Source organism: Equus przewalskii, chromosome 5 (genome assembly GCF_037783145.1).
Source record: "Equus przewalskii isolate Varuska chromosome 5, EquPr2, whole genome shotgun sequence".
NCBI lineage: Eukaryota > Metazoa > Chordata > Mammalia > Perissodactyla > Equidae > Equus > Equus przewalskii.
Genome location: NC_091835.1, coordinates 70,644,591 through 70,770,726, shown reverse-complemented (window position 1 = coordinate 70,770,726; position 126,136 = coordinate 70,644,591). Strand labels below are relative to the sequence as shown.

General features: G+C 52.0%; 7 protein-coding genes and 1 long non-coding RNA gene across 20 annotated transcripts; 7 read left to right on the top strand and 1 right to left on the bottom strand.

The window, feature by feature from the left end:
- The first annotated feature begins 5,934 nt into the window (after positions 1-5,934).
- Positions 5,935-15,185, top strand: LOC103544621 (keratin, type II cytoskeletal 2 epidermal-like). Of its 5 annotated transcripts, XM_070621401.1 has the most exons (11): positions 7,024-7,068; positions 8,597-8,711; positions 8,805-9,472; positions 10,471-10,685; positions 11,016-11,076; positions 11,882-11,977; positions 12,605-12,769; positions 12,892-13,017; positions 13,502-13,722; positions 14,242-14,276; positions 14,363-15,185. In XM_070621401.1, the coding sequence occupies exons 3-11, from the start codon at positions 8,855-8,857 to the stop codon at positions 14,698-14,700; spliced, it is 1,875 nt and encodes a 624-aa protein (XP_070477502.1). In that variant the 5' UTR covers positions 7,024-7,068; positions 8,597-8,711; positions 8,805-8,854; the 3' UTR covers positions 14,701-15,185. The 5 variants fall into 5 exon arrangements, with proteins under 5 accessions (XP_070477501.1, XP_070477504.1, XP_070477500.1 ...); XM_070621400.1 differs by lacking the exons at positions 7,024-7,068; positions 8,597-8,711 and adding an exon at positions 5,935-6,050; XM_070621403.1 differs by lacking the exons at positions 7,024-7,068; positions 8,597-8,711 and adding an exon at positions 6,007-6,184.
- A 6,189-nt stretch (positions 15,186-21,374) lies between these two features.
- On the top strand, positions 21,375-36,565 carry LOC103558874 (keratin, type II cytoskeletal 2 epidermal-like). Of its 5 annotated transcripts, none has more exons than XM_070621409.1 (11): positions 27,491-27,760; positions 28,048-28,206; positions 28,492-29,804; positions 30,804-31,018; positions 31,367-31,427; positions 32,244-32,339; positions 32,968-33,132; positions 33,458-33,583; positions 34,258-34,478; positions 35,599-35,633; positions 35,733-36,565. In XM_070621409.1, the coding sequence occupies exons 3-11, from the start codon at positions 29,187-29,189 to the stop codon at positions 36,125-36,127; spliced, it is 1,932 nt and encodes a 643-aa protein (XP_070477510.1). In that variant the 5' UTR covers positions 27,491-27,760; positions 28,048-28,206; positions 28,492-29,186; the 3' UTR covers positions 36,128-36,565. The 5 variants fall into 5 exon arrangements, with proteins under 5 accessions (XP_070477508.1, XP_070477506.1, XP_070477505.1 ...); XM_070621406.1 differs by having other exon boundaries at positions 27,513-27,760; positions 27,859-28,206; XM_070621407.1 differs by lacking the exon at positions 27,491-27,760 and adding an exon at positions 21,375-21,465 and having other exon boundaries at positions 28,150-29,804.
- Positions 36,566-38,231: 1,666 nt separating this feature from the next.
- Positions 38,232-52,311, top strand: LOC103558892 (keratin, type II cytoskeletal 2 epidermal-like). The gene is made up of 12 exons (XM_070621413.1): positions 38,232-38,264; positions 38,529-38,603; positions 44,230-44,314; positions 44,513-45,151; positions 47,185-47,399; positions 47,632-47,692; positions 48,072-48,167; positions 48,338-48,502; positions 49,357-49,482; positions 49,683-49,903; positions 50,553-50,587; positions 51,055-52,311. Exons 4-12 carry the CDS (start codon positions 44,660-44,662, stop codon positions 51,345-51,347), a joined length of 1,704 nt encoding a protein of 567 aa, XP_070477514.1. The 5' UTR covers positions 38,232-38,264; positions 38,529-38,603; positions 44,230-44,314; positions 44,513-44,659; the 3' UTR covers positions 51,348-52,311.
- An 8,380-nt stretch (positions 52,312-60,691) lies between these two features.
- Positions 60,692-72,423, top strand: LOC103558876 (keratin, type II cytoskeletal 73). The gene is made up of 9 exons (XM_008532107.2): positions 60,692-61,300; positions 62,767-62,981; positions 63,685-63,745; positions 64,406-64,501; positions 65,245-65,409; positions 68,045-68,170; positions 68,547-68,767; positions 69,771-69,805; positions 70,603-72,423. The coding sequence occupies exons 1-9, from the start codon at positions 60,854-60,856 to the stop codon at positions 70,857-70,859; spliced, it is 1,623 nt and encodes a 540-aa protein (XP_008530329.2). The 5' UTR covers positions 60,692-60,853; the 3' UTR covers positions 70,860-72,423.
- Positions 72,424-76,762: 4,339 nt separating this feature from the next.
- On the top strand, positions 76,763-89,705 carry KRT72 (keratin 72). Its single transcript, XM_008532108.2, has 9 exons — positions 76,763-77,578; positions 79,131-79,345; positions 82,958-83,018; positions 83,319-83,414; positions 84,160-84,324; positions 84,957-85,082; positions 87,453-87,673; positions 88,327-88,361; positions 89,127-89,705. Exons 1-9 carry the CDS (start codon positions 77,117-77,119, stop codon positions 89,315-89,317), a joined length of 1,572 nt encoding a protein of 523 aa, XP_008530330.2. The 5' UTR covers positions 76,763-77,116; the 3' UTR covers positions 89,318-89,705.
- Positions 89,706-98,705: 9,000 nt separating this feature from the next.
- LOC103558891 (keratin, type II cytoskeletal 74-like) lies at positions 98,706-103,247 on the top strand. Its single transcript, XM_008532120.2, is given in 6 exon segments — positions 98,706-99,176; positions 99,794-100,008; positions 100,459-100,519; positions 101,022-101,117; positions 101,590-101,748; positions 102,953-103,247. Coding segments are annotated over 6 exon segments (1,179 nt in total). The 3' UTR covers positions 103,130-103,247.
- Positions 103,248-111,655: 8,408 nt separating this feature from the next.
- LOC139083600 (uncharacterized) lies at positions 111,656-123,322 on the bottom strand. 5 transcript variants are annotated; one of them, XR_011540455.1, is made up of 6 exons: positions 123,170-123,256; positions 122,716-122,893; positions 120,763-120,945; positions 114,460-120,516; positions 113,389-113,855; positions 111,656-112,005 (listed from the first exon to the last, which is right to left on the bottom strand). It is a non-coding gene; the product is annotated as an uncharacterized lncRNA (long non-coding RNA). The 5 variants fall into 5 exon arrangements; XR_011540456.1 differs by having other exon boundaries at positions 114,460-119,754; XR_011540459.1 differs by having other exon boundaries at positions 114,460-116,383; positions 123,057-123,198.
- On the top strand, positions 114,194-123,536 carry LOC103558879 (keratin, type II cytoskeletal 71). The gene is made up of 9 exons (XM_070621414.1): positions 114,194-114,889; positions 117,243-117,457; positions 118,161-118,221; positions 118,734-118,829; positions 119,190-119,354; positions 119,542-119,667; positions 121,083-121,303; positions 121,888-121,922; positions 122,733-123,536. Exons 1-9 carry the CDS (start codon positions 114,443-114,445, stop codon positions 122,942-122,944), a joined length of 1,578 nt encoding a protein of 525 aa, XP_070477515.1. The 5' UTR covers positions 114,194-114,442; the 3' UTR covers positions 122,945-123,536.
- The last annotated feature ends 2,600 nt before the right edge of the window (positions 123,537-126,136 follow it).

The following is a 126,136-nucleotide window of genomic DNA, read 5'->3' as shown; positions in this document are numbered from 1 at the left end:
AGGGGAAGGGGCGGAGGGAGAATTGCAGAGAACACCTGGTAGGAAAGCCAGAAATATGTGGGGGAAATGTGCTCAAATGGAGAAAAAGCAAAGGCCGTGAGACCAGTCATAATTCTTTTGGGGCTGTCCAGCCAAGATACTGAGCTCACTGAGATCTAATGATGACCTCTCAAAATCTTAGAGTCCAAAAGTTCATCCTTGGGTAGATCCAGTGTGGATGTGATGCTTGGTGCTTATCTGAGTAATAACATTCAAAAGGAGGGAAATCCACAAGTACAAGTGTACAATAAAAATTCTCCTGTCCTCCCCCACCAAGTTCCCTCTCTCTGTGCCAACCATGGTTTCTGGAGTATCCTTTTGAACGTATCTATGCACATGCGAGACTCCTTTCTCAGATGTCCTGCCACCGTGACCTTCTCCCTCTCCCTCCAGCTCACCTGACTGTCTCCACTGCTCTACGACAGCCTATGATCAATTTCAGCATCTTGGCCCTTCCCTTAAGACATCTGCACAGACCTCCTCTCCCCGGGTCTAGATCCATGTGTCTTGCTCCTAGTGTCTTAACGCTAAGACAGAATCGTTCCCACCGCCCATTGGCTGACTGAGCCCTGTGGCTCCCCTGGTGCCATTTCTTCCTTGAATGACATAATGTTGCAGCCGTCAGTTCAGGGGCCAGTCTTCCTTCCATAACCGGCCAATATCTATATAATTGTGTCTCTTGCGCAGCCACCTCTCTAACAGAGTTCAGAGATTCATCTAACTCTAGGGAAGAATGGACCACCCACTGTCTCCTCTCCCCACACACGAACTGCCTCCTTTCCCACAGTTCCAGGCCTAAGACAACCATCTAGTGCCCCCGGGAAAACAGTGGACTCCAGCAACTCTTCCTGCACCCATGGCCTGTCGGATCCTAGTTCATTTGGCTCAAGCCTGCCGTCCCCACTCTGTCCCTTGGGGGAGGCTCTTCACCAGACTCGGGGGCTGTTGACTAGCCCTTGGGAGAAAGAATTCCAAAAGATGGTCTTGAACCAGAGCCTATGGTTTTGATGCAATTAGGGAACCATGACCTCCCAGGACAGTCTCCACTGGAGTAGGGCCCTTCTGTGGGTTCCTTGGAGGGACAATGAGGGAGTCTCATACAGCGGCCCTGTTCCATCAACAATGTGGTGTGGAAATTGTAACAGGGTCTTTATGGACATTGATAAGAGTTTATTTTGAAAGAGAATATTCTTCCTTTAGATCAGTTGTCCTAAAGGTATCAGTCTCATTGCCCTCTGTTTTATAACAAAAATTAAAGTCACAGGAAGAGAAAAACTGAGATGATATCTCTTGCAATCACATAATTAAAACAAATCAACACAAAGCCGTCACTTCAATTACTAGGAGACACAAAAGGGAGAAAACCGGGAGTGATATCACACACATTTCACTTGTACATTCTCAGGCGGGGCTGTATTATTAAATCTGACACATCAGATGTTTGCCCTGCCAGGCAGAATGACCATGTGTTCATCAGCTCCAGATGCAGGCTGATGCGGGTATGCTGTGTTTGCAGCCTAAATACCATGAGCATGTCTGCCACGGACAACACAACTTTCCAAAAAGGCGAACTCGACCTTCTCCCGATTTACACAGTAGCTGTATTCCTCCACTACTCAGTATGTCTGAAAAGGGAGCAGAACCACTTCGTGTGTATGTGATATGGAGTTGGGTTCTGGGCTGAAGCATTATATATGCTGTTGTGTTCAGATGCTGTTTGGGCCGGAAGTATAATCTGGATCATGCTCACTAAACGTCAGTGACAGCCCCCTTTTCACAATGAGAAACAAAAAAGTGTCTCCACAGAGTTCCAGAAGATCCACAGGGCAGAACTGTTGCTTTAGGACGTTTTCTGGCTGGGGACCTTTTAAGAAGAGCTTCCAGGGGAGAAGATGTGGCACATCTTTCAACTGCACCTTTTTCTTCACCTATGTGTGTGTCTATGGCTTGTATTGAGGGGGAGGGGTTGTGGAAAGGCCATTTCTCCATCTCAGAGTCTATTATATGGACCCCTGAATAGTGTAACTGTTTCCATTAGTTTCTGTTTTATTTGCCATTAAAGGAAATTATTCTCTTAAAAAATAGAGAAAGAGGAGAATCCAGAACAGAATCTCAAGACCGTTCTGCCTAAGGACCAGATGAAGAAGCAGAATCCAGGAAAGAGTGTAAAGGAGTATCAGGAGTGTAAAGTCATTGAGGATGGGGCAAGGGAGAGAGCACGGGGTCATGGAAACCAAGAGGGAAGCACATCTCAAGAAGCATCTGGGAAGAGAAGTCAAATGTGAGTGGAAGGTTCCTGGAGGAGCGACAAGTTGAGAAGATTCTAGTAATACAGTTAGGACTTGGCGGAGGGGGGTGGGGCGGGGGCGCGGTAGAAGGGATGAAGTGGGCACTGCAGGCCCCTTTCCTTGGGGCGGGGGCATTGGTAATAGGCTGACTACAGTTGGAGGCCAGAGGAGTGCTCTATAGAGTTACTTTCTGGAGCCGCAGTTGGCTGGAGTCTTGTACCAGATGAAGGGAAAGGTAGAGATGTGTCAGGAGACATTTGGGTGGTGTCAGCAATGTTTGGCTTTTGATTGGAAGGATGGATACCCAAGCTGCCCTGGGATGCTGTGTGTCACTGTGTTTGCCCCTCCCATATCTGCTGGAGGGAACCTGAAACTCCCTGCCAATCCATTATCAGAAAAATGGCTCTGTCTTAGTCAACTTGTGACCTTCCCAGGTTCATGTAGGGTTATTCCCACCCCTCCCTGGTGCCCATGCCCAGTTTCCAATCTGTCAATAGGTCCTGTGAGTTCTGTCTAGACAGTATAGAGTGTCCTCTGCTGGCACAAAGGCTCCTTGACACACAAGGGCGGGACCGGTATTGATCACTGCAAGGCAGCGGCTCCCATGGGCCATGTCTACAAACTTTTGGAAAGGTTCGTGGGAATTGTAAAAGAAAGAGACTTTACTTGGTTCTGTTCCATTGGTGGTAAAGACATAAGGAAGCAGGTAAATCCTTCTTGGGACAGGGCAAGTCTGGTCGTGGGAGAAACGTCTCCCCCCCAGGGCTGAGCTCCGAACTGAGCATTGGGAAAGTTCAAGCCACCCACTGAGAAGCCAGTGTGAGCTCAGGGGCAAGAACTGGGCCACAGCAGGACTTGAAAGGAGGACAAAGATGTCTGAGGGTGGGCGTGATGCTCACTTGCTGTGACGATGGACCACACCGTTGTTGTGCGGGACAGGGTCAGGCTTGTTGTTGCTTAGATGGGACAGGCGTCACTCTGAAGAAGAACTCTCACCCTGGTCCTGTTGTGTGATGGCAGTAGGGGCTGACTCGTGAGATGTGAGCTCATCTCCGTGGGTGATACAGGAGGAGACAGGCCTTTCCCGAGGCAGAGGAGCTTCAGAAGGGTCAAGCCCTGGCTGGAACCACTTCCAACCCTGAGACCCCTTTCTCCTCTCCCCATATTCTTCCCAAATCCTCCAGATTCTTCTTCCTCTCTTTTCACTCCCCACGTCTCAGGTTCAACGTCTAGAACATTTCGACCACTTATTGAAAAGGGCATGAAAGTTTGGTTTCGGTTAGAGCTGATCTGATAAGGGATTTGGAGAACATTTTTATTTTTTCAGTAAAGAAAATGCTGGATTCTGTCCTTGAGCATGGGCTGTTCATGGCAGGGTGTTCATGAGATGAGGACTGAGGTGAGGCCGTCTTGCCCCTCATCTAACTTGGGTGTTTAATTAACCTCAGTTATTTGCAAGAGAAGAAGCGGACAGCAAGTCCCTGGCTTAGCTTTCTGGATCCAAAAACCTCCACCTTCCTACTCTCCTCACTCCTCCTTTGTACACAACGGCGGTAGTCCATGAGTCCCCTTTGTCATCAGCCTTAAGTTTCTCCTGTTGTCAGCACAGTTGACTTCCTTTTGTCCTACACCTGCTGGAGCTGGAAGAACATTCTGGGCAAGTGGAGAACATAGTGCCCTGCCTCTGTGTCCCTGAAGGAAGCATGAGAGGGTCCTGCAGGTGAAACCATCCCTCATCCACATTCGCGGGTGGACATCTGAGTGTCTTTACCGCCTGTGCTAAGTGCTGGGTGTGCTTGGGGTTGAAGGGTCCCCTCTGGGCTCTGGGAGGGCCCTGGAGTTGGCGTCCCTCTGCTCAGTAATCCTCCCTCCTGGCTGGCAATGCAAAACCAGGTTTCCATGGCGAGGACATCAGGCTTAGAGGCAAGACCGTGGAGCAGGGGCCCTGTGCCACCTCACTGGGGCATGTCACATGCCACGTGCCACCACAGAGGACCAGGGGAAGAAAGGCAGTCTATCCCATGGCAGGACAATCAGCAGCTTGTGGTTACTGAGGTTCAATGGAGTGACGGCTGCATTATCTTGCCCTTGACCCAACCTCTTAAGGTGTGAATAGGAAGGAGCCTTAACCAGCTGGCGGAGCGTCGCAGTGAAAGATTTGGCAGCCTGGAAAGGACACAGCTGCTGTTTCCTTCCTGCTTTCCATCATTGTGGTTGACTGAGGGTCCATTGTGCTATTTATTAAGCCCCTGCTGTTGGTCCACCTGAGGTCTTTGCTGGCTCTGAAATGCCATATGTCAGGGGTGCTGGGGCTCCGTGGCCGAGATGCTTGGCTGGCTTCTTGCTGTGTCACCGTTTTGTCAGGCGAGCTTGTCAAGTCACTGAACTCAGTTTCTTCATCTTAAAAATGAAGATGTCTGTTGGGCCGGTCTCCGGCACGTTTCTGAGCTGTTAGTTAATGCAGGTACTAGAACAGGGTGGAGGGCCCCTCAGAGGGGCTGACACTCTCGTTAAGTCTCCGTGTTGGGAACAGGGCTTAGGCGGGAGACGGTGGAGTGGGCACAGTGTGGCTCACAGAAGGATGTGGAGCCTGAAGACGTTGGCGCATGTCCTAGGTCTGCCATGTTACTCGCCTGGGTGTGTCAGGCAGGTCCCAGCACTGTCTTGGAGGCTGAGTTTGCTCATGTGTGAAATGGGCATAATTCTTACCCTACTTATTTCAGAAGGAGCTGGTTCATAGGAAATGACATTGGCGAGGGCGACCTGAAGCATACTCGAGGGGCGCCCTCATTACCATGGTGCCTTCTTCTTGAGAAAGTACTTGAGTTGGGGTGGGGCCAACAAGCAGAGGCCTAGCTGGGGTGCCTGGGAAACTCTGCTTTCTTGGGGACCAAGGTGGAGTCCTGTGCCTCATCCTTCCCTCTGGTTTCATGCTTGTGTGTCTTGAAGCATTGAAGGGTCCTCCTTTCGCTCTTCCCAGTTTATCACACAGCTTTCCTCACGAAAGTCCTGCTGAACAGAGACGTGGACACGGCGTCCAATGCCTGGTGGGCTGTGAAGTGAGCCTGCGCTCATCCCAATGTGACTCGTGTCATGAAGTTAACGCATCGAATGAGTGGCGGTACTAGCTCTCGTCCGCAGTCAGTGCTGGACTGGCAATGATTTCAGTGCATTTTTAGGATCTAAAGGCTTTGAAAGAAGAGTTTGGAACCCATGATTTTTTTATTTGAAACCGAGAAAAGCAGTCCAGAGAGTTCTTTCCTTTTTTTTTTTTTTGTGATAAAATTCCCTGGAGAGAGCAGGTCGTCCATCATCAAGCTCTGTGGCCATTCATTCCAAAACGTGATGTCCGAGGGCGCTCGGCTCTGAGGCATCTTGAAGAGCTTTGCCGATAGACTGAGAAGCAGGAGTTTCTTGAAATAAGAGTCTATTTATTCAGTGTTTTACAATTCTATTTGTTTTCATGCTTTCCTCTCTTTCTCATTTTTATTTAAGGGGCTGGAGTTTCTCCACCGGCCTCCTCCTAACATTGTTTCTAGCCAACTCAACACAGGAAGCCTTGAAAGAAACAGAAGAGGTCCCATGGGAGGGGAGCAGCTTTAAGCGGTGGGGAGGGTGAGGTGGGGCTGAGGGTGGGGGAGACGCGTGGACGGGAAGCATCTGCTGGATCTCCGTGGGCGCGCGGCGGCAGGAATGGCAGGTGTCTGGGTAGAGGCACTGGAGGTGAGCGGTAGCTCTGAAGGGCTGCAGTGCCATGCAGAACTAGCCGGAAGGCTCCCCACAGGAGGGGCTGGGGAAGAAGAGGGCAGCATCCAATCCGGGGACACCGGCAGGAGTCTCTGGACTTCGAGGAAGGCGTGAGTGGTCTGACTACAATAACCCCATTTTTCTGAAGTCGCTAACGGGGTAGAATGGAATGTTGGGGGCCGTCTTGTCCTTCCATGTTGAGGTGGCTATTGGGTAAAGGGCGAGAGTGAGGATTTTGAAGCCGGAGTGGGAGTAGAACTTGGCCTGGAAAAATAGTTTGGCTGGAATGGGGGTTGGGGCTGGGAATGGCAAGAACCTTTCATGGAAGACCCTTTTTCGGCTCTCTCTGTGCGAATGAAGACATGTTGCAGGTGAGAACACACAGGTGCACATGTCAGAGCAATACCATTAGCTGGACAGCACGTCAGCAAGCCAGGCGCACGCCCCAGTGAGTTGTAGGTACGTTGTAGCCATGATGGGAAGAACTGAGCTCATTGAGCTGTGGATGGATCCGTGGAGAACAAAGCTGGGATCCGTGACTTCCCAACGTCTGGGTCTGGTCTGCCAGGGCCCAGTTAGAAAATTAGAACTAAGTGTGGGCATTTGGCCACAGTGGTGGGGAAGGAAGTAACATTTGTGGGCACCTACTGTGTGCCAGGCTCTATGCTGGAGGCTTCCTTGGTTGATTGCTGGATTGCTTCCTTAGTTTCTCCATCATGGGATGAGCCCGTGCTGCGTCCTGGGCAGCGTCCCTGCCCTCGTTCCTCCTCTGTTCCTGGGGTGTGCATGGTTTCCAAGCAGTGGGAAGACCCTGCTATCCTGACACAGCTGGCGTGTGTGTCCAGGGAGTCTCTGCATTCGCAATGGAGTTCTGCACCATGGGGCACTGGGCAATTCATGCTGTGGGTGGCTTGGCTGCCCGCCAGCCTGGCTTCGCAGGTAACACTGAGAAGGTCACTGGGGCATCTTAAAATCAACAGCCATGGAGTTCATGGTAAGAAAAGGGATTGACTGAGAAAAAAGCTACCAAGGCCCTGTTGGGTAAGAAATGAGAGGAGGTCCGGGGTTGAGGGAGAGCTGGGCCAGGGGCTGGCACTGCAGCCTGAGTGAGCAGTTTTCGAACAATGGCTTACAGAGGGAAGCCTCAGAGGAGCTATTGAGCAAGGGCCTGCTGCTGGGAGCCTGCGAGGCTCCTGTCCCACCCTCCCTCGGAGCCGCTGAGCTGGAGCTCTTGGAGCAGCAGAGACCTGCCCTATGGGATGCACAGGCTTCGCAGGTGGTGCGCGGGGCGGGCGGCATGGCCTGGCCAGGTTGCTGCTGTCTCCAGGCTGCTGTTGCCCACCTCTCTGTTTTTTGATCTACTTTCTCAAGCTTATTAGACTCTGTCTGAGTGTTGGCCCGTGGAGCCGCCTGAACTCAGCAGCAGGGCCCGGAACAGGAGTTTGTTGTTGGTTTTGTTTTGTTTTTGAAATGTAAACACGTGGTTTGCATTCCAGGGCAGTGTGCACCAGAGGGCTGAGGGCTTGGCCAGTAGCTCAGTTCAGCCGATGCTTTCAGTTTTGGGGACAAAGAGACTAACCTGGCTGGCCTGTGGAGGGAAGTGCTGATGGTGGGTGGGACAGAGACCTGAGAGGACTTCCTGGCGGGATCTTCAGGGAACAGGCGGATGGAAGGCTGTGAAGACTCAGCATTGCTAACATCACCTTTCATGTCAGAGGAAACATGCAGTTCCAAACACCAAACCCTGGCAATGCTTGTTGGATCTTGGGCTTATTCCCTGAGTGACTGCCCTGTGCCTTGGGGAGTGAGGTTTGGGGTAAAGATAAACATGACCCTGGCTGTGCTGTGTAGAAGACCAGGGCCACGCTCATTGTACCACAAGGAGGGCTGGGATGAGACCGGAAGAGAGGGGGACACCCAGCTAGGAGACTGTGGGGGAGGGGAAATGAGTTCCTACCAGCAGAGCCTGGTGTCAACGTTCACATCTTTGTCCCACTGGCTAGTCAGTCAGGCCCTGTCTGATCGACACTGGGGCTTGCTTCTCTGCTCTGGCCAAGGGATGTGCTTTTGAAAACCTTTGAGGAAAAGCATTGAGGGGCCGGGGCTTGCCAGCAGCCTGCTGAAAGAAGGATATTATCCTACAGGATCCCTTCTCAGAGACAGCAAAGCTTAAAACCCATTAGTGCAACAGGCCAATATCCTGTGGGACAGGATAAATGTCCCCATTTTATAGATGAAGAAACACAGGACCACAGTGGAAGTCCGCCATGAAGTCCTTTCCAGAATCAAGAATCTTGACTCACATTTGACTCCTTGAACAAATGCCGACCAGTCTCTAAACCTGTCATCTCTTTCATCAGCTGATCTGGGCTGGCGTGCCTGCACAGGCCCGAGTGGCAGCTGGCCTCCCCTGGGCTGGTCCACAGCGGGGAGCAGCATCCTGCAGAAGGTCCCTTTTCAGATTGAGAAACCCACATCCCGATCTCTTTTGATGATTTTACAAAAATCCAATTACATTTCAGATGCCCGGATAAGCAGGAGGAGTTTGCAATCTAAGCAAGTTCTGGGATAAAGCTGATTAGTCGACTTTTTCAATGATTGTTAGCTTGGTAATCACTCACCAGGAGTAGCTTCCAGGTAGACCGAACCCATGCCTAAGTGGGCCCACACCCATGAGCACCAACACCTAGCAGGTGAGTATAAAAGGGGACCCTGACATTCTCCCAACAGCCTTGACTCTCCTCACGAACCTTCCACTGTCCTCGCTGGGCAAAGGCATCATGAGCTGTCGGATTTCAAGCAGATCTCGAGGAAGAGGAGGAGGAGGAGGTGGAGGATTCCGGGGCTTCAGCAGCAGCTCAGCTGTGGGCTCTGGTGGGAGCCGGAGATCCACCAGCAGCTTCTCCTGCTTGAGCCGCCATGGCGGTGGCGGAAGGGGTGTCGGTGGTGGCGGCTTTGGCAGCCGGAGTCTTGTTGGCCTTGGCGGAACCAGGAGCATCTCCATTAGTGTGGCTGGAGGAGGCGGAAGCTTTGGCTCTGGTGGTGGATTTGGTGGCAGAGGAGGTGGCTTCGGAGGTGGCAGTGGCTTCGGAGGTGGCATTGGCTTTGGAGGTGGCAGTGGCTTCGGAGGTGGCATCGGCTTTGGAGGTGGCGGTTTTGGAGGCGGCGGCTTTGGTGGAGGCCGCTTTGGAGGTGGCAGCGGCTTTGGCGGTTTTGGGGGTCCCGGTGGCTTCGGGCCTGGTGGATTCCCTGGTGGTGGCATCCACGAAGTGTCCATCAACCAGAGCCTCCTGCAGCCTCTCAACGTGGGCGTGGACCCAGAGATCCAGAAGGTGAAGGCCCAGGAGCGGGAGCAGATCAAAACTCTCAACAACAAGTTTGCCTCCTTCATTGACAAGGTGAGTCACGAGAAGCGGGCTCCGTCGGATGCTCACGGTGCCCTACTTCCAGCACTAAGTGAAAGGCAAACAACAGGGATTCGTTTCTTTTACGAGTCGGTGTGTTCCCAGTAGCCTGAACTATGGGCAATATCCAAGCAGGACAGGTGCTTGCTTTGTGGGCTGCCTCTTGCCCGACAGTCTGCAGTTAGGAATTATTTGTGCCTTTGGCTTTATTGTTTCAGGGTAATCAATAACATTTATGCAAAATTCTGAAAGTCTTAGAAACACTGATAGAGACAAGGGATGGAGTGCCGGGTCCAGGCCGCTTGATGGCGGGTCTTGGAAGGGGTTGGGAAGACATCTTCCGAGATAGTCCTTCCTTCCCTGGGAGTCATTACTCTATGAAATTCGGAGAAGCTGAGTCTGAAATATGCTCTTGGGGACGGATGAAGTCCCTCCCTTCAAGAGAAGCATTCTCAGTTTTGTGACCCATAAAGTCCCTGTTGGTGTCGCTCTGGGGTGTTAGAGGATTTTCTCCTATTTCAAGTGTGAGGAGCCTGTATAAGGAACTCACGAGGCTCTTATGAAGCAGACTGAGGCTCCCTGCCCTCCAGGGCACTCACACTTGGTGCTTTTAGGAGCAGAGCCAATGGATGGCTGCGTTTGGTTTTCCCCAAAATTCCTGGGAGGTTTGCTGGGAATTCAACTCAAATGAGGGAGGGAAATGGCCTGGAGTCCAGGGAGCAGCTGCAAACGGAAAAGTGGGCAGTGAAGTAGGAAAAAGGGTTCTCTCCATGGATAGCGCCAGCTGTCACACAGGAATCTGGAGAAGCTCCCACGTGTGGAGGCAGGAAGCTCCGAAGCTCTGCCCGGCATGAGCTGGCATCCCCCTGGTGAGGACGAAGCTGGGCAGACTTCTCCACCTCCAGGAGCAGGACCAGAGCTGACTCTGCGAGTGTGGCCAGCTGGTGGGAAGGGCGGCGCAGCACTCATGTGTGTCCCCTCTGTCACGGCAGGTGCGGTTCCTGGAGCAGCAGAACCAGGTGCTGCAGACCAAGTGGGAGCTGCTGCAGCAGGTCCATGTGGGCACCCGCACCTCCAACCTGGAGCCCATCTTCCAGGCGTTCATCGCCCAGCTGAAGAGACAGGTGGACACGCTCTGTGCAGAAAGAACGTCCCAGGACTCAGAGCTGAACAGCATGCAGGATCTCGTGGAGGATTTTAAGAAGAAGTAGGTGGCAGAGCAAACGCTGAGTGGGCTACATATTGATCTGAGCTACCAGACCTTTCCCTGGAAAGGTCCTCATCTTCCAAGTGCCTTTGTGCTCATAGAATCTGTGTCTCCATCCGTTCTTTGTGGGAAAGACATTTAGGGCTTCAGAGATCGTGTGTGTCGCCTGTTTGAGAGTTAATTTACAGAAAAGCATCCTCATTTGGAATATCATAGTTCCAATTTGCACAGGTGAATGGGGTATTTCAGGTGAATCCAGTTGGGAAAGTAGAAGATAGAAATAAGCAAACTGGGACTAACCTAAATGCTTTGTCCTCTGGGTCCCAACAGGTATGAGGATGAAATCAACAGGCGCACGGCTGCTGAGAATGATTTTGTGACGCTTAAAAAGGTGAGCAAGAGAAGGTGAGGGCTGGGGTGGGAGTGAGGGGGCTTCAGAAGCCCGGTGTGTCTGGACCCATGGGTGGAGAACAGCTCTGAGGGTGAACCGCAGTGTCCAGGAAAGCGGCGAGGCGCGGCCACGGCTGGTTCTCAGGGAAACAATGGCATCTCTGGAGCTCAAGCTTCTGGGGATGTTTTGTGAATTTGCTGGAACGTTTCCCACCAATAACTTACTTAAAGTCTGTATTGGACGCTGAAAGATGCAACACAGAAAGCACCTTATTCTTCTTCGAAAGAGCTGGGGAAGGACTGGGACTTTCCTTGGAATGCCTGCTTAAAGAGCCCGTCAGTCGTGCTGACAAAGGTTTGAGCTAGAAGGCAAAAGTGGGTTTTCAGCCCGAATCCTGCAGAAGCTTTGGTGTAAAACCCAGAGAAATTCAGGAGAGTTGGGGCGGACAGGCAGGGTGGGAGAGTGGAGGACTGTTAAACCCCCAGAGGCCATTGTGCCCCATAGTGGGAACACACAGTGTCTCAAGCAGGAGGGAGAGATTGTTGACAAAGCTTGGTCCCATCACAGGTCTTAGGGCAGTGAGCAGTGAACGTGGGCCTGGAGCCCCAAGCAGAGGTGCATTGTGGACTCTATGCCAAATGTGGTCCTGAGGGCAGGTGGGTCACCTGAGACACCTGGGCTGTTGGAGAGCAGCTGACAGGGACTGGGATGAGAGAGAGGCAGAGAGAGGGCAGGGCCCGGACACGGAATGGGCAAGGCGGCCTTGGGGCTGAGTTTCACCAGAGGCCCCTGACCTTTCCCGCAGGACGTGGACAATGCCTACAAGATCAAGGTGGATCTGCAGGCCAAGGTGGACGTGCTGACCCAGGAGCTTGAGTTCCTGCGAATCCTCTATGATGCGGTAAGGAGGCTGCTCCTGGTCGGACCCTTGCCTCCCACCCTTCCCATCAAAGGCAGGTCCTTCCCGATTGGTGAAAAAGAGGTAGGAGTGGGGTTTAAGGCTGTCTGGCTCCAACTTGTCATCCTTTCAGACCCCCAGGGGCCTTGGAAGAGAGGAACTTCTCCCCTGATGCTCATGAAACACCAAGACCACTTTCCCTCACTCTGTCCCCCAAGTGTCCAGCTCCTCTTGGGAAGAGACCCTGCCTGCTCCTGTCCCTATGTCCAATATACTTCCGGGTCAGAATGTAATATACCTCACCCTCCCCGCCCAGGTGCATGCACTTGACCTCTGAAACAGGAAGTAAAATTTAAGACTTCTTCCTGGGGAGCCCTTACCAAAACTGCATAAATGGGGAAGGCTGTTAACTAGGAGGCTCAGAAATAGACTTCTCTCTCCTGTATTTCTCAGGCCAACCTTGGTGGAGGCCTAGGAATGGTGATTATGCTGCTTGAAATCTCACCCAGTGGGATTATGATGCTCTGTCTGAGAGTCTGTGCATCTCCCTGACCCCGGGGAGGGGAATGCCTCCTCGCTGCCTTTGGCTGTGGGCAGGGGCGCCATGGCCAGCCCTCCCGTGTGTTGCAGGAGCTGTCCCAGATGCAACAGAGTATCAGCGACACATCCGTGGTCCTGTCCATGGACAACAGTCGGCACCTGGACCTGAACAGCATCATTGCCGAGGTCCGCGCCCAGTACGAGGAGATCGCCCAGAAGAGCAAGGCGGAGGCTGAGGCCCTGTACCAGAGCAAGGTGATGGGCTGAATGCCTGGCCAGCTTTCCCGAAGTGTCTTGTCTTTCTATCCTGTGTCTTCTCCTATTTGTGTGTGTGAGCCGTGGTGCGCACTGTCACATCTAATTGACTTGATCTTTAGTATGAAGAGCTCCAGATCACTGCTGGCAGCCATGGGGACAGTTTGAAAAGTACAAAGATGGAGATTTCTGAGCTGAATCGGGTGATCCAGAGACTTAGATCTGAAATTGACAGCGTCAAGAAGCAGGTACTTGCTTCCTCCTCCTGTTGTTCAGCTCTATGGAATGGGGGTGGGGCATCCTCAGGTAATTGCAGGACACTTTCTCAGTTTTGCATCTTGAGATCCATCCCAAGATTGTATTGTTGTGCCTAGTTCCTTTGGTGACTATGGTTATTCCCAGAATTCGGTCATTAGGCTGGGTTCTCTTTAGGGAAGCCTGGGAGAAAATGATCTAGTAGAGAAATAGATGTGATGGGCATGAGTGGTCCAGCCCATGATGCAAAGGGAGACTTCGGAGGCGGAGAGTGAGAGGACAGGCAGCCAGGAGGTTTCAGGGCAGGCGTTTAGAAAAGTGTCAAGTCTGTAAGGGGTGGAGGAGCCTCAACTAGGGCCAAGAGAGGCTGCTGCGTCACCTTTAGGGGCTTCTAAGGAAGTCAACACAATTGAGGTGAGAAGGCCAAGGTGAAGTTGGGTCACTGAGTGTGTAATGTGCTGGCGCCTCTCCTCTCAGATCGCTGCGCTGCAGCAGTCCATCAGCGAAGCTGAGCAGCGTGGGGAGAACGCCCTCAAAGACGCCCAGAACAAGCTGAACGAGCTGGAGGCCGCCCTGCAGAGGGCCAAGGAGGACCTGGCCCGGCTGCTGCGTGACTACCAGGAGCTGATGAGCACCAAGCTGGCCCTGGATGTGGAGATTGCCACCTACAGGACCCTCCTGGAAGGAGAGGAGGGCAGGTGCGGAAGGGACCCCGGGGAGTTTGGCCACTTCTTCAGGGCATCCTCCCTTGTGAGCTGACTGCGACTGAGGAAGCAGCCATGTGCCTGCGGCTGGTCCTGAGGATCGGGAGGGGAAGGTCCATGGCGCAGGAGGAAAGACTTGGTTTCACAGTGGGAGCCGGGGTCCCCACTTTTGTTTTCTGAGGACTGTAGCGTCTGTGTGAAGCTCTTTGAGATGGAGTGATTTCTCCCTCATCTGGGCTGGCTCAGCTGTCATCCAGGCCAATGTGAAGGCCTCTAGAGGTGGCCTGCATTAGCAGCAAGAGTCTTGTCTTGTTTATATGGAGATTCCCTGTTTGTAGTCACACTGAGAACAATGACAGAGGTCGGGACACCCTAGGAGACAGGGTTAGGATTCAGAGGAAGTGGATTAGTGGAGCCCCAGATGGGGACAGGCCTGGACATGTCTGAGAGGGCCTGGGGAGTGGTTTGAGAAGCTGGAGAGTCAGGAGAGCTCTGCATTCCTTTCTCTTACAGGATGTCTGGAGAGTGCGCCCCGAACGTGAGCGTGTGTAAGTACAAGCCGATCTCAGGGGCCTGTGCGGGTGTGCTGGGTGGGCGGGGAGCTCAGTGCAGATCACTGAGTGTTCCCTTGCAGCTGTGAGCACCAGCCACACGAGCATCAGTGGAGGAGGAGTCCGAGGAGGCGGCGGTTTCAGCTCTGGCGGCGGAGGGAGCTACATGTCCGGAGGGGGCAGTTACAGCTCTGGAGGTGGTGGTGGTGGCTTCGGCTCCGGAGGCAGCAGTAGGGGCCACAGAGGCGGCTCTGGAGGCGGCAGCGGCAGCTATGGCGTCAGGATTTCTGGTGGCGGCGGCTCTGGAGGCAGCTTCAGCTCGTCAGGAGGCCGGGGAGTCAGCTCTGGGGGCAGCAAGTCCTCTGGTGGCAGTTCCAGCGTGAAATTTGTTTCCAGCAGCTACTCCCAAGGGAGCAGATAAAGAGGTGCTGTCTTTCCTGTTAGCTCTCCCTCCCATCACTACCTTAATGCTTGGCGAGGTCGAGGTCAACTGCCGCAGCCTTAGTGGAGAGCTGAGCTATGGTCAGTTCCACTGGTTCCTCCCAGCTCCCCCGCTCTCTCCTTTCTCCTCTGCTTCCCAAAGAAGGTTTCAGATCAGAGGCAATCCCAGTCCCCGGCTATGACCCTGCCTTGTGCTTTGCCTGCGAGACAGCTCAGCCATCCCACGACACACATTCCATTTCAAAGCATCTCCTTCAGTCAGCCAGAGCCGGGCTGGTGAGACCCACAGCTTCTTGCTGCGTGGAGACACGCTCTGGACAGCTCGTTGGGGTCCCATGTCTTGCAGCAAGCTCTGTGCTGCTTTGGTTTTGTATAGAAGGTGTAAGCAAGTTGATTGTCTCTTGTGAAGAGGTCTTAACTCCCCTTTTCCTCGTGTTGCTGCAATAAACTGCATTTGAAATTCTCCACGAGTCTCAATCTCCTTTGTTCATGGTGCTGTCCACCCTGGACGAGCGCTTTGTGGGCAGGACAGAAGGCCCTAGAGCCCCATGGCGTATGGGGAAGTTGGGACGATGGGACATGTTGGGAGGCTGGTCAGGCAACATCTGAGCTTAAACATTTAACATTTAATGAGCAGAAGCTCTTTCCCAGAGGGTGGAGGTGTCAAGGAGAAATGGAGAGTTTGGGGTACTCGTGGGAGAACGCTCTGGTGGAAAGGCCACTGAGCAAGCAGGTTGGAAGAGAGAGTCTGACACTGAGAGGAGGGGACAGTATTGCATGCTGAAGTCTGCCCATGTGGAACAGCCTATGAAGAGAGGGATGTGGGTCAGGCAGTACCGGCAGCTGCCACAGCCAGAATACAGACTTTGGCCTGGGGAGTTCAAGAACCAAGAGTGCTACTGGAGAGCTGGCTATCCATTTCCCCTCTCCTTCAGGCCACTCCCCAAAACGCTGCTTAATCTAAGAAGTTCATTTGCCCACATGTGGCCTGTACTCGTGGAGAAGTACAATGGGACAGCATAGTGATCAGAAGCATTGGACTCAGATACGCCTGGGCTTGGACCTTACCACCATCATTTACCAGCTCTGTGACAATGTGTCAGTTAAGGACCTCTCTGCACCTCGGTTTTATTTTCTCTCAATAATGGGGATAACAATGCCTTCCTCGTAGGAATTATGGCAAGGACTGAATGAGAGGATGAATGAACATCGCTTAGCAAGTAGTAAGCACTCAGTGAGGGCCAATTTTAGTGATAATGGTGGCGATGATGATGAGGACCTGGCTATTATGACTTTGCTTGTTGGCCTGCAGACAGCAGATGCTTGCTTTAAGGACCAAATGAACATCAGATTCCCAGTGGTTTTATGGCCGTGAAAAACTCAGTTCACTTCTCTGAAGTTCTAGATTTCTTAGCTTTCACTGAGAGAAGTCTTCGTAGCTGCAGTGGCAATCAGATCTCAGGGAAATAAAGAGGGTGTAAATCAACAGGGGTATCGCGTCCATACAAAATGGGGAGCTCTCTCTCTCTCTCTCCAGTCACTCTCACCAGAGCTGCCTCCTTATGAACCGATGCGAAAGTCTGGACAGCATTATGGTGGACAGAAAGAAGACAGAACGTTGGTTCAGAGAACTGTCTGGTATGCAAGATGTAAGCAAAAATAAAAAAAAAATGCACAGTTTCCTGGATGTGTGGACCATTGGACAAGTCACTTGACCATTTGGAGCGTCTGGTGTAGGTGAAACGAGGGTGAGAATATTTGCCTCTAGACAGCAGGACAATAAAATATATATGATGTGAAAATGCCTTGTGAACTGTGAATGTGTCATACACAAGTAGTTAAATGAGGTTAAAAGGGAGTGACAAAGAAGTAGAGGAAGGTGGCCGGCTGTCAGGGTCGCCCACGAGGGAAGTACCTCACACGGTCACTGTGGCACCCTGACAACTCTGAACTGACATAAAATTGATTTTGTTAAGGCATCCAAGTTACATCTGCTCTTGAGGACTGCTATGTGTGCACCACGCACTCAAGCCACGGATGTGTGACCCAGAAGGTCCATGTATTAGTTTGTGGGGGAACCTACATTTTCAGTGACTGAAATACCAGAGCCCCCATCCTGTTGTCAAGATACCTGGGAAACTGACTTAGTCCTAGAAGGCGGCGTGGTGCTCGTGGATTTAGAACAATGGGAGTGGGGTGGCCTTGAGGGTGATGCTGTACTCTCCTCTGAGGGAGAGCAGACGTCTGGGGCCACCATATGGCAGCAGGGACACCACTGAATGAATGAACTGGTGAGAATATTCTAGTACTCTGGTACACACTTTCTAAATTCTCTCTTGGGTTAAAATTTCCTGTAGTCACATTTTAGTATTGGTAATACCCTTGCTCGTCTTGCTTGGGCTGGGTTTTCTTGGTTTGGCCAGACACGAAACGGAGACCACGACAATTTATAGTGAAACTTACCAAACTTGTGATGTCACAGGACTGAATGGAAACATTGTGTAAGTCAGTATATAATGAAGAATTAAATTGAGTAAGATCAAGTACTCAATGTTTTAGTACTAGAAAGACATCAAAGGAAAAATCTGGAGTACATTCAGTTCAACAAACAGCTCCTACAGACACACTATGTGTCAGGGACAAGGATGAACATTGGGGACATTATGATGAATAAGACACGGTTCTTGATGTCAAAGAGTTTGAAGACTTGGTGATGGTGAGTATGCAAACGTGTCGTTACATGCACATGACCCGTGCAATGATAGAAACACATACAAGGGATAGACATGGTGCACACAGAAGTGAGGGCCATTAAAAGTGTTGTCTGGCAGGGTTTCAGTAAATAAATAGGAGTTTGTCAGGCAGATGAGGACATTTAAGGCAGTTAAGGACACTCCAGGCAGAAGGAATAACCTGGGTAAAGACATGGAAGAGTAAAATTACATGAAGTAATTGATCGTCTGCAGCAGCATCAAGTTAGTGACAAGAAATGAGAGTGAAGAGTCAGTCAGATTGAGTCAAGAAGAACCTCGTGGGCATTCAACGGAGTCTGGCCTCAAGTTTGTGGGTCAGAAGTTCTCAGCTGTGGTTTTGGGACCTATTGGCTTGTTACAACCTACTCGGTACTGGGGCAGTGGGAGAGAAAGGGGCTGCCTCACTGCCAGGGGAAGAAGAATGGAGCATGAGACAGAGTCTGTTCTGTGCTTTATCCTCTAAGCTATCCGGTCTGCCCGTGCGAGATCTTCTCAAGGAAATGCCATTTTTTCAGGTATTTTATGGCTGAAACAGTTGTGATAGTTGAGGAGGAGCCAGTAAAGGGCTTTAAATCAGAGAGTGACGTGGTCAGATCCGTGTTTTCGAGGCAGCACTAGGCCAGATTGGAGGGCCCGTCCTGGAGGCAGGAAGACATCTCAGGGGATCATTGCACAGGTGCGGGCCAAAGGCCATCATGTCTCTCCCATCAGTTCAAGTCTTTAGAGGTGGCCGATTGGCCAGAAACGAGGATGAGGCTCTGCGTTCCCGAGCCAGTTAGGAGTCAACTCATCAGACTTGGTGATGGATTGGATGCGGGTCGTGAGGGGCCGGTGCTGAGGCAAAGGGAACAGTTGAGGGTGTTTCCATGTTCCTGGCCTGGGTAATAACAAAGAACACAGCAAGAGGGCTAGTGGGGAGAAAGAACGAGTTAGTTCTTCTGAGGTGCCTCTACTCCACGCATCTAAAACTGGAGCCAGAGGAGTAAACTGCAGAGCCATCAGCGTCTGAAAGTTAGAGTAAACCATCAGCTCACCCAAGGGGAAGAAGGGGCAGAGGGAGAACTGCAGAGAACTCCTGGCAGGAAAGCCAGAAATATGTGGGGGAAATGTGCTCAAATGGAGAAAAAGTAAAGGCCACGAGACCAGTCATAATTCTTCAGGGCTGTCCAGCCAAGATACTGAGCTCACCGAGATCTAGTGATGACCTCTCAAATCTTAGACTCCAATAGCTCGTCCTTGGGTGTGTCCAGTGTGGGTGTGATGCTTGGTGCTTATCTAAGTAATAATGTTCATAAGGAGGGAAATCCACAAGTACAAGTGTACAATGAAGGTTCTCCTGTCCTCCCCCACCGAGGTCCCTTTGTTTGCAGCAGCCATACTTTCTCGAGTGTCCTTCTGAACGTTATCTAAGCACACGCAAGCAAAAATCTACGTATATCTTTATTCTCCTTTCTTAGATGTCCTGCCACTCTGGCCTTCCTCCTGCCCCCTCCAGCTGACTTGATTGTCTCCACTGCTGTGCCACAGTCTATGGTCCAATTGCAGCATTTTGGCCCTTCCCTGAAGACGTCTGCACAGACCTCCTCTCCTGGGGTCTAGATCCATGTGTCTTGCTCCTAGCGTCTCAGCACAAAGACAGAATCCTTCTCCCTGCCCGTTGGCTGACTGAGCCCTGTGGCTCCCCTGGGGCCATTTCTTCCTTGAATGACATAATGTTGCAGCCGTCAGTTCAGGGACCAGTCTTCCTTCCATAACCGGCCAATATCTATATAATTGTGTCTCTTGCGCAGCCACCTCTCTAACAGAGTTCAGAGATTCATCTAACTCTAGGGAAGAACGGACCAGCCACCGTCTCCTCTCCCCACACACAAACTGCCTCCTTTCCCACAGTTCCAGGCCTAAGACAACCATCTAGTGCCCCTGAGAAAACAGCGGACTCCAGCAACTCTTCCTGCACCCATGGCCTGTCGGATCCTAGTTCATTTGGCTCAAGCCTGCCGTCCCCACTCTGTCCCTTGGGGGAGGCTCTTCACTAGACTCGGGGGCTGTTGACTAGCCCTTGGGAGAAAGAATTCCAAAAGATGATCTTGAACCAGAGCCAATGGTTTGATGGAATTTGGGAACCATGACCCCCAGGACAGTCTTCACTGGAGGTGGGTCCTTCTATGGGTCCCTTGGAGGGACTATGAGGAAGTCTCACACAGCGGCCCTGTTCCATCAACAATGTGGTGTGGAAATTGTAACAGGGACCTTATGGACATTGATAAGAGTTTATTTTGAAAGAGAATATTCTTCCTTTAGGTCAGTTCTTCTAAAGGGATCAGTCTCATTGGCCTCTGTTTTATAACCAAAATTAAGTAGCATCCTTTTACCGTCAAGAATAGAAAAACAGAGATGGTGTGCCTTGCAGTCACACATAATTAAAACCAATCAGCACACAGCCTTCACTGCAATTAGCAGGAGACACAAGAGGGAGAAAACTGGGAGTGATACCACACACCTTTCACTTGTACATTCTCAGGCAGGGCTGTATTAGAAAATCTTCTGACACATCAGATGTTTGCCCTGCTGTGCAGAACGACCACGTGTTCATAGGCTCCAGATGCAGGCTGATGCGGGTATGCTGTGTTGGCAGCCTACATACCATGAGCATGTCTGCCACGGACAAGAAAACTTTCCCAAAAGGCGAAGACTCGACCTTCTCCCGATTTACACAGTAGCAGTATTCCTCCACTACTCAGTATATCTGAAAAGGCAGCAGAACCACTTCGTGTGTATGTGATATGGTTTGGGTTCTGGGCTGAAGGGTTATATATGCTGTTGTGTTCACACGCTGTTCGGGCCTGAAGTACAATCTGGATCATGCTCACTAAATGTCAGTAACAGCCCCCCCATATCACAATGAGAAACAAAAAAGTGTCTCCACAGAGTTCCAGGAGATCCACAGGGCAGAACTGCTGCTTTAGGACGTTTTGTGACTGGGGACCTTTTTAGAGCTTCCAGGGGAGAAGACGAGGCACATCTTTCCAACTGTACCTTTTTCTTTGAGTGTGTGTGTGTGTGTGTGTGTGTGTATTGAGGGGAGGGGTTGTGGAAAGGACATTACTCCATCTCAGAGTCTATTATATGGACCCCTGAATAGTGCAACTGTTTCCATTGGTTGTTATTGCATTTGCCGTTAAAGGAACTTACTCTCTTTAGAAAAAGAGGAAGAAGAGAATCAAGAAGCAATCCCAAGAACAGTCTGCCTAAAGACCAGACAAAGAAGTAGAAACCAGGAGGGGTGTAAAGGAGCGTAAAGAGTGTAAGTTCATTGAGGGTGGGAGAAGGGAGAGAGCTTGGTGTTGTGGAAACCAAGAGGGAAGCACATCTCAAGCAGCATCCAGGAAGAGAAGTCAAATGTGACTGGAAGGTTCCTGGAGGAGCGACAAGCTGAGAAGTGTCTGGAAATGTGGTTAGGACTTGGGCAGGTGGAAGGGATGAAGTGGGCACTGCAGGCCCCTTTCCTTGTGAAGAAGGCGTGGCTAATAGGCTAATAGTTTGGTGGTCAGAGGAGTGCTCTGTGGAGCTGTTCCCTGGAGCCACAGTTGGCTGGAGTCTTGTACCAGATGAGAGGGAACATAGAGATGTTTCAGGAGACAATTGGGTGGTGTCAGCAATGTCTGGTTTTTGATTGGAAGGATGGATACCCAAGCTGCCCTGGGATGCTGTGTGTCACTGTGTTTGCCCCTCCCATAGCTGCTGGAGGGAACATGACACTCCCTGCCAATCCATTATCAGAAAAATGGCTCTTAGTCAACTGGTGACCTTCCCAGGTTCGTGTAGGGTTATTCCCACCCCTCCCTGGTGCCCACGCCCATTTTCCAATCTGTCAATAGGTCCTGTGAGTTCTGTTTAGACAGGATAGAGTGTCCTCTGCTGGCACAAAGGCTCCTTGACACACAACGCCGGGACCTGTATTGATCACCACAAGGCAGCGGCTCCCTTGGGCGGTAAGAGTGAAGATGATGTTCTTTGTATACACAACTTCAGAAAGCTTCTTGGGACCAATAAAGAAAAAGGCTTTTTCACGGTTCTGTTCTGTTGGTCGTAAAGACATAAGAAAGCAGCTAAATCCTTCTTGGGACAGGGCAAGTCTGGTCATGGGAGAGACATCTCCCCCCTCCCAGGGCTGAGCTCAGAACGGAGCATTGGGAAAGTTCAAGCCACCCACTGAGAAGCCAGTGTGAGCTCAGGGGCAAGAACTGGGCCACAGCAGGACTTGAAAGGAGGTCAAAGATGTCTGAGGGTGGGCGTGACAGTCACTTGCACTGAAGATGGACCACACCGTTGTTGTGAGGGAGAGGGTCAAGCTTGTTGTTGCTTAGATGGGACAGGGGTCACTGTGAAGAAGACCTTTCACCCTGGTCCTGTTGTGTGATGGCAGTAGGGGCTGCCTCGTGAGATGTGAGCTCATGTCCATTGGAGATACAGGAGGAGACCAGCCTTTCCCGAGGCAGAGGAGCTTCAGAAGCCCTGGGTGGAACCACTTCCAACCCTGAGACCCCCTTTCTCCTCTTCCCATTATCTTCCCAAATCCTCCATTTCTTCTTCCTCTATTTTCCCTCCGTGGGTTCAATGGAGGGAAACGGGGTTCCTTGTGGGTTCATTTCAGGTTCAATGATTAGAACATTTCAACCACTTATTGACAAGAGCATGAAAGTTTGGTCTTGATTAGAGCTGAGCTGATAGGCGATTTGGAGAACATTGTTGTTTCAATAAAGAAAATGCTGGAATTCTGTCCTTGAGCATGGGTTGTTCATGGCAGGGTGTTCATGAGATGAGGACTGAGGTGAGGCCATCTTGCCCCACCTGTAGCTCAGGTGTTTAATTAACCTCAGGTATTTGCAAGAGGAGAAGCGGAGGGCAGGTCCCTGGCTTAGCTTTCCAGATCCAACAACCTCCACATTCCTACTCTCCTCACTCCTCCTCTGTACACAACAGGGGTACTCCTTTAGTCCCGGTTGTTGTTAGCCTTAAGTTTCTCCTGTTGACAGCACAGTTGACTTCCTTTTGTCCTACACCTGGTGGAGCTGGAAGAACATTCTGCGCAAGGGGAGAACATAGTGCCCTGCCTCTGTGTCCCTGAAGGAAGCGTGAGAGGGTCCTGCAGGTGAAACCATCCCTCATCCACATTCGTGGGTGGACATCTGAGTGTCTTCACCGCCTGTGCTAAGTGCTGGGTGTGCTTGTGGTTAGAGGGTCCCCTCTGGGCTCCGGAAGTGCCCTGGAGTTGGCGGCCTTCTGCTCAGTAATCCTCCCTCCTGGCTGGTAACGCAAAACCAGGTTTCCATGGCGAGGACATCAGGCTTAGAGGCAAGACCGTGGAGCAGGGGCCCTGTGCCACCTCATTGGCACTTGTGACCTGCCACGTGCCACCACAGAGGACCAGGGGAAGAAACGCAGTCTATCCCACGGCAGGACAATCAGCAGCTTGTGGTTACTGAGGTTCAGTGGAGCGATGGCTGCATTATCTTGCCCGTGACCCAACCTCATAAGGTGTGAATAGTAAGGAGCCTTAACCACCTCGGGGAGTGTTGCAATAAAAGATTTGGCTGCCTGGAAAGGACACAGCTGCTGTTTCCTTCGTGTTTTCCATCATCGTGGGTGACTGAGGGCTGATTGTGGTGTTTATTAAACCCCTGCTGTTGGTCTGCCTGAGGTCTTTTCTTGCTCTGAATGTCGTGTGTCAGGGGTGCTGTGGCTCAGTGGCTGAGACGCTGGGCCGGCTTCTTGCTGTGTCCCCCTTTTGTCATGTGATTTTGTCAAGTCACTGAACTCAGTTTCTTTTCTTAAAAATGAAGGTGTCCGTCGGGGCTGTCTCGGCACGTTTCTGAGCTGTTCGTTAATGCAGATACTAGAACGGGGTGGAGGGCCTCTCAGAGGGGCTGACACTCTCGTTAAGTCTCTGTGTTGGGAGCAGGGCTTAGGCAGGAGACGGTGGAGTGGGCACAGTGGGGCTCACAGAAGGATACGGAGCCTGAAGACGTTGGCACGTGTCCTAGGTCTGCCACGTTACTCGCCTGGGTACGTCAGGCAGGTCCCAGCACTGTCTTGGAGGCTCAGTTTGCTCATGTGTGAAATGGGCATAATTCTTGCCCTACTTATTTCAGAAGGAGGTGGTCAAAATGAAATGATATCGGCGAGGGCAACCAAAGCATACATGGGGGGAGCCCTCATTACCATGGTGGCTCTTTTTTGAGAAAGTACTTGAGTTGGGGTGGGGCCAACAAGCAGAGGCCTAGCTGGGGTGTCTGGGAAACTCTGCTTTCTTGGGGACCAAGGTGGAGTCCTGTGCCTCATCCTTCCCTCTGGTTTCACGCTTGTGGGACTGGAAGCATTGAAGGGTCCTCCTTTCGCTCTTCCCAGTTTATCACACAACATCCCTTATGAACGTCCTGCTGAACAGGGACGCGGACACGGCGTCCAAGGCCTGGGGGGCTGTGAAGCGCGCCTGTGGCTCATCCCAATGTGACTCGTGTCATGAAGTTAATGCATCCGAATGAGTGGCGGTACTAGCTCTCGTCCGCAGTCAGTGCTGGACTAGCAATGATTTCAGTGTATTTTTCGGATCTAAAGTCTTTTAAAGAAGTGTTTTGAATGCATGATTCTTGATGTGAAAAAGCAGTCCAGAGAGTTCTTTTCTTTTTTTTCCTAATAAAAAACCCTGGAGCAAGCAGCTCATTGATAATCAAGCTCTGTGGCCATCCCTTCCAAAACGGGGTGTTCCAGGGCACACGGCTCTGAAGGCATCTTGAAGAGCATTGCCGATAGACTGAGGAGCAGGAGTCTCTTGAAATAAGAGTGTGTTTATTTGGTCTTTACAATTCTATTTGTTTTCACCCTTTCCTCTCTTTCTCATTTTATTTTCGGGGGTGGGAGTTTCTCCACCAGCCCTGTCCTGTCTTTGTTTCTAGCCAACTCAACACAGGAAGCCTTGAAAGAAACAGAAGAGGTCCCATGGGAGGGGAGCAGCTTTAAGCGGTGGGGAGGGTGAGGTGGGGCTGAGGGTGGGGGAGACGCGTGGACGGGAAGCATCTGCTGGATCTCCGTGGGCGCGCGGCGGCAGGAATGGCAGGTGTCCGGGTAGAGGCACTGGAGGTGAGCAGTGGCTCTGAAGGGCTGCAGTGCCATGCAGAACTAGCCGGAAGGCTCCCCACAGGAGGGGCTGGGGAAGAAGAGGGCAGCATCCAATCCGGGGACACCGGCAGGAGTCTCTGGACTTCGAGGAAGGCGTGAGTGGTCTGACTACAATAACCCCATTTTTCTGAAGTCACTAACGGGGTAGAATGGAATGTTGGGGGCCGTCTTGTCCTTCCATGTTGGGGTGGCTATTGGGTAAAGGGCGAGAGTGAGGATTTTGAAGCCGGAGTGGGAGTAGAACCCGGTCTGGAAAGACAGTTTGGCTGGAATGTGGGCCAGGAACTGCAAGAACCTTTCATGGAAGACTCTTTTTCGGCTCTCGCTGTGCGAATGAAGACATGTTGCAGGTGAGAACACACAGGTGCACATGTCAGAGCAATACCATTAGCTGGACAGCACATCAGCAAGCCAGGCGCACACCCCAGTGAGTTGTAGGTACGTTGTAGCCATGATGGGAAGAACTGAGCTCATTGAGTTGTGGATGGATCTATGGAGAACAAAGCTGGGATCCGTGACTTCCCAATGTCTGGGTCTGATCTTCTGGGGCCCAGTTAGAAAATTAGAACTATGTGTGGGAATTTGGCCACAGTGGTGGGGAAGGAAGTAACATTTGTGGGCACCTACTGTGTGCCAGGCTCTATGCTGGAGGCTTCCTTGGTTGATTGCTGGATTGCTTCCTTAGTTTCTCCATCATGGTATGAGCCCGTGCTGCGTCCTGGGCAGCGTCCCTGCCCTCGTTCTTGCTCTGTTCCTGGGGTGTGCATGGTTTCCAAGCAGTGGGCAGACCCTGCTATCCTGACACAGCTGGCGTGTGTGTCCGGGACTCTCTGCATTCCCGATGGAGTTCTGCACTGTGGGGCACTGGGCACTTCATGCTGTGGGTGGGCCTGGCTGCCCGCCATCCTGGCTTCGCAGGTAACTCCAGTTTGCCCGGGGCACCTGAAAATCAAAAGCCATGGAGTTTGCGGTAAGAAAAGGGGTTGACTGAGAAAAAAGCTACCAAGGCCCTGTTGGGTAAGAAAGGAAGGGAGGCCCGGTGTTGAGGGAGAGCTGGGCCAGGGGCTGGCACTGCAGCCTGAGTGAGCAGTTTTCGAACAATGGCTTACAGAGGGAAGCCTCAGAGGAGCTATTGAGCAAGGGCCTGCTGCTGGGAGCCTGCGAGGCTCCTGTCCCACCTCCCTCAGAGCCGCTGAGCTGGAGCTCTTGGAGCAGCAGAGACCTGCCCTATGGGATGCACAGGCTTCGCAGGTGGTGCGCGGTGCGGGCATCATGCCCTGGCCAGGTTGCTGCTGTCTCCAGGCTGCTGTTGCCCACCTCTACGGTTTCTGAGCTTCTCACTCAAGGTTATTGGACTCTGAGTGTTGGTCCCTCAAGCAGCCTGAACTCAGCAGCAGGGCCCGGAAGAGCAAAGTTTGTTGTTTGTTTTGTTTCGTTTTTGAAATGTAAACATGTGGTTTGCATTCCAGGGCAGTGTGCACCAGAGGGCTCAGGGCTTGGCCAATAGCTCAGTTCAGTCGATGCTTTCAGTTTTGGGGACAAAGAGACTAACCTGGCTGGCCTGTGGAGGGAAGTGCTGATGGTGGGTGGGACAGAGACCTGAGAGGACGTCCAGGTGGGATCTTCAGGGAGTAAGCGGATGGAAGGCTGTGGAGACTCAGCATTGCTAACATCACCTTTCATGTCAGAGGAAACATGCAGTTCCAAACACCAAACCCTGGCAATGCTTGTTGGATCTTGGGCTTATTCCCTGAGTGACTGCCCTGTGCCTTGGGGACTGAGGTTTGGGGTAAAGATAAACATGACCCTGGCTGTGCTGTGTAGAAGACCAGGGCCACAGCTCATTGTACCACAAGGAGGGCTGGGATGAGGTCAGAAGAGAGGGGGACGCCCAGCTAGGAGACTGTGGGGGAGGGGAAACGAGTTCCTACCAGCAGAGCCTGGTGTCAACGTTCACATCTCTGTCCCACTGGCTAGTCAGTCAGGCCCTGTCTGATCGACACTGGGGCTTGGTTTTCTGCTCTGGCCAAGGGAAGTGCTTTTGAAAACTTTAGAGGAAAATCCTTTAGGGGCCTGGGCTTGCCAGAAGCTTGCTGAAAGAAGGATTTTTTCCTGCTGGATCCCTGTTCTGTTCTCAGAGACAGCAAAGCTTAAAACCCATTTGTGCAACAGACCAATATCCTCTGGGACAGGATAAATGTTCCCATATTTTAGATGAAGAAATGGAGGACTACAGTGGAAGTCAGCCATGAAGTCCTAGCCAGAACCAAGAGTCTTGACTCACATTTGACTCCTTTAATGAATGCAGACCGTGTTATCGAGACAAGCACATGGAAATTATGTAAAAGGCAAAGTTAAAAAAATAAGGAAATAAAATGTTATATAATATCTGAGTCGCGTTAATTCTGCCCTCCACATTTCAAGAGAAAAAGACGTTTGTCTCTCTTCAATTTGACTTTAAAATCTGGCGAATGGGTCTAGAAAGGCAAGGTGCCCAGAGGAGAGAATGGGAAGAAAGACTCCGTATGCAAGTAGAATTGTGGAGAGTAAAGCATGCATACTGTGTGCCCAGCACAAGCCTGGGCACGGGAGATGCTCAATAAATATTCATGTCTTTTTTTCACGGAGGGACCAGGACCCCCCCGTACCTGGGGTGGCCTCAGCACCGTGTGGAGGAGTAATGGGTGACTAGGGTGTTGTTCAGATAGTCGCAGATAACAACACATTTGACTTTGGCTTGAGGCTCTTTCTACAGCATTAGCTTTATGATTTGTTAGCATGATTATGATTATGTAGGCCAGACTGGGAAAAAAAATCAAGGCGACACAGAGATTTGCCTCCTTCAGCATTCTCGTCTTGCAAATCAAACATCCTGAACAGCTAGGTCCTGGTCTTCACCCTCATGCCGCCTGGGCCGAGGAGTTAGGACACAGGGTTGGAGACTCGGGGGAAGGGTGGGAGAGGGTGAGCAGCACTTGGTGGATTCTGCTCCTAACCGGGAACCGCGCGTAGCCTGTGGGCTTATGGTCTTGTTCTGTTTTTACAACAGTCATATTCTTCTCATCCTTCACTCTTTACAGAGGAGGAAACTGAGGCCCAAAGAAGATCGTGAGTAATCCAAGGCCATTTAATTAAAATACAGTGAAACTGGGACTTACACTCAAAGCTTCTGTTTTTTACATTATTTTACGCTAACTGTGTCCTAGGATCTGAGAAATCCTGGTTCTGTAGCTGCTCTGAGCAGTGCCGGGTCACGGCCATCAGAAGAGAGAGGAACACGCCAGGGGAGAAAGGAAAAGGAATGTCTTTGCTTCACCCCGAACAGCAATGATACTTAACACTTGTCTGTGTGTCATGGTTTTCAGAACACTTTGTATGAATTTCCCATTTTACAGCTAAGCATACGGAGTCTCAGAGTTTAGTCCAAAGGCACAGAGCCAGGAAATGGTGAAACTGGGAGTCAAACCCAGAACTTCTGACTTTAAATTCAATTCCAGCATTCCACAGTGCTTCTCCCACGCCTTTGGCCACACGGACAAATGACTGGACTGCGGGTGAGTTGACGTTTGGGTGCTCTGTGCAGTGGGTGGCTCGATGGGTCTTCCGATATTCACCCACCTCTGGGTACCATGAGGAACCTGGCCTCCTAACTCTTAGCAGAATCAGTGATTCCTGACTGAATCAATATACACCGGGACCTTGGAGTTGTGTAAAGCCTTTGGTGGCAACCTTTCGTTGGGTGCCCCGGAATGAGACAGACCGAGGAACAACCCCTCGTTCTCTCGGTTTTCACGTAGAAAAATGACAGAGTTCATGCTTCTATAAACTTCTGGTTACAGGAAAGACAATTCTCCTCTCCTTGGTGCCTGGCTCTTATGCGTTCCTGGTGTGGCATGGGAAGGAAAAAGTCAACATACTTGGAAGAGTGCCAACTCTTCTGTAGCATCCTCGGCCAAATTCTTTCTGTAAGAGGCTTCTTACTTCCGCACATCACATTTATGCTCTACAAAAGCGCTTGGCAACTCTCCCTGGGGCAGAGGGCAAGGCAAGGAGAGTGCTAAGACTAAGAATGAGGGGCTCCGACAGTCTCTAAACCTGTCATCTCTTTCATCAGCTGATCTGGGCTGGCGAGACTGCACAGGCCCGAGTGGCAGCTGGCCTCCCCTGGCCTGGTCCAGAGCGGGGAGCAGCATCCTGCAGAAGGTCCCTTTTCAGATTGAGAAACCTGCATCCCGATCTCTTCTGATGATTTTACAAAAATACAATGGCATGTCAGATGCCCAGATAAAAAGGAAGAGTTTGCAATCAAAGCAAGTTCTGGGATGAAGCTGATTAGTTGATTTTTTAAATGGTTATTAGCTTGGTAATCACTCATTAGGAGTAGCTTCCAGGTAGACCAAACCCATGCATAAGTGGGTCCACACCCATGAGCACCAACACCTAGCCAGCTAGTATAAAAGGGGACCCTGATAGTCTCCCAACAGCCTCAACTCTCCTCAGAACCCTTCCACTGTCCTCGCTGGGCACAGGCATCATGAGCTGTCAGATCTCAAGCAGATCTCGAGGAAGAGGAGGAGGAGGAAGTGGAGGATTCCGGGGCTTCAGCAGCAGCTCGGCTGTGGGCTCTGGTGGGAGCCGGAGATCCACCAGCAGCTTCTCCTGCTTGAGCCGCCATGGCGGTGGCGGAAAGGGCGTCGGTGGAGGCGGCTTTGGCAGCCGGAGTCTTGTTGGCCTTGGCGGAAGCAAGAGCATCTCCATTAGTGTGGCTGGAGGAGGCGGAAGCTTTGGCTCTGGTGGTGGATTTGGTGGCAGAGGAGGTGGCTTCGGAGGTGGCAGTGGCTTCGGAGGTGGCATCGGCTTTGGAGGTGGCAGTGGCTTCGGAGGTGGCATCGGCTTTGGAGGTGGCGGTTTTGGAGGCGGCGGCTTTGGTGGAGGCCGCTTTGGAGGTGGCGGCGGCTTTGGCGGTTTTGGGGGTCCCGGTGGCTTCGGGCCTGGCGGATTCCCTGGTGGTGGCATCCACGAAGTGTCCATCAACCAGAGCCTCCTGCAGCCTCTCAACGTGGGTGTGGACCCAGAGATCCAGAAGGTGAAGGCCCAGGAGCGGGAGCAGATCAAAACTCTCAACAACAAGTTTGCCTCCTTCATTGACAAGGTGAGTCACGAGAAGCGGGCTCCGTCGGATGCTCACGGTGCCCTACTTCCAGCGCTAACTGCAAGGCAAACAACAGGGATTCATTTCTTTTAGGAGTCAGTGTGTTCACAGTAGACTGGGCTATGGGCAATATCCACATAGGACAGATGCTGGCCTCACGGGCTGCCTCTTGCCCTACAGTCTGCAGTTAGGAATTATTTGTGCCTTTGGCTTTGTTGTTTCAACCTTAATGAATAACATTTATGGAAAATTCTGAAAGTCTTAGGAAAACGGATAGAGACAAGGAACGGAGTGACAGGTCCAGACTGTGTGACGGCGAGTCTTAGAAGGGGTTGGGAAGACACCTTCCAAGATAGTCCTTCCTTCCCTGGGAGTCATTGCTCTATAAAATTTGGAGAACCTGAGTCTGAAATATGCGCTTGGGGACGGATGAAGTTCCTCCCTTCAAGAGAAGCATTCTCAGTTTTGTGACCCATAAAGTCCTTGTTGGTGTCGCTCTGGGGTGTTAGAGGATTTTCTCCTATTTCAAGTGTGAGGAGCCTGTATAAGGAACTCACGAGGCTCTTACGAAGCAGACTGAGGCGCCCTGCCCTCCAGGGCCCTCACACTCGGTGCCTTTAGGAGCAGAGCCAATTGATGGCTGCGTTTGGTTTTCCCCAGAATTTCTGGGACCTTTGCAGGGAATTCAGCTCGAATGAGGGAGGGAAATGGCCTGGAGTCCTGGGAGCAGCTGCAAAAGGAAAAGTGGGCGGTGAAGCAGGAAAAAGGGTTCTCTCCATGGAGAGCACCAGCTGTCACACAGGAGTCTGAAGAAGCTCCCACGTGTGGAGGCAGGAAGCTCCGAAGCTCTGCCCGGCATGAGCTGGCATCCCCCTGGTGAGGATGAAGCTGGGCAGACTTCTCCACCTCCAGGAGCAGGACCAGAGCTGACTCTGCGAGTGTGGCCAGCTGGTGGGAAGGGCGGCGCAGCACTCATGTGTGTCCCCTCTGTCACGGCAGGTGCGGTTCCTGGAGCAGCAGAACCAGGTGCTGCAGACCAAGTGGGAGCTGCTGCAGCAGGTCCATGTGGGCACCCGCACCTCCAACCTGGAGCCCATCTTCCAGGCGTTCATCGCCCAGCTGAAGAGACAGGTGGACACGCTCTGTGCAGAAAGAACGTCCCAGGACTCAGAGCTGAACAGCATGCAGGATCTCGTGGAGGATTTTAAGAAGAAGTAGGTGGCAGAGCAAATGCTGAGTGGGATAGATATTGATCTGAGCTACCAGACTTTTCCCAGGAAAGGCCCTCATTTCCCAAGTGCATTTGTGCTCATAGAATCTGTAACTTGTTGATTTTTTGTGAGGATGACATTTAGGGCTTCAGAGATCATGTGTTTTCCCTGTTTGATAGCTAATTTATAGAAAAAAATCCTCATTTGGGATATCATAGTTCCAACTTAGACAGTTGAAGAGTGTTTAATATTCCAGAGAATGGGGTATTTTGGGTGAATCCAGTAGGGAAAGAAGAAAAAAATAAACAAACTAGAAGTAATCGAACAGCTTTGTCCTCTGGGTTTCAACAGGTATGAGGATGAAATCAACAGGCGCACGGCTGCTGAGAATGATTTTGTGACGCTTAAAAAGGTGAGCAAGAGAAGGTGAGGGCTGGGGTGGGAGTGAGGGGGCTTCAGAAGCCCGGTGTGTCTGGACCCACGGGTGGAGAACAGCTCTGAGTGCGAACCGCAGTGTCCAGGAAAGCGGCGAGGCGCGGCCACGGCCGGTTCTCAGGGAACCAAAGGCGTCTCTGTAGCTCAAGCTTCTGGGGATGTTTTGTGAATTTGCTGGAACATTTCCCACGAATAACTTACTTAAAGCCTGTATTAGACGCTGAAAGATGCAAACACAGAAAGCACCTTATTCTTCTTCTAACTGGCTGGGGAAGGACTGGGACTTTGCTTGGAATGCCTGCTTGAAGAGGCCGTCAGTTGTGCTGACAAAGGTTTGAGCTAGAAGGCAAAAGTGGGTCCTCAGCCTGGTTCGGGCAGAAGCTTTGGTGTAAAATGCAGAGAAATTCAAGAGAATTGAGATGGACAGACCGGATGGGAGAGTCGAGGACTGTTAAAGTCACCAGAGGCCATTGTGCCCCATCGTGGGAACACACAGTGTCTCAAGCAGGAGGGAGAGACTGCTGACAAAGCTTGTTCCCATCAGAGCTCTGATGGTCTAGGGGGAGTGAGCAGTGAACGTGGGCCTGGAGCCCGCAGCAGAGGTGCTTTGTGGACTCTATGCCAAATGAGGTCCTTGGGCACGTGGGTCACCTGAGACACCCGGGCTGTTGGAGAGCAGCTGACAGGGACTGGGATGAGGAGATGGGCAGAGAGAGGGCAGGGCCCAGACATGGAAGGCTGTAAGGCGGCCTTGGGGCTGAGTTTCACCAGAGGCCCCTGACCTTTCCCGCAGGACGTGGACAATGCCTACAAGGTCAAGGTGGATCTGCAGGCCAAGGTGGACGTGCTGACCCAGGAGCTTGAGTTCCTGCGAATCCTCTATGATGCGGTAAGGAGGCTGCTCCCGGCCAGACCCCTACTTCCCACCCTTCCCACCAAAGGCAGGTCCTTCCCGATTGGTGAAAAAGTGGTAGGAGTGAGATTTAGGACTGTCTGACGCCAACTTGTCATCATTCCAGGCCACCAGGGGCCTTAGAAGAGAGGAACATCTCCTCTGATGCTCACAAAACACCAAGACCACTTTCCCTCACTCTGTCCCCCAAATGTTCAGCTCCTCTTGGGAAGAGACCCCACCTGCTCCTGTCCCTATGTCCAACATACTTCCGGGTCAGAATGTAACATACCTCCCCCTCCCCATCCAACTGCATACACTTGACCTCTGAAACAGGAAGTAAAATTAAAGGCTTCTTCCTGGGTAGCACTTATGAAAACTGCGTAAGTGGGGAAGGCTGTTAACTAGGAGGCTTAGAAATATGGACTGCTCTCTTCCGTAATTCTTAGGACAATCTTAGCAGAGGCCTAGGAATGGTGGTTATGCTGCTTGAAACCTCATCTGTGGAATTATGATGCTCCGTCTGAGAGTCTGTGTATCTCCCTGACCCCGGGGAGGGGAATGCCTCCTCGCTGCATTTGGCTGTGGGCAGGGGAGCCATGGCCAGCCCTCCCGTGTGTTGCAGGAGCTGTCCCAGATGCAACAGAGTGTCACCGACATGTCTGTGGTTCTGTCGATGGACAACAACCGTCACCTGGATCTGGACAGCATCATTGCTGAGGTCCGCGCCCAGTACGAGGAGATTGCCTTGAAGAGCAAGGCGGAGGCCGAGGCGCTGTACCACAGCAAGGCAAGTGCCAGGACAGCAGGGAGAGCCACAGCTCCTTCTAACAAGCTGGGTTTCACCCCAGCCAGAGAGGGCACAGTAAGATTACTGTTGTTTTTGTCTAATGGATGTTGGGCATTATTCTCAAGAAAGGGGGCCCACAGTACCCCAAATGCCCTCAGTCAAGAACGGTCTTGAGTCCTTTTGAGGGGTGTGTGATGGCCCCCCACGTCCCATGAATGCAGCCATGACATCCAGTGTGGTTGACCCTCCCTGAACCGCTGTCAGACTTTCCTTCGCTCAAGCCCAGCTTCCTCCAACCTGCAACCGTCCCCCTCTTTCCATGCAGTATGAGGAGCTCCAGGTCACTGCTGGGAAGCACGGAGACAGCCTGAAAGAGATCAAGGTGGAGATCAGCGAGCTGAACCGCGTGATCCAGAGACTGAAGGGGGAGATCGCCCACGTGAAGAAGCAGGTGGGGTGTGGCCCTGAGGACCCGTGCAGCTCCACTGGTTGGGTGGGGCTCGGAGTGGGGCAGGTGGTTGTGTGTGTGTGTGTGTGTGTGTGTGAGAGAGAGAGTAACCAAAGTAAGGATCAGTGGAGGGAAAGAATCCTGTTCATTTTTTGGTTGCTTCCACGAGTGAAAGAGAACAATAACAAAGCAGGAGGCCATTTGACTGGCCGTGGCGGGCAGGCGTAGCTGCGTGCTTGTGTGTGGCGCAGCAGCCGGCTGTGTGATGGAGGGCGGCAGTGCTGCAGGGAGCTGGCCTGTGGGTGGACATTAGCTTTGGAAGAGATAATGTGGGGCAGAGAGTCGACTCCCTCAGGAACAGAAGCTCTGTGATGCAGTCCACATGGAATGTTTTCATTCGCAACTATAAAATGGGATAAGGACCCCTGCCCCAGGTGGTGAGGGTCAGAGGTCATTATGCGGAAAGCATAAGGGCGCAGTCAAAGGTGACTTGGGAAGATGATGACAAAGATGGCAGCAAGTCTTAGCACAGTTGTTTGTGTCTTGCCTTAACTCCGAGGGGCCCGATGCTTCCAGGCCCAGTGATTCTGGCTTCTCACACCCTAAACGCCTCTGCTTCTCTTTCGCTGTCTGCCAGGCAGACTCCACTGTGTATAAACAGACACCTTCTCTCCTAGTGTAAGAGTGTGCAAGAAGCCATTGCCGATGCTGAGCAGAGGGGAGAGAACGCCCTCAAAGACGCCCAGCACAAGCTCTCTGAGCTGGAGGAGGCCCTGCAGCAGGCCAAGGAGGACCTCGCCCGGCTGCTGCGTGACTACCAGGAGCTCATGAACGTCAAGCTGGCCCTGGACGTGGAGATCGCCACCTACCGCAAGCTGCTGGAGGGCGAGGAGTGCCGGTGAGGGGCACTGGGAGGGCAGAGGGTACCCTCTGAGAACCAGGGCTGGAGGCAAAGATGGGGAAAGTGGGGGGGGGGGCAGGCAGGGCCTGGGACGACCGAGAGCTGACGTCACTCTGTCCCCAAGCTGAGATTCAGGATACAAAGCATTATTGTATACATTTGTAGGCTTATCAGTATGGAACAACTAACAAGGCAAATTAAATGAACTTAAATTAAGCAAGAAATTAATCTTGGTCTTTTCTGAAAGAGGAAGCAAAACGCGATGGAAACAGGTTAGTCGTGGACAGTCTGGAGCATCGGTCTCTGGGTCTGTACGGTGTCTCTTCTCCCACCACCTCGTGACCCAGAACTGGGAGCTCATGTGTTGGAACAGGCTGACCGGCTGAGTCATGCTCACCTGGAGCTGGCGCCAGACCTGGTTCTTTGCAGGTTTCTGGAAGACAAACAGAACCATTATTCAATCTACCCAAAGGGAACTTTTCCTTCCTCTGTGGCCTGAGACCCTTGTCTGTTATCAGCATCCCTAGAGATCTAATCTGGCTAAAGCAACTGGAAGGACAGAGCTGCCCCAGGCCCCCAGCGAGCCGCTGGGACAGGGAGCGAGCGGCTTTGCTCAGGCTGTTGCTCTGTGCCTGTCTGGAGGCCATGCCTCCTGTCACCAGAGGAAGTGGGAAAGATTTCAGACGAAGCAGACAAGGGTGGGGCAGGGGGGCAGGATGGGGAGGCTGCAGGATGGGGAGGCTGCAGGGACATGCAGTTCTTTCCTAATGGAAGGTTCACAGTGTAGCCTCATCTCAAATTTCCTGGCGTGGCTTGGATTCTGAACATATCTCCCTAAGATATAAATGTAAAATGGGTTGCAAAGTCAGAGGTGCATTTCCTTTTTGATCAGTTTTATGAGATTAAACAATTGAGATGGATTGGGATGGCAGGCTGTGCAGAAATGTGGGGCCTGCCGCCTCTCTGTGATCTCGGCAGCGCAGAAGAGGGGGTCTGTAGGTCCCTGGGGGCTGATTTTCGAGGCTAACCGGTACGTTTGTAGGCGGAAGTTGTAAAACAACATGTATGCAGAACCCAAGTGCTCTGCCACGAGCCACTTTTTCTCTCTCCCTGACAGGATGTCTGGAGACCTCAGCAGCAACGTGACTGTGTGTAAGTGTTGGGGTGCAGTCCTGTCCTGTGGGCATGAGTCGGGGGAGGTGGGCTGAGGCGGTTAGGTCTTCCATGGTAACACAGTCTCTCTCTATGCAGCTGTGACAAGCAGCACGATTTCTTCAAACGTGGCAGCCAAGGCCGGCTTTGGAGGCTATGGTTCTGGAAGTAGAGGATCCAGTTCTGGGGGAGGAAGATACAGCTCTGGAAGTGGCGCTTACAGCTCTGGAGGCAGAGCGTCTAGCTCCAGAGGTGGCAGTGGAGGGGGCTGTGGCTCTGGAGGAGGATATGGTTCTGGAGGCGGCTCCAGAGGAGGCTCTGGCTCTGGAGGAGGATATGGTTCTGGAGGCGGCTCTGGCTCTGGAGGAGGATACGGTTCTGGAGGCGGCTCTAGAGGGGGCTCCAGCTCTGGAAGAGGAGGTTCTAGCTCTGAAAGAGGTGGTTCTGGCTCAGGTGAAGGTTGCGATTCCAGCGTGACCTTCTCTTTTAGATGAAGATGGAGTCCCGCCCTTGACTCTCCCACTCCAGAATGTAGAAGCCTGTCTCTGTACATCTAACTGACGGCAAGTCAAAGGTTGTCATCTACCTCTGATGGCATTTGGAGGAAAGGGATGCCCCCATACAATTTTTGAAATAGCTTCTCTCTAAACCAATTAGTTGCAGCCAGTGACACCCTGTGTCCCCTGGGGACGAATCTGCATTGTCTAGGTTTGTGCTTCCAGCCAGGCCCCCTTCCTGGCCCCTCCTTGCGTTGTTCACTTGGGGGTCCTTTTCCTGAGGAGTGTCCTGTTGAGGCTGCCATCTCCAAGCCTGCGTTCCCCCAGCAGTGCCCCCGGGGAAACAAGTTTCTGTTTATATAGCCTTTCCTGCTGGCTCTGTATCTAAAGTGCTGTGGTCGTGGTGTCTGCACAATAAACTTTGTTTGCAATTCATCACGTGTGATGTGTGTTTCATGTCGAGCCCTGGCAGAAGTAGGGAGCCAGGAGCTATGACTCATCGCTGTCTAACTCAAGACACCAGAAGATGGAGAGATTTAGAAATATGAAAGAGAGGCTTCCTGGAGGAGGGACATATTGCCCTGAGGTAGTATGGCTTGGGGAAGCCAAGGATATTTCCTTGTGGAAGATGTTAAGAACAGAGATGAGGAGGGGCTCGCCCTGGAGTCAGGGGAGCTGTGTGATGTTCTCAGAAAGTATTTGCCAGACCTGGGGACTGAGATATTGCCAGGAGGTTGATAGGGGGATTTGTGGAAATTCTCTTTCCCAGAAAAAGCCATTTTTCTTAACAAATGGAGGAGGATACGGTTCTGGAGGCGGCTCTAGAGGGGGCTCCAGCTCTGGAAGAGGAGGTTCTAGCTCTGAAAGAGGTGGGTTTTTCCCACAGACTGCCCCCCATCCCCTGGCCTTTGTGACAAGAACTCTCATCTGAGGCCCCTTCTCCTCAGGGCAAACTGGCTGAGCCCCCTGAGCGGCCATCCAGGCTGTCTGCAGCTCTGAGCTTCCAAGGCAGAATGTCTTCAGCTCGACGGGTCATGGGCTCCCTGTCCCCCGTGAGGGGGGCGTGGGGCCTCCCAACAAGACAGAAGGAGCGTATCTGGAAAAGTCTCTGGAGGACTGTGCAGTGATCTCCCAAATGATAGGACTGCTATTTTCACAGAACATTCAGAACCCCCCTTCCTTCAGAGAAGTCCCCCAACACACTCAGCAGATAGTGGACCCTTCTTCGTCTCCTCCTCCAGCAACCTTCTGGGAGCCTCTACCCGTGACGGCCCAGTCAGGGCAGCCTTCTCCCGTGGGTGTGAAGATGGTTTCAGCTCTTCCCCCAAAATGGCCTTGTCCCCTGACCGGGGCCTCCTGGGAGCTCGGGAATGGCCAGGCAGGTGGGACGGGCTCTTGGGGTTGGTCTTAGACTGGCCAGAGTTGCCCAAATGGGAGTTGGTAGCTTAGGTGGGGTCACGTCAACTTCGTGCATTCAGAAGCAGCAGATGTGGCTCAAAACACCTCAGAAAAAAGAGCCCAGGGGGTTCTTTGCTCTTTCAGTGGACTCCAGCTTCAATCCCTTGGTGAGGACTTCGTTGAGTCTGAGAGCCTCTCCCTGTTCCTAGAGGCTGCGGAGATGGCTTTGAGAAATGCAGAGGCAAGTGTTAGTGGGGAATAGATGGCTTCCCCTATCCCCAGACCACCAGCCCCAGGTGTGAGGGTGCAGGGCAGGAAGGGGTCTGAAGTCTGCAGGTGGCAAGGTGGCAGTACCTGAGGTCGACTATTCTAGGATGATGTGCCACTCAGAGAAGGGCCCTGACTGCTGCCCAGGCCTTGGTCAGGTGGGAGAGGCCTGTGGACGCGAGGGCGCAGGCTGGGAAGGAGAAGTGTAGGGGGCCCGGCTGTTTTAGGGTGTATATACCACACACTCACGAACGTGACCTTAACCAGGGACTACTGTCCCAGACATCTGGGGCCGGAGGGGAGCTTTAGCAGTCTGTGCATCTGAACCTCCCAGGTGGGTAAGGAAATAGATAGGCTCAGGGTGGGCGTGGAAACCAGGCCTCCACCCCCAATTCACACACTGTTTATAAAGGCTTCGGGAACGGTGAGCCGTTCTGGTAACCTTCTGAGGGGAAAGGAGGTGAGGCAGGTAAGACGGCAGGTTTATTGCCTGAGACTCAGTGGTGCGAGTCTCCGTCTGTGGTGAGCAGCTCCTCACTCCTCCTTGCCTGGGCCTCAGTTCCTCTTTTCAGATGGACTCAGACACATGTTATGCTCATGTTGGACTCCAGTAGCTGATTTAGCCTTGCAAGTTAACTCAGGGGTACGGGCCTGGGGCTGAAAGAAATCCGTCTCTAAGCAGGTAATGGACTGAGGGGTCAGCTGGAGGAACAGAGTCCCCTTTCCCTCCTAGGAGTCCCAGGAGACGAGTCCAGCATCTGGGTCACACCCTTCCCGCCAGGGCCTCTGCCGTCCTCCGTCAAACCTGGTAAGTGACTCGTCAGGTCTTGGGCTTCAAAAGGGAGATGGGCGCAGGCAGAAGGATGCTACGAGCTCTATTTCCGTAGGGAACTAGGCTAACTATTCATATCCTGATGAGGTTGCAGAATATGTGGGACACCCTCCCTCTTGTGGTTCCCTCCCTTTCTCTGCTAGTGAGTGAGTCTTAGTAGGAATTTAAATGAGCTTCTTTCCTCCCCTGCACCAAACTCTTTCTTCCCTGTCAACTCAAATGAGAGTCCTTGGACAGCTTGCCTCCTCCAGGAAGCCCACTTGAAGGGAATGCTCATGCTTCTACCTGCTGAGAAGTGGGCAAGGCTTTGTCTCGGGGAGTTGCGAGACTTAAACGCTGAGCTGCTTCTTGGGGGAATCATTGTGCGACACTGGACCAGTCACCTCTCCTCTCAAGGCTGGATTTCTGCACGGGTTAAAGGAGATGGAAGGGGATTATCGCTACATGCCCCCCCAGGTCTGATGAAAGAGCCCTGTCTGTGCTGCTGGGTGGGCCGGTCTCGTTCCTCCAGCCTCCCAGCCCAGTGGGGGATTGGGCACCCAGCCCGAGAGGCACTGCATGTAGATGGGCACGAGTATCTGAAGCTCTGCGTCGTTTTCACCCCACTTCATTGTAGTTCTGTGACTGTCTGTCGGACAATGACTGTGGGCAGGGCACTGCACTTGGCTATTTTGGGGATACCAACACTCACAAGACACCGCATGCCACGGGGAGCTCACAGTCCAGCTAGGGGATGGATGAGAACTTTACAAATAGCTATTGAAATAAGACAGCGTGTAACATAGAGCTACTCCGGGAGTACAGTGGTGCCTTAAAATCACCTGGGGACCTCATTCAGCATGCACTTTCCTGCCTGCAACACCCCCTCTCCTCCCTGAGTTTCCACTACAGAGGATTGGAGTGGGGTCTGGAAATATGCATTTTTAATGAGCTTCTAGGGGCTTCTGATACTGGTGATGCAAGGGCCAGGCTTTGAGAAACACTAAGGGAGGCTGAGCGAGCAGACTGTGCTGGGTTTAGTTCGTGGTACCTTAAAGTTTAGTAGATACTCAATAAAAAATTGATGATCAGATGAAAGAATGTGTGACTTTAGGCAATTTATTTAGCAACTCTGAGCTCAGGGTTTCTGGGGATGTTATGCATAATAATAAACGCCAAATGTTTACTCCATAGGACCTGCGCCGTCATAAGAGTGCGGTGCCGTAGGCCACTTATTGTTGTTACTATCATTACCAGAGTTATAGACAGTACTGTGGGACTGAGGAAAGCTTCATAGGTGACATGATTTTACATGCAGGCACTGAAGGATATGTGGGATTGATTAAGAAATAATTTTTTATTTATTAATTATTAATTATTATTAAGATTAATATTAATTATTGATAAGAAATATTATTAATTATTAAGAAATTTAAAATTTTTAATACTTATTAAATTTTTAAAATAACATTATTTTTAAATAATATTATTAAATTTTAATTATTAATAAGAAATAATTTATTTTATATAAACTTTTCCAGAATATAGAAGAGGGACACATTTCATCTTGTTTTATAAGGCCAGCAGCACCCTGACACCAAAACCAGACAAAGACATTATAGAAAAAGAAACTAAAGACCAAATCTTTCATGAATATAGTTTCAGAAATTCTCAACAAAATATGAGCAAGTAGAATCCAGAAATTATTAAAGAGATAATACATCACGACCAGGTGAGATTTATCCCAGAAATGAAAGGCTGGTTCAACACTCATTGAATCAATGAATGTATTCACCATATTGACATATTATAGAAGAAAAAAATATAAAGTCATCTCAATAGAGGCAAAACATTTTTTTGACAAAATTCAATATCCTTTCATGATTAAAAAACACTTAACAAACTAGGAGTAGAAGGGAACTTCCTTAGCCTGACAAAGGACATCTACAAAAACCTACAGCTAGCATACTTAATGGTAAAAGCCTTAATGCTTGTCCCCTAAGACTGGGAACAGACAAGGATATCTGCTGTTTCTGCTCCTACTCAGCATCATACTAGAATTCCTAAACAGTGCAATAATGCCAGAGAAAGCAATAAAACCATACAGATTGGAAGGAGGAAATAAAACTGATTTCATTTGTTTATGAGGTGATTATGTCAAAGATTCTGTACAAAAGCTTCTGGAACTAATAACATGAATTTCGGCAAGGTTACAGGCTGCAAACTATCAGTAAACAATTGAAAATTGAAATTAATAAGGCAGTATCGTTTACAATAGCACCAAGAAAGTGTAGTTAGACATACAGGTAAAAAAAAATTGTGCATCATGTGTATGCTCAAAACCGAAAAACACTGATAAGAGAAATCAAAGAAGACCGAAATAGATGGAGAGATAAACCATATTCATGGATTGGAAGACTCATATTGCTAAGATGTCAACTCTTCCCAATTTAATCTATGCTCAATAAAATCCCAATCAAAATCGCAGCAAGATTTTTTGTAGAGATTGATAAGAATGTACACGGAAATGCAAAATCCCTGAACTAACCAAAATAATTTTGAAAAAAAATGTTAGAGGACTCAGATTACTTGATTTCAAGACATTATAGTAACCAAGACAGTGTGGTATTGGTTAAAGGGTGGACACATAGATTGATGAAACCGAATACAGAGTCAGATATAGACTATAAATATTCTAGAAGAAACCATAAGAGAAAGTCTTTGTGACCTCGGGTTAGGCAAAGATTTCTTAGATGCAACACCCAAATCATAAACTGTAAGAGAAAAAGATTAAAAATTAAACTTCATCAAGATTAAAAACTTATTCTCTGTGAAATACCCTGTAAAGAGAATGAAAAGACAAGCCACAGCTGGGCAAAAACATTTGCAAAACACATATCTGATAAAGGACTTGTATCTAAAATATATAAAGAATTCTCAAAACTCATTAATAAGAAAACAAAACAAATCAGTATAAATGGGCAAGGCACATTTGTACAGTGATGGAAGGCAACTAGACGTTTGGTGGTGAATATGACGTAAGGAAGTCAAAACATAATGATGCACACCCTGAAATTTACATAACGTTATAAACTTACCTCAATACAAAAGAAAGAAAGAAATAGGCAAAAGATTTGAACAGATGCTTCTTCAGAAAAGCGACAGAGATGGTAAATAAAAACATGAAAAGATCCTCAACAGCTTTAGTCGCTAGAGAAATGCAAACTGAAGCCACAAGGAGACCCTACAAGCTGTTTTAATGTCTAAAACAAAACAAACAAGCGAAAATACCGAGGGCTGGAGAGGATGCGGAGCAACTGGAACTCTCACGCATTGCTGTTGGAAATGCAAAACTGCACAGGTACTGTGGAAAATAATTTGGCATTTTGTTATGAAATTCAATGTCCACTTACCACAAGGCCCAGAACGCCCCCTCCTAGGCAGGGAGTGTCTGGCGTTACATTTCCATCAGCCTTCCAGTTGTTCCACCTCCTCTGCAACAATGGGTATTGCCAGTCTATGGATGTGTATATTAGCTCATTGTAGTTTTAATAACACATCATAACACTTTTCTGATGGCTGGTGATGATCAACATCTTTTCTTGTGCTTATTGGCCATTTGTACACCTTTTGGGAAGTGTCTGTTCCAGTCTTGTGCAGGTTTTTATTGGGTGGCTTGACTTATTATTGAGTTGCAGAGGTTCTTTATATATTCTGGATAACAGTCCTTTGTCAAATAGATGTCTTGCAAATATTTTCTCCCAGTGTGTGGCTTGTCTTTTCATTTTCCTTAATGGCATCTTACAAAGAGCAAAAGTTTTTAATGTTGCTGAATTCCAATTTATCAATATTTAAAAATATTTTGGGCTTTCAGGGTCCTAGCTAAGAAATCTTTGCCTACCTAATGGTCACAAATATTCTCTCCTGGAATAAAAGTCTAAGGAGGAAAAGTTAAAAATAGAGAGGGTTGCACAGGCATGTTCTGCTTCTGCCTGGAGCCCGCAGTACCTACTTCTGTTGCTTTTGTCACCGTTAATTTCTTCCGCCTTGACTTGGCCTGTCCCCTCACCTCTGTCTTACTCACAGCCTTCTTGTTTTCTGTGACCCGCCGCAGACCCCTCTTTCCCACGCCTCACGTCTAGTGGGGCTACTGCCGGCCCCTCCCCCACCCCGGCTCTGTAATGACCCTGCTTCCTCCCCTCCTCTGAAGCCTGCTCGAGGTTTACCACCTCCCAGCAGGGCCCCCAGGCCCTGGCTCTTCAGTTTTTATGGAATCCATTCAACATTTATGTACTCAGTTCTGGAATCAGTCAGCCGTGGTTCAAATCCCGCATCTGCTATTTGACTGGTTGTACCATTTGGGCAAAGCACTTAATCTTTTGAATCTTAGTTTCCACTTCTGAAAAGCAAACAAAAATAATAATAATAACGTCTACCTCATAATGCTGCTGTGAGGATTAAATGAGATTGCTGCTGGGGAAAGACACGGACTTTGACATTTAGCTTTGTCAAATGTCAAAGGTAAAAGCTAACATTTCCTGTCATTCTCTTGGACAGTTTCTATAACTCTGGTTAAGTAGTAAGGACGTGTCATTATCACCCCATTTGACAGATGACAAGACTAGGAAGTAGTGGAGCTAGAATGAAAAATCAAGGCTCTGATCTTACACCCCACATCATTTCCACTATACCCCAGGCTGTTCTCTTCCTTTAGCTGGATCTCCTCCTGGTGACGGGATTAGGGGTGACATACAATGGGTGGGGACGGCTACTGAGGCCTGTCTGAGCAGGGAGGGTACATGATTATAGGGTGGGGGAGACATCTCAGCTTCTCCCTGGGGTCCAGAGAAGGAGACCAACTGAGAGAGGTTGCTGAGCCCTGCCAGTGCAAGTGTGCACATGCAGGTGTGCAAGATGACCTGTGCCGGGCCTGCAGTTTCAGGCAGAAGAGGAGAATTAAAGGCCCAAGATGGGACCCTAGTCAGTGTGGTGATCTACATTTTCCTGGTCTAGGTGACAGCTAGTGAGAGGAGCTTGAGTCCAGAATATTCCTTCCGTCAGCTGCCCTCATAGTTATGGAGTGACCAAAAGAAGGGATCAGGGTCCTTGGCCTGCCTGAGTGTTTTCTAGAGGGGCTTTCTCGGCTGCCTGCAGAGGAGTCTGCAGCCTCACAGGGCTGGACGCTTCCATTATAAAAATACTACCTGCTCATTATTTTAAACTTGGAGAAGGAGAAAGATGGAAAATTTAAAAATCAACCATTGCATGAAACAACTAACACTAACACTTTGATGTATATATTTTTTTAACCTACTTTTCTAAAATATTTAGGCTTAGTCATTTTTAAAAAGAATATAGCTATGCTCACACTGTATCTCCAGTCCTCGTCCAGCCTTCTTTCTCTGCCTGGGTTTTAGCGTTCATATTGATTATTCAATGTTTGCATAAACCCTGTCACCACCATTTTTATCGTCTGTATAATATTGCATCGATAGACACAGTTTATTTAACTATTCTCTATTCTTTGGGGAAAAACAAATGTTTGGCAGGGAGGCAGAAGCAATTCCCACCAACTATAGAAAATTCCATTGAGTGGGTCTCTTTGAATCGCCATTTTTTCTAGATATCAGTTTCTAATTCATCAGCGTCATTGTCCTAAAGCTTCAAGGAGATGTATCTTGAGTTTCAATACCGCTCCGGCAGAAACTGTAAGTGTTGAAACCCCAACAGTCTCAGCAAACACCCTATCTGACAGCTTTGGGTGGGATCACACACACTTCACAGTGCCTAGGTCAGCAGATAGTTGATAGATAAGTAATAATTAGAAAACCCTGCTAACTAAGCAATCATTATTTGACATACTGTTCCCAAGCAGATAGTGTTATTTATTTTCTTGTCACTTTCAGCTTCAGGGGAGCCAAACCCAGGAACCTGTCCTTGGCCAGCTGCCAACTCCAGGAACTATATAAGGGGAGCCCTCCGCACCCCAGCAGGGAAACACCGAGACACCTCCTTCCCACCTTCTTGGTGTCACTCACTCCTCTTGAGTCACCATGAGTAGGCAGGTCTATGCCATGAGGTGCCAGAGGGGAAGCTTCAGCAGTGGCTCGGCCACCCTACCAGGAGGGTGCTGGAGAAGGGCAGGGAGCTTGCTGTCGGTCCGCAAGAGCAGCGGCGGCTGCCACGGCTCTGCCCGCCCTGGAGGTTACAGTAGTCGGAGTCTCATCAGCCTTGGTGGGAGCAAGAGCATCTCCACCCGTGTAGCTGGAGGCCTGGGCCCTGGTGGCAGTCTGGGAAGCTTCAGGGGTGCGTGTTTGGGGAGGGGCAGCCTCTGTGGGGTGGGCTTTGGCCTCGGAGGTGGTTTTGGAGGTCTGGGGTCTGCAGGCCCAGCAGTCTGCCCTCGGGGCATCCAGGAAGTTGTAACCAACCAAAGCTTGTTGGAGCCTCTGGATGTGAAGATTGACCCTGAGGCGCAGGAGGTGAAGCAGCAGGAGCGGGAGCAGATCAAGGAACTCAACAACAAGTTCGCCTCCTTCATTGACGAGGTGAGTGCTAATGCCTGGAGGCCGGCCAGCCAGGCCTGAAATATTCCAGGGACCTGCAGAAAGGTCTTTCTGCAATGGTGGAAATGTGGCCAGTGGCTTCCGTATCGGACAGCGCAGGTCTAGATTATCTGAGGTCAACTAGTTCCGTCCCTGTCTCTTAAAGTTGGCCCTGGTGGAAGGTGCCCACTTTGTTTCCCACATTCTCCAAGCCTCCCTGGGAGACTGGATCTGACCCTCAGCAACCTGTCACTGCCAAGTCAAACTGAGGGCCTTGCAGACTCACCCTGAAATAAAGGTGATCCCTCCTGCATGCATAGTAGGTTAGAGCGGGCTGACAGGTCCAGGCTTAAAGAAGTCGGATGGGTCAGTGGGTGTCTTGTGAGTGGATGCATTGACGTTGACAAATGGTTTCTTCCCCGTAAGTTGCCACAGGATTCTGTGTCTAGGAGGTTATCTCTGAGCAAGCTGACATTTCCATTCTCAAAGCCAGAGAGCAGAGACCACAAAAATCAGACAGTGCCCATTTAATGGGCTCTGGAAAAGGAGCATGGGGCCCATGCAAATGACTTGGCCAGGTGATTTTTCAATGCTGTTGGTCAGGCTGGGAGTGGTGAACGACATTTACAGCCCTGAAGAACGCTGACCTTCAGATCTCATCCAGTCTCGACACCAAAATGAGGCCAGACTTCTTATGCCAGCTATGCCAAACAATTGCTCGGACCAACCTTGGATAGAGGTTTACTTTGAATCCGGGGGGAGGTGAGGGGCAGGAAGGCTGCATCCTGAGTTTGCACCACTGGGAAGGTCAGGACTGTCTGGGAGGAAGGCTCTAGTTCTGCCTACCCCCACCTTTCCCAGGGTGCTCTTCCTTAGGTAGGAGCTGCTAGGGATTTGCACTGCTGCATACACTCAGAGCCGGGGAAACATCAGGAGAAGCCAGTGAGAAGCAAAGTAGAACTGGCGAATGTGCCCAGAGCTCTGGGGTTAGGGCAGCCTTACCAGGTTAGATGGTGCATTAAAGAACTCTGTTCTTTCTTGGTGACCACGCTTGATAATGCTGTACTGTATAAGGGAAATTTGCTGAGAGAGTAGAATTTAAGTGTTCTCACCAAAAAAGAAAAAGAAAAGGTAAATATGCAAGGTGATGGATGTGTTAATAACTTGATTGCGGGAATCCTTTCACGATGGATACCCATGTCAAATCATCACGTTGTACACTTTAAATATATCACACTTTTATTGTCAATTACACCTCAATGAAGCTGAAAAAAGACAAGGTGGGAAAGTGTACAGGTTCCTGCTTCATTAAAGCTCTGGCTGGGGGAAAAAGTGAACTAAACCAGGTTCTTCTTTGGTTTGCTGTGCTGTGAGATGGGGGCGGGAGGAGGGGGAGGAGGAGGGCGGAGGTTTTCTCACTGTGCAGAGAAAGTGTCCCGCGCGCTTTACCAGGAAGGTGCTCAAAAAATTCGAGGTACTTATTAACTGTTAATTCTTCTCTTTTGCCACTCATTGCACTGTCACTTGCAATGTGAGGAAAACACTGAGGAGGGTGAGGAAAGGGACTGTTTTGTCTGCATCAAACAGTCGAGGCTGTTTGGTAAAAGCACATTCCCAAGAGTGAGTGGTTTTGTTGGCTTATTGATGAGTCTTCTGACATCTCCTCTTTCCAAATGATCTGGGCCAGTGGTTCTCATACTTTGGAGGGAATCAGAATCAGCTAGGAATCTTGGTAAACAGTCTAGGAATCTCGGTAGCCTAGACTCCATCCTGCATTAAGACACCTGGTCCTCCATGTTGTGTATGACCTTCCAAGTGATCGATTCTAATATTCTCTAGAGTTTGAGCACCCCTGCTCTAAGCAATTATCAGTTTCCACATACCTGAAATCTACCCAAATAATAGGGCTAACTAAACTCTACCATAGCATGTTGAGAATTAATGCCTCACTCGTCACTCTTGCCAGGCCAGCAGGGACTTCTCAAGCCCACTCTGGCTGTCTCCTGGGACTGAGCCCGTGGACTTCCTGTTTCCAGGTGCGGTTCCTGGAGCAGCAGAACCAGGTGCTACAGACCAAGTGGGAGCTGCTGCAGCAGCTGGATGTCAGCATTCGCACCCCCAGCCTGCAGCCCGTCTTGGAGGGCTATATCGGCAACCTCAGGAGGCAGATGGACAAGTTCATGGCAGAGAAGACCCGGCAGGAAGCAGAGCTGAAGACCATCCAGGATTCCGTGGAGGAATACCAGAAGAAGTGAGTGAGCAGGCGAAGGTGGGACAGTTGGTGTTGGGCCAAAATGCATGTGGCTCCCAGGTCTAGGTCTGAAAGAAGTGCTATGGCCTAGAACTGGCCTCTTTACAGGAATCCTTGGGATCTCTTTCTGTTTGTTTTTTTCTTGTGAATCTGTTTGTGGATGTAAGTTCAGGGCAGAGAAAACTGAATGTCTTGAAACCTAACAGTCTTCCTATCTACTGAATCCCACCAGATACAAAGCAGAAATCAACAGCAGGACAAATGCTGAGAATGACTTTGTGGTGTTGAAGAAGGTGAGGCGGCTGGCTTTCTCCCCTAGGTCTCAGTTCTGATATTCTCACCCTGCTGGGCGCTGGGCTCAGTTTCCTCAGCAGTGAATAATCTCCGACCCCAGTTAACCTCCAGGTCAGCACAGTGCTGGGTACAAGACTGCATTAAATAATAAGAATGAAGACATTGATTTCTAGCTCAAAAGTCCTGTTCTCAACTTCTTAAGGATGTCATCGCTCAGCCTCCAAATCCACTTGGCACTGTCCCCACTCTGCTAGTTTCTGGGTGGAGAATTGATCTTCCCTCAGTGCTTGCCTATGGATGCTGTTCTCCCTCTGGCATCCTGACAGCGCAGGTCAAGTTCTTCTAGCCCCCTGGAGCCCGCTCCTTCCTTTCTTTTAGGATGTTGACAGTGCCTACGTGGTCAAGGTGGACCTCAGTGCCAAGGTGGATGCCCTGCAGCAGGAGATCGAATTCCTGCAAGTCCTCTATGCTGCCGTAAGTTTGGGGCTTAAGCTTTCTGGGAGCCCCTGGGCTGCTTGGAAAACCAAGGAAAAGGGAGAAGGTTCCCTGGTCTGCCCCTGGGGGGCTGGTGGTGAGTTGGCTCTGGGAACCCAAAAGGGGGTGCTGAGTGTTTCCTGAGGACTCACCCCTGTCCTACTGCACAGGAGCTGGCCGAGGCACAGCAGGCAGTCAGCACCACCAACGTGGTCCTCTCCATGGACAACAATCGGCACCTGGACCCGGACAGCATCCTTTCTGAGGTCAAGGCCCAGTACAAGGAAATCACCCAGAGGAGCAAGGCTGAAGCCGAGGCCCTGTACCAGACCAAAGTGCGTACCTGGAGAAGTATCCTGTGCTGGGTTATAGCCAGAGGGTGTGTAGGGTCCCCATTCCTGCCATTAGGGATTGACCTGCTCCATTGGCTTTGTGTTTGGTGGGGTCACCTGACCTTATATGTCCTGTGCTGGAGATTAGTGGGGAGGGCTACTGTGGAAGTCTCGGGATCAGCTACCACTGGAAGTTACCAGGGCTCTGGCATCCTGGGGATTTGCCTGTCCTACGCAGGGGTAGCTGACTCAATGCTGCAGACCCAGGCACAATGGGAGACAACAAGGTGGCTTTCAAACCAGTACAGTCAGCTCTTCATTCCATGAACCGTGGGAAGCAATGTTTCAAGCAGGCCTGCTTCCTTCTACCTGCACATGCTCCCCGCTGCCTTCCCAGCCCACGTCTATGGAAGCACATCTTCAGGAAGCCTGGCCTTCCTTATACCCAGCTTAGTGGAATGCAGTTTATGGTGGTTCTTTGACAGAAATAATAATGCCGGGTCCACACATGAAATAGTTGGAGCCTTCTTCCCATTGTGGATGGCCTGTTGCTATCGATCCCTTCCAGGTCTGACTGGGAAGGACAGACCAGGGTGTATTCTTGTCTAGATTGGGGTAGGTGATCTTTGCTAGTTCCTATCTAAGCTGTATGGGAATGTTCCGTTCCCTCAGCTAGACCACACATTCCCAGCAGACAGGAATGGGTCTCCTCTTGAGATTGCTTCCAGCCACAATGACCAGGCTGGGCAGGACTTACGAGTCCTGGTTGAACTTAGAGACTTAGAGAGCTGGGGTGAGGAGCCCTGGGTCGGCTCTCCCTTTGCTATCTTTTCACTCTTGCCTTTTCCGGGTTCCAGTACCAGGACCTCCAGGTCATTGCCGGGAGAAAGAGTGATGACCTCCAAGTGATGAAGATGGAGGTCAGTGAGCTGAACCGAGCCATCCAGAGACTTCAGGCAGAAATCGCCAACCTCAAGAAACAGGTGGGGCACCAAATTGGCAGTGGTGGCCTTTGGGGGAAGTGGGGAGGTGGGCTCATGATAGATTTTTTTCCCCTATTTTTCTGTATTCTCACATCTTCCACAATAAATTATGAAGGTGGGCAAGAGAGAAGCACAGTCAGGTACAGATAGGTCCCTGATCTCCTGTGCGCCACTTACCACCTGCTATTGGCCCTTGGCAGAGCGCCGCCCTGCAAGACGCCATCCTACAGGCAGAGTGGAAGGGTGAGGTGGCCCTTAAAGATGCTCAGGACAAGCTGGCTGAGGTGGAGGCCGCCCTGCAGCAGGCCAAGGGGGAGCTGGCCCGGCTGCTGCGCGACTACCAGGCGCTGCTGGGAGCCAAGCTGTCCCTGGACGTGGAGATCGCCACCTACCACAAGCTGCTGGAGGGCGAGGAGAGCAGGTGAGCAGCCCAGGCGGGGAGAGGATGGGCGAGTGCCCGTCGGTAGTGACCCTGTGTCAGCCTTCTCACCTGTATCATGGGACAATGAATTAACTCACTCATTCCTGAGACAACACCTGAGCTTCATCAATAGTTGGCGGGTGTCTAATCGGGGCCTTTGTCAAGAATGCCCGTGATTAGCATAGCCCCAGGCCCTGTATGGAGTCCTTAACTCCTCCAAACTTTCCCTCTGGACCTCTGGGTCAAAAGGAAAAGTGGGAAGATGTCCCTGCCTTTGAGAAAGACAGAGCAAAAAGACACAGCTTTCCTTAGTTTTGCCCAGTGTGGCAAGGCTGACTGAGCCCAGGCTGGGGAAGGGATGGAGAGGGGCCAGGCTGGGGGACCGGGGGAGCGAGGAGCAGTGGAGCGAGTCCAGGAACAGTGGCGATGAGCCCCCTGCGGGTGGGGAGCACGGGCAGGGGAATGGAGGACAGCTGTCCTCGTCACTCCAGCGGGGAACTGACACAATTCTGGGGCCCAAGTATTTTTCAGAGTGAGACAATTACAAATTATGCATCGGACCAAGGGTCTCCTTCCTTCTGGGAGTGGTCCTCCCCTGAGCCCCAGTCAGAAGATTTACTGACCATTCTGATTGTTTCTGTGCCAACAGGCTGTCTGGAGAAGTCACCAACAGTGTGAGCTACGGTGAGTAACGGCGGGCTCCCCTTCGCTGGCCAGTCGGGAGTCACCCTTGCCCTTTCTTGACAAAAGGAGGAAAGAGCCCTCCGATAGGAGCCTGGGGGCTGGGGCCCTGACCTCACTGTGTGGACACTGGCTGTGTGGTCTTGTCTTGCGGTCCCAAGGAGGGGATTCGAATAGAGGAGCTCTGAGGTTCCCTTTGCATCTAGGATCGCATGCTCACCTCCAGGCGGGGGAAGCGGAGGTCCTGCCTTCAGGACCCCCTGAGTCTGGTGGTGGAGAGATGGCCCCGATGGAGGGATGGGCATCCGGCATTGGGAGCCGGTGGGAGCCCTGGCATTGGTGGCCATTGTTGCTTTATGAGACGCTTCAGGGAGCTGCCCCTCGACGCTCTGTGAGAGATGGGTGTTAGGGATTGAGAAGGCATGTAGGCATGCCCAGAGCTGCCCTACCCACCTTCTGTCTCCCCACAGCTGTGACGTCAAGCACAGTCTCTATTTCCCGTGCAACCTCTACTTCCCGTGCAACCACGTTTGGCTTCAGCTCAGGGGACAGAGCCTCCTCGAGGGGAGGCAGCGCCCTCAGAGAACCGGGTGTGGCATCTGCATCTGCGTCCAGGGCTGCGGGGTCTGCAGGGGCCAGCGGGAGCTCCCAAGGATCTGGACCTCAAGTTGCGAATTCTGGAGACAGCGATGCTGGCGTAGGAAATGAGGAGTCCGGTTCAACGAGAAACCAGGGCTCCAGCTCAGGGCACAGAAACCTGTAGGTCCCCCACACTCCCCAGAGGCAAAGAGGAATCTTCCAGCCCTGATCTCATGGCATCCAGCGACCCGAGCATTTCACATATCTGCTCTGGCCCTACTCCCACCTGTTTATTTTCTTTGGCAATTTGGAGACAGGTTCCAAAACAAATTTTTTTTCCCCACACATCCAAATGTTGGGGCCCCGTAGGAAACCCTTCACAGGCCGCGTCAACGGGTCTGCAGGCCTCAGTCACCTTCTCCCCTGCCCGCCCTGCGCTCCCACAGCGCTCCCAGTCCATGCCCTCCCCTTCTGAGGTGCAGAAGCTAAAGCTCTTCTTCTCCCTCCATCCTGAAGTACCGGCACACGCACGCACACCCCCTTTTCCATCATCACACTCAACTCTCAGTTAGCCACCTTAATGGGGGTCAGCCTTTATACCGACAATCTGCGACGGTTTATCATGATCTTGTTTTGATTTGATTTTCTGAAGCCCCATCTGAGCCATCCTGGGGCTTCCAGACTCTGCCTCCCATAGATTCACAGACCCCGGTGTTCACCAAGGGAGGAGGAGACAGGAAGGTCTGTGGGGACCTGGGGGTGCAGGCATGCCATCCGGGCCCCACCCCTTTCGCTGAGTGGCCAGTGTGGATATCCACCTGGATGTAACGTGAGGGATGGCTGAGTTCATGTTCTCCCCTCCTCCAGGGGGGAGAGTAAAAATATAACAAGAACAAATGTGTCTTAGGACCACGCTCCAGGCGGAGTCCAGTTTGAAATAAACATCCAGTGTGACCTGCTGGGCTAGACAGGGTGCGAACAGAGCCTGGGCCCCAGCTGTCAGTGGAGAAGGTCTTCTCCTGTGTTTCCTTTTAAAGAGTTGCCTGCATTCACCTCCACACGCTCAACCCCCTCCCCGCCGTACTTTCCAATAAACTTCGTGGGAAATTCATTCTGTTTGGGAAGTCATAAAATATGCGCTAATCAGATGAGCCCTGAGTCTGGTTCACCCCCACCACCTCCCTGAAGCACGCGCGCATGCGCACACACGCACGTGTACCCGCTCTGTTCCCCCTACTCCATCACCTGTGCTGACGAAAGGGCCTTGTGTCTCTATTTAGCTTTGGAAGGAGAGCAAAATGACCCGTACTTCCTCTCTTTATTGGGAAAGCTCAGCTTCTGTTTTTAAAATAGTGAACTTCAGGTCCTCAGCCTTGCTTGGCAGCCAAGCTGGGGTCATTATTGCCTAATTAAGGGGTAATGGTGTTGCTCTCATTATTGCTGTGAGGGTTATTATCAGGTAAATGGCCAAAGGTTGTGGAGCGGGGAGCAGCAGCCTGCGGGCTCAAGTCGAGAGTTCAGCTCTGTTGCCCTCTGTTGCCTTGTCTCCTGCCGCGTCCAGAAAGCAGTTCCCAGCCTAGCAGCCGGGGGTCCAGCGGCCTTGGTTGGGAGCGAGGTCATCAGTTCCCCGGTGAGCTCTGTTCTGAGTGCTTGGAGGAGGGAAGAGGGCCAGGGACGGGACGTGGAGGCACAGCTACTGGGTCCAGCAAGCCCTAGGCTCCTGGAGAGGAAGCACTCATTCAACCATCATCTATTGAGCACCTACTATGTGCTAGACTGTTCTTGACACTGGTACAAGGTGACAAGACCTTTGTCCAGCAGGAAGCCAGGGGAGCGCGTGTGCAATGGGAGTGAAGTGATCTGAGTGCTGTCCTGGGGAAGTGCGTCAGGAACAAGGCGCCAGACTGGGAGGACGCAGACTTCCCGATGGAGAGCCCCAGAAGCTGAAACTGCAAACCTGAGAGACGAGGAGGAGTCAGCCAGGGGGAGGGGGTGCTTTAGATGGAGGTGCCACATCCTCTGTGACAAGAGCCAAGCACATCGTAGGTGGTCAATCAATATAGGCTGAATAAAGGACAGGAGGCTGACGAATTCTTTCAAGGACGGGAGGTCTGGTGAAGGCTGGAGAGAGAAGGGGAAGGGGAGGGGGGTGGGGCCAGATCATGAGATGAGAGGCTTCTGGGTAAATTGACAAACTTGTTCTGTTTTCCTGGGACAATCCTGGCTTTAAAAGTGAAAGTCTCGTGTCTCAGGACCCAACTCAGTCGCAGGCAAACCAGCAAGGCTGGTCGTCCGGTCGCTGCGCTCTCAAGCGATTTGGCCTCCGCCGCGCGGTGTTAAACAGCGGAGGGATACGGAGGAGCGCTCCTCCAGCACACGGAGCGCGCCTGAGCCGGCCGCTCCTCGCTCAGCATCGTTTCTCCTCTTCTTCTGCGGGGGTAGAAAGTGTGGAGGCGCGCGTGTCCACCCACCTAAAGACTGTATTTCCAAGCCTCCTTTGAGGATAACGGTGACCGTGAAACTAACTTCTGGACAATGGAATGTGAGCTAAAATCACATCATGCTCCGGATAGTGCCTTTAAAAGGCAGAGCCCCTGCGAGCGGGGTCCCAAGAAGAAAGCGCGAAGAAGTCAAAGATACCCCACCAGCTCAGGCCCTGCCCTAGACCTTTCGAGTAAGGATCTCAACGTCGGGGAAATGGGTTATTTGAAAAAGACCTCAGGCAGTAGGTTAATAGCATGGGCTCCACAGTGGACTGCCCGGCTTCCATTCCTGGCTCCCAGCTGTGTGATTTTGTCCAAAGCGACTTAACCTCTTTGTGCCTTAGTTTCCTTGTCTGTAAAAAGTATATGTTAATTGCACCTCCTTGATAGGGTTATTTTGAGTGTTAATGTGCTCAGAACAGTACCTGACACCTAGTAAGAGCCCAATAAATGTTGTAAGATGGTAACACCTTGCAAGACGGTAGTACAATATCACAACCAGGATATTGACATTGATGCAGTTAAGGTACAGAACATTTCCATCACAACAAGGATCCCTCATGTTGTTCTTGTATAGATACACCCACACTGCCTGTGACATCCTCTCATTTACCCTTGGCAACCACTGATTGGTTCTCCATTTCTGTATTTCAGGATTGTTATGTAAATGGAATTGTACAGTTCGGAACCCTTTGCTTTTTCCACTCAGCATAATTCTCTGGGGATTCATCCAGGTCCTTGTGTATATCAATTGTTTGTTCCTTTCCATTGCTGAGGAGTACGCATGGTATGGATGCACCACAGTTTGTCACCCATTGAAAGGCATCTGGATTGTTTGCATTTTTGGCTATTATGAATAAAACTGCTATAAACATTTGTCTGCAGGTTTTTCTGTGAACGTAAGATTTCATTTCTCTCAGATAAATGCCCACGTGTGTCATTGCTGGGACGTATGGTAGTTGCATATTTAGTTTTTAAAAAATTGCCAAGCTGTTTTCCAGAGTGGCTGCACCATTTTACACTGCCACTAGCAATGTATGAGAGACCCAGTTTCTCGTCAGTGTTTGGTGTTGTCACTGAAGTTTGTTTTAGCCAATCTCATAGATGTGTAGCGATATCTCATTGTGGTTTAAATTCGCATTCCCGTAATGGCTAATGGTGTTGAAAATCTCTTCTTGTGCTTAGCTGCCGTCTGTCGATCCTCTTCAGTAAAACGTCTCTTCATGTCTTTTGCCCATTTTCCAATGAAATTGCTTGTTCTTTTATTGTTGAGTTTTGAGATTTCATGATATATTCTAGATTCTAGTCCTTTGTTGGATACGTGGTTTGCAAATAATTTCTCCCAGTCTCTAGCTTGTTTTTTTTTAGCCTCTTAACAGGGTCTTGGCAGAGCAAAATTTTTAATTTTCATGAGGTCCGATTTATTAATTTTTTTCTTTTATGGCTCATTCTTTCGATATCAAGTCAAAGAGCTCTTTATCACCCTAGATCCTGATTTTCTCCAAAAGCTTTTTAGTTTACATTTTAGGTTTCAATCTGTGATCCATTTTGAGTTAATTTTTGTATAAAGTGTGAAACTTAGGTTGAGGGTTTGTTTGCTTGATTGATTTTTGGCTTATGGATGTTCAATTGCTCCAGCATCATCTTTTGAAAAGACTCTCTTTCCTCCATCGAGTCACTTTTGACCCCATCTCCAAAATTAACTGGAGTCCACTTATCTATTTTTTCTTTTGTTGCTTGTGCTTTCGATGTCCTTTATGGGTTGAATTGTGTCCTTCAAAGAAGATGTGTTGAAGTCTTAACATCTACTACCTCTGAATGTGACCTTATTTGGAAATAATATTGTTAAAATTTTTTCTTTGACCCATGAATTGTTCAGAAGTATGTTGTTTAGTTTCCAAGTGTTTGGAGAAATCGTTTTTTAAAAATTGATTTCCAGTTTCATTCTTTGTGGTCAGAGAATACACTCTGTATGATTTAAATTCTTTTCAATTTGTTGAAGTTTGTTTTATGGCCCAAGATATAGCCTATCTTGGTATATGTTCCATGGACACTTGAAAAGATTATTTGTTCTGCTTTTGTTGGGTACAGTATTCTATAAATATCAGTTAGATCCTGTTGGTTGATAGTGTTGGTGAGTTCTTTTATATCCTCATTGATTTTCTCTCTAGTTGTTCTGTTAATTGTTGATAGAAGAATATTGAAGTCTCTAAATTTAATTGTGGTTTTGTCTATCTCTTCTCTTAGTTCTCCAGTTTTTGCTTCACATACTTTGTAGCTCTTTCATTTGGTGCATACAAATTAGGATTGCTATTTCTTCTTGGTAGATTGGCCCTTTTGCATTATATAATGTCTCTCCCTGTCTTATAATTTTCTTTGCTCTGAAGTTTACTTTATCTGATGTTAACATAGCGACTCCTATCTTGCTTTGATTAACATTTGCATGATGTATCTTTTTTCTATCCTATTTCTTTCACTTTGCATGTATCATGATATTTGAGGCAAGTTTTTTTGTAGACAGCATACAGTTGGCGCATGTTTTTTAATACACTCTGACAACCTCTGTCTTTTAACTGGTGTATTATACCCCTTATATTTAACGTAATTGTTGATGTGTTAAGGCTTAAGTCTGTCATTTTATTTTTTGTTTTATATTTGTTCTTTGTTTTTCATTTCTGTTTTTTCCCCCTGATTTCCTGTGGGTTATTTGAACCTTTTTAAGAGCTCATTTTGATTTATCTGTAGCGGTTTTGAGTATATGTCTTTGTATGGCATTTTTAGTGATTGCTTTAGGTATTATGTTATATATACATAACTTATGACAGTCTACTGCTGTCACCATTTTACCAGTTCAACTGAAGTAAAGAAACCTTAACTCTCTTTACATCCCTTTGCCCTCTCTCATTATAATATAATTTCTTAAGTATTTCCTGTAAATACACTTAGAATCCCATGAGACAGGGTCATAATTTTTGCTTCAATTATCAAACATAACTTAGAAAATTCAAGAGGAGAAGGAAAGTCTATTGTATTTATCCATCTTTTTTATTACCATCTTCTTTCCTCCTTCATGTTCCCAAGGTTTCTTCTTGGATCATTTCCTTTTTGTTTAGAGAAATTCCTTTCGCCATTTTTTTTAAGATAGGTCTGCTGGCAACAAATTTTCTTAGTTTTCCTTCATCTGAGAATGTTTTGATTTCCCCTTCCTTCCTGAAAGATGCTTTTGCTGGATATAGGAAAATGCACTGATAATTCTTTGCTTTCAGCACTTGAAAAATATTGTGCCACTCTCCTTTAGCCTCCATGGTTTCTGATGAGGAAACTGTTATCCTTCAGAATAGTTTCCCTTATAGATAAGCTATTGTTTCTCTTTTGCTGTTTTCATGATTTTTCTTCGTCCTTAGTTTTCAGAATTCTGACTATGATATATCTTGGTGTGGATTTCTTTGAGTTTATCCTGTTCAGATTTGCTCAGCTTCTTAAATCTGTAGGTTTATGTCTTTTGCCACATTTGGGAAATTTTCAGTCCTTATTTCTTTGAGTAACTTTTCAGCCAATCCTCTTTCTTCTCTTCTGGAATGCCAATGACATGAATATTAGATCTTTTGTTATAATCCCACAGGCCCCTGAGGCTTAGTTTACTTCTTCGTTTTCCAGTCTATTTCCTCTCTGTTACTCAGGTTGGGTAATTTTTGTTGTTCTGTCTTCCAGTTCACAGATTCTTTCCTCTGACCCCTTTATCCTGCTGTTAAACCCATCCTTTGAGTTTTTTATTTGGTTATTGTATTTATCAGTTCTAAAACTTCCACTTCGTTCTTATTGATATCTTTTATTTCTTTTTGAGATTTCTATTTTTTCATCTGTTTAGTGTTTCTTAATTGCTGTTAAAGCATTTTTATGATGGCTGCTTTAAAATCTTTGTCAGATGTTTCTAACATCTGTGTTGCCTTGTTGTTGGCATCTATCTTTTTTCATTCGAGATCTTCCTTATTCTTGGTGTGACAAGGGATTTTTGATCAAAACTTGGGCATTTTGGATCTTATTCAAATCTCTTGTTTTAGATGACTTCTTCTGACATTGCCCTAGCAGGGGAAAGTTGTGGGTTCTACCCTGTTACTGCCAGGTCGGGGTAGAAGTCTAGGCTCCCCATGTGGTGTCCACAAACATTGGATGGATTTGGGACTTATTCCTGCCTGGTGGCGATGACAGTACCAGCTCCCATTGTGGCCTTTCCCGACATCACCCAGTTCCTGGGGGAAGGGGGCAGTTGGGGCCTCATTATAGCCTGGTCAATAGGGAGTCTAGGATTCCCACTCTGCCCTAGCTGGAGCGGGTCGGGGCAGAGCTGCAGTGTTTCAGTGGTGTTTGGCTGGAGTAGAGTGGTTACTCTCTATAAGCTTTCTATCTAGGCTGCCCCATTCCTGGAGCTTGGGCTGGAAAGATTGGGCTTTTAATAAATCTGTGCCCTTCCAGGTTGCTGCTTTCTTTGGTACCAAGTCTGCAACATGTGAAAGAAATAGAAAATGCAGGGAACTCACCGCCATGTCGTTCTTTGGCTCCCAAGATCCCTAGCTGGTGTGCCTTCTTCTCTCCACCTTTCAGAGTCTTCTTACATTTGTTTCATATATAAAGTCCAGGTTTTCAGTTGTTGTAAGTGGAAGAATGGTGTTCACGCCATTTCCCCTGTTAGAGCAGTGTCAGAAAAAGTATGTCTACTCCATCTTCCTGGATGAGAAGTACTAAATATTCTTTTACAACGTGATTTTTTTTTTTTTTTTTTTTTGCCTCTGGGGGAGATGGGAATTGATTTCCTGCCTCCTTGGTGTTGAACCCATCTGAGCCACCTGCCCTAGAGGCTGGGCCAGGCTAATGGCAGCACTGCCCCTCTGTGGGAAGTGGGACTGACTTAGCAATTGGGTGAAGATTAGATAAGGGGTCAGCTGGCATTGAGTTTCCCGTGGCAAAGGCAGTGGCAGGATGTGAAATGTAAGGGGCTCACTAATTGAAAACCCACTTCAAAGAGTTTTAAGGACAGAGGCTAAGGACTCTGTTGTTAGGGGGAATGATTTCAAGGGGCCCCTAAGAGTCTTCTTGTCCCCTCCCTGACTTCCTGAGGATCCCTCGCCCCCGTGGCTCTGGACAGTGAGTAAAGAGGACTAGACAAAGGATGGGATCTGGAGCTTGTCCTCAAGAAACTTTCTGGCTGTCGGGGAAGATTGGTACGCCCCTGGAACACAGGTGGAGATACCGCACTAGAACAGAGACGTAGTACAATTTGGGAGGCTTGCCAGACAGGAGGGGCTGCATTGAGATGAGCGACCAGAGAAGGTTTCCCAGGGTGCCCTGCGGCAGGCTCACAAGGTGAGAAGACCAGGGTGGGGGAGGGGAAGTGAAGGTCACGCAGGGGTGAGGAGCTGGCTGCTGGCTAGCACTCACACACGGCCTTGCAGAGATGGCATTCACAGCCCTCAGGGGGTGATGGCAAGCCTGTGACAGCAGTTTGTAGTTTTGCTGAGACACAGGTCTGAATCACGTCCACCCTGACTCTGCTGAGCGTGAAGGAGCCAATTAGGGGGTCATTCCGTCTGGAACACTCAGCACCCTCGTCCCAGCATGGCTCTGTCGGTCTTCCCTCATCACGCCCCATGAAGAAATTGCAAAGGGATAAAAACCTTTGTGTCTAGGGACCAAAGACTAAAAAGATTGCTAAGCCCCATTGCTGGTAGTGAAATTGAGACTGTCTAAGAAAGTGGTTTTTCTTGAAAATAGCTGTTTCATATTAAAAAAAAAAAAATGAGGGAGGTTGAATTTGCCAATTGCTTGGTACAGCAGTATTGGAGGCATAATACTGTGTGTCATAGTACGTAACACAGGATGGGGCCATAATCTCTGTATGGAAATAGAAAAGAGGGATTGACAAGCTGTTCATTCAAGTACTCGGCCAGTGAAATGACTGCAGTTTTATGGGGGAAATTACATACATTTGGGAATTGTGAAACTCTTCGGTCACATACTTTGGTAATGTCAAGAGTCTAATAAAATTCAAGTGTCAGCCCTTCCCCTAGAATAATGAACTTGTCTTATTAATTTGTGACCCCAGAGCCTAGCACAGTACACTGGGCAGAGTCAGCCCTCAACAGAGGTTTGTTACATGAAGGGATGGATGATTGAACGAGTAGGTGAATGGCTGGCTGGCTGCTGGATAAGCAAATAAGTTCTGAATAGCTGTGAATCTGGGGTCAGAAGACCAAGCAAGGGGGTCCTCCAGGCTGGGGCCTACATTTTGTTGGGCATTTGCATGCTCTGGGATTCATACAAAGAAAAGGCTCATGAAATGTTTGCTGTCCTCAACTGTCTGAGCCGCGGTTTTCCCAGTTGTAAGCCATGGATTTCACAGCTCCTCCCCAGGTCACGTGGATTCAGAGAGCTCCTGTGTGCAAGGAGCTCTTTAATGCTGTAAAGCACTGTACCAGCGTCAGCCGTCGTGAATGGTGGCAATGCCATTGTGTCAAGGTCAAGGGTGGAGGCGGTGGGAGAGTACAGGAACAAAGTCAGTGTGTGCAGGGCAGCCTGGCCAGCACAGAGGAGCAAAAGACCTGCCTGGGAGGGCACAGCAGGGATGGGCATCCAGAAAGCTGGGCCTGGATCCCTAGAGGGCTTGTTTCCCATGGCCTTGGCCAGCCATGAGAACCGTCTCCGGAAGCCCTGGGGAGCCAGACTGCAGAGTCTCTTCCTAACCACATAAAAGCAGCTCAGTCAGGGTCCCGGGGGCAGCCCATCTGATGCTGGTACGGTCCGTGAGATCTCTCACCGATGACGCTGTCGATTAAAGGTCTCCCCTCTGCACCTCCGCAATCTAGTCCCTCCACTCCCTGGGGAAGGGCAATTGAGGCTGTGACAAACCTCCCAGCCAAGATCTTTCTAGGGATAATTTGGCCAGGCTAATGATCCCATGTAATTAGATAAGACTCAAATTATACCAGCAAGATTTGCAAGCTCAGCACTTTGAAGGTTTTTAAGTTATTTACCCATTGTCTCTGATTTTGCTGGGAGGAAATGATTTCTTGCTCCCAGGCAAACTAAACCCACAAATTAGGGCAGTGACTCTCTCCTGAGCCCTATAAAAGGGGAGCCTGAGATCGCAGGCTGGTGAATTGCATCTCAGCTAAGGGTTAGCATCCTATTCTAGCTCTCTGGCCTCCCCAGCATGAGCCGCCAATTCACCTACAAGTCAGGAGCTGCCGCCAAGGGGGGCTTCAGCGGCTGCTCAGGAGTGCTCTCAGGGGGCAGCTCCTCCTCCTACCGGGCAGGGGGCAAAGGACTCAGCGGGGGCTTCAGCAGTCGAAGCCTCTACAGCCTTGGGGGTGCCCGGAGCATCTCCTTCAACATGGCCAGTGGCAGTGGGCGGGCAGGGGGCTATGGGTTTGGCCGAGGCCGGGCCAGTGGTTTTGCTGGCAGCATGTTTGGCAGTGCGGCTGTGGGGTCCGCGTGTCCGTCTGTGTGCCCTCCAGGGGGCATCCACCAGGTCACCGTCAACAAGAGCCTCCTGGCCCCCCTCAACGTGGAGCTGGACCCGGAGATCCAGAAAGTGCGCGCGCAGGAGCGGGAGCAGATCAAGGCGCTGAACAATAAGTTTGCCTCCTTCATCGACAAGGTGGGACTTTCTAGAGAAAGCCAAGCCTAGGACCCCTCCTTCTTCCACCTTCACTGCCCTTGGGCAGTGTCTGGGGCAGAGGAAGGCAGGACACCTCCCCAGGATGCTAACACAACCGAGGACAGAGTAAGGAGGAACTGGGCCAACCCTGGACATCAGTGCTGAGGGATGGAGGTGCTCAGGGGGGTGGGAGGAGTTCAGGGAAGATGTCCTCAGAGTCGAGAAGTAGGAGAGTGACGGCACATGAAACAGAAGCCAGATGAAGGAGAGGCCCATGGCAGCCTGGGGTATCTAGAAAGCCATAAGGCCCATCTCCTCCTCTCATGGGACTCAGACCAGCTCAGATTCTGGTTGAAAGACAGACTCATAGCATACAATACACCCAAACTGTAAGGCAAGGCAGATAGGGATCAGCGGCGTCCTGGAGCAGTGGTTCTGAAAGGCGGTCCCTGCACCAGCAGCGTCAGCATCACCTGGGCCGTTGTCAGACATGCACACTCTCAGGGCCCGCCTCCTACCCAATGTATCACACACTCGGAGGGGGCCCAGCACCTTGCATTGCAACAAGCCCCCAGGTGGTGCTGATGCACACTTGGGTTAGAACCCCTGAGGAACCAAGGCAAGGGAGGGTCTTGGGAAGCAGAGACTTCCTGAGCCTAGGGGAGCAGGGGAAGCTCACCAGGGATGACAATGAGATAGGGTGGTGAAGCATGAATAGGAGTTTACCAGATGGAGGTGGGAAAGGCAGTCTAGGGAGAGGGAGCTGTCAGGACTTGTCTGGAGAGTGGGGAGAGCCTGGGTTTGCATGGGTGCTGGGAGAATGGTTGAAGGGCGATGGGCACATTGTAAAGAGCAAAAGAAAGAATTTGGACTTGACCCTGTAGGTGATGTGGAATTGCCAGAGGGTTTTAAGCAAAAAAATGGCCTGATATTTATAGGCTGCAACTTGAGAATGCCGGCTCTCCCCCTGGAGAGATGCTCTGAGACCAGAGAGAGTGGGGCATGAAAGCAGCATGGGAGGCCCGAGACCTGAGATCAGCTAAGCGCCCGCCTCTGGCTGGGCTGGGAGAGGCCGTGAGCAAGGACACAGAGGAGGCAGAGCCCAGGCCGGGCCACCAGGCCCCGAGCAGAGACGCCCATGAGCGTGAAGGCCGTTTGCACGTCTGAGGACTTGCCTTAGAGAGGTGGCCCTGGCTGACCAGCAACCAGGTCAGGGCAGGTTTAGACAGGTGCAGAGGAGACAGACTAGAGGGAAATGAAGATGTTGAGGCCCCTCCTGATCTTAGGGGGCTGTCCCCAGAAAGAGAACCTCAGTTAGACGAAATGCCCTGGCTGGGAGGGGCAGGAGAGACATTTTCTAAGACATTTTCTTACCTTTGAAGCTAATGTTGCATAAGCTGCTGCCCAGGAAAGGAAACCCCATTGCTTCTCTTCATGGACTGAGTGTCTGTTGATTCGGGGTCCAGGTGCGGTTCCTGGAGCAGCAGAACCAGGTGCTGGAGACCAAGTGGGAGCTGCTGCAGCAGCTGGACCTGAACAACTGCAAGAACAACCTGGAGCCCATCCTGGAGGGCTACGTCAGCAACCTGCGGAAGCAGCTGGAGACGCTGTCCGGGGACCGGGTGAGGCTGGACTCGGAGCTGAGGAGCATGCGGGACGTGGTGGAGGACTACAAGAAGAGGTGAGTGGGGACCCTGCACCACGCTGACCCCCTCCCGGGCTGGGCTTTCCCAGCAGGCACAGGAACATTTGCCTCTGGCCTCAGGGGCACTGATCTCAGGTGAGAGTGACCCAGGCTCCCTCCTGGTCCCCTCTGGGGAGAGCCCGAGTGTGGTACCCCATAGCCTCTCGGTTCCTGAGCTCACTCAGTTTCCTCCAAGTTCCAAGGAAAGTCCCAAAGCAAGGCAGGGAGTTGGAATTTCTTTTGGGTTTCCTCTCTCCTTTCCCTGGGGTCCTGGACATTTGGGCCATGTTCCTTCCTCCTGTCCCCAGGGGCAGTTCTGGCTTCCTCGGGACTCATGCTTGGAGATGGGGTGGAGTTATCAGCAGGGGTGTCAGGCAGCTGGGCGACACAAGAATCATGGCTGACAGGGGCAGAGACACGTTCCTGTGACTTGGCCCCTGAGTGGGAGGAGGAAGGACCTACTCGCTCTCCAGGGAGCTGAGGAAATCCAGACCCCAAACCGCTGGTCCGCTGGCCCGGGAGGGCGTTGCTTCAAACCAGCCTGCAACGCTGGCCAAATAGTCCTGGTGAGCTGGACAGATTTGCAAAGATGTAGAATAGCACCTGTTAAAAGTTACATGACATGGGCACCTCTGCTCTCTCTTCCCCATGAGAACACACGCACGCACACCGCCTGCTCACTGGGACACTTTCCCTGCAGGTATGAGGAGGAGATAAACAAGCGCACAACAGCCGAGAACGAATTCGTGGTGCTTAAGAAGGTGAGGAGGGGGTGGGTATCCCTCAGTCACCGGGGGAGCGGAGAGTGGAGGGTGGGAGGAGGTGACATCAGAGAGGAAACTGAGGCCTGCGCGCCCTACAGAGGGGCCTGGAGCTGACGTGCCAGGAGAAGACGGAGGCATTTGCTGCTTGGGACACCGTGGGACACCTTGATGTTTCTCTAGCACATACCACTTTGTCTGCCCCTGTTTTGGATAAATGGGGAGGAGCCCAGATGTGGATACTCAGTCCTCAGGTCATGCCCACTTTGGCTTGGGGAACAGGACATGCTTCAAGAGGGGCTACAGGTTTGCCCTCCAACTCTGCCCAACTCTGGTAAATTGCCATGGCTGCCCTCAGCTCTGACTGCTGGATGACTGACCACGTGGGGGATGGGGCTCTCTCCATACTCTCTTTTGGAGAAATAGAGGCAGTAAAAATATTCTGTTTTTGGATAGGGCAGAGGAGTTTCAGAGCCTGGAGGAACTTGCTCAACGTCCCACAGTGCGTCCTGGGTGGAAGTCAGCTTCCTGCCACCTGGATCTTGACTCTATTCCCTGGGGCAGCTAGCTACAGAGTTGGGTGCTGGGGTGTCAGTTCCCAGGAGAACCCTGTCTGGGCTTGAAGAAGGGTGATGAATGGGGCTCTCTGGATTCCCTTAGGACGTGGATGCGGCTTACATGAGCAAGGCAGAGCTGCAGGCCAAGGTGGATGCCCTGGACAGAGAAATCAAGTTCTTCAAGTGTCTGTATGAGGGGGTAAGGCTCCCCCCGCCCCACCCCCAGCTCGGACTTCTGGAAGGACAGGCCTGTGAATGAGTGATTACCTAGTCATCTGTGACTTTAAGAGCCTAGGGGACCTCCAGCATTTGGATGCTGAGAGCTTTGTAGATCAAAGGCGAGAGTGACATCTATCCTGGTGCCCCCAAATGATGTGTGCCATCAGTCCCGGCCTGGCCTCCAGATGTCCCACTCTCATATCCTTCAGGAAGCCAGGGGTCCCTAAAGTGTCCCCACTGACCTTCAGCCAAGCATATTCTCATTTTGGTCTATCTTTTCTCTGCCGCCTGGGGAATTTCCTCAGTCTTAGGCAGGAATCCCCAGGGATGGAGGTGGGGAGTCCTCACACCCTTTCGACCACCTCTGTGACCATCTGGCTTCAAGTCGCAGCCTGTTGGCCAAGCATCCATGGCCTCTCGTGTCCTTGGTGTCTCTTGCGTGGTGGCCAGGCTGGTTCCCCTCCACCTTCCCCACTCCTGACCTGTCTCAGCTGACAGACATATGGGCTGTTTTCTTCTTGAGCTGCTTCAAACCCATCTATCAGTTTTTAGATGTGGTGTTGAAAGCTCCGGGTTGGTGGGTTCCATTTATATAAGCTTTGGGGAATACAGCTTGCATCTGTTTGGGAGGGTTTGGGGGCTCCCCAACTGGGACAGGGCCATCACCTTGGCACCTTCCTCTGCTCACAACAGGCATTTCATGCTTCCTTGTGTCCTATGCAGGAGATCGCTCAGATCCAGTCCCACATCAGTGACACATCCGTCATCCTGTCCATGGACAACAACCGGAACCTGGACCTGGACAGCATCATCGCTGAGGTCCGGGCGCAGTACGAGGAGATCGCCCTGAAGAGCAAGGCCGAGGCTGAGGCCCTGTACCAGAGCAAGGTGAGGTTGGGGTCACATGTTCTGGGCCTGTGGTCCCGTCCCAGGACCCACCACGGCTCACCTGCTTGCTGGGAGCATAGCACTGTCCCAGGCACTGGGGGAAGCCTGAAGGGAGGAGAAGACAGCTCTGTCCTTGGGATCCACTTAGTCCGTGGTGGCCATCGGAGGACACAGCTGAGTGCAAATGAACGTGGCACCGACAGAGTCGTGAATGCTGGGGAGACAGGGCTTAGGGGACTAGGATCAGGTGGGGCAGGTCAGGAACGACTTCCTGGAGGCAGAGAGTTTTGAACTGAGTCTGGGAAGGAGAGAAACATGGGTAGTTAGCATCTCAACTCCCTCAGTAATTACAATAAATTAGGGGGTCTCTTCAGTGTGATCTGAGATCAGGTGACTCCTACCTTTTCACTCAAGTCCAACGCCAAGAAGAAAGGGGGAGTTTGAGTCCCTTAGATCTTAACTCCTCTAATGGGCAAGGGGTGGGGAAATGATTCTAGATAATTTGGTCTCTCAGATCAAGATGGCAACTTCCTAATTGTTGCTTGCTTTTTATCAGGCTCCTTCTCAAGGGAAATCCACACTCTCAAGACCGTCTCTTGTCCTTCCTCCTGCCTCCTTGCTCCCCCAGGGTCAGGGAGACTTGGCCTGCAGGGGTGGGAGGAAGGGAGTCCTTCAAGGCCTAGGGGACAACACAGGCCAGGGCTTCTTGATAAACATTCACACTCAAGTCCCCAGATGCCAGTCCCTCCACATTACCGCTGCCGGCCAGGGTCGGGGTGGCCATGTGGCCTAACCACTCTGGGTTGCCAGTGGCCAGTGCTTAACCCTAGGCTCCTTCCCGAAGAATTAGGAAGGTCTGTGCACACGTGATTTTTGGATCATTTGCTCTCTGGGGTTATCCACACTGGCACCTCTCCGGTTAGGGGTAAGCACTCACTCAATAGAATTTCACGCGTGCAATCTTAGCAACAGTGTTATGAGGGCTTGTTAGTCTCATTCCCCTTTTAAAGATGAAGAAGCCGGGGCTCAGGGAGTTTAAGGAACTTGTCAAGGTCATTTAGCTGGTAAGTGATGGAGCTGGATCTGAATCTACATGATTGACTGCCAATTCCATGGTGTTTAGACACAAAATCGTGGGGTGACTCTGGTTAAGAAACATTTATGATCGGGGATAGGGGTGGGCTGAGAGCTGAACGGCAAGAGCTTACTCTCCCATTTGCCTCAGAGGGCGACTCCTTGGTGTCAGAACTGGGGGAGTTAGTGGCTCTGTCCCGGTCAGTGTGGGATGCACCCTTGTGCTCACACGGCCTTGCAGAGGAGCAGGAGAAGGCCGCCTGTCCTACCCTGGTGTTTATTGTCCCAAGGTTAGCATCAAAGACAAAACACGGAGCATAGAGAGAAGCCCCCCTGCCTTCCAGGGGGCTTGGCATCTTTAAGAAGAATCCTGAACCTAGGGCCTTGCTGGGGACAGATATGAGACAACTAGCAAGACCGAGCACCCAGGGCTAGAGACAGGCAGTGCACAGCCACCGGAGTTCTGAAGGTCACACGTGTTTTGCGTTCCCTTCAAGCCAAATTCTGGGGTAGAAATGGAGTACTCTCTGTTGACCAGTCAATGGATGACATCAAAGGCGGGAATAATCCAAACTGGTAGATGACTCCAAATTCATGACTCGTGGAGTTGGGATATAGCCGGATCTGCCCCCACCATGCATACACAAATGTTCCTCCATGCCCAGCAAGGCTGCCAGTAGTCTGCGGCCCAGCTGAGCTATGACGGGAGGAAGTCACAGAAAACACAGATGGGCAGCTTGTCAGCTCCCTCCTCGGTTTATTCATTTATTTATTCATTCATTCATCAGACCTATTTTGAGCCCCAGCCAGGCACTGTGCTAGGTACTGGAAATTCAGAAATAAAAGAAAAGGTCCCTGCCATCCAGTCATTCTGAGTCTGATGGGGAAGACATAGAAACGTGTGATCACAGTACAGTGTGGTAAGACCTGTGGGCTGGTATGCTGGGTGCTATGGGAACAGCACTGCACCCAACCAGGGGATCAGGGAAGGCCGCCTGGAGGAAGTGACCCTGCACTGGCTGAGTTGGACCTAGCTAGGGAAAGAAGGAGGATGGATGGGGAAAGGTTTTCCAGGTGGAGGGAAAGGCTCAGGCAAAGACTCAGAGACTTGAGAGCACAGGGGACATAACATGAACCTGTTTGGTACAGGTGGAGAGCCTGGTGGGTGATGGGCAAGGGCAGTGAGAAATGGGGCCGGAGAGGCTGGTAGTCACCAGATCTCAAAGCACCTTGATGCCACGGTAGGAGTTTGACCTTGACTTGGAAGGGCTATCGGCAGAAGCATGTCATAATTGGAACTGTGTGTTATAAAGTTGCAGTGTTGGAAGTGTGGAACTTTCAACAGTCCTTATGGCCAAATCTAACCATGAGACCAATTATGTTTAAGGCAAACAAATAAGCCTAATGAACTGATGGTTGAGTGGGGGGCTGTTGGTAGGCCTGGTGAAGTTGGGGACCCCTCCCCACGTCTGCCATACTCCCCAGGCAAAGGCACAGTCTGCCAGAGGAAGCTCAGCTGGGTGCTGAGTCAAGGTTCCTGCTTTGGCTTCTCTCCCTCTAGTTCCAGGAGCTCCAGCTGGCGGCCGGCCGGCACGGGGATGACCTCAAACACACCAAGAATGAGATCTCAGAGCTGACCCGGCTCATCCAGAGGCTGCGATCAGAGATTGAGAGTGTGAAGAAGCAGGTGAAGGGGCTCGGGGGCTTCCTGGCTCACTCCCAAGGGAGAGCGAGCTGCCTGTCACACACTCTCCTCCGGGCCCCCCTCCTTCTCTTGTTCCTCCGTCTTAGAACCCCCTTCCTCAAATGGAGCCCCTGCTCTCATCCCCCACACTTATCACCCTTCTGAGATCTGGAACAACTGGAAGGACCTTTTCAGAAAGCCAAGGGGGCTGAGAATACCAAGCCTCCCAGGCCGAGGTTGTCAGGGCTCCATCATCATGGGTCTTTGCTGCAGGAAGCAGGGCAGGACCGAGGAGGGTCCAGCCACAGTGAGCAAAGGGGGTGAAGGGAGGCTCAGGGGAAATGAGAACTCAGGGGAAATGCTACCTCTTGGCCCTCAGTGCTCCAACCTGGAGATGGCCATCGCTGATGCCGAGCAGCGGGGCGACTGTGCCCTCAAGGATGCCCGGGCCAAGCTAGATGAGCTGGAGGCTGCCCTGCACCAGGCCAAGGAGGAGCTGGCCCGGATGCTGCGCGAGTACCAGGAGCTGATGAGCACAAAGCTGGCCCTAGATGTGGAGATCGCCACTTACCGCAAGCTGCTGGAGGGCGAGGAGTGCAGGTTGGTGGGGAGAGGGGTCTTAGAATATTAGAGCTGGAAGAACGTTTGGAATGCTCTGACTCAGTTTCCCGGAGTATGGGGGACAGGCTGCTGGAGGGGCTGAAGATGCTTTTCAGGTCACCCACAATGTAGCCTTAAACAGCATCCAGTATGTGACAAGACAGAGATTTCCTTTACATTTCTTCTCCTTCGACTCTTCCGATTACGACCGGGAGGAAGTCTCATGGTGGTGCTGCTGTGTCTTTAACGCCTCTCCGACACGTGCAAATTCCCTATTAATAAAGAGACAGCAAATCCCAATTTCAGAGTCTCCGGGCAGACAATATCTAGCCAAAAGTTTTTAAAATTGATTTATTTTCATCACATTTATTTTTACTGCTGCCTTTTTGTTCTGTTTTTGGTCAGGTAGTCCTGGTTTTCTATTTCCCACAGCGATATCAAACTTCCTTTTGAGAGAAATACATTGTTGTTATAAAATGCAGAGTCAGTGAAAAATGCTAAATACGTAACAGCATGACTTTGCATGGTCATAGCAACAGTCGGAAGGGTCGTACATGAAGCACCGACATTTGAAAGATGCTGTTCTAACCCATCGTCATTGTTTCCTGGGACCTGGAGAGGAGGAGTGACTGGTCCTAAAGTCATACAGTTAGTTCCTTAGTGGCAACTCCTGATGATAATATTTCCACGTGTATTTGTTCAGGCAGCAGCCTTACAGGAAGGAAGAGGTGGACTAGAGAGAAACCCAGCAGGAGGGCCCCTGGAAGGTGGTGTTGCTGTTGGGGGCTCCAAGGTCGCGAGTTTGCACATCTCTGAAGTGGGAAGAGTAGACTGAGGAGGGGGAGGGAGGTAGTTAGAGACAGGCAGGTGCAGTTAACACCGTCTGGCCAGCTGGAGGGCTTGCAGAGGCTGAGCTGGTCTGGCTGATGATTTTTGACGATGTGGCTAGGGCAACTCAGATTCCGTGTGAGGGACACTCACCTGTGCTTTTCTCTCCATGCAGGATGTCTGGAGAGTACACCAACTCCGTGAGCATTTGTGAGTATTTCATTCCTCTGAGGGAATGTTTTTAGTCCTTTAGCCAACACAAAGTAAGTGGGTGCCTACCACCCGGCCCGCCGTGGGACAGCCTGGGCTCTGCCCGCTAGAGCGCCATTGTCATAATTGCCTCCCTTGCTGAGACCTGCTGCCTCTTCCCCGTGGAGTTAACTCCCTATCACATTCTATCTCACATTTGCCCCTTCTCCAGAAATCTCATCCATGCTGGGTAGACGCTCTCAGCCCCACCCCTTCTTCTGTCACCTCCATCCCAGCTTTCCTGCATGAAAGAAGATGTCAGCAGGAAGAGTCACACTTCCTCACTGAGAGTACAGACCTGTGCACAGACACGCTGTGCACAACCAGTTTTAGTGCTGGCCCCACAGCATTCACCTCCATCTCCCTCTGAGATAGACCAGCAGAAACTCCCCTAAATCAAGCAATCAGGAAATTCTTTGAAAAAGAATTGAGAATCTATTCTGAAGTTAAATGCAAGACTTATTGGCTTCTGTGAGCTTGGGCATCACCTGTTCCTCAGGGCAGCCCTCACTACGCTTGGTTTGTCAGAGAATGAGCAGACTCCTGGTCTGGGGGTCCTGTGGGATCCGGGCTGTTTCTCGCGGTGCTTGAGCTGCTCAGGGATTGAGCGTGTGTCCCTAAACTCAAGTCCACGGTTGACAGGAATTGTTTGTTTAAGAGGGAGACATTTAAGCTACTTGGGGCTGGGAGGTTAGAGGAGACTTAGGGTCACCGCTGTCAGGGACACACACTTACATTCCTGCCTCTATCCTCTGCAGCGGTCATCAGCAGCTCCACGGCTGGAACCCCAGGCGCAGGAACCAGCTTTGGGTTCAGTGGTGCTGGCACCTATGGCTACCGGTCCAGCTCTGTCAGTGGGGGCTACAGCATGCTGTCTGGTGGCTGTGTCACCGGCAGTGGGAACTGCAGCCCCCGCGGAGAGGCCAAAACCAGGCTGGGGAGTGCAAGTGAATTCAAGGACCTCCCGGGGAAGTCTTCAGCTCTGAGCTCGCCCTCCAAGAAAACCACGAGATAAAGTGAAAGACAGCTGTCCGCCTTGCCCTGGTTTCCTCTGGACTCTCTTCTCCAGGAAATTCCTCTGTCACATCTGTCATCACCTCCTCCTTGCTTTTCTTTGCCACTGACATCTCCTCCTCTCTTCCGCATCTCTGTCTTAGTCTTTCCTAATCTAGAATCAGGAGTCTAGCCCATCCTTCTGCCTTCATACAAGGGACCTCTGAACTCAGCCTCCCCTTCCTGAGCGTTGCCAAAGATGGAGGCCTGACCTTTCTCTGGCCTGCATGCCCCCTTGCAGAGGGAGGTTTTCTCTCGAGCGTAGCTGCCATCTTCCTGCTGTGTGTCCCACGCCCTAGCGTAGGTAGTTCCTTGGCCGTGGGCTCCATGGGTACGTGAGATTACAGGTGCACTGATGGACCTGCCAGAACTGTCGCCTGTCAGAGCACCACCAGCCCAGCGAAACACCAGTTATAGGTCGTATCTTACATGTTGCCTGCAGACTATATAGCTGGCAGTACCCCTGCAGGCTGGTCCTGTCAACGAAGAGATCTCTGCCTCCATACATGAGCTCTTGTCCTCATCCAGGCCCCACCTCCCTGCTTCCCCCGTGTCAGCAATAAATTTATAAAACTCATGCAGGACCAGGCTGCATCTCTCTCCTAAGGGAATCCTCATTCAGGCCACGTCTCTTCCACGTGTGGAGGTCAATGACCTGAAACCTGGGGCATCGGAGGTCCGTCTGTTCCCTAGAACCCCAAGTACCTTTAGATCTGAGTGACAGAGACCCTTGCACAGATTGCAGAGTCCCACCATCACCTCTGCTGGATTTTGTGACATTCAGGATTCAGCTCTGTCCCCAGCCCCAGCAGATGCACCTTCTAAATCGTGCTTTTCCCAGGCCAATGCTCCAGTGAATGGGTCATCTTTAAGAACACCCAGATTATTAGCAGGGAGAGGAAGCCAAAACATGCCTTGAGGCATGATTTAAAACTGGCCAAGAGGCAGCAGATGGCCAGTTCCCAAGAGCCTGGGGCTTCAGTGATGTCTGTTCCCTGTTCTGTGGGGAAAAGCCAAAGGTAGCTGCTCTTCAGAGTGACGATCCATGACCTCTTGGTCCTTGGTAAAGTTTCACTGGGTTGACTATGGATGTGAATGTACATATGAGTTGTGTTTAAGCAGGAGGCCACTACTGTACACACACCACTCACCTTCCCACACATTCTTATGCTCAGAGATTTCTCTTAGGTCCCCAGGCCAGGATGATGCTGTCAGGATGCAAAGAGCAAGTGAGAGGCTGGCACACATTCAGGCTGGGGCTCACAGGTGCATCTGAACAGGGTCACCGTGGGTCTGGAGAGAGTCCTGGAGTTCAAGTCAATAGCTTTGAATTCAGATTCAGACTCTGCAACTAACTGCTGATCATGAGCAAAGCTCTCAACCTTTTTGAGCCTCATTGCTTTAGCTATAAACTAGGCAGAATAATACCCCCGGATTGTTATTAGGCTAAAATGAGACAACACGAGGATGTCTTGTGCAATTCTTGATACAAAGTTCATGCTTAATAAATGTTGGTGGAAACAGAATCTTGTCCTCAATCTTTTTGGTTCAAAAACTTGACTTAATTAGCTCACTAAAAGAGGTATTTAGCTGCTGGAAAAGCAACTCACCAAATCCAAACTTTAAAGAGACCCTCGTATAAACTATATGCTGGTTTATTCATTGCCCAAGAGAGAACTGGCTGTCAGAATAACTAGTCTCAGGGAACACATTCTCGGGGCCAGTAAAGAAATTGTGGTCAGTTCAATGAATATTTATTAAGTGTCTATGATGTGCCTGGCATGCATTAGTGTTGGAAATACAGGGATATATAAAGCTGGTCCATGTCCTTGATGGAGACATAATCACAAAGAAATGAAGCTGCAACATGGTGAGATATTGGCAGCAAAAGAAGTTACAGAGGCCTCACAGAGGAGAGAGTTTGCTAGAGAGACAAGGGGGAGGACTGGGCACCATGGCTGGAGGCACCAGCATGGTGGAAAACAGGGCCCGATTGCGGGAGCGGGAAGCAAAAGGCTGGAGGACGTCCCGCAGGTGGAGAGGTGGGTGCAGTGGCAGCTGGAGCTGGGGAGGCAGGCAGCAGCCAGATCAGAGAGGCCCTCTCAAGTCTGCTAAGCAGCTGGGATTCTATGCTGTCGAGCTCGCAGGATGAGCTAACACGCTGGGTGTGAGATGGACCCAGGACTGAGTCTTTGTCTGCCCCTTACTGTGTGACTTAGACACTTCTGCTCCGCGAGCCTCAGTTCCCCCATCTGTAAAAAGGAGTTAGGAATAGCAATTCCCTCATAAAGTTGCCATGAGAATTAAATTTAATGAAAGAGTATGCGAGAATTATTTAATTCAGTGCCTGGCACATAGTTTGTGCTCAAGAAACAGTTGCTATTAAGTCATGTTTACTATTAGCACTCAGTATTATTAGGATGGACTCTTCTTTCAAGAAGCCTAAGTGAGAAGTAAAGAGGTCAATAGCCAGCAGAAGATTATGTGATGAACATTAAGGACAAAGAGCATTGGCTGTTAAGAGAGATTTGTACCATCCAACTTCTATGCCTGGATTCAGATAATTAACACTGACTGCCTCAGTGGACAAACCCTGAAATCCCAATGGCTCAACTCAACACAAAAGAGATTTATTCCTCACTCACAGCCCAAGACAGGTGAGGCCAGCCCTCCTGCATGAGTCTCCCAGAGGATGTCTCCGGGACCTGGGCTCTTCTGTCTGGTAGCCTGCCACACGGCACGCGTGGCCTCCAAGGTTATTGGGACGGGGGAAAGAGAGACAGAGGAGGCACACGGGCTGTCAACTGCCTCACCCTAGCAGTGACACACTTTAATGCCATTCACATTTAACTGGCCAACATGACTCCAAGCCCCAAGTGAACCCCAAAGGAGGCTGGGAAATGAGGAGGAGAACAAGGATACTCAGTGAGCCCTGGCAGTCTCTGGCACAAACTTCCTCAGTGTAGACACCCGACATCCGTCACCAGCCTGAGAATTCTTTCTCCCTGGAGCAGGCAGGATGATGCTGGCACATGTTCTCTAGTCCGTGCGAACAGCCTCCCTTTGGTTTCGACCATGTAACCCTGAGCTTGTTGCCACAAACTGGATCAGGCTGCACGTTATATTTATTATATTTAGATCTCCTTCATGTTTTTTAGCAGATATAGTAAATCTGTTTGCTTTTGGGACATTTAAGTCTATTTAATGGTGAAATGGAAATGCTTTGTTCAGTGTTCCTTAAAGAACATTCCTTGAAACCTGGTTCCTATAAGATATTTGGCCAAAGAGAGGGCTTTATGGCCAAAAAAGGGGAACAAACTTAGAAAGCACCGAGGTTTATTTTTTGACAAGAACAAGCACTTTATTTCCGACACTAGAATCATCCTTCCGCCCCTTCTTCTCTAGTTTTGAAAAAATAACATTTATAAAAATATTATATGCTCGTATTAGAAAATTTAGAAATATTAGAAAGTATAAAAAATAAATATTATTCATAATCCCCCTTCCCAGTCACCATGTGAGGAAAGCACAGAGTTTTGTGTTGCTCTCTGGTGCAGCCGACAGCACCAGGCACATTAATGCATCTAAGAATTCCCGCAGTGAGATAGCTGCTGAACTTTTCTTTAAACCCAGCATGGAATGCACCCATACACTTTGTTTTTCGAAGCGATACCTATGAATTCGCCAAGAACTAGCATTCCAGGGCAAAAGCCACCCAGTTCAATCGGCAACGCATTCACATACCCTCGCTTGGAGCGGTCATCCAGCGTAGGCTGCTGAGCTCCGGTTTCAGAGGGGATGCTTCCGACCTGGCTACCAATCCAGGGGTTGCTCTCACCTAGAATTAATGGCAGAGGTGGCCCCCAGGGCCTGAGGTGACAGAATAAGCTGCTGTCAGAGGCAGCCGCCGTGAGAAGCCCTCCTCCCACGCCTCAGCCACCGTTTCGTCTGCCCGCGTGTCCACACATCTAATGCCTCTGGAAGCTGGATGTGTCACTCTGTCTCTTCAAAATCTGTAAGAAAGGCGAGCTGAAGGGTTGAGGAATTCCTGATTCATCCAGCCGGTCAACCCCTCACGGGAGGATAAGGAAAGTCCGTCTTACCTGATCCTTAACCCTCAGCAGAAGTGCCTTGGTCCCAGAAGGATGGGTGTCTCGGCTTCTTAGAAAGTTTCCAGAAAAAAGGAGACTTCAAAGGCTCTCTTTGAAAGCCAATCCTAAGGAAGTGTCTCCTATTTCTATTTAAACCCTTTTCTATCCTCAGTGACCAGAACTAATAAAGTCTTGGGCTTGGGGGGAAAAATTAAGGGGTGGAGAGAGGAATCTCATGAATAATGGAAAGCATAACACTGAGCTTCCCGTAGGGCCTGCTGGCCACTCAGCCTCACTGACACTCACCCTCCCTTCTCCAGAGGCAGTGGACTATGGCATCTCCTCTTAGGCAACACAGAGAGCCCACCCACTTCCCCACCCAGGACACCCCAGACGACTCTATCTGTTCATCTGTGGCCGGCGCCATCTCCACCCCTCACCCATGCAGTAAACACCTTGGCTCTTATTATGCTCTGTGATTTGTTCAGCGGAGGCTCTGCCAGCCAATTACCCCCGGGTGCCATCCGGCCACCCCATGAGGGTCTCAGGGGAGCACAGTCACCAGGGTATAACTGAGGACACATCAACGAGCCCCATCTCAAGCACCCATCTATTTCACATTCATTCTGAATCTCCCTGGGACCAAGGCCTGGTCTGAGCACAGGCAGAGCAGGGGAGGGAAGGGTAATCCACAGGGACCTGTCCATCTGATGGGGAATGGGACCCACCCCCAGGACTCAGACAGGCTGAGCAATAAAAGCAGTGAAATAGAACTCCGCCCGGAAGCCCAAGGGGCAGTACAGGAAGGGGCTGTTGCCTTCGGAATGGAAGAGCTGAAGGCAACTTCAGTTGGGGAAAACAAAATCGGGTTACATCGCACACAGATACTTCTGAGCTCATATGGAACGAAGTTCTAGAATTGAGTTCTTTTTTTTTTTTTTTTTTTTTTTTTAAAGATTTTACTATTTCCTTTTTCTCCCCAACACCCCCCGGTACATAGTTGTATATTCTTCGTTGTGGATTCTTCTAGTTGTGGTATGTGGGACGCTGCCTCAGCGTGGTTTGATGAGCAGTGCCATGTCCGCGCCCAGGATTCGAACCAACGAAACACTGGGCCGCCTGCAGCGGAGCGCGCGAACTTAACCACTCGGCCACGGGGCCAGCCCCTAGAATTGAGTTCTTAATTTCAGATCCGAGGAGCCTTCCTTGGCCCTTCTTGACCTGTTCCTAAGAGTCCGTCATATTTCGACCCAGAATCAGAGACGCCAGGGGAGCAAATGTCCTGATCAAGGTTCCTTGGATTGGATGAATGATCCTCTTCTGCCACTAAAAAGCAAAACAAAAACAAGGAAAGACATCTACCTAAAGCTTTCCTGTGTCATCTCCCCAGGCTGCCTTCTTCCCTCCTTCCCAGCTGGCATCTCCCCCACTGGGTCCAGAAACGCCCGCCTGGAGAAACATTTTAACTGGGGCCTCACACTTGTGGCCAGAGCTCTCAGTGGCCTTCAGTCCATCACTGTGCCCAGCCTCCCCCAACAGATTGAGAGTTCCCTGCAGAAGGGCCACAAGTCTCCACCCTCGCGACTGCCTCCCAGGACTCCGGACAGAGCCATCCTCAAGCCTGGGGACGCAGCCAGGACAGGCTACGGATGATTCTCTGGAATCCTCTTGACCCTGTTCATGTCCTTCTGAAGCAGCACCTGCCTGGACATCTGCTCCCTGTATCACCCTCCCACACACACCCCCAGAGAGGCCAGACCTGCTGGAAGCTTCCATGGAGATCCTGGCAGTGATAACCCCAGTAATTGCAGGGCAGCAAGTGGAGATAAGGGAGCCAAATTATTACAGTGCAGGAGGTAAGCAAAGCAAATAAAGGGTCTGGGCCTTTTATGGGGGATGCATGGGGCGTTCAGGGTGGAAGAGACAAAAATCTCAGACAGGGCATGGTAATTTCCTAGACGAAGAACCCAAGAGGCCCCATGTGGCCTAAAAGATGTCCCCGACCTACAAATTAGGCTGACTCCAGCCCGCCCGGCCCCGCGCTGGGGCTATTTAAGGGGCGAGCGAGGGCGGCGAGTCAGCGGCCCCGCGCCCCTCTTGCTCCACGCGCAGCGCGGTCCCCGCAGCCATGAGCCGCCAGCTGCGCTACTGCGCGGGCGCCGAGCGCCGGGGCTTCAGCGGCTGCTCGGCCGTCATCGCGGGCCGGGTCAGCGGCAGCGCAGCCTCGTTCCGGGCCGGCGTCCAGGGCACGGCCGCCTTCGGCAGCAGGAGCCTCTTCAGCCCGGGCGGCGGCCGGCGCCTGGCGCTGAGCGTCGCGGCCGGGCGACCCGGTGCCTACGCGCTCGGCCACTCCGCGGGCCCCGGCGGCGGTCGCCTGGGGGGCTTCGTGGGCACGGTCTTCGGCAGCGCCGGGCTGGGGCCCGCGTGTCCCTCCGTGTGCCCGCCCGGTGGCATCCCTCAGGTCACCGTCAACAAGAGCCTCCTGGCCCCCCTCAACGTGGAGCTGGACCCCGAGATCCAGAAGGTGCGCGCCCAGGAGCGGGAGCAGATCAAGGCGCTGAACAACAAGTTCGCCTCCTTCATCGACAAGGTGGGTCCTCCAGCACCTGCCTGTCCCTGCGTTGGTGAGCAGTGTACACAGGATACTGGCCCTGCCACTGACAGCTGCGCGGGATCTGGGTCCAGCGAGTTATCCTCTCTGAGCCTCCCCTTCCTCATCTGGAAAATGGGCCCAAGAGCGCCTCTTGCCCCAGAGGGTTGTAATGAGGATGAGCTGCCTGTTTTTAAATTGCCTGGCTCACACTCGGGAGTTCATTATAAATGGGAGCTTCATTCCTTCTTTGCCAGGACAAGACTCTTGGAAAGGAGGGAACATGTCAGGGGCAGGAGATGTGGGGAATGGGCCCTCTGAGGGCCCTCAATATCAGACAAGGAGATGGGGACACACATTCAGGACAGGGGCATTAGAGGGACACAGGTCAGGGGTGTCACAGGACGCAATGCTTGGCAAATGGGGGAGGACTTGGAACGTGGGAAGTGGGGTAAGGGTGTAAGCCAAGAAGGTTTCTAGAGGAGTGAGAGAAAAGAGCCAGGAAACTGAAGGGTGGGGCTGAAGGGAGACGGTTCAGAAGGAGGGCATGGCAGGTTACACGTGTGTGTGTGTGTGTGTGTGTGTGTGTGTGCGTGCCCAGAAATTGAGTAACGGGGAAGCTGTCTCTGGAGAATCAGAGACAGTGACCCCAGTGAATGGGGAGGAGACAAGGACTGGGCTTCACCTGTCTCACCCCTGGGGCAGAAGGTCTGGACCATGAGTGACAGGGGACATAATACGAGTAATGGCTGACATTCCTCAGTGCCTGGTGCTGTTCCAAGTGGCTCTTATTTATCAGCCCATGGTCAGCCTTGCAGACGAGGAAACTAGGACAGAGGGAGGCTAGGAAAGGTGCCCGAGCTGCTGGGAGAGGCGACAGTAGCCGGTGTCCCTCACCCCTGAGCTGGGGAAGAGGAGGTGAGGCGGCTGGAGGAGAGGAGCAGGGCTGCCGTCCCAGAAGACAGCCATTTCCTCCCCTTGGTCTGTTCTTCCCTGGCTTATCTCATTCTCTCCCTTAAGCTAGAGGGACAGGGGAGAAGAGGAAGGAGTGGGTGGCAGAGGACCTGAAGCTCTTTAGTCCAAAAACGTGAAACCTTTGGTCCAGTAGGAAATAAACCTGTAAAGATGTGATAATTCACTTTGAAAACCAAAGAAACAAATCAATGAAGGGCAGTTTAGACTGTCTATAAGAGAAATGCCGACCGCCAGTGTGGCCCTCCAGAGCCAGCCCCTGCCACTGTTCTCCTGCTTCCCATTTCCCTTCACTCCGAAAACACGAGCATTTCTAGCAAAAGGAGCTACCTCACTCACGTGGTAACTCAGGGTGGCAGACAGGGCGTTGCTGAAACGCACTTCCTGGTTTCTTTTAGACTGGATCTTATTTCTTGTCTTGGAGACCCAGGTGGGCATGTTGCCTGGCTGAATCCACTCTCTGATGTTGCTCTTTCCTGCCCCCACCCCCCACCTCAGGATGATTGCATCTGATTTCTGGGGCCCTCTCCCCTCTCTTGAGAAGCAACAGCATGGGGCTATGAGCACCTTTGGGTTCCAGGTGCGGTTCGTGGAGCAGCAGAACCAGGTGCTGGAGACCAAGTGGAACCTGCTGCAGCAGCTGGACCTGAACAACTGCAAGAACAACCTGGAGCCCATCCTGGAAGGTTACATCAGCAACCTGCGGAAGCAGCTGGAGACGCTGTCCGGGGACCGGGTGAGGCTGGACTCGGAGCTGAGGAGCATGCGGGACGTGGTGGAGGACTACAAGAAGAGGTGAGCAGAGGGGCAGAGAATACAGGGTCTTGATTACAGTGACGTTTCCATTTGGAGCCAGCATTTTTACCTTCTTAGATCCTGTGCTGATTCCATTGCTATTTCCCTTTCCATAGGGTGAGGAGAGAGATCCAGATGGGATGAGATTTAGGAAGAGAAAAGATCTACCCCAAATGGTGCTCTGAACTGCCTAGGAAATGGTGTGCTCAATTTTTAACTTTGGAAGCATAGGAATGGGGGGAAAAGAATTTTCTCAAAACCAGATGGACAACCCAAATAGCTTTTCAGCTCCTCCTAAGTGAGTTTTCCATGGGAGTTTCCAGAACATGAGACACCCCACCAATCCCAGAACAAATCTTAAAGCTATGCAAAAATGAATTTTAAAAACCTTTATGTTGCGGCATATCTGTGTTGCTGAATCCCACCATTAAAGAGAACAATTGAGAGTGTACATGGAACCAGAGATGGTTTCTGCCTCCGAGTTGAGCCAATGGGGAGAGAGTGATAAATCCAGGCTCAGTGTGGTCTTGGAAGTTTCTAGGTGCCAAGATTTCTAGGGATCAATGACTTCTTTCACTGTTCAAGGGGTAGAGATGGTCAGAGCTGAGCAATTTCTCTTGCTCCTCTTTCAATCTGCCTGTCATCCCTATTCTGCAGTTCCCTCAAAGCAGAATTCTGGCCTGAGTCTGCATGGAGATCCTGAGGGAGGAGGTGACATGGCCCCTGGCCTCTCAAGGCACACAGATTTGGGGGAAGGCTTAAAGAACATTTTCGGAGAGCCCTCAGTCCATGGACATGAATGTGGTGTGAATTGACACTGACTGGAATTAAGATGGAAATTGGAGCCCAATGGAAATTTGAGCAGGATTCTGGGAAGTAGAGGGGGCTGCCAGGCACAGCCTAGATGTCCAGGTAAGGGGCATCTGGGGGCCGTGCTGTCTCTGGGCCTTTCAGACTGGAAAGGCCAGGTGTTCCTGAATTACCACTCACTAGTCAAGTGACCACGATTGAGTCTCTTGGTCATCTGTGAACTTCAGTTTTAATATTTATAAAAATCAGATATGGAAAAATCAGATACCTGTCCTGCCACCTGGAAGAGCTGTTGAGAGGGTGATGCCAGATAGTAATGCGTTAACAGCTCTTAAAAGAGCCAAAGTGGCAGACCAATGTAAGGCGTTGTCACCCTGATGTCAGAAGTCTTGAATTTGAACCCTTGCTTCCCTATTTTTTTTCCCTGGTAAGCTGTATCAGCGGGGGCACCTGGATTCAATTTACCATGCTTAATGGAGTTTCAGAATTCAGTATAACTGGTCTGGCCAGTTCCCACCAGCCCGGAGCTCCACATCCCTTCTTTAGATGATATTCCAGAGCACCCAGCCTCAGTGCTCCCACCTCTCAAATTAGCAGGAAGCCCAGGCCGATATGTCAAAAACTCCCGTGATCTTATATATAGAAAACCCTAAAGACTCCATCAAAAAACTATGAGAACTCATAAAGGAATTCAGTAAAGTTGTAGGATACAAAATCAATACTCAAAAATCTGCTATGTTTCTAGACACTGAGAATGAATCCAGCTTCACTAATGACCAGCTTTATGACCTCGGCCAAGGCTTCACCTCGTTCACAGAATTGGGAGATAATAATAGAAGCTGCTGCGTAGGGCCGTCGTGGGGATTGGAAGGGATGATGTCGGTGAAGAGTTTAGCGCAGTGTTCTAGGATGTAGTAAGGGGTGTAAGAAATATGGGCTGCTTTTGTTATTATTTTTAAAAATTAATTTTATCACTAATCTTTCACACCTGTGGGTCCTCAGCCGCTGTTTGGGTACCTCTCTCATGATATAAGAGATCATACATCATGCCTGTGTTAGAATTTTCCATGTATTTACCTTCTTGTAAAACTATGAGATTCCAGAGGAGAGGCAACTTGTATGTCTTAAGCACCATTGTATACCCTGTGGCAGTGGTCTTCTAGATTTTTCTCACAGGCATTCTAAAATAATTACTTAAAACTCACAATGTAAAAAAATCTTCCCACAATTAAAAAATTGATATAAAATTATTTATCATAAATTTAAGTAGTTGCAGAGGACATACTTTCATGCATATTATATATGTTGCTATTTAATATTATAACGGCTATATCAGCTCGTTTAAATGTATCCAATTGCATATATATTCATGGCAATTGAATACCCACCATCGTTTATCTAAAAAGTTAATGAACAAGCTCTGCTGTAAAAATTGTGAATTTTGATCCTTTCCTTGTTTGAACTCCAATTTTCTTCATTTCTAAATTCAAATAAAAATATAAATATGCACTTTGGGAACTATTATAAAACCCACTCAGCAATCAACTGAGGACTGTATCTTGCGTAGTAGGTTATTGAAAACATTCAAGATTAAAGTGATGTAGATTTAATGTAATTAATACATCTATCTTATAAAATAAGAAATCAATATGCACTTTCTTGTGGTTTAAATTTTAATTGTGCATTGTAATGTGTTTTTTAAGTTATAAGTTATTTATAAAGTCAGTAGTACTATAAAATGCATTGTTTTCTTAGTAAATGTGTGTATGTGTGTATTGAACTCCAGTGTTTGGTTTCTAGAAGTAAATAATGAAAAATTATATGTGACAAACTAGTGTCATTAATTTTGATAGCCATCATCATCAAATTTTTTCTACATATTTTATGAAATAGAAAGATATAAACTGCTAAAAACTAAATGGTCTGATAACTAACGTATGTTTTTATTTTTGTTAATAGGAGGTAGATAATATTGAATATTTTATAAGATAATATGAGATAAAGATTGAAACAGAAACAACTATTCCATAACATAATGTGATAAAAAGTTTTCAATTATCTCTTGAATAACACGTGGAATCTGAGATAAATTATACAAACTGTCTCCTATGTGTTTCATCTGGTGTAACTAGAAAAATCTGTCAATCTCAGAAAGTGTTCCAGTCGAATTTTAAATAACCCATTTCACTAACGTGGCAGAGAGATGGAAGAGCGAGGTCTTTAAATGGGATTAAGTAATTTTACCCGCCCCCCCGCCATCTGCTCTGCAGTATGTCTGTATTAAGAACATCTCAGCCCCTTCCAAACCCCTGATCTCTAAGATCTTGCTTCACCTGGAACAGAAATATGTCTAAGAAACAGGTATAACGTGGAGCTGGAAGGTGGGAATGGTGTTTTGTCTGGTGCCTGGAAGGTTTTTGTGCCCTGGGCAGATGCACTGCACTCAGGTGCCAGATGGCAGAGGGGGTGTGTCTTCCTGCTGTCGCACGGGAGGGGGTCATTGTGAAGGGATGTGGGACAGAAGACCCCGCCTGACATCTCCATCCCTGGTGCGTCCTCAGGCAGATACCGTTTAGGGCAGACTGCCTCTGAACTGCGGAGCTGGAAGGTGATTCCTTCAAACCTGTCCTTGTCTCATCGCCTTTAGGGAGGCTATGCACGTCCCAGGGGTGCGTGAACCCCAGCTTGTGGATGCTGCCCTGCAGTTCTCGGCACAGGGGTGAGCGCTAACTGCTCAGTGAGTGCTCGCAGAATGGAATTATCCCATTGGCAACGCTTTCTCCTTTCTCTTGCCCCACGCAGGTACGAGGTGGAGATTAACAGACGCACAGCTGCTGAGAATGAGTTTGTGGTGCTTAAGAAGGCAAGAGGGGAGCAGGAAGGGCTGGAAGAAGGCTAGAGGGCCCCTGAGTACCCGGCAGGGTGATGTTTGCAGGCTGAGGAAAGAGACCCCGTGGGTCACTCAGTCCCTTGGCTGGGGCTTAGACTCCAGGCATTTGCCGCCCTCCGGGCTGGCCATCCCGCTGCACATTAGCTGGTTTGCTCTCCTGGATCAGGCCTCCCTGTGGAGCATGGGGTAAGGGGAGGGGGTCGAGGAGGGGACCTGGGGCTCCTTGTGGCAGGGAGGGAGGGAAGTCAGCTAGCCCCTCTCCATGCTCCCCAGGATGTGGACGCCGCCTACATGAACAAGGCTGAGCTCCAGGCCAAGGTGGACTCCTTGACGGATGAGATCAAATTCTTCAGGTGCCTCTATGAAGGGGTGAGGACCTCGCTGACCTCACTTGTGTGGTCTGCTCCTCTTCCAAGTGCCTTCTGGCCCTTGGCCAGGATGGTTGTGTGGACCAAAGGCTAGCAGAGAAGTCTTTCAACGCAGGGCAGCAGACATTCGCTGAGGCCCTACTGTGTGCCAAACAATGAGGTGGGCTTTGATGGGACCGTGATGGAGAAGAAATGACCCCTGTCCTCCAGGAATTCACAATCCGACAGGGAAAACCACGCGTAGCTGAGTTTTGGGACTGCAGAGGAAGGAAGCGCGAGTTCTGCCCGAGCTGTCAGGGACACATCCTGCGGAAAGATAAGGGAGGCTGCGTGGGTGCTGGGAGGGGCATGATCCGGCCTGACGGAGCAGAACGAGTGGAGGGTCAGAGGCCCGAGCTGTGCTAGAGCTTGAGGGGCCTGGAGCAGGGAAGGTCACTGGTGACTCCCTGGAGGGCGCTGAGGGCCAGGTAAGGAGTTCAGACGGTCCTATGGGTGAAGGTGGCCATTGCTGCAGAGAGCGTGGAATGGGGGTGGGGGAGGTCCTGAATGCATCGTGGAGAGGGCCAGCCAACCTGGGGCTAGAAGCCCAGTGCGCTCATCTCACACCGGCAGACACTGGTTGAAGGCAGGGCTCAAACCCCAAAGAAGGGCAGAAAGGGGCAGTGGGGGATTTGCCAAGGAGGATGAGGAGATGGGCTCCCACCAGGGGAACCCTAAATGGCTCCTCTCCCCTAACTGCCCCCCAGGAGATCGCTCAGATCCAGTCTCACATCAGTGATACGTCCGTCATCCTGTCCATGGACAACAACCGGGACCTGGACCTGGATAGCATCATTGACGAGGTCCGCGCCCAGTATGAGGAGATCGCCCAGAAGAGCAAGGCGGAGGCCGAAGCGCTGTACCACAGCAAGGTGAGCGGAGTGTCAGCTGTGTGGAGGCCCAGTGACCACAGCTCATCATGCATGCATGCGTGTGTGCATGTATGTGCTTGTTTGTGTGCATGCGTGTGTACTTGGGCTGGGCAGAGACCTCCATCTTGGAGTTGGGCCTTGTGGAAATGCCTCCCCCTGGTCCAGGGAGGTCAACCACAGTCTTGGCACATGTTGGGAACGTATATGGGCTTGGCCTTTCCCCTGCCATGGCCCTTGCTGACAGTAGAGGCCACACCAGCCACAACTCTGATAAGACTCTGACACCGTTTCTGTGGGTAATCTGTACATCTTGGCTTTTCTTCTTGTTTCCAACATTGTCAAAATGAGGACAGGAAATTCGAACTCCACCAAGGCTGCCACTTTTGAGAACACAAGGATGCTGTGAACTGGGGCAGGGCCTTCCTCTCCAGAAGGAAAGCGTTGTCTTTCTCCTCGACCTTTGTCCTCCCTCTTTCCCTCCCTCCCTCTTCCCTCCCTCCCTCCTTCGCTGCTGTCTACAAAGCTTGGATAATGAGAACAGCATGTAGCCACCCGCCTCCCCATGCTGAACACACTTAAGAGGTAAATTCCCAACTGTCCTGTCCTCCTCTTCTCTTGTCACTGAACTTCAGATCCAGGAGCTGCAGGTTACGGCAGGCCAGCATGGGGATGACCTCAAACTCACCAAGGCCGAGATCTCGGAGCTCAACCGGCTGACCCAGAGGATCCGCTCAGAGATAGGGAGCGTAAAGAAGCAGGTGGGTTCTATGAAATGAACCAGCTGACAAGGTTCGTTGAGCACCAAGTGGTATGAGACCAATTATGGAAAAGGGGTAAGACACTGTCGCTCCTTAGGGCATTTATAATTCATGAAGAGAGCTCGGTCTAAAGTCGTATGGAAGGGTGAAGCGTCCCGCCACTGGCGGCATGCTCGTAAGTGCTGTGGGAGTCCAGCGGGCTCGAGCTGAATGAGGACCCAAGTGAGGCTGTCTGCAGGATGCGGGATTACATGGAGAGGGGAAGGGGTACTGAAGGGACCAGCAGGAGCCGTGGATCCAAGGTGGGCACGTGCCTGGCATGTGTACAGGGAGGAGAGTCACCTACCCAGAGCAGAAGGTCCACGATGGGTGGGGTGGCAGGGAGCAGAACACCACTAGGTAGCAAGGGGCAGATTATGGACACCCTCAAAGCTGGGCAGTAGAGTTTAGACCCGGTGCAGTAGGTAAAAAGGAGCTAGTTGGAGGTTTCACATGATGAATCCATGCTGGAGGAAGGAGGGTCCGGCAGTGGATTTCAGAAGAGAGTGAGGAAGGAAGAGCCCCCACCGTAGCCTTGGCTGGGGCTCTGCTCTGTGTTTGCCCTTCCCTGTGGTTGTGCTGTGGGGGGTGCTGCACCGGGAACCCCCTGGAAGGGCCTTATTGGGGCCGTGATTGTGATTCCCGTGCAAACCCGTGCGTTTCCCAGAGTTTGTGGAGGCCCGTGTGAGGGTGTAAGGTCTCAGCTTCCTGGACAAATTAAGTCGCCTTATCACCCTGCCCTGCCCCCTTACCGCCCTCTCCCTCACCTTGCACACACATGCACACATACATGTACACACAGAGCTCCTCTGTGCAGTAGGCTCATGGCCACGGGAAGAAGAAAGAAATGAGAGCTCACGGTGTTCTTACTTAATCAAGTTTTGCATAAATGAAAGAAAATCAAGGTGTTTGAAGCTACCTCAGTATCTGATTACAATGTTTATCTGATAAAATGCTACATGTTCATGGCTATTACCGTGAACCAGAAAGTGACTTTCTGCGATCAGAATGCCACCATGCTTTGGAGGTCAGGGAAGATGTCCTCCATGTGGATGACTCTTGATGCGTGGTCCCTCTCTTGAGGGCCCTCAGCTGAGGTGCCTTCCTGCCCTTCTGGCCCCTCACCTAAGAAGCCCACAGTTTCATATGCAGACTCTCTTGGCATTCAGTGGCCCCAGAATTCACATGATAATTGTTTCAAAGGATGCCCAAATTTTGTGTTCTCTCAACTCACACCACATTCACAAGACCCAAGCTTTTGGAGTCCCCCAGGTTCACCCTTGGGATCTTGGGTAGTGAAAAAGAATGGAGGGCAGTTTGATTGAATTCAGGGCACAGAGTTTATTGCCATCCCATGAATAATTAGACCTCCACAGTCTCAAGGATGGGGCATGGTTTTCCGTGGTTGGGCAGCTGGGTTCTAGGTGGTTCTAGGTGTCTCCACTGATGCTGTGAGCTGCTCACCCAGAACGCTCTGGCTGGGGGCCCCAACTGGCAGAGGAGAGTGGCACCAGCTGGACAAGAGCCTAGAATTCCATCTGGCTTCAGGATCAGCTGCTCTCCTTGGGGTGAAGCAAATTTGACTCCAGAGGAAGGGGACATCCCAGAAAGAGAAGCCAGATACTTAGATCCCACCCAAACCTTAGCCAAGCGACCGGAACACACACCTAAGACCCCAAGGCTCAAGAAGCCCATGGAGCAGCCCTCCCACCATGCAAACGCAGAGCCCCATCTGCAGTTTGCTCCTGCAGGTTACATGTTTATTTCCAGAAGCCGGACCTCGGTAAACTTGTAAGACCTGTTAGTTATGTAAAAGTGAGGCTGATGCCAGATAGCATGATTCTCTGTGGAACTTCAGAGACTCTCAGTGCCGCAGATTTAATCGACAGACATTTTATTAATAGGAACTTCATTAGTCCCCCATTTTTTTTCACAATTTACGGGATCTTTCAAGACAGCCTTGCACTGTGGGGCAGAATTAAGGCCAGCTATCCGGAGACTTTTCAGGGTTGGCATTACAATCTTACAGCTGATGTTACAGACGGGAGGGAAGGGCAGAGGCCACGTCCCAGGTTGCCCACATTCTCTCCTTCCCCTCCTCTCTCCCATGGTAAGGATGCTTCATCCTTCACATGCCAGGGCCTGAGCTGGGGTGAACAATACCTGGAGTCAGGGCAAAGACACAGTCACCTCCAGTGATGTCCAAAGCTGGAGAAACCAGGAGGACCTCAAAGCGTCTTCTGTCAGTCAAGACTGAATGAGGGGAGGCCGTCTGAGCAAGATCTCAGAACCGTGCTCTGACTCAAAGCTCCGAATCTGTTTGCCCCTCAGTGCTCCAACCTGGAGATGGCCATCGCCGATACTGAGCAGCGGGGCGACAATGCCCTGAAGGACGCCCAGGCCAAGCTGGAGGAGCTGGAGGCCGCCCTGCATCAGGCCAAGGAGGAGCTGGCCCGGATGCTGCGTGAGTACCAGGAGCTGATGAGCCTGAAGCTGGCCCTGGACATGGAGATCGCCACCTACCGCAAGCTGCTGGAGAGCGAGGAGTGCCGGTGAGAGCAGATAGCTTTGTCTGGATCAGTTATGTCTCCGCGTTAGCAGAAAGACTGAAAACAAGCTGTGTAGCTCTGTTGAGGGCCCACTGAGGTGAAACTAGAGAGAGTGGGCTTGACATGGTGCAGTAAGAAAGACCAAACTTAGACAACAAGAAAGACTAAGTGGTAAAAATCTCAAAAAGGTGGTAGGAGAGGAAGTATGAACGTCAGCGACGTTTGAGAAACAGATTATCCCTGGCCCCTCATGGTGCATTCTTAAGGGTGAGGGGAGGGACCAGATGGCCACCAAGAGTCCTCTAAGTTCAAGGTTGCTCTGGCAAAGCTGGGGCCCAGTGAGGATGTGAGCTCATTCCTCTTAATTGTCTAAGACCAATGGCATAACCGGAGGGAAGCGGGGGCCCAATTATTCTACACGGATAATCAGATAATCCCACAGCCTCTTTGATGGCGAGCTGACTCCTTGTAGCAGACTTGTCATCTCAGTTCTCCATTTCTTGAGAGGCCCCCTGGGTGTGTGGGAAGAAAGGAGGCTGGGCTGGGGTGAGAGGTGGCACGTTCTGAGAGGAGAGGCTCATTCACAGAGGTGGCCCCCTGGACAGATGGGGTGATGGTTTATGGGGAGTTTACCAGCTGTCTTTCTCCCTCTTCAGGATGTCTGGTGAATACCCCAATTCCATGAGCATCTGTAAGTACCTGCAGGACCCGCTTCTGCCCTTGGCCACCTACCAGAAGTCTAAGCCCCTCTAATTCCATGACACCAAAGAGAAGTCAGAACGCCAGAGTGGGTTCAGGGGGTGCTTAGGGGCACAAGGAGGGAGCTGGCTTTAGTAAGCAAGGAGAAGCAGTGGATGGAGAAAAATAATAATACGAAATACAAAAGGGTAACCTATAGAAAGTTTGGCTGATACCCAACAGTGTATAATCCGAGAGTCTATTGTAAGAATCAGGCTTAACGGCTACATTCCATTTTTGTTGAGGCCAGACCAAAATAAAGGCCCAGAATGGCAGTAAGAGGGGTTGAGGGGAGCCTGAATGGTGCAATGATGGGACAAGACAGCTGGAGGCCCCTCCTCTGGGTTTAGAAGCCTGCGAGCGTGCAGGGGAGGTGCTGTTAGGAGAGGAAGGGATACCCCGGCGGCCGGTTCTCTAGCAGCACCTAAAGGCCTCCGGGAACTGCCTGTCTCCATTTGGCCCCACTCGTGGGAAATTCACTGACAGAGCCTTAAAGCCTGATATTGCTAGATTGACACAGACTCATAGGAAAAGGTCAAATACACAGGGCCAAGTATATGAAAAGTGGTCGGTGCTGATGAAAAGCTCTTAGTAAACTAAAAATACACAACAGAGAGCATCTGTGTACCCGTGAAGCCAGAGCAGGAGCGAGAATGAAGGGAGTGGCCAGGGTGCCCCAGGAGGGCCCACGGATCCAGGGTCTTCTCTCTCGTTCCAGCCGTCGTCAGCAGCACCAGCGCTGGGGCCGGAGGCGCTGGCTTCAGTGTGGGCTTTGGCGCCTCGAGCTCTTACAGCTACAAGCCCGCGGCGCCAGATGTCAAAACCAAAGGCAGCTGTGGCAGCGAGTTCAAGGATCCCCTCGTCAAAGCCTCGGGCAGCAGCTGTGCCACCAAAAAGGCCTCCCGATGAAGGGCAGGTGGCGGGGGGCTCTGTGAGCAGGAAGCTACGGCCACCTCCTCCTCTCCACCCCGGGTCCCCTCCCAAGTCAGCAAGTGCTTCCTCCGTCACCAGACTCCCAGTCCCATCCCCTCTCCTGGTTGTCCTCAGTCGGTGACACTCTGATGCGGGAAGTCCAGTTGTGGGCACCTTTGGTGACCTCCTCCTTGGCCACCTTTCACTGGGTCACTGCCCCCAGGTGCAGACATAATACACATACCCAGGATGCTTCCCTGCAGCCAGGTGCAGCCCCTCTGTCCCCGTGCCTTTCTTGGGCCTTCACAGCCGAGGGGCTCTCTTTGTCCTCTGGTTGGGGTCATGTCTCATTCTCTGCTTCTCCCACAATAAAGCGTCAGTGCCATTTGAGTTTCAGTGTTGAATCTGTGCCTAGGATGTCATATCTGCATTGTCCTGTCTGACTTTTCCGGGTCTCACCCTTGCTTTCCCTCGGGTCCCTGGCCTTACGTGGATCTTGGCCGTCTGGTTCTGGCCAGGTGGCCACTGGGTGAGCGCTGCTCCTGGTAAACAGCCAGGATTTGTTGCTGAGGTGCCTCCTGGCAGGTTCGGTGCGTCCCCTGCACCGGGGTGCCGATTCCACGTGGCAGCTGTGAGACGGGCATTGTCACCCGTTATAGAGGCTCCCACCGCTGTGAGCAAGGAGCCAAGTCACGCCAGGACTGTCAGGTGTTCGCGCTTCAGCGTGGCTTCTCAAAAGCACCCCCACTGACACACACTAGCCGCTTCTTGTTGCCAGAGTGGTTGGTCCTTCTTTTTCCTCATCTCTTCACTCTCCGGCCGACCTACCCCAACCCTGCTCCCCGACAATAGCCCTGCTTTCCTCTTTCTCCAGCCAATTCTTCTCCACCCTAAAGTTTGTGACCTGCATGTATATATGCTTGTGGAGGCCTCAGTATCTGTTGTGTGCGTGTGGCAGGGGCTCACTGACCAGTCTTTAGTGAGCCGGGCGTTGCTCAGGCACTGGGAGCACTGGGGTGAACCACCGGGCACAGACCTGTGCTCACAGGCTTACGGTCCAGCGGGACGGGGAGAGTGAAATAAGCAGCTAACAGAGAAACCGCGAATACGCTGTCAAGCAGTGATGAACGCCGCGAAGCAAAGTTGGTGGAGTAAGAAGCAGGGGGTTCCGGGGTGCTCTTCGAGGCACACATGTGATTCTGCAAGCGTGTATGTCTTCTCAGGGGTGGTTAGCAGCGTTGGCTTGAGCACGGTGCTAGGGAACCGGGTCCTCAAGGGCAAGACCACCTCCCAAGGACGAGCCTCACTTGAGGGGGGCATTTGAGGTGCCCATGGCCCCTTCTCCTCCACGTTGTTCCCTATCCTTTCACTGCAGCCTTTCTTCCAGCAGGCCAGGACTTTTCACATGCAAGGACCTTCGAAAATATGATTTTCCAATCTCTTTCTTCAATGCCACATTTATTGAAAGCTCGCCCATCCTTTGTGGCTCAGCTGAAATGCCACCTCTGATGTTCACGTGTCTTCTGGTGCCTCTGGGTGGATGCTGTTAACTCATCAAGCGTTAAATGAGCAGGAACATTAGAGCTGCCGCCCAACGACTCTCCCGTCCCCCTTCTTTACAGGGGGGCAAAGCAAGGCCCGGATGGCTACGTGCACTGCCCAAGGTCACAGCCCCACACACCCATGGCATCATCCCCAATCTGTATTACAGTTGGTCCTTTATTTTCCTGGTGCTGTGTTAGCTGCACACATCTGTCCCTTCACCCCATCCCCTCCCAGCCCCTTGTCCCTGGTTCCTCAAATCTAGCTTACAGTTGGCGCTCAATACAAGTCTGCTGCAGAAATGCATAGCTTAGTCTAGCCCGCCCTCACAGGAGAGAAAGAGCTCAAGGTACACACATGTGTCCTGATGATCGGGCATGCAAATGAAGAGACACATTTGTGTTAATAAAATTGTGTTTGCTATGCATCCGTTTGTATGCAGTTTATATAATTTATCAACCAAACTGGGGCACATGCTAGACTGGTTCTCGGACGACAGGCATAGGCCAGATGGTCTCAGGCAAGGCCCCCCAGGTCTAGCACACTGGCTCAGTGTAAAAGGCCTGCCTTCAAATCCTGGCTCTTTGAATGGCTAGTTGTGGCCCAGGGCAAGATCCTGCCCTTGTAAAGTGGGGTCGATACCATCTGGCCTCTACAGAGCTCTTCCCTTGTCCGGGGTTCTCTTCCCAGCAAAACTCTTCTAAGCATCTTATGTCTGGCAACTCGGTGAATTCTCCCAACAACCTTCTAGGTTTTATTGTTATAAGGGGCGATTATAATAATACACATCTTGGTCATGAGGGTTTAAATGACCCACCCGACATCGCATGGATAGTAAATGGCAGAGGTGGGAATTGAATGGCAGTTCCAGAGTCCATGCTTCCAGCTGTGACACCTCATTCCCTGACAAAGTTCTCACCTTGGAGGAGAGGTGAGAATATGAAAAGGGTTAATGGAAGTAACACAGTGCCTGGAATACAGTTTGCAGCCAATAGATGTCAGTTGTTATTCTAATAATTAACGCATGTTCATGGGGTCTCCTGTGTTCGCTGGCTGTACACAGGCCCACGACCCGTCGATCCACAGCAGGACTGTGCCCAGAGACCCGGCTGAGACGGGCCGAGCGAGGGCCGGAGGGCACTGGGTCTGTTCACCGGAGCACATTGCCAGCCAGTCACCAACGGCTAATTTCCAGACAGGAAAAATAACTCTTTGGTGCCTGTATTTTGTGCACACACTGCCCTCTGCCATCAGCTCCAGGTACCGCACCTTCCTCCCAACCACGGAGGGAGCTGTGGGATGATCTTGAATGGCTCTGTGCTCACCGCGGAGCTGCCAGCTGGAGGAGATGCGTTTCTGCTCCCAGACATGCCCAGGCTGGCCCCAGCCTCCGTGTTGCCCAGGCCCCATCTCCTGTCTCCCCTCCCTCTCCTCTCTGACCTCTCCTCTATGCTGGCGTTACAGTCCCGTCAGAGGACTGGGGGCCTTCAGACCACTCTTCCTCCACGGGCACCTGAGAATCTGGTGCTGATTCAGGGGTCCTGGGAGTGAGCCCCCATCCCTCAGCACACCCTTCCCCGGCCCCACCTGCGCTGTGTGTAAAGCCCTGCCTGGCTGCAAGGGGGTTCCTCTGAGAACTCTCTCTCTCTCTCTCCTTCTGGGTGTTTCTTCCCTTCTCCTGCCCCGTTGCTAACTCCTGTTCCCAGGACCCTGCAGGCTCCCTTATAACGTGGGCACAGGGCAGGGGGATGGCCATTACTCCCACCCCTCAGGCAGGTGCCCCCAAGCCCAGCCCACAACTCGGGCTCCTCCCTATGGGACTGGGTAGGGGTGGGGGTGGGGATGGGCTTCTCCCTCCTCTTTGGGCAGGGCTGCACGATGCTCTGATGGGAGATAGCGAGCATGTCATTAGTGATGACTGGCTTAATCACAGCCTGCCACGCGGCCAGGCCTGTTTGCTCTGGAAGTGGGAGAGGAAGAGGCAGATCGAGCATCAGAACTCACAGTCACGATCGAAAGATTAAGGCATTTCTCCCAGCCTCTCTGTTCTCTTTCAAAAGAAGAATCACGCAGTAAAGGGGCTGGGGGTCAGCAGATGCCTTAGCAACTTCTTCCAGACGTGGCTGTGGGTGGAGGGGTCTGAGGGAAGGAGATGGATGAAATAATACAGGAGTGGGGGCCCGCCGGTGTTTTGAAATGAGGAAATGGAAGAAAATATGCCTTCCCGGAGCAAGACCGAGCTTGTCCCGACACAGCTCGGTGCTTCTGAGCTCAGGGGAGAGCTCCGTGTGATGACTAGGTAGGTGGTGGAATGGAGCTGTGAAGAGTGCAGAGAGCTTTTCTTTTTAAAAAGAGGGAAGAAAGAGAACTAAAGAGGCTTGATCTTCACTAAAGGCCTGGGGGTCTGTCCAGTCCTAACAGCCAAGGAGCCAGAGCAGGAGGAGAGAGAAAGAAATGAGAATGAAGGAGCTCCATGAGATGCAGTCCAGATGGGCTGAAGGCAGAAGGACACTCAGGCTGGGAAAATGGAGAACTGGCCTGCAGCTCCCCAAGCCAGAGAGCAGCTGGGCAAGGCAGTTCCTGTTGACAGAGCCCTGGGGGCCCTGGTGAGGTGGGAGCCGGGGGAACATCACTTTCCCCCAAGGCTCAGAGAGGAAAAGGTCCAGGGGACCAGAAGACAGAGCTCAACCAGCCCTGAGAAGTAAACAAGAATTCAGGGGAAGCCAGGCTGATGACCGTCCCCTTGGGAGGAAGGAGAATTCTGGCCAGAGGCTCCAACTCACCTTTGTAACGAGAGCCTATCCTCGAGATTCAGGCGAGCCACCCAGGCTGCCCCAAGGGCCACGTGGGTTGTGCCCAGCACTAGGGCTCAGGGAGGGGCAAGTGGGGACTGAAATCCAGCTGTGCACCCAGGAGAAGGGCTGCATCTGCCCAGAGGAAGGGGTGCCTCTTTCTAATGGGCGCAAAGGTGCCATGTGAACCCTGCAGCCACTTGGCTGAATTTCTCTGACGTTTCTCTCTTGAGGTAGGAAGGAAGGGATGTGCCCCTCCTGAGCTGGGCTGCAGCAGGCAGATGGAAGAGATGCTAATGCTGAGGAGAGGTCCTGGGGCAGGCCCTGGACCCAGAGGACGGTGTTTGTGGAGTGACACTGAGGAGCATGGTGGAAAGTTCTAACACTAGCAAAGATAAGGGAACCACTGCCAGGGTTCAGGTCACCCAACATCCTCTGCTAAGTTTTAATAAATAGACGCTTGCTGCAAACGTCTTCTGCAGTAATGTGGCGCCAAGAAATGGGAACTGCGACCATGGCGACCGCCTGTCTGGGATTTCACCAGCCTGGGGGCTTATGACAGAGCAGGCATGCAACAAAGGAAAGTGGAATTGAATTTAATTTCACGTCACCCAGCTACCTGCCTTCTTAATAATCTGGGGAATTCATGTTAACATATGTGTGTCACGGGTGGAGGGACAGGGACTAGGAGGGACGAACAGCTGGAGTATTCAAGTTTTACAGACTTGGGGAGACGTCACTACAGCGACCCCTGCAAACTACTGGAGAATCTGGTACTCTGTGCTCTGCGATAGGGTGGGTCATGTTGGGGGTGATCAATGGTCCAGGTTTTCCAGAACTGTCCAGATTGTAGCACTGAAGTCTCATGTCTTGGAAAACCCCTCAGTCCTTGGCAAATTGGGACAGTTGGTCACCCTACAAAACAGTATGTAAGTCAGTCCTTCTTCCTAACACAGGACTTTCTGCTCCCCTCCCCCAACATCTCTCCCACCCTGCCCCAGCCCTGTGTCTAGAGCCCCAGATAGCAGCAGTGGGCTCTGCCCCACCTCTTGGGTGCATACCCCTCTGACGTTGGACTTGACTCTCCAGGACCCAGAGAACTACATGTCAGGAAGGGTGTGGGGAGGGGGTGTGGAGAGAATGAGGAAAAAGTAGATGCACTCTATTGTCTGAGAGAGCTAACTCGGATGAACAGGCTGCTTTCAAACTGGTTTAGACAGGCAGGGAGCATTAGGGTTCAGCTCTGAGCTCATTTTCAAAGGGAAATCGGAGAACTCAGTTTCAAGTCCTTTCCAACTCTGAGACGCTGTGGTTTGCCTCCAAGTCTTGTCTCGTCCAACTCAAGAATCCCTTAAGCTTCTTCCTCTCTCCATCAGTGACTTTGATTTACGGAACGCTGGTTCCCTCGGCTGTGCCCAGGAGTAGTCAGAAGGCCAATGGACTAGAGAAGAGTGACCTTCAGGATCCATTCTCAAACCAAGCAGACACGACTTTGGTTATGTCCATTTGGGATTATTCGGGGCACTTCTCTCTATTTACCTCCAGTGTGATGTACTCTGCAGAGTGGGACTCTTACCTTCCAGGAGTATCCTTAACCAAGATGGCAGGAGATTATGGTGCATACGGGCTCAGCTCCCTCGTGGCTCCCTGGGTACACGTTCTTTAACCTAAAGCACTGGCTCTTCGAAATTTCTTCCCCCAGGACCTCACATGATTCCACACTATCTGCCAGGAGAAGGGAACTATCTTGGCCAGCTCCACATGTTTCTCCCATTAATCTCTACTCCCTAAGTCAAACCTTCCCCTGCAATGGCCTGGGCGGCTCACTGCCTCTCAGATGCCCTGTGCACCTGACCAGTCCAGCCCACTTCCCAGTTCCCAACCCCCACCTCCAAAAGCCCGAAGTATTTTATCCTAAGTTTTTTTAAAAATCAGAACTTCAATAACGCCTTGTCTCAATCAGTCATTTCAACACAGACTCCCATACAGGCACATGGAGTTAAACTACAGCAATAACAACAGCAAAACAGCTTTCGTGTGCTTATATTTTGTCTCTTCCAGTTTGAATTTCTTCGAGGGGAAGGAGAGTGTCTTAGATGTCTCTCTGTCTGTCTAGGGTAGAGCAGTACACACAGGACACACTCAATCTTATAAGCCACGTGCTGCTTTACGATGTTTTGGTCAATGACGGACGGCATATATGACGGTGGCCCCATAAAATTAGTCCCATATAGCCTAGGCGTGTAGTAGGCTTTACCATCTAGGTTTGTGTAAGTACACTCTGTGATGTTCACACAATGACAAAATTGCCTAACGACACGCTTCTCAGAATGTATCCCTGTTGTTAAGTGACACATGACTGCACTTACTGAATGAACCATTTCTTCAGGCCTTCTTGGGACACTCATTAGTCCAATAAACTCAAGGACTGGGGTGTGGAGTGTGATGACTAATTGAAGGGTAGCCAACACAGTGAAGATTGGAACTGTCAGAGGCCATGGACAATTCCCTGCAATTAAATTCCCCAGGAATCAGTCAGGAGGGGCCCCTGTGTGCGGCACGGTCACAGCACGGCCATCAGGAAATTCCCCTCTACTTTCTCCTCTTCCTTCTGCATCACCACCACCACCATGGCCATCATCACCATCACCACCATCACTAGCCCCATCCTGACCGGCCCCCAGCACAGAGCCCGGCACATGGAGGCACCCACTGCGTGCTTGTGGAACGAATACAAAGGGTGCCCGGAGCCCTGCCCACTCCCAGCTCTCCCCGGCTGTGACTTCTGGGTGTGAGTGGGCTCAGTTCATTCTGCAGCATTTTCCTGGACACCTGAAAGCCTACTTTTTATTTTCCCTCAGTCTTCTCCAGCCTTGAAGCTCCAGCCTCATTCCTTTCCTGCTCTTTGGTTGACGTCTCCGGTAAGAGGTCCAGCTCCTCTGGCAGATTGGGGCTCACACTCACCAGGCGGCAGAGGTGCAAGCTTGGCCCAGGAGACTCAAATCACCAGAACCGTGTTTCTTTCCCCTTGGAGCCCCTTAGTGAAGGCCCAGCTCATAGGGATTCTAGAATAAAATAGCCTGGTGTGAAAGGGAGTCTTTTCTTCCCTCTGCCCATCCCCATTTTGGCTGACTTTCTCTCTGAACCCCAGAGTGGTGTCTAATCTAGAGCAACGACCTTGCATAAGCCCCCAGTTCAGGCGCAACCTCCCCTTCTCGTGTCATCAACTCGTCTCAATGACATAAGAGAAACACGAGCAGGAGGGACTCAGAGCCCACGGCTGCCGTGCCTGCCTCGTGCATCAGAAAGTCTGGGCATCTTTGGCTCTACCTCTCATCTCTGTCAAGTAATGTGATAGTCAGGAACCTGGACTCTGAGACCAGACATGCTCGAAATCCAGTCCCAGCTCTGCCTTAATTGCTGAGTGACCTTGGGCAAGTTCTTTAGCATCTCTAAGCCTCAGTTTCTTCAACTGCAAAGTGAAGTTAGTAATGTGAGAGTTAAACTAGAAATCCTTGCTCTGCCCCGTGCCTGGCACACGTGAAGTAAACAATCAGTGCTGACTCTTCTCGTTACTTACCGTCGCGATTACTATTGCTGCCAACATTGCTCCTCTGCTACAGAGAATGCATGCAATCTGGCTTAGAAAACCACGAGAAACCGCTGCAGGATGCCCTCCCAGGCCCTGGGCTAGGCCCTGCTGGGAGGTTGGGAGACAGGGTCCTGGAGAAGGAGCTTCCACTGCTGCCTTAGGAACCGTGAGCAGAACACCGTGTAAGGGGAAGACCCCCCTAGGCAGCATCCCAGGCCTAGGCTCCATCCATCCCACTGCCCAGCTCACAGGCTCCCCCTTTTTCCTCCCCATCAGCAGGCACAGTTGTCTGTCTACCACCTCTGGCTGATCCAAACGGGTCAGGGCTCCCCAGCTTAGTTACAGAAAGTATCAGAGTCCTGCCTTGGGCAGCTACCAGATGTTTGTTTTTGGAATAATCTTTTAACATTTCACACCGCCAGGACTACCTAAGCTATAAAGGCCTGGTCTCTCCTGTCCCCAGACTGAGTGGCTTCCTGAGGTGGCCAGGAAAGAGGCAGAACAGCCCACAGTGCCAGGCGTGAAACTCAGGGGCTGCTGCGCTTTCATCACTGGGCGCGGTGTGTTACCCCAGGGAGCACAGGGGAGAGTTTCTCCCAGGCAGAGAAGAACCAATGTGCCAGCTCCTGAGGCAGCTCCACGGCTTGACCTCTAGGATGGGGCAGGCAACCTCATCCAGGAGAAAAACTTCGGCTGCAGGAACTGCCAGCTGCCTGAAGAGATTCCCACTGTTGAAAAGTCAACATCAAGGTCACCACCACGCAGGCCCTGCCCCGTACAGAAAGCTCCAGATAGCACCCCTGCTGGGGGGCCATGCAGGCTCTAGGTGGTCATTCCCACTCTCTTCCTGGGGTCCGTTCCATTGCTGGACAGCTGTGGTCCTTAGAGTGACCCAAAGAGAGGCCCCGAAACTTCTTTCTCAGGCCCAGATCTTTGAAGACAACATCGTGTCCCTTCTGAGTCCTCTTCCTGGCATGAACACCCCAGCTCCTCAACAAGACCGGATAATAGGGAGATGGGTTCTCCTGGGAGGAAAGCTGGGGGCTTTGGGTGAGCCCTCAGAGCCAGGCACTTCCCCTGCTCCTTGCTGATAGATAAGCAAGAAGGAGGCACCTGGAAAAATAAAGCGAGGAGATCCCTGAAGGGGATAACTCTCTGGGTCCCTCATTAGGAGCTCAGATGAAGGCCCATGAGACCGCTGCAGTCTGCAAGGGCAGCGTATTCCACTCACTATCAGGAGCGCTTTGTGGCCGCAAAGGGCTTGGAGATCACTGTTCTGACAATCATCCATGGTCCCTGGCCCTCCAGCACAAGGAAAAGAGATAGCGGAGAGACGCCCTTTCCGGTGTCCCGGGCTGGATGGGATAAAAGGAGGCAGTGCTCTGCGTGCCCCATCAGAGTGTCCTCCATCCGTTGGTGACTGCTTTTCTCCAGCTCTGTCAACGCCACCCTTCCCGCCATGAGTTGGCAACTGAACATCAAGTCTGGTGGTGACAAAGGTGGCTTCAGCGGGCACTCGGCAGTGGTGCTCAGGAAGGCTGTGGGCGGTGTGGCTTCTCACCGTGCAGCTGGCAGAGGAGCTGGGGCTGGCTTCGGCAGTCAGAGCCTCTACAGTCTTGGAGGGAATCGGAGTATTTCCCTCAATGTGGCTGGTGGTGGCGTTCGGACTGGAGGGTACAGCTTCCGGCCTCGCTCTGGGTGTGCAGGGGGCCGGACCACTGGCTTTGCTGGCAGCGTCTTTGGCAGCATGGCCTTGGGGCCTGCATGTCCATCTGTGTGTCCACCCAGGGGCATCCACCTGGTCACCGTCAACAAGAGCCTCCTGGCCCCCCTCAATGTGGAGCTGGACCCCGAGATCCAGAGAGTGCGCACTCAGGAGCGGGAGCAGATCAAGGCACTGAATAACAAGTTCGCCTCCTTCATTGACAAGGTGGGTCTCACGGGAAGAGGATAAAACAGTCCAGTGAGATATAAGCAATTCCCCGCAGGCTGGGAGTGGACGGGCCATTGTGGATGGCAGGGTTGCAGCTGGACCTCAGGGTGGGTTCCCTGATCATAACAGGGGCAGAGCAGACCTGTGAGCTAGATGGTGCAAAGGCATCAATGAATGTATTGCTTCCTTTGGGATTTTACAGAGAAGGGTGGGAAACTGGGTAAAGGGTAGAAAGAAGCGATGGGTTTCCAGAGGACAGGTGGATGGATCTCAGCTCTCTAAAGAGGGTGAAGGGCTGATAGAATCAGCATTGTTCCAGAGGGAAGGGCTCATGGTACAGAAGAAACGCTCAGGGGAGACAAAAGGAAGAGCATCTCCCGGGTGCTGGGCCAGGCAGCAGAAGAAAGCTCTGGAATGTCCTTCTTCAGTGAGTTTTCAGTGACTGGATTTGTCCAGAAGGCTCTGCAGTGAGTATTTGCAAAGGGTCTAGTCTGCGTGGAATTCCACGAGTGGAGAGTCAGCACTTGAGCCAAATGACTTTAGAAAAATCTGGATAACCCAGGGAGTTAATGGTGTATGTCTGCGGGTCATGATAGCATCCGTTGTGGTTCCAGGTGCGGTTCCTGGAGCAGCAGAACCAGGTGCTGGAGACCAAGTGGAACCTGCTGCAACAGCTGGACCTGAACAACTGCAAGAACAACCTGGAGCCCATCCTGGAAGGTTACATCAGCAACCTGCGGAAGCAGCTGGAGACGCTGTCTGGGGACCGGGTGAGGCTGGACTCGGAGCTGAGGAGCATGCGGGACGTGGTGGAGGACTACAAGTAGAGGTGAGCAGGCCCCACCAAAGGTCATGGGTCATGTTCCCAGAGGCTCCTGGGCTCATGGAATCTCTGTGCCACTTTTTAGGAGGGGATGGAGTGAGTACCAGGTCAGGGGCTCCCCCTGCTCCTTGGTTGTGGGGGAAGGACCTCCCTTGCTTGATGAGAACGTCCTGCCTGGCCGAGAGGAAGGAGTTCTGTGCTCGTTGACCCACTGATTGGTTCAGTGGCCGATCTGGGGAGGCTAATAGGCACCCGGATATTTTCCTAGGATCCAGCAGGTGGAATGTAAATGAAGTAACTTAGGGACATAGCACTGCCACCACCAGGCTCTGAGGGCTCACCTCTAGGAGATCCTGCAGGGTCTCTGTGTCCCGAGCACTCGCCCGGCTAGGCGGAAGAGGAGATCACTTGGCCGAGGGGATTGAGGCCTCTGCTGTCTTCTCTCCTTGTCCACAGGTATGAGGTACAGATTAATCGGCGCACAGCAGCTGAGAAGGAATTTGCGGTGCTCAAGAAGGTAGGGGAGAGAAGAGCCTATGGACTCGGGTCTCTCTTGCGCCCCCATCCTAACCATCTCTGCTCAAGACTTCAGCTGGGGCCTCCTGGGGAGGGGCTGGAGCCTGAATGGGGATGGAGTCATGGTTCTGGCCTCTAGCAAGTTGGACAGGCAGGGCACAAACCCAGGAAATGGACAGAGACAGACAGGAGAGAGCTCTGGTCTGGGAATTGTGAAACTCTGGTCCAGTTCAGCCTTCCTGTGTGGCTTGAGAAAACTTACTCTACCTCTCTGGGCTTTGCTTTCTCCAGGTGTAACAGAAGAAGAGCAGGCCCTATTCCTCTTTCCCTATTCCCAAAGATTCAGTAAGTCTGTGAGAAACACAATATCGAGTGATTTTATTTATCAACATGCGTCCCTTTGTGGGCAAAAAATAAGAAATCAGATGCCTTTGGGGGCAGGAAGAGGGCAGCTGACGGGATGAGGGTTGTCTTGACCGACGGCTCCGGGTGCCTCTCGTCAGGATGCAGATGCAGCCTACGCAGTCAAGGCGGAGCTCTAGGCCAAACAGGACTCTCTGGACAAAGACATCAAGTTCCTCAAGTGCCTGTACGATGCGGTGAGGACACGCCTGCCCCCCACCCCCTTCTCCAGCTGAGGGCTTCACCGGGCTCTGCCGGGGAGGGGCCAACAGGAGGGATTTAGGAGAAACAGAATGAAGGATGTTTTCATGGAAAGGTGCAAAACCCTGCAGTGGGAGACCATGGACGTGTAGGATCCTGGTCTCCGGAGGCCATCACACAGGAGACAATCCCATCCCAGCCACTAGAGTGACCTTGCCTGCAGGCGGGAAAAAATGAGCCCATGAGGTCCCACTAAAGCACAGGTTCTTGATTCTGTGAGTTGTAGGAAGTGCTCTGCCTGCTGCCCGTGCGAGGCACACCCTGCCCCTGGGAGCATTCCTCCTTGGCTCCAGTAGGCACTTTTCCCTTGTACTTTAGTCCTTTCTGCCAGGAGCCACAGGGCCAGAGACTGACAGGCAGAAGAGGGAGGCGGGGGGACCTTGACTCTGTCGTCACCTCTCAACTCAGGAGATGGCTCAGATTCAGACTCACACCAGCGAGACCTCCGTCATCCTGTCCATGGACAGCAACTGGGACCTGGACAGCATCATCGATGAGGGCCGTGCCCAGTATGAGGAGATCGCACTAAAGAGCAAGGCCGAGGCCCAGGTGCTGTACCAGAGCAAGGTGGGCACCGGGTGGGTCTCCTCCTCCACCAGCCCCTCCTTTCCTGGGGAGGGACACCTCCACCAGTGACTGCGAGAGAGACCTTTGTAGATGTGCTGTCTGAGAGAATGGTTATGGCCAATGGTTGAATGACATTCTACTCAAGAATTCTTGGCAGAGACTGTTCTCAAAGATAAATCAAAAAACTGGTATGGGTGACATATCCAGCACTGAGGGATGGGCAGTCGTCTGATGGAGGAAAGCAGCAAGGTGTTCTTGCTATAAAACAAACGTATTTCCAGGGATTGGGGCCGATGGAGAGTCATAAACATGGAAGAGAGTAGCTGTGGGTGACCCAGGTGGGGCAGGGAGTGAAGAAGAGGAAGCCACGAGCTCTTTTCTGACGCGTGTGGGAGGACTTCCAAGAGGAAGAAGTGGAATTCAGGGAGCCCTCTGGGTGATGCGAGTTACGCTTTGGAGTAAAACACTCTGGGCCGGTCGCTGAGAAACCCTTTACCTGGGCACTCTCCAGGGCTCCCACCAGCCCCGCTCTGGCGCTCCTTTTCACGTTCGTTAAATCTCACCACTGGGAAGGATCACAGGCTCCTTGTTCCCTGTCCATGGCCCTGTCATCCCCCCGTCTCTGGAGGACTGGGCAAGGGGACAGGGGAAGAGCTGAGCTGCAAGTCCTGAGCCAACAATCCCAGCCCCAAGGGTACACGCGGCCCTCGGCTTCCCTGGCCCTCCCATCATAGCGGAAGGATTGCCCGAGAATACACGTTCCATGGGGACAGGGACCTCACCCATCCTGTTCGCTGCTGTATCCTCAGTACCTGGGGCAGTGCTTGGCCTTTAAAAGATGCCTATATAAAGAGGCGCCAAATGAGAGGAGAGAGTCGGAGCTCTTCGTACATCTTGGAAGTGCTCAATAAATGCGACCAGCATCTTTCCTTTATCCAGCCCAGGAAAGACGTCAGGCAGGGTGATGAGAAAGGAGGGTAGGCTAGCAAATAGGTTCTGCTTGGAGAAGCAGGTGGACCTCTAGGTCAGAACCGCCACCAAACAGCTGGAAGGACGCCCGGGTCCCAGCTCCATCACCTTCTGCTCCAGAGCCACCTCCTCTGGCTTGGCTCCAGTGGTGGAAGAGGTTGCTCAGGATCCTTTCCCCACCTCAGATTGGGGGCAATTCTGTCTCATCACCAACTTCCTATCTCTGGGAAACCAGATCCAGGAGCTGCAGCTGGCGGCTGGCCGGCACGGGGATGACCTCAAACACACCAAGAATGAGATGTCAGAGATGAGCCAGCTCATCCAGAGGCTCCAGTGTGAGATTGTGAACGTGAAGAAGCAGGTGGGCAGCAACTCCACCGAGAACGCCGGGGCTCAGTTTCACCCTCTGTGATGGAGGTCCTGGAGCCCCCTCTTTAGTAAAAAGCAAATCTCCCTTGCCTGGGCTCGGGAGCCCCTCAGCCACCCACAGCCCCTCTTTCCCATCCTGCCCCAGGACCCCTGCACTCAGAGCTGACACCCTGCTCAGAATTGGGAGGGGCCTCAAGCGTATTTCATCTGACTCCCACAGTTTACAGATAAGGAAACGGCTGGAGAGGGGAAGTGACTTGCCCAGGATCCTCAACTGGTTATTAACAGAGCCAGGACTGGAACCCAGGTTTCCTCTTTCTCAGATTTTTTCTGTGTGCAACAAACCTGACCTACATCCCTTCAGGTGTGCCCCTCTGACGGGAGGTCCCACACCTCCTCCCACTAGACACACAGCACACACAGGGTGCATGGGGCGTGCAACTCAGCCCCTCCACGGCCTATAAAGATGGGCACAGACGCCTGGAGAGAGAACTCAGACACGCCATCACAGTAGTTTGGGCACAGGCTTTGTGCCTATTTTGGTTGGGGGTGGGAGGCCTCAGATTTTCCGAAGTTGGTAGTGGGCCTGGATGGGTTTCCAAGTCCCTCAGCTTTGGCCTGCAGAACTGAGCCCTCGAGTCAGCCTTCTGATCATCTTGTGTTCTGGGTGTGCTGGAGATGGTTCCCCCTACAGCTCTCAGGGCAACGGGGTCAGGGGGGTTGTGAGGGCGGGGCCTCCACTGGCCTCACTTCCCTTTCGTGTGTTGAGGGTCCTCTTCTGTGAGTGCCAAGAGGCAATAAACCTTGGGAAGCACAGGAACCCAAGAGTCTGGTGGGCTTTCTGCCCAAATGCCTCCCTCTGACGTCACTGCTGTCGTCTCTGTGGTGCTGGGAGTAGCACCCTGGGAGTTACGGGGTTCTGTTCCAGCTCAACCGCTAACCAGTCACCTGCTATACTCAGACTAAACAGAGATTCTTCACCTCGTGAGCGGGTCATGCACCGCTTTGAGAGCCGCTTAAAGCTGTGCACCTTTCCCCCTGAAAAGTGCACAGATTCATGTCTGTGTGTTCAGAGGTCCATCCGTGGACTCCCCGGGTCATGGACCCCAGGACCAGATACCCCTAAGGCCCTTCCCGGCACTGATGCTCTGCCCTCCCCAAAAGACCAAATTCCCGGTGAAGCAGTAAGAGGGGCTGGGATGATGGGGTGGAGGGGACCCACAACCTGAAATAGCCTTTAGCGGAATCCATGAGCCCTCCGCAGAATTGCCTCCTCCGGGGTCACAGTGCAGGCGTGCCTCTGACCTCTGGACTGTGGGGCCTGAGTGCGGTGCCCAGCCCGGATGCACGGTGAAGGTCCCAGCGGCTAGGCGAATGGGATCCTGGGGGATGGAGTGTGTCTTGTGCTGGAGCGCTGGGAAGAGCAGAGGGGCAGCGCCCTGGCTGCAGCTTGTCCGCCTGAGAAATGGAGAGATTCCTCGGCATCTGGAGCTTAGGTGTGATCCTGAGAAGTGCACGGGGTGACTTCAGGACTCAGTTTGGAGATTCCTTTGAAGCCCTAGAGGGGAAATCTTGAAGACAGGACCAGTGGCGACAACTTCAGCTCTGTAGTCAGACTTCAGCACGTGGGGCAAAGAGACAGAAGGAATGGGGGCGTGTGGGAGTTTTGGATGGAGAGCAGCCCAGGGCACTGAGGGAGCACCCCCACTGTCCAGTTCACTTGCTCTGTGTAGACCCCCAGTGAAGGTCCGTTTAGGGGCTGAGTCATCCGCCGGGCGATGCTCCTGCTCCCGTGGTCCCTGCGCATGGATTGTCATTCACACCTTTCATTACCTGGTCAACTCTCACTGCTCCTTGGAGATTCTGTTCAGGTTCCCACTCCTCCTAGAAGCCTTCCTGAACCCCCCGGGCTGGGCTGAGTGCCTGCTTTCTAGGATCTCACAGTGCCCGGTGCTTGTCCCCACCGTGCTGTTTCCACATGTGATTGAGATGGTCTGTGTGTCACTGACTCCATCACCACCAGACTTGGCGGTCCCAAGGGCAAGGACTGGCCTTGTTCTTTGCTGGGACTTGCAATTAGTCGACATGCAAGAGAGCTTCACCCGACAGAGACGCCCAGAGAACGGTGTTCCTAGGCCCTTACTATCTAGCACAAATATTTTTCAAAATTTTGAGGGGTAAAACCCACACAAGTATGGCCATTTTGACAAGATCACCAAGACCATTTGTGGAGGAAAGAATAGTCTCTTCAAGAAACGGTGCTGGGAGGAGTTGGCCCCTCCAGTGGCAGTGGTTAAGTTCACGCACTCCGCTTCAGCGGCCCAGGGTTTCGCCGGTTCGAATCCTGGGCACGGACATGGCACCGCCCGTCAGGCCACACTGAGGCGGCGTCCAATATGCCACAACTAGAAGGACCCACAACTAAAAATACACAACTATGTACCGGGGGGGGGGAGGTGGTTTGGGAGAAAAAGGAAAAATAAAATCTTTTTTTTAAAAAAAAAGAAATGGTGCTGGGATAGTTGGATTCCCACACGCAAAAGAGGGAATGTGGACCCTTGCTTCTCACCATGTGCAAAATTAGCTCAAAGTAGATCAACAACCTAATATATAAGGGCTAAAACCATAAAACTCTTAGAGGAAACATAGGGGGAAATCTTCATGACCTTGGATTTGGCAAAAGATTCTTAGATATGATGCCAAAAGCACAGGCAACAAAAGAGAAAATAGATAAATTAAACTTCATCAAAATTAAAAAACTCTTGTTCATCAAAGGACATTATCAGGAAAGTGAAAAGACAACCTGCGGAATGAGAGAAAATATTTGCAAATCATCTATCTGATAAGGCTCTAGTATCCAGAACGTATGAAGAACTCTTACCACTCAGCAATAAAAAGACAAACAACCCAATTAAAAAATGAGCAAAGGATTTTAATGGACCTGTCTTCAAAGATGACATACAAACCGCCAACAAACACATGAAAAGATGCCCCACGTGATTAGTCATCAGGAAAACGCAAATCCAAACCACAATGAGATACCATTGCACATCCTCTAGGGTGGCTGTAATAGAAAATACTGGAAAATAAAAAGTGTTGGCAGGGATGTGGAGAAATTAGGACCTTTGTACATTGCTAGTGGGAATGTAAAATGGTCCGGCCATTGTGGAAAACAGTTGGATAGTTTCCCATAAAGTTAAACATAGGATTGTCATCTGACCGAGCTGATCCACTCCTAGGTGTAAATATGCAAAAGAACTGAAAACAGGTGCTTTGAGAAATTCATGTCCGTGTATGCTCGTAGCAGCCTGTTCACAGTAGCCAGGAGTGGACACAGACTGCTATGGTCTGAAGATTTGTGTCTCGCTAAAATTCACGCGTTGACATTCTAACCCCCAAAGATGCTGTATTGGGAGTTGGGCCTTTGGGAGGTACTTAGGTTATGAGGGCGGAGCTCTCGAATAGGATTAGTGTTCTAATATAAGAGACCCCACAGAGCTCCCTACCTCCTTCCTCCACATGAGGGCACAGCAAGAAGGCACCGGCTGTGTGTCAGGAAGAAGGCCCTCTCCAGATGGTGACTGCGCTCACACCTTGACCTTGAACGTCCCAGCTTCCAGAACTGTGAGAAATAAATTTCTGCTGTTTATAAGCTACCAATCTGTGGTATTTATTACAGCATCCTGAAAGGACTAAGACAGCCCAAATGTCCATCAACAAATGAACGGATAAAAAAAACTCAGGGTATACACTTTACAATGGAATATTATTCAGCAATAAAAAGGAAGGAAGTGCTGATACATGCTACAGTGGGGATGAACCTTGAAAACATTATGCTAAGTGAAAGAATCCAGTCAAAAGTCACAGACTGTATGCTTCCATCCATATGAAATGTCCAGAACAGGTAAATCCATAGAGATTTGGTGGTTGCAGGAATTGGGGTATGGGAATGGTGTGTGCCTTCTAATGGGTACTGATGACAGTGTTTGGAACTGGAGGAAGGTGGTGGTTGCATGACATGGTGAATGTACTCTATGCCCCTGAATTGTTCACTTTAAGATGGTTAATTTGAAGTTAGGTGAATCTCACCCAAATAAAAAATAGAACTTGGGGATGGTAGCAGAGAAGAGGCCAGAGAAACTGTGTCCCTGAATTTTGCTCCCAGCCTTGCCCACCTTATGGCAAACAGCAACCTGGGATAAAGACAAGGAGAGAAGTTGGGCTAGCAGGAGACGACGTACCCTGCATTCGACTGACCAAGGGCAAGCCTGGGGGATTTGGGGTGTGTGGCAAATGCCTGGCACAGAGCAGTTGCTCAGTAATTGGTGACTGAATCACCAAATGCAACAGAAGATGGCAGTCAGAACATCTGTGCCCTGTCTCCTAGGGCCTCATCCACTCTTGCCTGACACGCCTCCTTCTGCCTCTGACCTTCCATTTTCTGGTCTTTACAAACATCCTCTCTAGGTTCCAAACTTGGCACAGCACAAGGCTTTAACTGATTCAGCCATTGTCATTGGTCCAGAAAGTCTCATGAGACGGATGCTCTGTGACCTTGAGAAGTCCCCTTGTCTGTCCTCCTGCCCCTGGGAAGGGATGTTCTTCAGGCCAACTCGTCAGAACCTCTTCTGCTTGTATGGTCTCAGGGATGTTGAAAGAACAAGTCAATGAATGGATGAATTTGATTCCCTCAATTGGTCACCAACTGGGAGTCACCCCGTCCCCCACGGCTGCTATTGAAAAATAATATAATGAAAATGGGATAAGCGCCTTCCACTTGTGTGCCACTAGTGGAGAAAAATGGAGTCCTGGAGATCTGAAAGTGATAGCTAAGCCAAGATGGGCCCATCGTCAGGTAGACTGTCACCAGAAACCCGTGTACACACGCATAGACACGTGCTCATTGGCTCACAGGCTCAGGTCTATGGAAGATACTCAAAATATTTAACAGCTGGTACAATCAGGCACTAACTCTTCACAGTGGCTCTCAGCCACAGACAACCAGGACAGCCACGCCAATCCCTACTGGCTGGACACCCATTCTGCTCATGTCAGCGTTCACGACCACTCACACACAAATGTGCGCCCACACACGTCCTCTGACGTGTATTGGAGCACGTCTGTCAGCTGGCAAGCAGCACTCACAATTTCTGTCACAGGCCCCGGAGCCTGGGCCCCAGGAGCGGAGAGCATTGCCCGGCTCAGAGGGACTGTTAGATGATTTTAGGCTGGAGGATGCGCACAGCACTGGGGCAATAGGGCTGTGTGCAGAAAGGTACAGCCGACCCTGACAGGGAGGGTGGAAATCCGGGGAAATCAGGGAGGCTTCTCAGAGGAGGTGTGTCTTCGTTTGTCTTTTTTTTTTTTTAATAAAGATTTTATTTTGTTTTCCTTTTTCTCCCCAAAGCCCCCTGGGTACACAGTTGTATATTCTTCACTGTGGGTCCTTCTAGTTGTGGCATGTGGGACGCTGCCTCAGCGTGGTTTGATGAGCAGTGCCATGTCCGCACCCAGGATTCAAACCAACGAAACAATGGGCCGCCTGCAGCGGAGCGCATGAACTTAACCACTCGGCCATGGGGCCAGCCCCTTGGTTTGTCTTAAAGGATAGGACAAGCCTGCCCCAGTGGGCAGGAGACTGGGAGAACAACGCAGAGCGCGACACCGGGGAGAAGCATGATGCATGTGAGAGTTACATGGAATCATCTCATGAGCACCCCAACCCCATCTTTACCTAGGTCCAGAAATTACATTGATTTTCTTCAAAAGAGCACAGAGGGCAGAGAAGGGGAGCGAGGGTCGGCTCCGGCTGGCCGGAGTGTCTGGGACAGGAAGGGAAGAGTGTGGGCGAGGCCAGTCCTGGTGAGCACAGTTCTTCACACTGTCATTCAGATTTTGGGAAGACGAACAGCAGGGAACAGGAACGGGAGGTTGTGGGAGGCTGGAGGTGGCGTGTGCCCCCGGAATGGGGCAGGCATCTGCCCGGGACACTTGCACACGAAAAAGCCAGGACAGTGTAGAGGCTGCGAGCGTGGACTGCAGCCAGGCTGCTGGTCGAACCCTGGCTCAGCTCCTCACTAGCTGTGCAGGCTCGAGTAAGTTACTCAACTTCCTTGTGCCTCAGTATCTCCATCTGTAAAACGGGGATGATCACAGTGCCCGCCTCCTAGGACTGTGAGAATGAAAGGAGTTAATACATGTGAAGCGTTGGAGCAGGGCCTGGCAGGGCTCATGCTATGTGTTAGCTATTATTACTGTACCGTCATTATTATTATTTACAGGTGCCTCCCATCTACCTGGGGGAGTAGGTGGGGCGGGCGTTAGTACCCCCTTTTTAGAGATGTGGAAACAGAGGCTTAGGAAATTGGGAGACCTGTCCCTGGTCACACGGCAGGGCCAGGACCTGAGTCCTCAGAGTCCCAAGTCCACACACTTTGCCAGAGGCTTGAAGTGGGGCTGGAGGAAGGAGATGGCCAGCAAAGTGCAAAGGAGGTGCTCCCGGCCACGGAGCTGAGTGAGGAGGAGGCGAGGGGGCCAGGGCTTCCCTGGAGGGTACCTCTGGCAGCCATATGGCAGGATGGGAGCAGGTCGAGTGCCTGGCGGGACAGCCCTCCCCCGTCCTTTATACCCCAGCTCCTCCGGGGTGAGCTCACCGTCAGCCTTGCCAGCTGCAAACCTGCTGAACAGCTATCCTGCCCCCAGATGAGCGGCTCTGATTGTGGCTGAGACCCCCAGGGACTGGGCTCCATCCAGCTGGCTTGTGGCTGAGGGCCCCGCCTGCTTGAAACCACAGGAGGATGTAGGGGTACGAGGAGGGGGTTTGTGGGGAGTCACAGACCCCATGCTCATTTCCTGGGCCCGTCTGCTGAGGAGAGCTGGCAGGACTCAAGCCGATGTCATCCAAACAGCCCAGCTCATTCTCTCTAATTTTGGAGACAATTAGTTGCTCAGAGAACCACCTGCCCCTCTCTCTGTGCCTCCAGCATCTCCCCACCCCGACTCCTACTCACACAGCAGCTGGATTCTGCTTCCTCAAACACGTATTGTTCAGGCTCGGCTCAGCTCCCGAGCCCTCAATGGCTCCCTATCACTCGCCTTATCACATGCCCAGCCTCGGATCTGGGGTCCCTCCACCCACAGTTGCCTTTCACTTGTGATTTCTCTGGCCTGGAGGGTCCTTTCCTCACAAATGACCTTCCTCCTGCCAGCCTGGGCTGCTTTCACCATTCCTCACTGCCAGTCTACCCAAGCCCTTTTCCCTTAAAACCCCCTTCTCCAGGCAGCCCCTGCGGATTCAGTGTCCCCAGATCCTGCCTCTCCTCTGTGTGTTCCCCTTTCCTCTCACCCAGCAATTACCCCCTCAGATTGTACTAGATTTTCTTGCCTTTCTCTCTCTGGGGCCTTCTGTGGAGGCTTCTCAGACCCCAGAATGCTGAGAGTGGGGAGCCAAGGGGTCCTAATTGAGGCCATGGGATCATCATGACCATGTCAGACTGACCACCGTCACAGAGGAAGAAACAAAAATACAAAGAAAGCTACAAATGATTTGTGTAAACCAAACAAAACATTTTGGTTACAAAACCAAGAGCCATATAAATGTAGTTTGTTTAACAAGCCACGTAAATTTTCCTTGAACGGACAAGCGAGATCCTCCCGGTGCCGGGGGTTTGAGTCTCTGATCTGACACACGTCCCCCCGCATTTCACAGAGGAATGATGCTGTGGCTCAGAGACATCCGTGCTTGGCCAAGCGTCACTCAGGATTTAATTCCCGCTGAGAACACAGGGCCATCCCAATACCACAAATGATGTGAGGGGAAGATGAAGCTGGGACGTGGGTCGCGGTAGATGACATCTTGTCTCCCCCACCAGCTGGAGAGGCCTCCTGCCCCCGAGCCTCCGCGGATCGCAGTGAAGGCTGGGGCAGCGCCTTCATAACCTTGGTGAGCCGCTCCCTGTCCTGGATTGTTCAGTCCCTTCCTTTTTCCCTCCAGCAAAGACGCAAGCACCCCAGGAGCCCCACCTGGGCCCACCCTTCCTGTGGGTGGCCCAGAACGCTCCCCTTTCCTCTTCTATCATCACCCTCATCAACAACATTGGGTGTTTCATTCCTGAAGGCCAGTATCTGATGAACGATTTCACGCTAGGGTGTTAATGACTTGTTAATAGCTCGCTGAGATGCTTTTCCCAGGGACACCTGCGTTTGGAGGGAATCCAGAAACTAAGTTCTTTGAGGGCAAGATAATTTGTACTGCCCTCCTCAGCACTTGGTAGGTGCTCAATAAATATTTGATAAATGGATCAATACCAGTAGACTCGATGTTTGAAACGTGCTTCCTGCCGAGATTTGTACCTGGCAAGCTCTTCTGAGACAGCGGCTCTTATTATTATTATTTCTAGTGGCGAATTCTTCATTATCAGAGATGGTCTGAGAGGGGAGATTCCTTGAGCCTGGGACCACTGGGAGGACCAGCCCTCCGTGTTCCCCAACAGCAGGTGACACTGTATGGGAAGGTGCTGATCCAGACACCCTCTCCCAGGGGGGAAGGAAGGAGAGGAGAAGACAGGCCGATTTTTGAATTCCACTTTACTTTCTACTTTTGGTAATTGACAGCATTTATTGAACATCGACTGTGTACCAGGCGTTTACTGAGCGCTTGACATGTGTAATTGTCACGACTACCCCGTGAGTTTATGATCCCACTTACAGCTGGGGAAGCTGAGGCTTAGAGAGGGGGAGCACTACCCGGTGCTGGAGTGAGATTCCGACTCCTGGAGGCTGGGCTCCCACCTGGTGCCATTCTAGGGGTTGCAGGCCCGGGAGCTCCCCGAAGATGCACTGTCCCTGAGTGGCTGCTGCTCCAACAACCATCAGTCCTCGGTCACCTGGGAAGGGATGTCCAGGAGCTGGGCCCGGGTCCTGAGGGAAGGTACAGAGGGAAGAGTCGGCCGCGGGACATGGAACCCTCATCCAGGCCCCAGCCCGAGGGAAGGCAGGAGCCTACACACAGGTGTCAGCGGACAGAGGCATCCAGGGCACAGGGGAGGAGATGGCACTAAATCCGGGGTTTGATGCAGGAATTTGAAAGAGTAGAAGGATTTGGATCAGAAGAGATGCGGAGAGAGGGTGTTCCAGGCTGGGGAGGAAAAGTTCAGCAAAATGTTGGAGGTATTGGAAGAGGAGGCCTGCACGTGAGATGGCCTTGGCCGGAGCAAGGAGCAGCGAGGAGGGCAGTCGCGGGAAGAGGCAGGGGCAGGGCCGCAGTTGCAGGGACATTGACTTCTGGGCTGGGGGGGCAGCCAAGCACGTGAGAGAAACATACAGCCAGCAAAGCCATCGAGGGGACCACCGTGTGAGGACTGGGTTCCAGGGGCGTGAAGGGCCTTTGGCGTTGCATCATGAGCTCCTGTGTCCCAGTGCTGGGCACAAGGCCTGGCACACAGTGAGCGCTCAGTAGAGATCTGCCGAAGGGAGAGAGTGAGGGAGGGAGGAGTATGCTAGGTGGCCTCTGATCTGGAGGACCTTCTACTCTCCTTACAAAGGAAAACTGAGGTGGCAAGTGACACAGCCTTCCGAGGAACCTCGTGGGAGCTGCCCGTGGCGTCATGGTACTTCAGCACATGCCAAGAACATGCTAAGGGAGAGAGACAAGGGGAGCTCCGAACCAGGCTGTGCTGACCCAGGAAGATGTCTGGGAAGAGGGCAGGATGGCGAGAGAGTAGAGCAGGAGGTAGTGAAGGGAGAGAGGGAAAGATGGATGGGAGCTGGAGAGGAGGGGTGGAGAGAGAAGTGGGGAAAGAAAGAAGGGAGGGAAACAGACATTCTGGTGAACCCTGGAGACAGAATGGCAGGGGGCAGGTGGGGAGGAGGGCAGGGGACGGGGAGGGAATGGATTCCAGGTCAACCCCTAACAAAATGAGAGAAAGCCCCATACCAGCCTGGCTCCGGGTCCTCCTCCCTCCTGCGCCCACACCCAGCCAAGAGTCCCAGCCCCCCATGGAGCCCAGCGGAAACCTCTGGGCAAGGGCAGTCTCCAGGGAGAGAACTGGCCACGAGTGGAACAGGAGCCACAGCAGCAGCAATCATGGGGGAGGCCTGGAGCGCCTCGCAGAAGCCAGGGACCCAGGATGGAGCGGACGGCAGGCAGATTCTGGGGCAGGATCGAGGGGCTGTTTGGAGCAGGACGGCCCCGTGCTCACTGGGCCATCCCCTGCGGAGGCCAGCACCCCTGGGAGGGCCCCGGCCGGCCTGTCTCCTTGGCTCGCAGGCGTCTGGAGGGGCGCGGGAGGAGTTCCGTCTCACCTCAACAGCAGCTCCTTTATTTGAGCTCTAAACAGAGGGCTCCTGTCCTCAAGCTGCTCCTGGTCTCATTAGCAGGTACACATTGTAGAGAAGACAGAAATGAGGAAACGGACCGCCCAGGAGTCTCTCCTTGAGAACTCCAGGCCCGGGGGGGGGGGGGGGCTCTCTCTGTCATCTCCATACCTCCTTCCAGTTGATTCCCTGAATTTCACAACCACCTGCCCCAACTCCATCCTCCGTTCTCTTCCTTCCGTCCAGTGCTGGAAGGGCTGGATGTCAACTGTCCCTTGCACAGCCTGTAGCCTCTCTTATCACAGGAGTTTGAGAGGTGAAGGGTGGGGGTCCCATTTCTTGAGATGGACTTGGCCTCCTGTGTCCACACTTGGCTCTGGCCTGGGCTGCTCATGTCCCATGCTGGGGAGAGGGTCACTCTACCCCAACACGTCAGCAGAGAGAGCTGCTGTCCTCTGTGGGTTAGGAGAAGAGGCCGTCAGTGGGGTGTGCCTCCAGGAGGCCCAGGGGAGAGGTTAACGCCTGGATGAACGGCCGTGTCAGAGAAAGAAGGAGACACAGCTATAGTTGGGGCCCCAGGTACCCAGTCGCCTGCCCTGTCCAGGGAAGCCCATGACCTCCCTGCTCCCTGATCCCCCAAGAGGAAGCCCCCAAGCCAGAGGAGATTAATCAGGACAAGGACGGTGCAGTGCCAGTGACGTCCCCCTGGAGAGGCTGGGCCTGGGGCAAATTACCCTATAACAGCAGGTTAATTAGATAAGCCCCAAATTACATGAGCAAGGCTTGCAAGCCCAGCAATTTGAAGGTTTCATGTTGTTTCAGAGGTGGGGAGGGCTTGATCTCGAGCTCAGCATGGAGAAAATGACTTCTTGCTCCCAGGCAAGCCAAACCCACGAATTAAGCTCTCAACGGCCCATCCATGAGCCCCAGCGCCAAGCACATATAAGGAAGGGCACCTGCTGGTCCTCAGTGCACCCTACAGAGCCCGTGTGGGATTTTGCCTCCGTCCTTCCTGCGCCTGAGCTCCATCACCACGAGCAGCATGAGCCGCCAATTCACCTGCAAGCCAGGAGCTGCTGCCAAGGGGGGCTTCAGCGGCTGCTCAGCAGTGCTCTCGGGGGGCAGCTCCTCCTCCTACCGTGCAGGGGGCAAAGGGCTCAGCGGGGGTTTCGGAAGCCGGAGCCTCTACAACCTGGGCGGCGCCCGGAGCATCTCCTTCAATGTGGCCGGTGGCACCGGGAAGAGTGGAGGGTATGGATTTGGCCGGGGTCGGGCCAGTGGCTTTGCTGGCAGCATGTTTGGCAGTGTGGCCCTGGGGCCCGTGTGCCCGACTGTATGCCCGCCTGGAGGCATCCATCAGGTCACTGTCAACGAGAGCCTCCTGGCCCCCCTCAACGTGGAGCTGGACCCTGAGATCCAGAAGGTGCGCGCCCAGGAGCGGGAGCAGATCAAGGCGCTGAATAACAAGTTCGCCTCCTTCATTGACAAGGTGGGTCTGCTAGGACCTGGGGAACCTGTGCACAGCCCTTCTCTTCTCTTCTTGGAACATAAGCTTTGTTACAGCAGAAGAGATTGAGGTTAGAGATGAGGAGGCCCTTACTGTGGACAAGGCAGGTGTTTTCTACCATCAGGGTGACTTATGTAAGATTCCCTGCGTGGTCTTTCCTCAGAGAAGACAAGTAGGTCAATCTCTACTGGCAGAGGCTTGTCAGGGTCTCCAAAGGGAGACCCCTGCTTCTTACTCTTGAGGGCCAGCGTGGTGCCATTGCTAAGCTTGGGGCCCATGGAGCTGTGTGCAGAAAAAGCCAGTGAGAGGGCATCTGCCCCAGAATAACTGGGGAGGCTCGTCCTTCTCCCGTTTGTTGCGAGCCACTCTCGTGCGCTGGTCCTTTGACCGATGGATCAGGAGCATCAGTGTGCGGTCATTCATGGGGGCTCATCCCCGGGCATTTGTTCCTGTGGGCTGAGCACTCAGGGCAGTGGGGAAGAGGTCTCCACACGGCTCAGACCTGGCTTGGACCCTGCGTGGCTGTGTAGAGAGTTAGCTATCCTGTCTGTGCCTCTGTTTGCTCATCTCTACAAGGGAGATAATGACCTGCCTCTTGAGGTCGTTGTCAGGTTTATTAAAGAAAATGCATGTGAAGATCTTGGCACAGTGCCTGCCGCATACGAAGTCCTCCCCACACGGTGGTTACTGTTACTGTCACTTTTATCTCTGGAGAGCTACGAGACGGGTGTTGAGATGGAGAGGGATGAAAGGCCTGGAAGAGGCCTCGGGGGATCCTCTGGTCCAGATTGGCCTCTGACTTTCCTCAGATAAGAAACCTGCTCCCATTTTATGAGTCAGCAAAAGCACGGTGGGAATTGTCACGCCCAAGGTCATCTGGGGGAGGGAAGGTGAGCTCGGACTCTCAGCCACCTGCCTCCAGAGCCAGTGCTGAGGACTGGAGGGCCACGTTGGCTGCATAAGGATGGGTCAGCCCAGGACAGAGCCTGTGGTTGAGACGGTCAGTGGCCGTCAGAGCCTGCCCCCCGCGCCTCTAGACTCCTGCTGAGAGGATTCCCTGTGCCCGCTCACTCAGGGGCAGCGCCGTCTCTGTGGCTCCTTACTCCTCTCAGCCACTTCACATCTGGAAGATCAAAGTGTTCTGAGGTTTGGGGTCTAGAGGGGTGGGAGTAGACTGACCTTCGGCTGGGCTGTCAAACCCCATTCAGGGGTAAAGTCCAGAGACACGGAAAGAAAGATGCACATGAAGACAGTCATGTCTGTGAGAAAAGGTGGTCTGCCCGGGGTGAGGGGGAACAGGTTCAAAGGCCTGGGTGATTCCCAAATAAATTTAGTCTCTACAGGAGGACAATCCCATAATCCCAGGCAGCCAGGGAAGATGGTGCCTCCTATCAGCAATCCAGATGTGTCCGTGTGTGGTCCAGATGCGAATGGTGGTGTCCTGGATGTAGGGTTCCTCGGTGGTTAATACTCAGTCTATGGATAAACATGAGAAAGTCGGGATTGGTTAAACCAAACCAAATGCTGGAGGACCTGCTGGCGGCTAGCTGTTTGGTGGCTAATCCCATCTCAACACTGGACCCCAGACAGTTTTCTAAGGTCCTGTATTTCTGACTTTGGGGAGCACAACCTTATTTAAACAGCAGTTGTGCTCATGAGGATTAAGAGAAGTCACATTTTCAAAGCCGTCCTCCCTAAAACCAAACAAGAGAGGTACACGCAGATCCACCCCCGCGGTCGTTTCCCGGCCCGGTGAGGCCGTGATGGCGCGGGGGCTCCATCTGTCCGTCTCGCCCCGTGTGCCAGGCTTGCTCCAGGAAGCTGGTTCTGAGGAGCAGGACTGGTAGGGGCGGGTGGAAGAGGCCAGGAGCAGAGATGGAGTTGGGGACTGACGCAGGAATTTGGAATATCCAGAAACTCTTGGACCGTGGAGCCTCACTGAACTTGATATGTTGTAAAATGAAGCGCAGACTCTCCCTTCATTACAGTGGCCACTCTTCCCAAAGATGGACCCAGCCTGAGTCTCTCCTGGTATTTTCAGGCACATCTCTGCCCTGAGCTGGTTTCCCCTGCTGGGTTGAGTGACCTCATGCTTTGGTTATGGGGACACATGTCCGGGTTCAGTTCTGGGCTCCACCACTTGTTAAACCATTGGACCTTGGAAAGAGGCTAAACCTCTCCATGCCTCAGTTTCCTTTCCATCAAACCGGATTACCGATTCGCCCACCTCACGCAGCTGTTGTCAGGGGTGAAGGAGAAAACGCACAGTGCCCTGCGAGTGACAGGCGTGACTGTTTCCGTGGGGGCTCAACCGTCTCTGGGCTTTGGGTTCCAGGTGCGGTTCCTGGAGCAGCAGAACCAGGTGCTGGAGACCAAGTGGGAGCTGCTGCAGCAGCTGGACCTGAACAACTGCAAGAACAACCTGGAGCCCATCCTGGAAGGTTACATCAGCAACCTGCGGAAGCAGCTGGAGACGCTGTCCGGGGACCGGGTGAGGCTGGACTCGGAGCTGAGGAGCGTGCGGGACGTGGTGGAGGACTACAAGAAGAGGTGAGCGGAGGGGACCCCCTGCAGCTAGACAACGCCCCTGTCCCTCTGAGCTCGTCCTGCAGGGGCGGGCCCCTTGGGGAGCCGCCGCTACCCCAGCTTAAAGCTTTTGGAGGTGGGGGGTGGTGTTCCTCGTCATACCAGGTAGAATCACGCCAACAAAACTCTGGAACTTACTCCCTGCACCTGCAGCCTCTGGCCTGGCATGTAGGACAATTACCCAGTTAGTTGGACAGTGGGCAGAGGGTTATATCTCTGGCTCTGGGGTGAGGGAAACCTTGGGTAAACCACTCGTGTTCTCCCTGAGCTTCTGTGTCCTCATTGGTGACAAGGGGCTTAATAAATCCATGCCCCGCCCAGAACTGCCGTGAGGAGAAGTGAGGGAAATGCTCCCGTCCATTTGTAGGCTTTATTCAGATTTTGAGGGAGGAGGTTATCTCTTGCTTCCTCAGAGATTTCCCACAGGACATTCGCTCCACATGCTCCTTCCTCATTTTTGAAGCTGGATCTTCAACAATCTCCTTCTTCCAAACCTGGTTACCATGTCCCCTCCTCCAGGAAGCCTTCCTTGCCTGGCTGGCCCCACTGGCCCAGTCCTCTGAAGCCCCTCAGCACGGGCACACCGCTCTGCACTCGGGGTCTTCCCTGGGCAGATAAGGGTTCTCAGTGAGATCTACTAACCCATCGAGCCCTGGCTTTCCTGCAGGTACGAGGAAGAAATCAACAGGCGGACGGCTGCAGAGAACGAGTTTGTGCTGCTCAAGAAGGTGAGAGGAGAGGCGGGCACAGAGTCCAGGGTGGCCTGGGACGAGGCGGAGCCGAGCCTGCCCATGTGCTCTGCTCTCAGAGAAAGTGAACTGACTCAGAAATAGTGAGGTGAAGGTAGGGGAGACCACGATGAAAGACTACCCAGAAAAAGGAATAAAAAGGCGGGAGGATGGTGACCTTCCTAGTGTTTAACATGGACAGGGTTGTCCACAGTGAAGAGCAGCAGAGGATGACACACAGGGGCTCCCCCTGTTGCTGTGGGGTCCGGGCTCAGGGAGGACTGACAGCAGCCTGGCTGGGCTCCCTTCCTTGGAGGAGCACCCCATCCCTGCTGAGTGAGCAGATTCTCAGGAAGGTGCAGCCGGGGCCTCTTGCTCCTCCTCCTCCTTTTCCATGAGCCTTCCAAAGAGGACAGGGTGGCTGTTTCCCAGTGCAGTGCACCCAGGCTGGGTGGGTGTTGCCTCCTTGGCTGTACCGGCAGTGACTGGAGCATGGCTGGGGCATCTTTCAGGACGTGGATGCAGCTTATGCCAATAAGGTGGAGCTGCAGGCCAAGGTGGACTCCATGGACCAGGAGATCAAGTTCTTCAGGTGCCTCTTCGAAGCCGTAAGTCCCTCTCTCACTCGACCCCTCTGAGGGCGGCCAGTGGGTAAACCTCTGTTCTGGGGGCTGGGTGAGGCACTGGGATCCTGCTCCCAGAGAGGCCACCCTGGTTAGCCGTTCATCTCCCATTTCAGCCCTGAGAGGCTCCCATCTGCACCCTGTAGGTGGGAAGGAAATGGGCCAGGCCCTGAACCATGGTGGCAGGAATCCATCTGAGGTCTGGAGCGAACTCGCTTCGCTCAGAAAGCAAGAGCCTTGGGTCAAGCCTCTAAGTTGGCATCGCCGGGGTTTGCCCACCTGGCTTGGGGGAGGTTGCCAGCCTCAGACAGTCAAGTTCTAAGACCATCCCTGTTTTCCCTGCAGGAGATCGCTCAGATCCAGTCCCACATCAGCGACATGTCCGTCATCCTGTCCATGGACAATAACCGGGACCTGAACCTGGACAGCATCATCGACGAGGTGCGCGCCCAGTACGAGGAGATCGCCCTGAAAAGCAAGGCGGAAGCTGAGGCCCTGTACCAGACCAAGGTGAGGTGGGCCGGGCCGGGCACCCCAGTAGGCATGAGCGCTGGGCCTGGCCGTTCCCAGACCAAAGGCAATGGCCAGTTAAGCGTCCAGCGTGCTCTTCCCTCATGACATCCCCAAGCCCGAGCTGTCATGTGCCCCCGACTTGCTCATCATGCTCATTGATGGCTCTGTGCTTCGGGGCCCCCAGTTCCAGGAGCTGCAGCTGGCGGCAGGCCGGCACGGCGACGACCTCAAGAACACCAAGAACGAAATCTCCGAGCTCACCCGGCTCATCCAGAGAATCCGCTCAGAGATCGAGAACGTGAAGAAGCAGGTGAGGGACCGGTCGTCCGGCGCCTGAGGTGGGCGGGCGCAATTGGAGGGGAGAGGAGTTGGCCGGGGACGTGGGCCTCCCAAATCTCTGCCCAGGAGAGGAAAGGGGCCAAGGAAGTCACTGCCTCAGACGCTTAAAGCAGACGTCCCTGGTGCATCTCATCTCCTACTCACCCCGAGACCTCTACTTTGAGGTCCCCTCCCCACCCCAGGGAGCTCCTCTCATCCCCCAGGCTGGGCTGGACCGCATCCCCTACAGCATCCCCCTAATCAATGTGCTCTCCTGGCACCTGTGCTTCCCGGTACTTGTCACACTTCTGTCACTGCCCTACATTGGTCTGTCCCTTCTTCTATGGATGTGAAAGACGCAGGGAGCAGCTGCGCTGTCCCCACTGTGTTCCCAGCATCTGGTACAGTGCCTGGCACGTAGCAGCAGCTTAGTAAACATCTGTTTATTAAACGATTGAGGAGAAGTGGGCTCAGAGAGCATCCCTCGAAGTACCTTCTGTGGATATTTATTAAGGCCTTTCTCGGAGTTGCTCCAAGGAATATAGGCTGCAGTCTCGGCTTTAGTAGGTGGGCGACAAGATGCACATGTGTAATAAAACGGCAGCAGCTCCTCTCGTTTTAGCACGCTGGGTCCTCATAAAGACCCTGTGAGGCGAGCACTGCCCCTTGCCACAGAGCAGGGAACGGAGGCTCAGAGAGGTTCAGTGGGTTGCACAGCTGGTAAGTGGCAGAGCCGAGGTCTAAACCAAGTCTGCTGACTCCTCGTCCAGTGCTCTTTCCACTCTCCCATGGGCTTTAGCACTTAGCAGCTCTGTGACGTTGGGCAGGTCCCTTGTCCTCCCTGCACAGGGCATTGTAAGGACCAGACGAGCTAAGGTTTGTAAGAGGCCTGGAGAGGGCTGAGGGCAGGGCCCGGCATACGGCAAGCGCTTGGGAAATAACAGCTGGCCTTGGGGAATCTCCTTCCCTGCGCCCCTTGTCCGTGGTCCCAGGCACCTGGGCAACCACTGTCCTACCTGCAACATCGTATTCCAATGATCTCTCCTCCCAGACTTTAAACAACTCAAGAGCAGAGAACCAATCTTACTCGTTTTGTATCCCCGGCACAGGGTGCCCAAGTAAATGTCTTTGCGATGAACTGAAGTGGTGCTGGGTTGGCCATCATCCCAGGAGGGCAGGATGCGCTATTCTTCATCACCACCACCATCTAAACGCAGGGAGTTGAGTTAGAGCTAAGGAGGGACTTGCCAGCTCCAGAAGGGTCTCCAATCTAGAAGAGAGCACAGGGTGTAAGGAGTGGGGAGGTGGGCATCTCTGCCCCGGAATCTCAAAGAATGAGCAGGATCTAGATGTGAATGGCTCCAGTCACCCCTTCCAGCTTTCCAATGTCTCCAACTCTTTGTTTAGGCTTCCAACCTGGAGACGGCCATCGCTGATGCCGAGCAGCGGGGGGACAACGCCCTGAAGGACGCCCGGGCCAAGCTGGACGAGCTGGAGGCCGCCCTGCATCAGGCCAAGGATGAGCTGGCCCGGATGCTGCGCGAGTACCAGGAGCTGATGAGCCTGAAGCTGGCCCTGGACATGGAGATCGCCACCTACCGCAAGCTGCTGGAGAGCGAGGAGTGCCGGTGAGGGGGATGGGCTCCGGCAGGAAGACCCCAGGGGTTTGGGAAGGACCAAAGGAGAAAGCCTAACACATCCTAATCCAGAAAAGATGAGTTCCTGGGGAGTGAAGGGGTGGCGATGACAGAAATAATAAGTACTTAATAATACCTATCCCCGCCCCCACCATCGCAAAAACCACACAAAACCCCTCTGCTACATTAGACCTCTTGTTCCATCTTCCCTACCCGTCCAGCAAGTCACAAGCTTGTCAGCGATGTCCCAGGATGGCCCCTCCAGCTTCCCCAGTGTTCTCAGAGATGGAAAGGCTCAGTGCCAGGCCTGGTCCTGGGGAGGTGTGCACGTTGCCCGCACATGTGCACCTCACACCAACTACTGTTTGACTTGGGTTGTCGCCGGGGTACCCCAAAGATTCAGGGGTGGCCCCCACCTCTTCTCAAGCTCTGCTTATGCCCAAGAAACCCTGGAATTTCCCCAGGTGGCTGTTGGGTTCAGAAACCCACGTCAGGCCAGTGAGGGTCCTAGCTGTGAGGTTAATAGATTGTGGTTGGATGACTGCTTGCTCTTATTTTGTTTTTCGCCCTAACAGGATGTCAGGAGAATTTCCCTCCCCTGTCAGCATCTGTAAGTACTTGTATGCTTGGACCTAAAATAGTACAATTTGTGGGCTGGAAAGGCCCTTGATCACACACACCCTATGTGTGTAGATGTGCAATCTAAGGACCAGAGAGGCAAAAACTGACTGAGATCACACAGCCAGCTGGCAGAGGCATGGTCAGCAATCAGGCCTCCTGACTCCCAGCCCAGGCCTCTTTCCTCCTTATCACTCTGTCTCCCTGGTCCCAGGGATGGCAGCCCGGAAGGCTGTCACCACGGGGATGGGGAAAGCAAGAAACTGAGTATGGGTGTGTGTGAGGCTTGGGGAGCCAGGTGTGCAAGTTGTAGTCAGCCCTGGGCTGGGGGATTAGAGGGGACGAGTGATGGGGGACCTCAGAGGTCAAGCTGGCAGCGTGGGATCTCTGGGTTCCTCAGTGGGGCTAAGAGAGTTAAACCAGAGCTTCCGAAAGATGCCATCTGTGGGACAGCTAGGAGGAAGGAGGGGTTGGGGGCTGGGAAGTTTAGCAAAAATGCCAATAGAAGGGGCAGTGGGTGGGCGTCCAGAATGACAGATGCCTGCATTGGAACGTGGACCAAAGGGATGGGCCTCTGAGAGTTAAGAATCAGCCAGATTGGCTGTAAGCTGGGCAAGCCAAGAGCAGGACGTGGGGGAAACTGTCTCTGGGACATTTTCCCCTCGAAGGGGGGCAGCTGTGACCAGAGCCCCCACATAACGCATCACGCCAAGGACAGCCCCATCTGTCCTGGGGAAGGTGGCTTCCTCTTAGTTCCACCCCAGCTCTGCCCGAGGGGTGCTGACCTGCTCTCCCTCTGCAGCCATCATCAGCAGCACCAGCGGCAGCGGTGGCTATGGCTTCCGGCCCAGCTCGGTCAGCGGCGGCTACGTGGCCAACAGCGGCAGCTGCATCTCTGGAGTCTGCAGCGTCCGTGGCGGGGACAGCCGGAGCCGGGGCAGTGCCAGCGACTACAAGGACACGCTGGGGAAGGGCTCCAGCCTGAGCGCCCCCTCCAAGAAAGCCAGTCGGTAGAGAGGGCTGCCTGTGCCCCCTGCCACCCTCGTGTCCCCAGCTCTGGCTCCCACATGCACCCTCCCCAGCCGCTGTCAGCCCCATCCCCACCCTGCTGGCCCTGCTCTTGTACCTCGGGCGCTGGCTTTGGTCACCCACTTCTCCCAGCCTGAGTCTTCCTGGGCCTGGACAGGTGTGGGTGACTAAGCTTGGTGAAATTCCTCCCTGCTCGTGCCTGGTGCTCACCTCCTTGGCTGTAGTCAGCTCGGCCCCTGGCTCCCAGCCTTCCGTCCTCTGCCCAGCCTCTGGCTCAGTTGCTGACTTTTGTGTCTGGCCTCCTGAGCTCACAATGGGGCCTTTGTCCCGGCTCCTGCCCGTGCTGGGAGCTGGCTCTGTGTTCAAGAAAAGCAGGACTGAAGGACAAACTGCCAAGAGAGGCCAGTCCCCGCCCCAGCCGGGCTCCGTCTCACGGCTCATTCTGAGTGGGACCGAGCACGACTCGGGGTCTCTATCTCCCCTCCTGCACCCAGAAGCAGAGAAGAGGAGGCTCGCTCGCTTCTCTTTTCTTCTTACAGCCCCTCCCGTTGCATCCTCAATAAACAGCGCAATCTGACGCTCGGTCTCTGAGTGTTCAAGGTGTGCACACGCACCTCCGTTCAGATGCTCCTGAGAGCAGGTGCCGCACACCTGCACGGATGGACACACCGGGACACACACAACACACCACTGCGCATCACCAGTGCATCCACATTTCTAGGTCCATTTTCTCTGGAGAGCAGAGGAAGAAGAAGCTCTCGGAGCACACGTGGTGGAGGGGCTGGGAGCACGGTTGGGCGGCAGGGAGATGAAGTGCCTCCAAACTCTACTCAGACTTTGGGAGGAGGGAGGGGACGGGGAGGAGAGAGAAGAGAGGAGATGCATAGAGCAGGTGTGTATGCAGCCTAGTCTGCGGCTTTCGACAGAAGCGTTAACTGTGCCCAATGACAGAAACGGTCCTGCTCCTGACAGGGACTCTGGACTCCTGAGAGGTGGCTCTTTCCCAGAGGGGAGGTGGGGGCTGGCTGGAGAGGTACCCACAGTTCTTCAACCCTTTCCTCTCTGCTCAGAGGCCTGGCCTCCTGGGGGGCCGCTCAGGAGGGGTGGAGCTCGTGGGGTCTCTCTGCCATAAAGCTAAGATACGGAACAAGTGCTTGGAAATTGGGGTGGGGTGAGTGGGGGTTCGGGCCAGGATGTGAATTTCAGTCCCTGTGCAGTTGGCACCTCCCCAGACGCCTGTCCACCCGGGAACCACTGTGGTGGTGGCCAGTCTTGCCTTGTGGTGAGAAGGGGTGTAAGGAGGACAGAAAATCAGACTCCCCAGTGACCAACAGGGGCCAGCAAACCTCAGCCAGGAAGTCCATGGGGGCCTGAGGGGCTTCCAAAGATGGAGGTGGAGGGGTTGATGGATGGGGCAAATGGGCTGGGTTGGTGGATAGAACATTCAGAGTGGTGGTCGGGGCTTAGGGCAAGGCCGCAGGGCCAGGCTTGAACTCCTCAACACCCAGGAGGTGACCATCAGCCAGAGCCTCCTGGCCGCCCTCAACCTGGAAGTCAACACCACATTCAGCAGGTGCGGGTTGGGGAGGGCCAGCAGATCAGGACTCAGAGCCAGTTTGCTTCCCTGGTCGACAAGGCAAACCTGTGTGTGTGTTTCCAGAACTGGGTAGAGACACTGCCATTTCCTCAGCAAAGAGTCCACACACACCTGCTGCCTCTCCTACCCTGCTCCCTTTGCAGCAGTAAAGACTGAGGAGGGATAGTAGAAAGAACTTACCCATCAAGAGGCTTAGAAGAAACAGCTAATTCTCAAATGTAGGGCTGGAGGCTGCATCTCTAGATGCTGCTGGTTTATCACCCAGATTTGGGGAGGGAGTGAAGAACTCTCCCACAGCCCCTTGTGCCCCAGGGCTCACAGGGATCTCCTGGTGGGCACGGTTATCCTGGATTTCGAGTCTGTTTTCTAGAGCAGCAGATCAAGGTTCTGGAGACGGAGTGTCGGCAGGAGACAGTCTGGAGCCCCACACTGAGGCCCCCGGTAGGGACCTGACTTATCAGCTTGATGGGTCCCCAAGTGAGAAGTCTTGGGTGGCGTGGATTATACACCAGGCAGGACTTGGCGGATGATTTTGGGAACAAGAAAGGGCTCTGAGGAAGGAGACTAATGACAAGAACAGGCAGGAAGGGTGGCCACTGTGTTCCATGAGTCTACATGGTCATTTGACTGTGGTTGCCAAGAGCAGGGGTTCTTTACACAGGCTGAAAAATAACCTGTGAACTTTAAAAGATACTGATGTCTGAGCCCCCACCCGAGACCAATTAAGACAGGTTCCTGAGGCGGGGCCTTGCATTCAGTGGAATATTCTGAAACTTAACGAAGGGATTCTAGTGACACCCAGAGCTGAGAAGCACTGGCCTAGAGGGTGATCTTGTGGTTGTGTCTAGATGCAGAGGGAGAAAACGGCACAATCGATTAGTAATGCCTGCCACGGCCACAGGTGGAGGCAGCTGTGGTGCACTCTGCCCTCTCTCATTGGTGTCTGTCTGTGGCTTTACAGCTGACCAAGTTCTTTCACACCTGTTGTCTGAGAATAGCCCTGGGAGTGAGGGGATGCTGTTATTGCCATTTTACAGATGAAAAAATTGAGGATCAGATCCCCCACCCATCTACAACCACCATGGGCTAGAGAGGATCCCAGAGGCACCCTGTGTGTTGCCTGCCTTTTAGGGGGCTGAGTGGAGAGTGGGTGCAGGGCTCGGACTAGACGGGAGTTGGTGCTTGGCAGTGCTGCCACTTGCCTGCTCCTCCCGCCTGGCAGTGTCCAGGAGGAGATGGACCATGGGGTGAATGTGGAGGAGGGCTCGGTGGGGCCATGAGTCCTCTCAGGGCCCTGATGCCCCGAGGTGCATGCCCTCTGTGCTGCACAGCTGGAACTGCTCTGTTTATTCCACCAGTGAAGGATCTGAGACCCAGGGAGGGGCAGGGGCCTCTTCTGAGGTCACCTATGTTGTCAGGGGCCAAGCCAGGCTCGGACTCCAAAGCCCTGTGCTCTTTCCAACACACCCACGGGGACACCACTGTCTCCCCCATGGGTGAGGAGGCGTGTCCCTGAGGCGGGCAAGTCAGGGACCTGGGTAGTGTCAAGAGCAGAGGGGACCCCGGACACTAGAGGGGAG

What these genes read in the sequence shown, in the direction of transcription:
- LOC103558874 (XM_070621407.1), top strand. Translation starts at nt 29,187, where the DNA reads ATGAGCTGTCAGATCTCAAGCAGATCTCGAGGAAGAGGAGGAGGAGGA. An exon ending in GTGGAGGATTTTAAGAAGAA is followed by an intron (nt 31,019 to 31,366) that starts GTAGGTGGCAGA and finishes GGGTTTCAACAG; the next exon opens with GTATGAGGATGAAATCAACA. An exon ending in TGCGAATCCTCTATGATGCG is followed by an intron (nt 32,340 to 32,967) that starts GTAAGGAGGCTG and finishes CGTGTGTTGCAG; the next exon opens with GAGCTGTCCCAGATGCAACA.
- KRT72 (XM_008532108.2), top strand. Translation starts at nt 77,117, where the DNA reads ATGAGCCGCCAGCTGCGCTACTGCGCGGGCGCCGAGCGCCGGGGCTTC. An exon ending in GTGGAGGACTACAAGAAGAG is followed by an intron (nt 79,346 to 82,957) that starts GTGAGCAGAGGG and finishes TGCCCCACGCAG; the next exon opens with GTACGAGGTGGAGATTAACA. An exon ending in CTGGAGAGCGAGGAGTGCCG is followed by an intron (nt 87,674 to 88,326) that starts GTGAGAGCAGAT and finishes CTCCCTCTTCAG; the next exon opens with GATGTCTGGTGAATACCCCA.
- LOC103558879 (XM_070621414.1), top strand. Translation starts at nt 114,443, where the DNA reads ATGAGCCGCCAATTCACCTGCAAGCCAGGAGCTGCTGCCAAGGGGGGC. An exon ending in GTGGAGGACTACAAGAAGAG is followed by an intron (nt 117,458 to 118,160) that starts GTGAGCGGAGGG and finishes GCTTTCCTGCAG; the next exon opens with GTACGAGGAAGAAATCAACA. An exon ending in TCAGGTGCCTCTTCGAAGCC is followed by an intron (nt 118,830 to 119,189) that starts GTAAGTCCCTCT and finishes TTTTCCCTGCAG; the next exon opens with GAGATCGCTCAGATCCAGTC.
- LOC103558876 (XM_008532107.2), top strand. Translation starts at nt 60,854, where the DNA reads ATGAGCCGCCAATTCACCTACAAGTCAGGAGCTGCCGCCAAGGGGGGC. An exon ending in AATTCGTGGTGCTTAAGAAG is followed by an intron (nt 63,746 to 64,405) that starts GTGAGGAGGGGG and finishes GGATTCCCTTAG; the next exon opens with GACGTGGATGCGGCTTACAT. An exon ending in CTGGAGGGCGAGGAGTGCAG is followed by an intron (nt 68,768 to 69,770) that starts GTTGGTGGGGAG and finishes CTCTCCATGCAG; the next exon opens with GATGTCTGGAGAGTACACCA.
- LOC103544621 (XM_070621399.1), top strand. Translation starts at nt 6,972, where the DNA reads ATGCTGTGGGTGGCTTGGCTGCCCGCCAGCCTGGCTTCGCAGGTAACA. An exon ending in GTGGAGGATTTTAAGAAGAA is followed by an intron (nt 10,686 to 11,015) that starts GTAGGTGGCAGA and finishes GGGTCCCAACAG; the next exon opens with GTATGAGGATGAAATCAACA. An exon ending in TGCGAATCCTCTATGATGCG is followed by an intron (nt 11,978 to 12,604) that starts GTAAGGAGGCTG and finishes CGTGTGTTGCAG; the next exon opens with GAGCTGTCCCAGATGCAACA.
- LOC103558892 (XM_070621413.1), top strand. Translation starts at nt 44,660, where the DNA reads ATGAGTAGGCAGGTCTATGCCATGAGGTGCCAGAGGGGAAGCTTCAGC. An exon ending in AGGCCCTGTACCAGACCAAA is followed by an intron (nt 48,503 to 49,356) that starts GTGCGTACCTGG and finishes TCCGGGTTCCAG; the next exon opens with TACCAGGACCTCCAGGTCAT. An exon ending in CTGGAGGGCGAGGAGAGCAG is followed by an intron (nt 49,904 to 50,552) that starts GTGAGCAGCCCA and finishes CTGTGCCAACAG; the next exon opens with GCTGTCTGGAGAAGTCACCA.